This window comes from Xenopus laevis, chromosome 9_10L (genome assembly GCF_017654675.1).
Source record: "Xenopus laevis strain J_2021 chromosome 9_10L, Xenopus_laevis_v10.1, whole genome shotgun sequence".
NCBI lineage: Eukaryota > Metazoa > Chordata > Amphibia > Anura > Pipidae > Xenopus > Xenopus laevis.
In genome coordinates this window covers 91729104-91873282 of record NC_054387.1, presented here as the reverse complement: position 1 = coordinate 91873282, position 144179 = coordinate 91729104, and the positions used below count along the sequence as shown (strand labels likewise).

General features: G+C 36.3%; 1 protein-coding gene across 1 annotated transcript; it reads left to right on the top strand.

The window, feature by feature from the left end:
* The first annotated feature begins 46542 nt into the window (after positions 1 to 46542).
* On the top strand, positions 46543 to 126056 carry klf7.L (Kruppel-like factor 7 (ubiquitous) L homeolog). Its single transcript, XM_018236200.2, has 4 exons — positions 46543 to 47255; positions 102588 to 103200; positions 113911 to 114034; positions 124172 to 126056. Exons 1-4 carry the CDS (start codon positions 47154 to 47156, stop codon positions 124221 to 124223), a joined length of 891 nt encoding a protein of 296 aa, XP_018091689.1. The 5' UTR covers positions 46543 to 47153; the 3' UTR covers positions 124224 to 126056.
* The last annotated feature ends 18123 nt before the right edge of the window (positions 126057 to 144179 follow it).

The following is a 144179-nucleotide window of genomic DNA, read 5'->3' as shown; positions in this document are numbered from 1 at the left end:
GATGGAAAAGCCAGAATCAGAAAATCCGCATCTCAGACCTGTCAAGGTTGCATATAAGTCAATGGGAGAAGTCCCAATGATTTTTTGATGTGCGCTAGGTTTCTTGCAATACCCTAAAGAAATCTGAGTTTTTGCGTGAAAAATCCGAAAAAATCATGAACATTGGCTGGAAATTCCAAATAAATTGTATTTTTTCCGCAAAATTTTTTTTTAGGAAAGTGTATTAATAAATAAGCAAAAAAAAAACCCATGCGGATTTGGTTGGAGATTTTTTTCAGAAAAAATTGAGATAAATTCGGACTTTGATAAATAACCTCCCTTAGTGTATTCACTGTTCCCCTATTCTTCAAGGATTCATCATAAAAAGAAAAAGTCATAGCTATATTTCTGTACACAACAGATAAGTGATTGATGATAAATGGATGAAGTAGTCAATAGGTTAAGCCTACAATATTCTGGCTCAATCTGCAACATCCATTATACAAGCCTAAATTGACTGTTAAATATACACAATAACCAAGGCTGTTCAAGATTACCAGGAAGTATCCTATAGCACATATTTGAAAAAGATGGACGTGTGCATATTTGAAGTAAAGTATGACTTGACACAAGAGAATTCCTTCCCGTCCATTTCCCCTACTTCGCTCTCGCACAAAGCAATTGACCAATAATTCATAACCACTATAATGTGCCGTTGCTTGTTCCAGAAGGACAGAAAAGCTGTTTATATTCTTTATGTAATACATTTCATGGGATGAATTGAAACTAGTAATGGAAAAAACTGATGTATCCACATGCCAAAAAGGCGATTTTAAATGGGATGCATGCTTTGTGCTTACATAATTTATACTAAGATTCTAGAATCACAGTTCTGCTGGGAGTAAAAGAGAAATAAAATTATTTTAAAATAAGTTGAGATACTACAAATCATGCTTAATGGCTAACAGATATTACAGGTGGATATTTTGTTCTAATACATTTCTGATGATACAATGTGAATTCCACTATGTAGCCATTCAAAGATTTATTTTACTTGCCACTATGTTTGTTTACAATATTTGCCATTAAGTTACTTAATATAAAAACCCAGATCTGTATTGGACTTCCAGTGCCGAGTCGCTTACCAAGATAGATATCCAGAAGCCATTTGGAAGTGCTGACATGGAAAGCAAACATAAAAGGACACTGAATATCCTCGGGTACCGATAGCAGCTGGTGGCATTTGAAATGTACATAAGGCTTTTAACCCACCAAGAACCAAAGGTCACGGAGGGAAAGATAATTTAAGAGCAAGCCCTACATAAAACTAAAAGTCTAGAAATGCTAAAAATATTTCCATAACAGAAAAGGTGTACATTTTAAATTGTCAGTCATTTAAAGAAGAATTAAAGCCTGTAAAGAATAAGGGGCCCATTTATTAAATCTCGATTTTTTTTCTGGTCGAGTTTTTAGGGGGAAGACTCTAATTTTTTGTGGGAAAACTTTTAGCAATTTATCATACCCCAAAGCTGCTAAAAACTTGAATCTAAAAAATCTCAAACCTGTCAATGTCATGTACAAGTCAATGGCAGATGTCCATGAAGTTGTTTCTTGACATTGTGATCTGCTCTAGCTAATCAGGAAAAAATATGGGTTTTTGTCCAATAATCCGAAAAAGTCAAGTTTTCGCAGCAAAAACTAGATAAAACCAAGTTTTCGCAGCAAAAACTAGATAAAACCAAGTTTTCGCAGCAAAAAACTTCACTCCAATTTTTTCAAGAAAAATTATTGATAAATTGAGTTAAAATTGTGGAATTGGTCGGATTTGTTAAAAAAAAAAAAAGATGAATTAAAGTTTTAGCAAATGTGCCCCTAAGACTTGAATTTAGAGTATGTGTGTCAATTTAATCGGACCGTGTAAGCTGTTATGGTAAATCAACGCTAATGTTATACAGGTATAGGCTCTATTATCCAAAATGCACAGGACCTCATTTTATTTAAATTACAGGAAAAGCACAGCACACTTTTCCCAAAGGGAACAGAGGACACACACCCGAGCTATTACACACTAAATTCAACTTTTGTTTTTGAAATGGCCTAGTTGGTACCTTTTCTGATAAATTCAAGTGTGGGCATGTTCTATGGGGACAACATTTGCACTGGTACACACAGATCACCATGTCAGTTTGAATGCCAGTCAACAAGAAATAGCCATGTCAGTATTTGCAGTGGAGCAGGATCCGTACCCATCTTAATACAGCCTTACTCATTCTCGACAAGGGTCTAACTCACCATAAGACAATTTTCAATGTTAAATGCTTGCGCCTGAAACTAGATTATTAGATTTTCTCAATAAAATCTCTGTTCTTACCCAGACTAGTACATTTTAAAGGGGAACTATTGTGAAAATGAAAATTTAATGTAAGCTTCCTCATACTGAATTAAGAAACATTCTACATACAATCAATTAAAAATTCTGCAATGTTTCTGAAATAATCAAGTTTACATTGATGAATGAGCCAATATATCTTATAGGGGGGGCTCCCTTTCCTAGCAGATGAATTAGAGCGCACTTAAATAACTGATTCCAGTACAAACAAAATCTAACAAAATAACTGCCTTTTGCACAAATCCTGCATGTAGAGAGACATGATATCTGCTGATTTTAATAAAGTGAGCTCCAATACATCTTCTATGGAAAAGGAGCCCCCCTATAAGATATATTGGATCTAATTGTCAATGATTATCTGACACTCAACTACTGCATGAAGACAGAATAAAGAGAAACAGATGCTGAGAGAGGGTTAGTGAAGATAAACTTGATTATTTCAGAAACAATGCAGAATATTTAATTGATTGTATTTAGAAAGTTTCCTATTTCAGTATGATGAAGCTTATATTACATTTTCATTTTCGCAATAGTTCCACTTTAGCTTTGTAAAATAAGTTCTATTGTAGGACTGACTGAGAATCTGATTTTTTTTACATCTAAAATGAAGACAGAATCTGATTTTTTTTACATCTAAAATGAAGACAGAAAATAGTTTGACACAGATGTGGCTGTAAGGGTCTGTAACTGGTGAGTAAATGTTATAACAAAGATTTTTTTCTCTGTTCATCTAAAAAAATGACAATTTAGTGCTTAGTGGCACAGGAGGGGAAAAACTCTTCACAAAAAAGCAAAAGGGAAAGGTCAGCTCTCTGGAGACAATGTAACTCAGCAGAGGGTGTGACCTGTCAGGCCAATGATGCCTTGTGACCTCCAGTAACCAAGGCAACACAGGGCCCAACAGCAGCTGTCAGATATTGATTCACGTGGCAGATCCATTTTCTGGCCTTTAACAGAATACATATATTTTTACAGCGCACAGTCTGAAAACAAACATGTTAAAGAAAGGGAAAGATTCTTCAGTATCATTTTTAAACACATTTACCCAGTCAGTAACCTGTTAAACATAACAGAGGTGATCAAAACAAACCACATTTACACAGCTAAGATATGATGTTACACAAATATTATGTTTTAAACTAGAGCATTACATTTTTGCTATCCTAGCATTTATTGCACGACTCTCACTCTGTATTTACGTGAATTGCACACATTCATTTAAAGGATGTCCTTTGGGACATGTATCTGAAGTACCCCCATGGAAATCATTTTGTAAAATAAAGCTTGATAGCCAAAAGCCAAGTCCCTTCAGAAGGAGGACTATGTTAAATTTACTGTAAGCCCATCTCTGTTAGCAGCTGGGAGATTCAGAATTAAAGCTGATAATTGTTCATGCCTAGAAAAGCCTATTGAAGTATAATGCAGGGCAGAACAGTTTTTTTCTGTACTTTTTTCTGTACCTACGGCCAAATTGCCATTTAGCATGATTTCTTACTGCAAACTGTTCAAGAGAATTAAGGGGGTGGTTCATCTTTAAATTAGATATAAAATTGCTAATTCTTACTATTTTTTCAATTGGCCTTCTTTATTTCATTTTATAGTTTTTTAATTATTTGTCGCACTCTTCTAACTCTATTCATTCCCTCTCCTATTCATATTCCAGTCTCTTATTCAAACCAATTTATGGTTGCTAAAGTAATTTGGGCCCTAGCAACCAAATTGCTGAAATTGCAAACTGGAGAGCTACTGAATAAAAAGCGAAATTATCTAAAACAACAACAAATAATAAAAAATTAAAACCAATTGCAATTGCAAATTGACTCCAAATACATCATACTAAAAGGACTTTTCTCTTTGGCGAACGGACATTACTCAGCAAATTCACTAAAATGCAGATTTTACTGGTTAGCTTTTTCGCCAGAGTTGGCACCTCAGACTAGGGGAAGTGCTATAAAGCAGCTAGATCTTCCTCAATCTTCTGTCACATACATCATATCCTGTGTGCTGAAAATGCATTAAAGTTCAAAAACGCTGGCGACTTTTCCTTTGTTTATGCTGGATTGGCTGCAAAAGTCCTAACTTACTTTTTTGAGTAAGCGGTTTTCTCCACACATTTTATTACATATGGAACTATAATTCTACAGTGGGCTCATGTGTAGGGCATTATATTAACTCTCTTGTCTTTATTAAGGTTCCCTGGACATGTGCAATATTAACCGGTATCTTGAACCATTTGCAGCAACATTTATAATAAAGACATCCATACAACTTTAAATTTCCTGCCCTATGCAAATTGACCTAAGCACAAAATCACTAGCGAAGTTTCGCTAGGCACAAATGAATGCTAGCGCAACTTCACTATGAAATGCTCACGCAGCCGATGTAACACTAGCGCAAAGTCACCAGCGTTCAACGCCCAGAAAGAAACTTGCCATTTTAGTGAATTAGCGTATTTGTAGTGTATTTGTGCCTGGCGAAGTGTGTTGAGTGCGAAGCTAATGCTGGTGAAAATTCACCCGTTAGTGATTCTGCCCCATGGTCTGCTAGATTAACAAACTCATCAAAGTCGTCTCTGTGTGTACATGGATTAAAATAATATGACCAAGATTGATAATATTTGCTTTTAATGGACGATAAAAACAAAAATATTCATTCACAGACAATATTCATAAATTTAGAGACCCCAGGGAAATTTAGTTTTGTGGCATTTTAAAAATGTGTCTTATACAGCAGCACTAATGTATATGTATCCATGCAACTTCTAGGGGGTTATTTACTAAACTCTGAATACCCGAAATTCCCCAAAATCTGAAAAATTCGTGATTTTTTTATAAAATCGGACTTTTAAAAAAAATCACCAATTTTTTGGAATTTATTAAACCCCGAGGGATAAAAAGCCAGATTATAAAACCACGGCATCTCAAACTTGTCGAGGTTGCATAAAAGTCAATGGGAACAGTCCCATTGATTTTTGGTTGTGTCGGGGGTTTCGGGCAATTTCACAATGTTTTTGGAGCTTTCAGATGAAAAATTCGGAGATTTCGGGGAAAATTCATGAAAAAATCTTGAAAATCTGAACTTTTCCCACAAAGCAAATTTCCGGGAAAATGTAATAATAAATAATCGTTAAAAACTGGAGCGGGTTAGATCGGAGTTTGTAGCATCCAATATTGAGATAAATTCGGACCTTGATAAATAACCCCCCTATGATTAAACATTTGTTGTCTGTGTTGTAACAAATTGATTTCAGAATTTAACCATAATAATAATTATTTTCAGAATTTTACTCATCGTGAGTGCTCAGACCTGTTGCTAAGTAGTAACAACCCTATAGAAATTGACTGTGACTGCTCAAAGTAGTCAAACACATCAACTGACATATGTATTTCCTTTGATAAATGTGTAAATCCCTTAGCACTTACATGATTGTCATGGACATGTTCTGGATAAAAGATCTTCAAGAAATCCTTCTGGATTCAAATCTGCCTTTAGAGTTCTAAATCAGTTCTTTAAAACAATGATTCAACAAGTAGACCAGATTTTCACTTTACTGCTAATAGAATCTATAAAGACATAGGGGCAAAGTCACTAAAGGGCGAATTGTCGCCAGCGAATGCTTTGCCACACTTTGCACCACTTCGCCAGGTAAAAATTAGTTACCACTATGCTGATTCACTAAAGTGTGAAGTTGCGTAACTAGTGTTACTTTGGCAGTGTGAACGTTTCAAAGCGAAATGACGCTAGCGATTGTTTGTGCCTAGCGAAACTTTACTGGTTTACTGTTAGTCCTCTTACGCTTAGGTCAATTTGAATAGGGCGGGTACATTAAAGTCGTATGGCCATCTTTATTAGAGATGTTGGTGCAAATGCTTGAAGTGGCCACTTTTTATTCCAAATGTCCAAGGAACCTGATTAAAGACAAAAGAGATCCTCTAATGCCCTACACATGAGCCCACCCTAAAACGAATATTCTATGCCTCTCAAATGTCTGGAGAAAAATGTTAACACAAAAAATTTAATAGTTAGGACTTTTGCAGGCAATCCCTCTTAAAAAAAGGACAAGTCACCAGCGTTTCTTACAACTTTAATGCATTTCTGGCAGACAGGATATGATGTAACTGACATAAGATTGAGGAAGATCTAGCTTCATTTTAGCAGTTTGCGTGGTCTGAGGTGGCAAAGTAAACTCTGGCAAAAAAAGAGGTAAAGTTCAGTAAAATTTGCATTTCACTGAATTTGCGGAGTAACGACAGTTCACCAGAGCAAAAAGTCGACTGGAGATCGAGTGCGAACGAACGCTAGTGATGGTCTCATTTGCGAATTGTGATATACACCTGTTAGTGAATAGGCAATGTCCCTGCGGATGGGATTTCTGGCAAATTGACGCTAGTATTGGCCACTTCACCCTTTAGGGAATCTGCCCCATAGAGCTTTTAAAGAAAATGATAATATAGGGTTTTTTTTCCACTATCCATGCTTTTTTCGTAAATAGGAAATGTGCAGTAAAAACACAACTGTGAAAATGAATACAGGTATGGGATCCATTATGCGGAAACCCATTATTCAGAAAGCTCCAAACTACGGAAAGCTGTCTCCCATAAACTTCATTTTATCCAAATAATCCAAATTTTTTTAAAACGATTTCCTTGTTTTCCTCTGTAATACTTAAACAGTACCTTGATCCAAACTAAGATATCATTAATCTTTATTAAAAGCAAAGCCAGCCTATTGGGTTTATTTTATGTTTAAATTATTTTCTAGTAGACTTAAGGTATGAAGATCCGAATTACAGAAAGATCCTCTATCTGAAAACCCCCAGGTCCCGAGCATGCTGGATAACAGGTCCCATACCTGTAAAATTTAAATTAATACATTTTTGCAAAATAAAAATGGATAAAAACAAACAACATTGCACAGGCGATATTTAAAAATTAGGGCATAAAAATAACAATAAAGAGTTACATAAAGGGTAACTCTACACTTTTTTTTGCATAATGAAAAAAAATCTAATTCGAATAAATTTCAGCACTGCAGGTTCTAATTCTTGAAACAATATAGCAAAAGTCAGCTCTCCTCCCTTCAAGAATTCAGTTCTGAAAGTGAAGCAAGCAGTTTATGGAAACCATTGACCTTAATTAGAATATACATTTTCAGTAAACAGCTTAATAAAATATCACATAAGCAAGTTATACATATGTCTGTCTAAAACCTGGGTTACAAGTTATGCTAAACAGTATGTGAAGGTGAGGTTTTCATCAGGAGATTTGTGAAGGTAAACAGTTCAGTGCGTAACTAAAATAGTTCATCATGACAAATGATTGTTTTAATCTACTCATATTTATCTTGTGAACTATAAAGCAGTACATTAGCATTTAATAGTATATTTGCTGTTGTCAAGTAGAATTATGATTACGATCAGTTAGGCAGTCATGCATAGTTTCCTCAGGGCCACCTAGTTTTCCCTTGTGACCACGACTATTATGTTTTATAGTGCTGTATCTTTAATAAATATATATATATACTAGACATTAAGCCCGTTAAATTAACGGGCTCTACTTCGCTAGCGTAAATTCGCCAGAGACGGTCCGTGGGGCACATGCGCAGTAGTGCAATCCCACGGACACAGGGACTGGACGCAGAGACACTTCAACTTAATTATATAGGATACAAAATATGTACTTAAGAGTGAGTTTAAATCTGCCAGTAGTTTACCCTAAAATCACAGGCCTGACCAATAAGATTGTGCCATTTCATAGCACCAGAGAACAATTCAGCCATGCCCTGTTGCAAAGACAACACAAATCTATTGGTATTTAAGGGTTCATAGTTTGACTATGTGGTATTTTTGCCTGCAACCCCAATTGTTTTCCTGGGTAAAAATATATGAACTTTGCTGTAAATGAAAGTAAAATGTGAAATACAGCCAGGGATTATAAAATGGAAAATCTACTTTCAAAGATGGAATTCTTCTGATGTGAGAAAGGTTTCTCTGAGTAGATAAATAAGCAAATTATATTGATTTCTCACTTTCTCACAAAGCTTGTAGAATTGATTCACATAGTATAAGGCCCTGGCTCAGTACTGGGAGACCAAGCCTGATGGTCAGTTAGGATGAGATTTGAGGGAATGGCTATTTGATCTCCTTGATATATGTAGCATACCAGACTGAATGTCAGTTTGGAATAGATTTGTTGTCAAAATATATTTCCTCTTCTCAACATAGTTTGGCACTACTTAAATGCTTGACAGAGCAATGCTGTTATATACTGTATATCTGTAACTTTATTATATGCTCAATGATACACTGATCAACTTGTGGATCTTAAAGGGGAAATTAATGCAAAAAGTCTGAATACCACTGGTCTAAGAATTTAATTTCTCTTTGGGTAAGTAAAGCATATACTTTAATCAGTTCAAATGCTAAAAGGGTGGTTCACCTTTAAGTTAACTTTTAGTATGTTATAAAATGGCTAATTCTAAGCAACTGATCAATTGGCCTTCATTTTTTTGTAGTTTTTAAATTATTTGCCTTCTTCTGACTCTTTCCAGCTTTCACATGGGGGTCACTGACCCCATCTAAAAACAAATGCTCTGTAAGGCTACAAATGTATTGTTATTGCTACTTTTTATTACTCATTTTTCTATGCAGGCCTTCTCCTATTCATGCTTCTTTTTCAAATAAATGCATGGTTACTAGGATAATTTGGACCCCAGCAACCAGATTGCTGAAATTGCAAATGGGAGAGCTGCTCAAAAAAAAAGCTAAATAACTCAAAATCTACAAATAATAAATAATGAAACCCAATTGCAAATTGTTATTTACTAAGACTCGATTTTTTTTCTAGACAGGCTTTTTGGGGCAAAAAAATGTATTATACCCCGATGCTGCAAAAAGCCGGAATCCGAAAATCAGCCATCTCAAACCTGACGAGGTCATGTATAAGTCAATGGCAGATGTCCCTATCCCAATTTGAAGATATTGTGGTTTGCACTGGATTTAGCATGATAACCCAAAAAAATTGGGTGGTTTGGGAGAAAAGTCCGAAAAAATTGTACGATTTGGGTTTTCTCTAGAGTTTCAAGTTATTTTAATGATAAATAAGGCAAAATTGTGGATGGGAGTTTGGTCAAGCTTTTTTTATTTAAAAAATTAGATAAAATCGAATTTTAGTAAATAGGTCCCAAAAAGTTAATCCAAATGTAAGCAACCCCTTTCAGCCTTTAGTACAGAGGGGAAATCTATTTTTCCTATAAATTATTCCATGAAATCCAATTATTTTCATAAATAACAATAATTTTTTAATCGAGGACCATAACTAAAAGCCATACCTGTTGAATCACATATTTTACTTTAAAAAGAAAATTTTGTTTTGTGATGTTTGCCATTGAGTTGTATTCGGTATTCCTGGTGGGGCTCTACTGTGGCTGCAATTGAAAAGCATCAATCAAGCTTTATAATAAAGTATAATCCCTATTTAATAAGTGGATATGCTAATTATCAAAGCTGCAGGTAGAATTGTCTCCTGCCTGGTGGGCACATACTATATGTTGTTTATCTGTACGTGCAGATCCAGTTATTTCAGTGGCATGTGGCATACCTGACCTGGTACAGGGATGCGTGTCTAGATCTACATGCAGCCTAACATCTCATTAATCCACCACTGAAAAAAAAGTGGCAAAACAGTAAGTAACTGTACGTGGGAAATATGGGTACATGGGAGAAGAGTCCAAAAGAGGAGACATAGAAATAATAATAAAGGGTAAGGATTAAACTGACTGTAACAATGAAAGTTGAACAAAATTTCCTTAGTGTGTGAACCATTTTTGCTTTGTGTGTATTTAAAAAGGTTTTTGCAAAATAGTTAAAATATAACTGACATCTACTAGTAGGAAAAAAATACTTGCTTTATAATTTGCATCTGCGCATAGCATGTAATAAAAAAACATCATCAACAATATATTTGTGCCAAAATATACACCAACTTGAAGTAGGTCTTAATAAATGTGTTATGTGAAAATGCAATTTGCAGCATCATTTCTAACGAAGAACAGTACATTCTGAATTGCTAATTAGTTGAGTTCATATTAAATTGCTTATTTTAGTTCCTTAACACAGTTTGTCGTTTTTTTTCTTAATTTTTTTTAAATATTGATGCCTGCACCCTCTTATTGTAAGCTTTCACTTTTCCCTTTTTTGGAAAAACAGCATTTTTGCATACCAATTTTTATAGCATTTAGGAATACACAGATTCAGCCAAACCCTTCTGCAATAGCTTCCCTCAGAGGAATACACGTTCATAATCAGAAATGGGTATATCCTGGATTTATTCATCAGATGGGAAAGACAACATATTTCTATATCCATAACCACTACTTAACAATAATATCTATTCTTTATTTCTTACAGTGTGAATAATGAACTATCAAAGCCCAAGTGAAAAGATAACAATTGACTGGCAAAGCAGCATGTGACTGGGGTTATTGGATTAAACCTACCTGTTCAATTAACATAAAAGTATTCCTATTCTACCATTTAATGGTGAAGCTGTGAAGCTGACAATGATGCAGATAGTGAGCAGTGAGTAAAAAGTTAAAAAGACCCAGACATAGAGGATGGTCCACAACTTCCTGTTCCAGTAGAGGAACATTTTACCTTTCATCCCTATTTAAAGGGTTGTGTTTGTGGTTAATCCAGATACAGTAGCTTTCACTGTCACAGGAAGCAATGTTGAAGCTGACTGGCCACACAAACATTCCTGCCAAGCTTACCTAGTTGGTTAACTTTGATCATTTCTATATCAAGCCTAAACCAAGCACCATGGTTATAATGTAATATGCAAAATATGCAGCTTACTGAAATTAATATTGTTGTTAAATCTGGGGGGTCAAGAAGGCCATGGACCCCCAGAATCCCCTCCCCCCGGTTCCATGCATATTGGGATCATTGCCCCTGCCTGCAATCATCTTCCGTGGCCACTGTAATAATATGAGAGCTTTAAAAGGTATTTTTTGAAAGAGTCCTATTAACTTATGTTAAATAGAAGGCTTAAGTGATATAAAGTAAATGAATAAAGGTGGACAAAAGGACCAACGCATATGAAAAGTTTTCAGAAACAACATGATTCCTTCAGGTGCTGCTTTTTCAGTTTGCTAAAAAAAAATTTTAATTCAAATACTTAGGGGGTTATTTATTAAACCTCAAATTTATCTGTGGGAAAAAAATCAAATTTTTTGAGATATATTAAACCCCAATTGCCACAAAATGTCACAATCTGAAAATCTGCCATCTCAGACCTGTTAAGGTCCTATATAAGTCAATAGGAGAGGCACATATCCCAATTTGAAGTTTTTGTGGTCTGCACTGAGTTCATGCAACACCTAAAAAAATAGAGCTGGCACATTCCGTCACCCCAAAAGCCTATGATTAAGTGTCCTGTGGGGCCACGAAACGCGTCAGGCTTTTTTTTTTATACAAGATGTAAATAAAGCTTTTTGTACTACTTCACAACGATTTTGGGACTCCTGGACTTCACTTAATTTAGTTATTTTTTGGGGTGACGGAATGTGCCAGCTCTATTTTTTTAGGTTTTGCATATACTGTATTTTCTCCCCCTGCTAAGGGCTTGGAGCTTGAGCACCCGGACCCCATATGGAAAGTGGTAAACCTTTCCTCTATACCTCTAAACATCATTGCTTTCTATTACCTATCTTTATACTGCGCTGAGTTTAGCCTGAAAAATATAGTATATGTATCCATTAAAAAAGGAAAAAGCAATATAACAAAGTATGGAATAAATGTAAATAGTGTTATCCCTCTGCGAGTGGGTTAACAAGTGGGTTAATAAGGCATAAATCCACTGTAATGCAACCCAATTTAATCTGTATGCAGCTTTTGTCAAAAAGAGATGTAGATGACTTCACTTAAAATGAATCTAACTGAGCACTTTGGTGCGGTATGGTGGTGAGTCATTCATGACCCTTACCCTGCAAACAGTGGCACAGATAATGAAATCATGCTTCAAATCTCATGCAGTGTGTTCTCTTGGGATTCAATGGCCATCAGTTATCAGTTCTCTTGCTTTCATTTACTTTATGGACTTGACCAAGGCTAAACCTCATTTTCTACCACATACACACAATCAATTTTAAGACATTTTCATTTATTTTTAGCAAAAAGTTGCAGTTATATTTTCAATCTTAAGCTATACGTTAATTAAATTTTATTTATTTATAATTTGCATTATTCCTCTTGCCCTTTATTGTGATTATCATTATCTTTCTTACAGGTATTTGAAAAAATAAGATAGAGGTTCAGTTTTAAGTGTCTGACCTTGGAGGTGTATTACCCCAGTTACATAACCATCACCATGCCTATAGAAATTGGCACAACAGAACACAGCCCTTACTTAAAAACCCCATGGCTTTTTTGGCTAATACAGGGAGCAAAGGCTTTTTTCATCCCTTACAAAAGTTTCCCACATTCCATAAAAAGATAATTATTTTGTAGCCGTAGAGGCAAAACAAGCACACAGATTGATTTTCAACCTTACCAACCTTCCTCGTGATTTGGACTCGACTTCACCAAGTTTTATTGTTTGCTGCTTTTAGATAAAGTCGTTTTTCTTTGACAGTGTGCTGGAATCACTGTAGAGCCCCCCACTACCCAAAGGATCAAGTAAAATGCACATTTCTTATCCATTATGTGACTGTTTCATTGCTCAATATGTGACAAACAGAAAATCAAAATGTTGTGATTATGAGTTACACAAAGGGAATATAGTTTTATCACACACATACAGTATACACATTTACGCACTATTTACGCACTACAAATAACAAAGCATACAAGAGACTACTACCACCTTTAAGAGCACACTGCAACACACAAAAATATAAACATAGAAAGTAACACATATAGACCACTTTAGAAATATGCATACATAACCTCACACAGCACTAATAAATGCAGGCTCATACACACAAATAAATATGAAGAGTACACACATATATACTTGGCCTGGTGGTTTCTGGCTAATGGATATTTCTGTAATTTGAATCTCCATAATATAAGACTTGTAAAATCATTTAAACATTAAATAAAGGCAATAGGATTTGTGCAGCTTAGTCAGGATCAAGTTCAAAGTACTGTTTAATTATAACAAGAGAAAAAGAAAATACTTTTTTTAAAAAAATGTAATTATTTGGTTAAATGGAGTCTATGGTAGAAACGTTCCTGTAATTCAGAACTTTCTGGATAACAGGTTGCTTGATAAGTGATACTGTAATATATGTGATATGTAATGTCAAGCACCACTTATTGCCTAAAAGAAGGCTGTAAGAGGTTATGCTGCTTTCACTTAGCTGCATTTCTGCAGTAGGAAGTATAGGCAGGGCCCTCTTTTATCTCCCACACCATTCAGTATTTTTATGCAATATGGCACATGAATACAAACTTCTATTGTACAGTGCTACAAAAATGTTGGGGCTTTACAAATGCATGTAATAATAATAACATTGTCAGCACTGAATAGCAATTGTGTGCTAAAGGTAAAATTAACCCCATATGTAATAAAAGTTTGCTCTGGTGCAAAACCCATAGCAACCAATAATAAGTAGGTTCTACGTTCTGTTGCATGTCCGGGTCTGCAATCAGAGAAGCAGCTTTTGAAGCTGCTTCCTCACAATGAGCAGAGCAGGGGAACGAGTGGCCCCTGGGGTGCGATCGCCCAGGGTCCCTAGGGCCCACTGCATGCTGCGCCCTCTACTTTCTGGACCTCCACAGCGCAGATCCCGACCAGGATCCTGCCTGATCTTGCCCTCTTCTTCCTCCTGGATTGTCTCCTCACCCTTCAGATGGTTTTCCAGTCTTCAAACTCCAGGTTACTGTCACACACACTTTTTCCAGTACTACACACTTGCATTTACACTTACACACACATACATGTTTGGGGGATTGGGGGTTTCACACATTCACAGCACACAACACGCATTTTACCAAGTTCATGCACACATACACACTTTCTTTGTCTGGCTTTTTTTACTGCATCGTGTGTTTTTTTTTGTCTGAAAAAATGTTTTGTTGCCATTGTGAATAGCTTATTTGCTAACTGCACTGCGCAATACCCTTTGTACATTATTTTGGTGATTATATTGCAATTCTGGTGATATGGGTGGATTTTTAACCATTGTATTGCATCTATTGCTCTGCATAGGTGTTGTTTATTTGTTTCTGTCCATAAAAATTATTAGGCCAAGCTAAAATACTCAAACTGTGATTCTGACTGCTGATCACACAAGGCGAGAAGTGGTTTAATTGGATTTTAGTGATTTTATTGCATTCCGCCTTTTTCTTTGTTACTTATTTTTGCTCATGGAAATTGTGTCTGTTATATATTTGTTTTGGGGTCTCTGTGTGCCACATAGATTGGTAAATCAAAGCATATTTGGCATCAAAGTGTTCAGTAGACCCATGGCGTGCTTATTTAGGATGTTTTATATTGGTACATTACAAAATCTGGGGTATATTATTGGGTAAAATGTAAGCTTTGTGCCAATTTTCAGAAATGTCATAAAAACTGCTACATTTAGCATGTCCTTGCACTTTGGTAGTTTGCCGTAGTAAGGGATATTTAACCATTTTGGATTTGTCAGAATACTTTTGGAAAATATATGGTTTTGTAGGGTGTACCTACTTTTAGGGGGTCTTATTGCACATAATACACTTATCACCCAGAGTGTCAGATGTGAAAATTCATATGTGCTATTTTCATTTGGGGTCTCTGTGTGCTACGTAGTTTGGTAAATCTGTGCATATTGCACATCAAGCATTCAGTAGAACTCTGGAGTGCTTATTTAGGATGTTTTATGTTGGTACGTTATGAAATCTGGGGTATATAATTGGGTAAAATTTCACCACAATGTTCAGCATAGCTTAGCAGGTTGGCAGTTTGTAGCAGAATAATGCATTTACCCATTTTAGATTCGTCAGAATGTGTATTTTCCAAAAATGTATGATTTCTGGGGGCCAGAGTGTCAGCCGTGAAAGTTTTTATAAAACCACTAAGTTCAGTTACACTAATGTTTAGTAATTAGGAGAAGAATGACATGGATACGCATTTTGGTTTCAACAGAATCTGTACTTTTCAAAAATATATGGTTTCCTAGGGTAAACCTACTGTTCAAGGATTTATTGGCTTTGTAATCCATTCTACTGTAGTGCTTTGAAATTTGGTAATTTACTGCTGGGAGTTTTTGATCTATAGAATTCAGAAATCTCCATAAAACTATACATATCTGGTACTGGCATGTTTCGAGACACTTGAGGCTTTCCAAATCAGTTGAATTTTTGTGCATAAAATAAAATCATTTTCTGGTATAAATCCCTATATTGTAAAAAATTTGCAGTGAAAACTAAATATTGTTCCAGAAGTGGAAATACACAAAAACCCAGGCAGATTTAGAAAGCTCAGGTTTCAAAGGTAAACTAAAATCACCACCAGAATATGCCCCTGAAATGAGAGAGTGCAAAATGTTAAAAAAAATGTCTGGCACTGTGTGCAAATTAAATGCAAAATTATGCTGGCACTTAAAGGGTTAAAGGGGAAACTTAAAATAGTTGGGCCAACGTTTTAATGCTAGTTAGTTAATTTAGGCATCTTGAAATTACCAGGCTGGATAGAAATAGGTTAATGATTTCAAAACATTGCTATTTTTGTAATTAAAAAAGCTGCAGTGCAATGTGTGGGGGGCTTGGTGTGATCCAGACTCCCTGGAGATGTAATTTTGACTTTCAGGCTTATGTGACCTGCACCTCCTAGTTATAAAATCCGTCCATGTATACACTTACCTGCAACCACCAGCAACAAAATCCTGTGACCTGTAGTTGAAATAGCACCAATCAACACTACAGTACCTATAAGTGACCATCTATTTTTTTATTCCATTTTAATTTTTGTTTTGTCTGTCTTTGTCTGGTTTTAAAATCAATAAAATTTACCTTAAAAAAATAAAGCTGTAGTGAGTTTCCAACTTAATACTCTGTTGAGTGATATCTGGTGGTTTGGGTAAATATAATTTGCCTTGAAGATGACTTGTAGGGGGTATTTCCTAAAACGCAACTTTTTCTCTATATATTGAAAAAAATTCAACCAAACTCTCAAATCCCCTTAAATTAACGGAAAAAAACACATGGGAAGAAGTAGCAACAAAATTGTGCGTCAAAACGAATTGTGCGGCTTTTCAATTTGACGTCCAAGAAACACGACTTTTTAGATTCGACGCCCGAAAACGCAACCTTTTTGGATTATCAAACAAAAAACAGCCCAGAACCCTCTTGTGAAGGCAAGAAACATCTTCACATTGTAAAAGGGAGATCTGCCATTTACTTTTACATGATTTCAACAGGTTATGGTTGGAGTATTTCTGATTCAGATTTGATGCAAAATAAATCCCGAAAAGTTGCGCTTTTATTTTCAGTGAATTTTTCAAAAAGACTGACCCTAAAAAAAAGAGGTTTATTAAATGTGCCCAGTAACCTCTGACCAGTACCCTGTTAATTATAAGTCAAACAAAAGTCATATTGAAAACATTTCTCCTTTTGTGTACATTATCACACACACATTCATGCAAGGCCATATACAGTACATTCAACAACAAAAAATAAAATAAGCACATTACATACTCGCTTATGAAGAAGATACACATTCCTATACCATTTCCTTTAATTTGCTATATTGCTGTACTATGCACAGATCAATTACGGATAAATAATAGAAACCTGGAAAACCTCACTGACTGAGAATGGCAAAATTAAACACAAATTTACAGCTATCACCCTATTTTTAGAGATCGATTTTCTGATTTAACTGCAGAATAAAACCAAACTAGCAAGTGATAAACAATATGAAAACATAAATAGAGATCCTTAAGAGAAATGAAAAGAGCACATGCACATGAAATTAAATAGATTGCTTTATTTTGTTGGTATAGCTTGATTTCCATGTTTGTCCATGCATAATTCTGCTTGAGTTACTGAAAGCCAATATTGTATTTCGTTTACTGCCTGATCGTAGCAAAGAAATAACTTTCAGGAAGCTATTTACACATAAAATATGTTTTATTGACCTCTGATAATGTATGGTACAACATAACTTTAGCTCGTCCCATTAATAATTGACATTTATGTCTCAGTGATGATTGCAGTTATTTTGTTCTAAAATTGTGCACTTAAGGGTAGTTATCACCTTGGTGTAAAATCCGTACCCATACCTAAGGTAAACTATTTCTGTCTGCCGCACAAACTACTGCTTTAAATTGTCCTATTTGTTGGTGCTGATAACTGTAAAATAGTTCAAGACTGTCTGAAATAAGATTAAGGAGCGACTCTGAGAAGCTGAATGTTCTGGTGGGTTCAGGGAGCTGAAGTTCAGCAAAGGCGGATTGTCCGTAGTGGTCAGGAAAAGTCACATATAATGGCTTATTTACTATGAGGATGTGGTAAAACACATCTGGAAAAAGAAATGGCATTACACCATTTAAAGGTCTAATGGAAAAATCTGGGTTTGATACAAGCAGAACCCTTCCTGCCTCAATGTATAATGCTGACTGTAAAGTTTAGCGGAAGAAAACTTTGTGAGTTGGGAATGTTTTCCATGTTTTTGGGCTAGAACTTCTGGTTCCTTTAAAAGCAGACCCAAAAACTACAGAATACAATGCTATTTTTGACTTGATATCAGAGTTTTAGTTTTAAGATACTTACGGTTACTGTTTAGCGACCACTTCCGACAGTGGAAGACCGTTTGCAAATTCTATAGTTTGCACCAATGCGCAGTAAATGTAATAAAAATTCCTACTGAAAAAGTCGTTATGTTTGCTCCAAAAGATTACGACACCTTCAAGCACTTCTTTAGAGTGCGCAATTAAAATTCAAAATGCAAAAGGAACAATATTACATTGTGAGTGTAATGGAAGTCACTCACATCCAAGATGGCGATGGCGTCCAAGATGGCGATGGCGTACAAAATGGCGACTCCCTGCCTCTCCATGTGGATCCTGCTGGTCGCAGCACTATCGCCGGCGTCAGAACGTGCGTCGGCTTCTAAACGCCAGCGTCATGATGCCATTGCGCTCAAACTTTGGCGCCAATCATGGCCTATATAAAGCCTTCTGGACATTGCAGACATTGCCCAAGTATAGGTTTAACTTCGTGTATTCCTGGGTGTGTTATTACTGATTGATTCCTGTGTACCAACCTTGCCTGTTATTTCGGATTGACCCTTCGCTGCCTGGATTGAACTATTGCCTGGACTTTTGACTACTCTCTTGCCTTACCCTTCTGATACCGCGAACTTTGTTTTAACTACCTGCCTCCTCCTTGGTCCGCACTCCAACTGTGCCTTCGGGCCCTTACAGCGAGATGTGAATTTTTATTCTTATTGATGCGAATTGTTTTTCTCTTTGCGACTTTAATTACATTCCCCCCATAAATTGTTAGACTGAAATATGCACAGAAAATAATACACAGCTGTTATCTTCAGTTTCTAAAATGATTACTGTTCAATTTATCCCACACATCCACATAGTATACGTAGCACTTTTATCAGAGATGCCATTGCAGACTATTGTGCTGATGCTAGAAATAAAGCTGCCCTGGTTAATATCCTGAGTGAAACTGAATGATTCTGGTTGGGCCCAGGGGAAACTATAGGGCCAGGCTCAACTTAGAACGTATTTATTTAAATCCAAATACTTACTTAATGTAGGCAAGAATCATACATCCCTGGAGGACTTAAGGACATATCACATTGACATATAACTTTGACAATGTCTCTTGGAATTTCCTAAAATTTCGCTTGAATACCCTCCTTAGAAACCAGCATTTTTATTTTTATAATTTTTTTATATTTATTTTATTTATATATTGTATTTAGCATTAAAAATACCCATAATCAATTATGTAAAAAATATACATGTACAATATATATGTACAAGCAGGAACCCGGTATAAATCTATTAAACATAGATAATACATTGATTTTAAAATCTATTATTTTAAACCTTAGAATGAAACATTACAGGAGTAAGCATTATATATTCCAAATCCAGCATAACATAAACAGATGACAGATGGTAGAAACAGCTTGAAACAGTTAAACCTGCAATAATACTGAAAACAGACAACATATGTTAACAATGATAAGTCTTCCATACACTGCCTTTGAATAAATATCTGCAAACTGATCTTTGTAGTTACAACTTACCCTTTATCTTGGAGGTGCGACCTTCAGTAACTTACTTAAGTTCTTTTTTTATCACTGCATCTATTAAGTGCTCATTTATTCAACAAGACCACATTGATTAAATGGCATGTCTTTGATGACACGTAGAGATGTGTAATCACTGAAGGATGTGGTTCTAGCAATTCTGGAAAACCTGCTAAGACAAGATTCACTCTTGTAATTGAATGTGTTCTAATGTGCACATATCTTATGTGTTCTGTGAACTAATAAAAATCATATTCACATATTTGTACATAAATATTAAACGCATCTGTATTTTGCATCTTCTGTGAGATCAGCAGACGTACCCATTATGAGAGATAAAAATGTGTTATGGAAATTTACAGACTGACACATACACACACACACACACACAATATACACACATATATATATATATATATATATATATATATATATATATATATATAAATATATACATGTACAAACTAATTGTAGAGATGACAGCAGTCATCCAAGCTCTTTTAAGTCAATAACTTACTTCCCTCACTATAAAAAACCATTTGATTTGCCTAAATTGAATGCTCCTCAAGTCTAAAGGAGTGGCCTATAGGGATGGGTGAATTTGACCCATTTCGCTTCGCCAAAACTTTTTTTTTTTTATCCTAGTAGTTTAATACTTAAATTGTTATCAGGTTAGTTGCACATGTCCGCACATTTTCCAGCCGTTCAATATCCTTCTTAAGGACCGGGGTCCAAGACTACACTGCATACTCAAGGAGACACCTTGCCAGGGATCTATAAAGAGACAATCATGTTTTCATCTCTCAAGTCAATGCACTTTGTTATGCAAGAGAATACATTATTTGCTTTAGTAGAGACTGACTGACACTGCCTACAGTTGCACAATCTGTTATCCATAACACCCCCTTAATACTTCTCAATTAAGTACAAGTATTACAATGTAAATAAAAATGCACGTACATATATATACATACTGACAGTTAGTTGTTGAAAGCAGCATTTTGTTATGAGGCATCATCACTTAGCTTGCGCTGATGTTGCACTGTAAATTCTCCTGGATCTTGATTTTTCTTTAACAGTCCTTACAATTTGACAGTTGCAAGGGCTGTCAACAAATTTGTAAACATGCAAAAAGATAAAGCAATATGGGGCAATATTTTACACTTTTCTTATCTATTGCAAACCATAAAAAAATTAAAAACAATTGGATTGAAAAGATTGCAGCAAAAGCAATAAAATGATTTAAGCATTCTTTACAAATTAAAGACAGCTCTAGTCTCTAAAGTTTGCTGAAAATGCAATTATGCCAAATATATTGAAGGTCGATTAAAATGAACTTGTAGGAGAAAAGTATTTCAAAGAGAATTCAAAAGGTCATTTTGTGAGACAAGCAGAAGGAGATTTTACCTTCAAACAAAACGAAAGGCGCCTTGATCTAAAGAGAGAATAGTTGACAAAAAGGTACTTCATGCTTAGACGCAGTAAATATCTACAAACCACACAGAGTTTTATGAAAATTAATTTACTACACCAGATGAATTTTGATTACAGTTTTGCATGAAGAAAAAAATGGAAATGAGCAAAGAGATATATGACTGACCATCTGACATGGCTATTTACACAGTACAAGGTGAAAATATAGAGATGCTAATATGGTCCACAAGGATGAAAAAAAACCTCCAGAGAGAAACATAACTATTAACTCTGCACACTAATTTAGTGTGTAAGTGTTGTTACATTTATTTTATGTCCCATGTAACATTTAAAGGTTATACCCTAATGTGGTACAAAGATGGAAGTACCTTTTGAAGGTACTTGACAACTACATTGAAACCATAATACTATAATTTGACATATGCAAGTTAAAAATATAGTATGAATTACAATGTTATCTTCTAGGTACAATAAGAAATATGGTGTGGCTGATTGTGACAGGAAGAAGATAGATGGATAGAAGATAGGATAGATGACTAGGGATGGGCGAATTTTTTCACCTTGTTTCGCCATGGAAATGACGCCCATAGACTTGTATGGCGGCCAAAAAAAACAAACCAAATTTTTTTGACGCCCATAGACTTTAATGGGCATCGGCGACAATTTGCCAGCGGCAAATTTTTGGCGATACGAAATGGCTCAAATTCGCCCATCCCTATAGATGACTGATAGGTGGCAGATAAATAGATGTGCAATAACTAGCTCTTATCCTAAATACAGTATATGTATACCTATATTCATACCTTTAGTATGGCTGATTTGTTAAATAGCCCAGAACCCTGACAGCAGAAAAAAATATACAAATGGGTTTTCAAATTTCAAAATAGGGCATTAATATATGCATATACCTGTACCTACAATTATATTATCCAGATTATGTCAATATTTTTGAATTGCCATGCAAAACTGCCTTTGTAAACAAGGTACAAAAAGTGAATTGGAATAGAGTAAGTGTACAGGTATATGTACCGATAACTAGGGCTCACCCAAGGGCTAATTTGCAGCTTATGCAAAAATTATTATTCCCACTCAATCTACTTGTTTTCCTTTTTTTTCTAGTTCTACAACTTGTTACACATCATTTTCCCCTCGATCCCTTGCCTTGCAAGACTTCTATCTTTTATCTACTCTCTCTTCGCATATTAGGTATAAATTGGCTAAAAGGATTGTGATAAAATGGATGCAAAATGGATGCAAATACTGCACTCAAACCTCCTTCTGTCACAATTATGCTGGATTATGGAGAAACACTGCATTGTGGATAAAAAACAATGCAACGTTGTACTTCGCACAGTGCAATTGTGGTCATAAATGAGCCCTTATATATTTTTATTCATTAAAATCTCCTCGTTCCCTTAGACTCTCCAATTCTCTTTTCCCTATATTTCTCTATTCCAATTCACGAACAATTGTTGCTTTTATTTATTGACCTATATTCTAATATATACTACTATTTCCTTCTCTCACCACCATTTCTGTCATCTTTCCACTCAATTCTGCCACTTATTTAACTCCTCTCTCTTTCCATCTCTGATTTCCATCCAAAGTAATTTATTTCCACTCTACCTTCTTATTCCTCCTTCAATGCCCCAATGCACTATTCAATTTATTTATATGTTTCCTCTGACTAACATTTACTTTCTCTATTAATGTAAAATAGATTCCCCTGAATAATCAAATTACAGCCACACTTTTCAACACCTTTAAGTAGAACAGATACAGTATAGGCATGGCCAAGAGCACTATATAATTGATGAAAAGAAAGTAGATTCGGTTAGTAGTCTCATGTGAACAGAATTAAAGAATGCCTTTGTTTAAAAGTCTGCATTATACAGTAAAACACAACTTATGTAAAGTTTAACAAATACTTAACAAAATAATAGACATTTGCTAACAAGCATTTCTGTAAGCAATTCACAGGGCTCAGTACTATTGAAGATAAACATACCTATTAATGGAACTGATCACAAGGTCACACAAAAGTGACAAAAAAGAATTTGAGAATATTTTGTAGATTCTAAAAAGGGTTTCGTAACAAAGGCCAAAATTGGTGTGATATCTGTCTCTCAACTATAGGTTTGTATGTTTGATGCATAAAGAGAGAATCAGGAAGAACACTGGCATAAAGAGAATCGCTTGTGTCCTGTGGGGCTTTGTGTTCTTGGCACCGCACTGATAAGTGGAATGGGCTGTAGTACCACAAGAATGGCTTTGTTTGCTTTCGTTCCTGATTGACAACTATAGTCCTTTGAAAAGCTAGTAACAGAGTCATGTAAGAAGGCAGACAAACAGACGTTGCTTTTCCAACTGCTTAAGAGTCAAAGACTTTCACAGATTTCATAAAATCACAAAAAGCAGATTTTTCTAAATTAACAAAGCGAAATCAGTTGTGCATAAAATGAATAGTGATTCAATAGTACAAAATGAAAAATAGCAACCTAAGAATTTTGCTCTAGAAAAGTGTTCACAGAAGCCCTAGCGCCTTCAAGTATTATTAATGATATCAAATACAGAGGATCATTTGCCATGGCTAGAAAACTACAATATATTCTAAGCATGCTAAATGAAAAAAAATCTTTAGTTTTCATTTTATTTAAATGGAAATTAAACATTTCGTTGGAATAAGACAGTTTCTCTGTCTTGAGGGACCTTCTCACGTCATAACAATATATGTATAACTGTAAAGAGTGTTTCACACATTTTGAAAATAAAATGAATACTTAACTGAAAATACTGTGAAGTGATGAACAAGCCTGAGTATGAGCAATTTTATACAGCTAAAATCAGATTTACTTCATTAGTTATAGTAAACTTTACATGTCACGTGACAATATCATACTTTTTTTGGCATAACACTTTCCCTGGCAGGTGACTTTGATCTTGCTGCTCCACATAATGCCAACACAAGGTGCAGTGTGGATCAAAGACCAACATGCAAAAGTAAAGTCTTTCACAGCTGGTCCTGTAGATTTTACAATCTACAGCTAGGGATTAAATACAATAATATTTTCTGTAATTATGACATTCTCAAGAAATTTTACAAAACAAATTCATAGATTGATCCAAGGCAATCACCTGTGGTTTCTATTACATTAAGTAAGATTCACCCTGAGGAGGATCCCTGAGGAGGATCCCCTTCAATTAGCATCCACCACATTGTTTTTTAAAGACAAACTACAGACAAATTGAGATTTTAGACATGATTTAAGTGAAACCTCAATTTAACATAACTTGATTTTAAGTTGTCCCATATTTTACATAATTTTTTTGTGTTTCCACCAATATTTAACACGTAATACGTTTCCCTAATTTTACATATTCCTGAATTTTTGTTCTGAAAAACGTAAAATGGGGGTTCTACTATATTAAAATATGCTACTATAAAGCAAATTGTGCTTTTAACAGGGTCCCAGATAAAAATTATAACTGGTCCTACTTCTAATCTTCTTTTGACTTTGTTTCCTGAATGTAACACTTAACTAGAGATCTCAAATAGCATTTGTACAGTATATCCAGTTTGTATAGCAATATATTTGTAATGGCAGTATACCCCTACTTTTTGCCAATTCTTTATCCAGTTTATCTTTTAAAATTTTGTTTTTCCATTTGCCCTGATTTACCCATTTTTCCCCCACCATACCCAGGGCTGGGCCTAAGACTTTTCAGGTTGCTGTGAGGGTTTGGCAAGCTGCCATACAGATTTCAGTTATAGGTTTGTTCTGATGCTTTTCAAAAGAGCAGTATAATAAAATAACTACAAAATATGTTTTGTCTTTAAAAATAGATATTTAACTGGGAACTATCGTGAAATGAAAATTTTATATAAACTTCATCATACTGAAATAAGAAACTTTCTCAATACAATCAATCTTTTTTGGGGGTTATTTATTAAAATGCGAAGTTCTCATCTTTTTATTAAACTCGACATTGGAAAGAACTCCATCCAGAAAGAATGTGTACTGGCAGGAATGTGCTAGTTGTAGTCATAATTAATTTATGTAGCCTAAAATAAGGCATTTTACAGTACAGGGTGGTTTCAGAGGAGTTTCTCGCTTGTGTTAGATCTTTTTTTCAACCACTGTCAGCTTTGTTCTAAAACAAAAGCTACTGGAAATTGGGTCACTATAAAAAAGAAAACTGCAGCCCATTCTAGTGGTAAAAAAATCTATTTAATACAGAGAAAATGCTCATGTAGAATGTACATAAAAGGCCTTTGTAAACAGATTTTTCTGTTTCCCTCCTATTACAGTGAACTATGGACACAAGATGTATATTGATTTAGGAAACAGTTGAATTACTAAATTTCTTTTTATTAAATGTTAAATACGACGCATGGCTTTATCCTATATTTTCTCAAGAGGCAATCTACTATAAATGTTGTAACATTTGCACCAGGTCTAGCAACCCATAACAACTGATAAAGATACATTGCTTTTAGACATGTGACACCAAATGATACTTCCTGACTTTTATTTCATTACCTACTACAATGCTATTAAAAAAGTAAATGTACTCTTTATCTCCTATCTAGATGGACATACATTAGATTTAGCATCAGTAATACTGAATTTACTTTTCCAAAACCCAGGATAAATAAATATATTTATCTGCAACATGATTTGCAAAAAATAGTTTCCCTATATTTGATCACCATTTGGGAATAATGGGATCTACAACAAGGAGCAGACCACTTCAGCTGTATAAACTAAGAATGCACCGAATCCAGGATTCGGTTCGGGATTCGGCCTTTTTCAGCAGGATTCAGCTAAATCCTTGTGCCTGGCCGAACCCATATGTAAATTAGAGATGGGAAGGGAAATCATCCCTTGGTCCATGAAAGTGACTTGGACAGAGGATTCATGCTGTTACAGGTATGGGACATATTATCCAGAATGCTAGGGACCTGGGGCTTTCCAGATAATGGATCTTTCTGTAATTTGGATCTTCATCCCTTAAATCTAATAGAAAATCATGAAAACATGAAATAAACCCAAGGGTCTGGTTCTGCTTTCAATAAAGATTAATTATATCTTAGTTTGGATCAAGTACAAGGTACTGTTTTGTTATTTCAGAGAAATAGGAAATCATTTTTAAAAATTTGGATTATTTGGATAAAATGGAGTCTATAAGAGACGCCCAATCCGTAATTCAAAACTTTCTGGATAACGGGTTTCCAGTTAACATAACCATACCTGTACTACAATCTGGCTACTGTCTTGCTTAATTTCACTTAAGGTCATATAACATAAAAGAGCACTCTGATCAATTTACACTGAGTAAAATGGTAAGGTATATGCCCCCTTTACATGCAATCAGTGTGTAATCAGTGCGGCCCAGAAACTTGTGCCTATTAAAAACATCCCTGAATTCTCACATGATCTGATAACCTTATTTTTACCTATGTTTAACAGCAGACGAAGCTGTGCTAAATACAGAATTTACAAAGGTTTGGATGAACACTAGACCAATTTTGAATCATATCACTGAATTGCAATTAAGCTATTGATCTGAGGGATTGTTTATAACCCAGGGCAGTTGCAAAGTGCAAAAACCATATTTGCTGCACTTTTCACCTAGCTCCCCTGGGATTTATGTCCACTGCCCATAGCCTCATTCCCTGCTAGGTGTCCCCTGCGTCACATATATGAACTTCAATATGACATATTCAGTTGTCCATAGAATAAAAAATAAAATCAACAAGGGTTTAGGTGAGGTTTGTAATAACACAAACCTTGCAACAACAGAAAAATACTAAGATTTAACTGTCTAGAAAAACAGGCCATAAGAACCAAAAATGATTTCAAATATACATGCATTTTTACTGATATTATATTTTCATTTCTATCCTTATCCTTTTAGAGCAATTTCACAAAAACAAAAAGACTCTTGTAATCAAGGAAGAAAGATTACAAGATAAAAACAGGAAGACACTAATTAAATCTGTCCCTGTGAATAGGAATGCAAGTTAGATAAAATGCATATTTTACAATATTTTATCATTTGGATACAGCAGAAGGAATGAAGTCAATTTTAACAATGCACAGATCAGGTGGGAGGGTGACTATTGACAAAGCAAATTACACCTTTTGTCTGCTTCAGCAACAACAGGCATTATAGTTTCAAAGAAGAATAAATAAAATAATGGTTCTCAATTTATTTTAAGAACATTACTATAGAGTGGCAAGCATGTAAGAATAAACAAAGCCAACACACTCTATAAGATTATGTTTCTTTAACATAAAATGTTATTTCCAAACTCATTAGTACAAGGTAAACAGTGAAAATATCTTTAAACTATGCTATATTTGCATTTTTTCAAAGTGGAAAAAGCATAGCAAATATGAAAACCATGTTGATTGGTTTTAAAATCAGAAGTGCCTTAGTTCGCTATGAATGCATCTAAACCTCTTCCAGGTTACCGCTTTCCCAACATCAATCGATTATTTCATATAGTAAGAGGAAAGCACTCCAAGGTAGAAATGAGGGTATGTAAGACCTGAAACATGTTGTGTAGTAGACCTTAATAAATATAATCACAGCATATTGCTACCTTGGAGTGCTCTCCTCTTACTATATGAAATAATCGGTTGATTGGTTTTAATGGCATCCTAAAACGAAAGACCGGGGGGGGAGCAGTATTAAATATTAGGGGACAGGAACACACTGATTTGAGCATGACCGGTATTAGTTTTATACAAAAAAACAAAAACTATAGCGTGTTTGTTTTAAAGCCAAGCAAAAAAACTTGCAATTGCCATTTTCTAAATCATCAAAGCTTCAAAGGCTGATGAGCCTGTAATTATGTGTATATCCTTGAAAGGGTGAATAGAAAAATGAAATATTTGAAAAATGCATTTAAAAATGTGTTATAATGCTCCACAATTCTACATTTAATTTACAATGCAATTGTAAACAGATATGTTTCACTATTGTAGTTTTCACTTTTTATGCCTGATGTTCCACAATGGATTTGTAGAGGGCTGTCATTGTCAGTCAATTCTCAGTGAAGTTTTTCTCAAGAGAGAAAGTAAACCAGCTAGCAGAAAGTGATTACAGCCAGATGAGTGAAGGTCACGGGCAGATAGTGAAGGGATGATATCTAGGCAAAGGTCAGTGCACACAGGAAAGGTTCAAGAATAAGCAACATCTAGGAGCAAAATGTAAACGTCTATGGCTAGCTTTAGGCTCAGAAGCACATCCAAACCTGGACAATAAGCAGGGCCTGAAGTGGAGAAGGTTAGGTAAAGACTACAGTCATAAGTAATAATGCCTATGAAAATGACACAGATATGTGTGTGGGTCCTAAGATTTTGACACACGTGCTATGGAAGGATGCCAAAATGCAGGCTAAGTTCTTGATAGGATTTATTTCAGTGCTGTGAAAATCTAAACCTAGATTAGGGAGACATCTACTTTCTCCATGTTACCAAAGACATATGGATCCAGTTCAAGCTATTTGAAAAACAGAAAAGCTGCACTAATGTGTCAACTTAATGAGTTACTGTAGTTCTAATTCATAAGGCTTCTCTCCCAATACTCAGATTAACATATTTCCCACTCTGACTTTATCTGTTAAGACCTGCCTATTTGTACATAGTGGATCACTTGGTTCTGAAGGTTCCTAATAAATATATGTGTCCAAGGGAAACTGGCAAACCACAATGCAAAGAAGGGGAAAATAAGGGCATCATTTTTTTTTCATTAGTGTTGCTGTCCATTTGAATCAGCAAAGAAAAAATTCAATAGTCTCCTGTAAGATATTTTTCAATTCAAGTTGCTTGATGTTTCTGCTAAAATTAATTCAAAAACAATTTAATTTTATTTTTATCACTTGGCTATACTACATAAGAATGGGTAATAATAGGAGGAGCGTTTAAGCACACTATACAAAGATGCCAATTACTTTCTAAAGATAAACTGTGTAATTTTAAGGTCTGAGAAAAACCAACAGCTGCTTCCCACCATACTGTAAGTCAATTGCACAGCTTATGGCAAATTGGAGTAAGTAGCACAAAAAAAAATCTGAATTCCCATTCCTGTCTGTTACAGGCCACATAACTCTCACACAATATGACTGCAAGGTGGTTTCAGGCATTTTGATTGCCGTGATTTTCTCTGAGAAGACCGTGGCTATAAAAACGCCTGGCTTGACATCACCCTTGAGGACACATTTAAATGCAAATGTCCATGAAATATTACCATCTTAACAATCTGTGGGGTTATGCGTCCTTGCTGTACATTGTAGATAACCTGCAGCTCCAATGTTGTTTTTTTAAACAGATATTCAAACTGATTCTAAACTTGTGTTAAATCCCTGCCACTGGAAAGCCTTTATATGATCAGATAATTACATATGCAAGTGAAAGAGAGAGGGTGACTTGTCTAAGTAGATTTTTCAAACTGACTATTTCTGGTGAGCATAGCAGGGGGTATGAACTGTGCAGAAGGTGCCAGTTAAGCTCTGTTACTGTACTCACCCTGAAGAAATACATGCAGTAAAGGAAAGTCACAAATATAGGTCACAAATCATTTCTTAACCTTCCCGTGCAAACCATATTTTTCTGCCATAGTGAGACAGCAGCCTTAAATGCCAGCAAAACATATTTTGCTCCCTGCAGCAATTCAAAACAAACAAGTATTTTAACAAAACACTGCAGGAAAACTGAACTATGCCATTCTCTATTTAGAGAAAATGTTCTTGTATGGAAAGTACAATCCTGTAAAACATCTCAAACTATAAATCATGCGACAGGCAATGGAATATGATTCCGAGGTTATTAGGAAATATCAGGTCAGAAGCAGGGGGCATGCCATTTTGGAAGGTATATGTCAGCATATTCAGTGCGACAATGTAGTGGATTTGGTATTTTTAGTCAAATATGCGCTTCTCATGTGGACAATGAAGACATACTTGCGGCTATGTTAGTGTGAACTTAGATCTACTGTAAAATAATGAACTAATAACTGCATCTGAATCCCATATCTTAACAGTGACAGCAAATCCTAAAATATATTTCAACCTGCTATATACCGGTAATTAGTCATGCGATGAGTCACAAAGTGCTCAAACTGTTCTTAGAAACCACAAAGAAAAATAGCTTTACTCCTTTGCATTATCAATGCAACTTAAATGATAATTACAAATTGCTACAGTAGTATCTTTTAGAATTATTACTTTAAGGGCACTCAAGATCCAACGTACCTTCACTTAAATATTTAACTTCCTACTAAGAATAGAATGTCTTCTGCTTCAATATGCTCCTTAAAAGAGTTATTTCATACAAGACACGTTTGCTACAGGTATAGTCACCTATAGCAACCAATCTGTTTAAAAGCAAACATATCATTGGTTGCTATGGGATACCGCACCAAGGCAAACTTTATTACATAAGTGTCCAAGCAATATATTTACTCAATATTTAACATTTCCAGAAAATGAATTAGATGCCTATTTATTTCATAGTAAAGGATTCAAGTGTATCAAACGTAAATGCACTTACTGCCTGTTAAAGACTTGTTGCCTGATTTTTATTGCTAATAGTTATGTAATACAAAGCATTGCTTGGTGACAGCCCTTCCAAATCACAAATGTCCTGGTTAAAAAGGCCTTTGCTTATCATAGCAGCCGAACACTGCAATATTCTACATACTATAGTGGTTGGACTTTTAGATACATAAGGTAACTTTAAGAAAGGGTTGGATACCCTTTTTAGCAAGGGAGAAAACACAGAGTCACTGAAATTAACATGTTGATCCAGGGACTGGTCCAATTGCCCTTTTTTCCTATTTGAGGCAAATTGAAGTGTTTTGAGGCAATGAATGTGCCCTTTTCAATCTTAATTACTTTATAACATAATCTAATGTTTTATTAGTGGTTGTAGTAATGCAATCTACCAGACCCATTTATTATTGTACTGTCCTTTTTAAACACAAAGTACTGCAATTACACTAAAATTACCTCGAAATTTGAATTTAAAAATTCTAATTTTCCCTCCTGACCCATATTGTTAGGGGCAAATTTACTAAAGGGCGAAGTGACTAACGCTGGCGAAAACTCACCAGCATGACATCATTTCGGTACTTTGCTGATTTACTAACGGGCGCAGGCATAACTTCGCTAGTGAAAGAGACTGACGATGGCACTCATTTGCACTCCAGGCGCAGTGAATTCAAGGATTAAAAACCTGAAAACTCAAATTCATTGAGTTTTCCATAGAAAAAAACTTGAATTGCTTGAATTAATCAAGTTTTCAGTGAAACCCATTATGAAGGCTATTAACATCTTCAAATGTTACCTCTGCCATTGACTTATACATGACTATGACATGTTTTAGGTGTAATTTCAGATTCAAGCTATTTCCTGGTTCAGGGTATAGGATATAATAAATCTCGAAAAAAAATTGTTTTTTCTTTAACCCGAAAATTTTAATTTTGACTGAAAAATACCCTAGAAAACTTGAATATTTCAGGTAAAATACAACTTGACCTTTAATAAATAACCCCTTAAGTATTTATTTTCATTTTTCACTGTTTAATGCATGCTATGTCATTGTTTGTTGCATTTAAGCATTATTGCACTATTTTCTTATGCACGAGTATATTGTTATTTAAAAAATTACACTATTTTGGAATGATCAGGGTACATTTCACTACAGGTTGTACTTGTATAACTTTGTATGTGACAAATAAAGGAATCTATCTATCTATCTTCTATCTATCGATCTTCTATCTATCTATCTATCTATCTATCTATCTATATAAAGGGAATAAAATGAATACAGATTTGTAGTATTTTTTTCTGCAAAGAGAAAAAGCAAAACTGAGCCCTGTAAAAAGACCATCACATAGTAATCTTTGTGGGTGATACTGCAATAATCATTAGGTTTTGTGTTTGCTTGTATACAGGCTTGTTAATGGGAAACTGTTTTATTGACATTTTCCATTGACCTGTGATTGATTTTTACCACTGTTTTAAAAGTAGCTAAGAACCACAAAAGAATGATTCTAAACCATCAATTATGCTTAGATTTCACTTCCATCAGTTGGTTTCCTGGAGCTGGAGGTATAATTGGACAAGAGCTAAAAATCTGGGAAACGGAAAGAGCTTTTAATGCTCCTCGTATTAACGAAATGCATTTGCAATTAAATATGTTTTAATTCTCCATTATATAATTTAGGGAAAGTGTACTGGTAATAATATACTTATCTTTTCTTTATATTATATTGCATAAATGCAAAACAGGATCCTACATCCTTTGGACAACAGTATTACTAATTGCTTGTAAGTTGCTTGTAGCTAAATACAATGTATAAAGGTACTGGCGTCATTAACTCTGTACTTTGTGTTTGTTTCAAAATACTGATTAATTGCACTTTGCTTAACCCCTAACGCTATGCTGTACTCGATATTATGCCTAGTATGACCTTGTTGCCACAATGAAGTTGGGAGAAATGTAAATACTTTCATATACATTGGAAGCAGTGTTATGTCGTTCTGACTTCTATAAAGCGATTTAGAAGAAAGAAAGTTTAATTCTTGCTTCTTAAAATAAATTACATACTCTTGCAGTGGACAAGCAGTTAAACTGGATTCAGGAACCAGCTATATTGTACACGACCCACTGGGCAAGAAAAGGTTTATACTGTTAACAATATATGTCATGCCAGTTTTTAAGTAATGACTGCAGATTCAGTAAGAGAATCCCAGCCGAAATTGGATCCAATAGTTAATGAAAAAGCATCTTGGAGTTACAGGAACCTGAAGGTTATTTCTTCATTTTCCTCCCTATAGTATTTTATTTTCGCTTTGCGGCCTTTACCACTGGCCTCTAACGCAATCTATGACATGGCAGATGACAGTTAAGAACAATCCATCTTATGGCCTTTAGTGAAAGTGTGACCAATATCTGTTTTTTCTAAAATGCAGTTGCATAGAAACTAATGCATTCTATTGATCTACTCAAGTCTAAAGTCTCAAGCAAGTCTCAAACAATGCTTTCTATAACAAATATTCCAGCACAGGTATGGTATCCATAATCTAGAAAACCATTATCCAGAAAGCTCCAAAATATTAGAATACCATTTATCAAAATGTGAGAGTTAGAGTTCACCGTTTGATAAATAGACTTCTAAAAATCCCATAGGAATGAAAAGAAAGAGGGTGAATCCTTCCATGGTAACTTCCAACATTTTGATAAATTGGCCCCTTATTCTTTTTGACAAATTTTCCTTTGCTGTAGCAATACAACTGTAGCTTGTACTTAATGGTGCCTTAGTGACCATAATTCATGGTTACAGGCAAGACAATCCTATAGCCTTGATTCTTTTTAAATGCCTGTAGAATTCTTAAGGTATTTTTCTCCAATTTATGGAAATACCCTTTATCCTGAAAAGTTCAGGTGACAAGTCCAATGCATTCCAGATAACAGGTTATATTTTTCATTAAATGGGCCCCCTAAAGTTGTAATTTTACTATGCGTCCATAGCCTGCAACTAGGCTTGGGTGAATTTGACCTGTTTCGCTTTGCCAAAAATGCGCCGCCATCTTTTTGACATGCGACGCCATACAAGTCTATGGGTGTCATTTTCGCGGCAAAACAGAAAAGAAATTCGCCCATCCGTACCTGCAACCCCTGATTCCACTGTCTTTTTCAATATGTCATTTTGTTATTTGCCATTGAGGTGAATCTCAAAGGCAATATTATTTTATAAGGGGTGGTTTGGAAAGGTGCAGAGCCTCTTGTCCTTTTATTGATTGACTGTTGATTTTTTATTGTCCAGCTGCAATTCTGTCCACTGCCCAACATGTTCCCTATTCATTAAAAAAAAGCACACACACCAACAAAAGGATAATGTTTCACAAATCACCATTTTCTGAGTGTCTGCAAATGACCGAAAATACGAAGCTCCCTCCTGGTGTGGGTAGCGTAGCGCTGGTGGGGGGCATTTTTTTTTTTTAAAAAAACTGTTATGCCCAACTGTATTGCGGGCTCTATTAGCCAGCACCTTTGGTTGGGGAAAACATTTTTATCCAGAAGGTGCCCTTTAAATCATTTCTTATAATCTCTCACATTAAAAAACAGAAAAAGGTATTGCATTTCATTGTAGTGCCCATAACATTAACATACTGCTACTGGCCTGTGGCATCCCATAGATAATTGAATATTCACATTCTTATTTAATGGTCAGCCAGAAGCCTGGTACTGTCACTCAGGTTTCCATAGTTACCAACCATAGCAACATCATTAGAAAGAGACTGGGCTTATTTCAAGACACTTCTGGTTCTCTGTGCAATTGAATTTGATGTGCAAACTTAAATTGGATTTAAATGTAATTATGGCAGTTAGGGTCTGATTTATTGTCCTTTGAGCAAAGGGTTCAGGTGATACACTGTACAAATCACATCATTATTTACTGCCTTGTATTTTCTGTCATGAGTTGGGGTTTCCTCCCTAACAATCATATTTTTTTTCAAAATAAGCTATTTATGTTGTAGGTGTCAAGTTTTTTCTTTTTTGAAAATACGTGAACCTGCACATGTATAAATAAAGCAATCTATGCAAGAAAACACAAGGTATTTAAACAACTTCATTGAATTTATTTATACTGTGTCACCTGACCCTAATATCCAACTTAATAACGTCAGCCTCTCTAGACTGAGTTGACATTGTATTGTCCCATATCTAGGAGGTCCTATCCTATATATATCTGGTTGAAACTTGGCCACAATTTGATCTGGCAGATTTGATAATCCCATTGGACGAAGACCACATGGGCCAAAAATATTTTTTAAATTTTTTTTAATTACACACAATCTATGGTTTTTGATATTTCTTGAGCTAAAAGGGCAAACAAGGAAGCTACAGCTACTCCATGTTTGGTCCTTGCAAGGCAGATAATTAGATTACCAGTGCACAGGGTAAAAAATAGTCTCAACAAAGTGTGAAGTGAGGTGTATATTGGTAATCTAAGTATCTAACTACCAAATAACAAACATGGCAGAAAAAAAGGGAAATTATGCATTCAGCACAAGCCCTGTTTATTGATCTCATGTTAAACAAGGAGGTATACTGCTTTTATGCAGGAGAACACACGAGGATTGCATGGAAAAAAGATTATCTGTAACAATTTGTCAAATTGGTTGTGTATTGAACACTGGTGAAAGGCAGAAATGAAGGTTTTCACTTACTTTGCATAGAGTGGTTTGTGATAAGTAAGGAATGTTGTTAAGAATTTTACAGGCATAGGTTTGGCAACAAAATGTCTACTTTTATTTGTATTTTAGTAAAATTATGCTATCAAAATGTACATAACATAATACATCTTACTTACATCATTACTGGCAGAGCCTCAGCGAAAGTGATTTATCATATTGCAAGGGGTGCTTGTTTTGACTAAATGTAATTTACATATTAACAATCATAGTCTGGCAGATTTACTAAAATTCTAACTTAAAACCCTGAAGGATTCCCAGCAGATCATATTTTGACTCAGTTACAGAATACTTGCCTTACTGTCAGGAAAATGTTCATGACAGACATGGAACTGTTTAATCACCTGAACCTTATGCTTAACGGTTAAAGGAGAAGGAAATTCGCTGGGCACAAAAACCCTCCCCCCCTCCCCTGTGTTGCTCCCCCTACCTCCTCCCCCCTGGCCTACCTGTCCCGCCAGGCAAATGCCCCTAACTTGTTACTCACCTCTCTGCACAGGTCCTGTCCACGGAGCTCACAGGCCCAATCATCTCCCAAGCCGTCTTCTTCCTGCTTTGACCGGCGTTTTTGGCGCATGCGCAGTAGGAGCATTTACCGGGTACGGATCTACTGCGCATGCGCCGAATGTCACAAAGTTTTCCGATTTCACTTCGTGACATTCGCCGCAAAATTTAAGTTTTCAAGGGTATTTATGAGTCAAAAATCTATTTTTTGGGGATTTTTTCGAGATTTATTATACCCCGACCCTGGAAATAGCTCAAATCCGAAAGCACACCATCTAAACCCGGTCAAGGTCATTTAGAAGTCAATGGCAGAACCATTTGAAGATGTTGATAGCCTTCATGATGTTTGAGTTTTTTTCAATGGGTTTTGCTCGAAAACTCAATCAATTCGAGCGGTTCAAGTTTTTCCCTCAGAAAACTCGATAAATTTGAGTTTTAAGGTTGTTATCCCCAACTTCAATGATTCACGTTTTTTGCATTCAAGTTTTTTTCTTAAAGGAGAAGGAAAGGCTAAAATAAAATAAAACTGTAACGATTGCCCATTAAATGTATATATTCCTACCAGCAGGCATTTCTTCATTCAGTTTTTCATTAATTATAGATCTTCAATCGTTTTTTAAATAAGTGGCAAGCTGCACTGAAAAGGATATCCCAGCTGCAGTCCAGAAATCCATCTATACAGGGCACAGGCATGCGCAATTAATCTCAGTTGTGCCCTGCGCAAGCGCACAACAATCTTCTATCCTCCTTGTGAAGAGACGACGTTTGGGTCAGGTGATCCCTGACCTCTCTGCACGTGCCAGCATTGACTCACCCTCCAATAAGATTTATCTCTCCCAGTTGCCTGGATACGAAGTCAAGCTTTGAAGTTCCTGCGCTCGTTTTTTTTCCCAATTTGTCAGCAAGCGGAGGAGCAGAGGCACAAGCAAATATAAGCAGAGTTCTGGTCTGTCTGACTGAGGTCTGTAGTAGCAGAAGTGGAAGCAGAGCAGCATGGAATCATAGTGTAGCGGAAGTGCCCCCAGGATTTTAAAATGGCGGCGGCAAAGTTTCACCTAAGGTCAAATTTACTAATACTCGTGCACAAAAATGGTAACAATAGTGCACATTTCAATGCGGCGTTTCAGGAGGGGGGGGTAATAGAAAACAGATAGAGCTAGGTTGTGTTTTTTTAAGTTTGCTTCTCCTTTAAATTAGAAAGCATTCAAGTTGTGAGTTCATTTGAGGTCATTCAAGGTCTAAAAAAAGCTCGACCTTTAATAAATCACTCCCTTATGGGGAATGTAATAAGATTCAAAAAAAGCAAAACTTTGTGAATGAAAATTCTTAATGTAATATTCTTTGTTAGGCTTTTATTTTATTGCGAACCTTAATTGCGCATTGTGAACCTTTAACACCTGCTCTGGAGTTTGAGATTGCGAAATTTTATTATGTACACTGGAAACGTTCGCAAAAGCAGTTTGGTCACAATCTTTGTCTTAATCAGTCAAAAGTGGTGCAAACATGGTCGCTTAAGTTCGCAAGCATATTACATTCCCCTTTAGAATTTTCTCCGTGCAAACAATTATTTCAAAAATGTGTTTTTGGTATATGTCTATATAGTTTTCCTAGGTAAACTAAAAGGTAAACTAGTTTTCTCTCAGGTAAATGTCTCAAATGTGAAAGAACACCAAATGTTTGAAAATGGCATTTCATGCAAATGAAGTGCAAAATTCATCTGATATAGTTGAATAAGTCTGCATCTGGGGATTGCCTAACAGAGAAGAATTTAAGGTTGCTGCAGTTCCTGGACTGTATCATAAAACAGACACAACACAAACTCCAGAATGATGATCCAGATGTGGAATGTGGATGATATAGTGCAGTAGCAGAAGGGAAGGGATGTGCTTAGTTTTATTTGTTAGGCTTTTATACAGACAGAAGCTTTTGAAATGCTAGACTAGTATAGTTTAGAAAAGGCAGATGAATCTGGTCCACCACCAATGCAGAGATGTTGTCGTCAGGGCTGCCATCATAAAAGTTGAGGCCCCATACAAGTTTTTGATCTAGGGCCACCCATGCAGGGCCAGCCAATCCAACCAGGCTCCCTAGGCAACCCTTGCTCCCCCACCCCTTGTGTGTGTGCATGCACATGACATCAAGAACACAGGGGGGGCCGGTGACACATGGCCACATGGAGAGCGGCAGAGGGAAAGCTGAGCAGCAGAGGGAATTAGAGGGGAGATTGGCAGAGGAAATGAGAGGGGAAAAAAATTAGGCATAGACAGAAGATCCTTTAACAGTTACTGCCCCAGCGCCCCCCTATTGTTGAGCCCTAGGCAGTTGCCTCTTCTGTCTACCCCTAGTTCCGGCCCTGCCCCCCCATGAACACTAGTATGTAGTACCAACATTTTTGGACACACCCCATTTGTGTGCTACACAAAACGATCGAATAGCAGGTTGGTAGGTTTTGCTAGGAAAAAAGTTTAAACTTGAAGTATTTTTTAACACGGCTACTATGATACAAACTCACAAATCATTTTACTAAAAAGCAGGCTTATTACTACAGAGTAAACAGATCCTGCAGTTGCTGGGGGCAAGGTGAAGGAAATATAGGGGCCAAGTGTGATAAGCAGCTGCAATATATGTTTATGGAAAATGTCATGTTGCCAAAGTTTAGGGGCTCGATGATCCTGCTGTGAGGCCCAAAATGTAATTTTGTGCATGTAGGTAATAGCTATTATAAGTAAGTTCATACTTCACATACATAGTTCCATTAATTAATTTGCTAAAATGTCTAAACCCCACATTCTCGCCTACCTCTGTCACATTGCTCTGTGTTGTCATTGCTTTGGCAATTCTTTCTTGTTAGATGAGTCCAGTAAGCACCAACTTGTGACCAAGAGGTTTGTAGTTTGGGCAGGTCCAGTGACAGTGCTCCAGGTCTGCACCTGAAGTATTTGCTTGATGTGAGTAGTCGCATAGAGTGGTTATGGAGCTTAAGTATGTCATGGGTTGTTGTGTCTGGAGGCATACTTGTACATTTGGCTAAAGTTTTATCCTTGTCCTCATAAAAATAGAGGTCCAGAGTATTTTATATTATTGGGAGGTTGAATTTACTGAAGTGACATCTTTCCACAGACAATTAAGGGAGTTTGTTTTGTCTGCTTCTGGCAGATGTTTTGGTATATCTGATGCGAAATAGTGAATTTGGAGAGTGAGATTTGGGTTTTGTGAAGAAATAGGAATTTAGAAATTAGTGCAGCTTGGGGAAGAATTGAAAAGTTTGTCGCTAAAAGGTTCTAAAAGTTGTTAAGCTTTGCTGTTGCCAAGAGCTCGACTATGGGGTTGCAAAGCCTGTTGGGAAGGCATTGTTGTCACTAAAAGATTGATAAACTGAATAAAATGGGGTTAATTTAAAATTGCGCCAGGCTGACTGCCATGCCCTTTAAGAGTGTATAAATAAAGGGTGTTCCCTAATTGTCTTTGAAATTTCTCTGTAGAGAGTATGAAGAAGGTGACAAACTGTAAAGCAGCCAAAAATTCCAATTATGTTGCTGTACTGTATATAGATCTCTGTACCACATAGATAATATCTCTGTATGTATCTGAGGAGGGACGCTTTATTATATTCTTTGATGTTTGGAAGGTTGAAACCTCCCTCCCATTTGTGTTATAATTTAAGAGTGGCAATCCTAGGCTCCCGGTTTTTCCAAATAAGTTCTGGATTCTAAGATCAGTATTCCTCTGAATGCAAATATACTTTAGATTGTGAACTGTGCCAAATGCAGCACATAAACTATGAAATGAAATGCATAAGGGCAGAGAAAACATTCTACACTATTTTTGGAACAACTCGAGAATTTAAAATCCTGGAACAAGAAATTATTACAAATATAATAAACAGATGTTCTGCTGCTAACATAAAATCTTTTAATTTCACAGTAGAGAAGTCTCACAAAGTCGGTAAACTTGATGGCATTATTATATTAGGGACATAAAAGCAATAAAACCTCTTTTATAATCATCATCCACCTACTGGGTAACTAGATATTAATTGAATTAACTAAACTGAAAAATAATAAAAAGATTCTATACAAAATCAAAATTTCAAAGAACTTTAAAAAACATATGGTGGACTGTTATAAAAGTTGTTGACAGGAAAAACGCGTGCAGTGTAAACAGTTATCATTTGGAAATATTAACTCGTATTTAAGATATTCTAAACGCTGGATCTTTAGCATTTAAAATAATTAAAACTTGGCATCTACAAGTGAAAGGTTTGGGGAGGGGGAAGAAGGAGATGTAGAAGAAATCAGTATAGCATATTAAAGGAGCCAGTAGCATAACTTAAGAAAGAATATCTTTAGTCAACAGTTGGTTTACTTTAACACTTGATCTAGGTCACACAATTGTTCATGATGAATATATATTATACAAAGCTCAAGTTAATACACTGACTCCTAAACGGAATTGACTAGGTTTGGATATACAACATTGTACAGCACCACAATTAACTGGAAGATTTAAGTCACTTGTCTTCCATAATAGATTATCCTAGCAAAGAATATAACCAACTATAATTTTCAGAGTTAAAATAGTTCATGTACATGAATTGCTGCTCTTTATCAGCAAAAAAAAGTGCAAGGAGCAGCTGGTCCTTCTGCCTGGAAGATGTTGAAAAAGAATAATATATTCAGAGATGTTTTTCTTATTACACAGCGATTTTTAAATCCAACCCCAAACAGAAATGTTTCAGGCACAATAGGTCTTGGTTTGCATTTCTTAACCTTTGGTGCCATGAGTCAATGGGAACCAAATAAAACTGACCAAATGCATAAAGAGCTAGGTTATGAATTGAACCAGGTCTGGCCAGACCAAGCCCACTTAGCCATGCTCCACCACTCTATTACAGTTCAGCAGTTACAAAGTGAAAAGTACTTGATCGCAATAAACAGTAATTTTCTTGAAAATGTAAAACTGTCCTAAAAGGGAGGCAATTTGTTTGAAAACAGAGTATTTCATAAGACTTTGATTAAATAAGACCCATTATTATACTGCTCTGATAAATAAGATCCATTATTGTACTGCCCTACATCATATTTAAATCATAGAGTAATAAATAATATAGTGCAGCTTTCCTTTAAAATAGATCACCAATTTCCTCTTATTGCAATAAATGCATAAATAGAATACTTTGTGGCTAGCTTATCTATGTAGCACATTTATGTTTTTCATTCACAGTTGGCTTTTATGCACAAAGCCCATTAGGACCATATTACACAACTTAAAAAAATAAGATAAAAAAAGGGATTATTTCAAGATAGTTAAAGATAAATCACATTTTCTAGTAAAACAGCAATTGCCAAGACATATTTATGTATAATTTGACTATTAAAGGCAGAAATATGTTACACATTTGCAATTATTTTGAATGGCAGTGGCAATTTCTTCTAAAAGAGGCAGTGTTACATTATAAATGCTGTTCTACGTGGAGGAGGAGAACTAAATGAATTGAAGATGTCAATTGTGATTTAATGATAAAGCAGATAGAGCTAAATTCGTTGTCTTAATTATGGTTCACAGGAACAGCTATCATGGCTCATTGACTCACACTTGTACGCCATTTGCTACTTAAACAAGGCCATCACTTTACCGTTTAAATGAGACGAAACTGTGTTAATATTAACAATAAACAGATTATCACATTGTGTTGACCTATTTTTATTTACTTCTGCCAGCAATGCTATTGGCATCTTAGGGGCAGATTTATCAAGGGTCGAATTTCGAAGTTAAAAAACTTCAACCATCGAATTGGCCAAATTCGATAGTAGAAGTTTTCTTTTTTAATTTTTTTTGATCAAAGTAAAATCGTTCGATCGATTGAACGATTTTCAAAAAAAAAAAACTTCGACTTTTTAAAACGTAGCCAAATTTAGGCTCTAGGAGGTCCCCATAAGCTAACATAGCAATTCGGCAGGTTTAAAGTAGCGAAGTGGCGAAGTCAAAGTTTTAAAAGAGACAGTACTTAGATTTTCGAATGGTCGAATATTCAAAGTATTTTCAATTCTACTCGAAGTCTAATTTGACCTATTCGATGGTCGAAGTACCCAAAAAATACTTTGAAATTCGAAGTTTTTTCATTCTAAAATTTACTTCGACCCTTAGTAAATGTGCCCCTTAGTGTTCCTGGCCCCAATACTGGTGCCATTCAACTGCTATCCAAGAGGTCAAGTAGAAATCAGCACAGGGACAACACTGTGGAATTTTAGCTGTGGCTACCTGTGCTTGCCTGCGACAATGAACTCGTGTGTAAATGTCCTAAACTTTAATATTACAAAATGGCTGAATGTCAGTCAAACAACAGATTTATCAAAGATCGAGATGTAAGCCACTTTATTTGGACTAATGTAATTTTACCATAGTATGCGCAATAGCATCTGAAAATATAAGGCTTTTGTTAAAAATGCTACAAAAATGCTACAATTAAATAATGACCTACAGTTTTCGCTTTCTCTCTTTTTCACAAAATGTGTAAAATTCTTTAAGCCTAAAAGTAATATGGCTGGATTATGGTTGTTGTGCAACATCACTGGATCACATTAGATCAATTTGGACTGTTTTCCTGATAGTGTTAATGCTTTGTTTTTATTGTGTTCTTTTTCTGGTGAATGGGATATTGTACTTTTGCAGACCAGTGGTTATATATTTTCAAACCTTTTTTTCCACTGCTGCTTCTTAAACAACAATGAAAGGCTTTTGATGCTTTTTTTATTAACTAATAGAGGGCCCTTTGGTGTATCTGATCGCTGATTTAATTTCTCCAGAAACTGCTTGTGTCCTCTGCAAGTTCTTGTTATTCACCACCGCCATGTGTGACATCAGTAAAATGGCGCTTGCTTATGCGTCAAATACATTCCTTCCCATGGACATGATCACATGAGAACACAACCCTCAATATACAGTGAACGAGCTTCATTAAATCTAATCTACAATTTAAAATTGAATGTGCGGTACAAATAAAACTTAAATATGAACTGTACACTTTTTTCCTTATACTAATATAACTTAAAGATTCACAAAAGAGCTGTACACTTTTTATTATATTGATTACAGTGGAGTCAATTGGATTATTATACAACCCTTGTAAAAAGCAATGTATTGAGTATGTTGGCAGCAAAATTATTTTTTAAAAAAACGAATTTTAATTATTGGGCAATTTAAATGTAATTGCACAACCGTCATATGTAAATGTCAAAATATCATGGCAAAATTAATAATGTTGGGAATTATAATGCATTCATTTATCTATTTAAAGGGATACTGTCATGGGAAAAAAAAAAAATTCAAAATGAATCAGTTAATAGTGCTGCTCCAGCAGAATTCTGCACTGAAATTCATTTCTCAAAAGAGCAAACAGATTTTTTTATATTCAATTTTGAAATCTGACATGGGGCTAGACATATTGTCAATTTCCCAGCTGCCCCAAGTCATGTGACTTGTGCTCTGTTAAACTTCAATCACTCTTTACTGCTGTACTGCAAGTTGGAGTGATATCACCCCCCTCCCTTTCCCCCCCCAGCAGCCAAACAAAAGAACAATGGGAAGGTAACCAGATAACAGCATGCCCGGACTGGCAATCTGTGGGTTCTGGCAAATGCCAGAGGGCTGCTGTAAGGTCCCATAGAAAGTCAGTATTTAGTGGGCTGGTGGGGGCTGTTTGGGCCTCTATGTGGGCTGATTCGGCCTCTGTGTACCTGAAATGCCAGGGCCTATTTTAATTCTCAGTCCGGACCTGGATAACAGCCCATGTCCCACTGAGACACATTCAGTAACATTGAGAGGGAAAAACAGCAGCCTGCCAGAAAGCGTTTATCTCCTAGACACAAGTCACATGACCAGGGGCAGCTGGGAAATTAACAAAATGTCTAGCCCCATGTCAGATTTCGAAATTGAATATAAAAAAATCTGTTTGCTCTTTTGAGAAATGGATTTCAGTGCGGAATTCTGCTGGAGTAGCACTATTAACTGATATGTTTTGAAAAAAACATGTTTTCCGATGACAGGATCCCTTTAAATTCTGTGCACTCTATATACTAATATATACTATTCATTTTACTGTAAAAATTACCATGAATTTAGCTGACATGAGCATCTAATATAGTGCATATAAACATTGATTTCAAATTATAGCCTCAATTTCACTATTTTTTATGGCTTACATGTATTTATCAAATATTTTCCTATTTATGAAACAACCCCAATTAAGCATTCTAAAACTATAGACAACTAATTATAGACAACAAAAATAATTTATTTACAGTTACACAGTTACAATAAATAACAATTCAGTTCATAGTTAACATTTATTTCATTGTACATATTTGATTTGATATCAATGTGAATACATTAATATTTAAATTGCTGGATGAATTGATGAAGTTCAATTTGTATCGTACAGTTAATAGATTGCAAATTTATTTTGATTTTTTTATACTTTTATAAAAGTTTGGTAAATAAATTCAGTATAATGTAAGTTATGATCAAATGCTTATGTTCCATTTTGATCATTATTACATAGATTTCCGACCTGAGAGGAGGAGAATAATAGATGCAGAGATGGCAGCAAAGCAGCTAGATTGTCGACAGTGAAAGGCAGGAGTTATTGTGCTGTAAAACATACGTATCATCTCCAGGAAGGACTCAGTACTAAGCTTCATGTGTCACCATGGTTACCGCAGTAAGCGATTGGTGCGCGCCTGAAGAGGGCAGGACTTTTGATGGCTAAGCGCTCAATCCCTTGACATACAAGGTTTGCTCACAAACATAAGCAAAGCATATGCACCACCTATTAGTTTGCAGAACTGCACATGACCAAGAGTCTTGGTGAAATCCAGATGAATCATGGGATTTTCTTTAAATGTAGTTGGCAGTTTGCATACACTGCAGGGATTGAACTGACACCGTTTATTGCAGAGGGAAAGGACAAGGATAGGCCTTAAGTTAACCTTTCCTTGTCCTTTAATAATGACACCTTAAGTAAATCATGCACAATATATTCATGCAAAACAAAGAACTTTTTATATAAATGGTACTGTCTTAAATAAACAGTAATGACAAATGAAAAGACTTTTGGGTTTATGTAATAAAAGGCACTAAGTTTGCCATGGGGCAGTACCCCATAGCAACCAATCAGCAGGTAGCATTTACTAGTCACCTGTTTGAATGCAAGAATCTTTTTGGTTGTCATGGGTTACAGCTACTGGGCAAACTTAGTGCCTTATATTACATATGGGGATATGTATGTGAAGCAATTGAGTTTACTCTATTTTTTACTTGAAAATATTTTCAAGAGGGTCCACTGACACCTGGGCCCACCTGGGTAGTTTTCCTGGTATCCCGGTGGGGCAGTCTGACACTGGCTCTACTACATCTTCTATATGGGTACTAGGTGAATAGCTGCAAAATATAGCATTAGTGACTTCCAAGGAAGATGCCCTCCTTCTGTAGTGTTAACTGAATGGTTCCTATCCCAGTACCAAAACATAAGATATGCCCCACTTAAAAAGTTCAAAATGACTGTATTAAATAAGAACAAGTGAAAACTAAGGAGCAGATGAGTACCACACACACAGTTGAACAATTTATTCCCCAGAATTTGAAGTTTTCCATATGTAATGAACGACAAAGAGTGGAGTGCCACTCAAAATGTTGCATCTTTTTGCTGCCCTGATGTGTTATGATAACTAAAGACATTTTTTATGAAAAAGAGATTGGAGTGCTGTGACTGGGAAAATATATGGATTCTAGCAAATGCCAGAGGGGGAGCTTTAAGATGCCACAGTCACTATGAAATTCCAGGGCCTTATTTTGATACTCATTCTAGTTCTGAGGACAGATTATGCAATTGTTTAGAACACAAAACTTTATTATCATGGACTTGTGCTCTGCACACAAACGTCCCGCGCCTCAATTCCGTGAGACACACGCAGCAGGTAAAGGGCAGCACGGTAGCTACGCACATAGAAGCCGTGACGTCACCATGCCGCGCAGCTCCGCGGATTTTAAGCAAAACAGAACAAGGGACGTAACAACACAGTCCTCATCACAGGGCTCGGCTCAGGCAGCGGAACAACTATTTACTTTATTAGGCCAATTTAGCAGCCTTTTTGCCATGCTCTCACTGAAGTGGCCCGAGGTTCTCGTCTGCAAGTAATTCTACAGTTATTTCGCGACTTTCTGCATCCCTAATTTAATATAAATGAATAATGCTATTGTTCCACTTGGTTCATATAGTTCGCAAGCAGAAATCGCACATTATCTCGCGGCGCACAGTTGGAGAGCTCTGCAGCTTGACATTCTAGTATTGCTTCCATACAAGGTTTTGCAATCACACTAGAACTTCGCTTTTTCTTCCGTACTCAGCAACACACTGCCAGCAACAGCTCAGAGAGCATCTTTCTCACGGACAGCTCCTCACTGCAGCTTATATAGCCCTCTAAAAATAGCTTTCCTTACACTGCCTTGTAAGGCAGCGGAGAGGGCTAAAATAGCCTATCAGAGCTCGCCTTCCTCTAACTGCCCTGCCCACCACCTAAACCTGCTAATTCTATTGGTCGTCTCTGACATCACGGCCCCCGGTTCGTTTAGGCACGCCCCTCCCTCCCTGTTCCCCTAAAATGGTCACGAGCTCTCTTGAGTGGCAGCTTTTTCCAAGAATTCTTCACGCCTGCGCATGAGATAAAAAGGAGGGGGTTGGAAAAAGAAGCGAGAGGAGGAGTTCGCTCATCTCCCAGATCAGGAGGAGGGGGAGAAAAAGTCTCTTAAGAATCAAGGGTGGGGGGAGAGAGAGAGAGAGAAAAAAATTAGCTCGCGAGAGAGGAAAATGCAAAGCTTTTTTTCTCCCCCTTCCTCCTAAAATAGAGAGCAAAGATTGCATCCAGGAGCAGGCAGCACTAGTACACAAATAGATGGCAATTCATGTCAGTGAGTTTGCATCTTTCTTCCTGGTACAAGCTCTGGAGTGACCACAGCCTTGCAAAAGGATTTCTTGCATCCTATAATCACACTGGAGGGTGACTTTTTTTTTTTTTTTTATAACAAGTATTTCATTTTTTTTTCTCAATTTCTATCACAGAGTTTCTCTTAAGCAACCTTCTTCTTTTTCACATGCTTGGGTTTGAGTGATCAGCACTTTGTATGCTTTTTTTCCCCCTGCTTTCTGTCATCTCCATTGACTGTAACAACCAACACAAAACATTTAAAGGGGGACTGTGGATCTATTTTAAAAGGACAACAATCAAGGAATATACATTTTTTTTCTTGCATAGCAAACATGGATGTTTTGGCTAGTTATAGTATATTCCAGGAGCTCCAGATTGTACATGACACGGGCTACTTCTCAGCAATGCCATCCCTGGAGGAAAATTGGCAGCAGGTGAATGATTTAAATTAATCCTGTAAATCTTTAACTGCACCCACCCACACACATTACATTCACTTTCACATTCTAGCCTGGATTTTCCCTGGCACCTTGCAAAATAATAATGAGCAGCCCATATAACAAATACATAACAGCCCTCAGATCCCATTTCCAAAATGCATCAGGTTTTTATCAGCCTATGTATGTGGATTTAATTGCATTTAAATACTGTCATAAAAAATAAGAGTCGAGAAGCTAACATTACTGTACTCTGCATAAAATCCACATTAGGCACCAGATACAATGTATTTTTGCATATTGGGCTACATTATTACCATTAATCTACAGAATCAGGATGTTTTCAAAGCAGTGTGTCATTTCAGCAGTAATAGAGATTTCCCCAAAGCAACTTGCTTAATCAGCAAAACCCAGTGTCATTTTAACAGACTAGCATCATTTTTATCTCTCATCCATTACAGAAAAGGGAATTATAATGTTTTATTGAGAAATGCATAGCATTCATTTTGGGAGTCTTGGTGCATGCCAAATGTTACACTTATCCACATATTGTTAATGAGCTGTCAGATAAAGGTATTTATAGAGCAAAGATACATGTGTATCCTTGATATCCCTTTGATCTATTGTGTTTTCATTTATCCTGAGCAAAAATCTTATTTTTTCCAAGGTGCTGATGAAATACTGTAGCACAATAGATGCTGTAGTCTGAAAAGTCACTTACAGTATTTAAACAAAAGAGTTGTGCTGATGGTTTGCACTTTAGACTGACATGCTGTGTGCTGCTGCTCCACAGAAATGGTTTGATGGATGAATTTGCTAAACCTTACAACCACTTGGTGAATATGCTGGAGGGTTAAAGTAGATAAATGTCACAAGGACCTGTAATCTCATAAGATAAGAAACTGCTACCTTTTGAAGCAGAATGGAAAAAAGATTTATTTATTTTAATACATTTTATGGTTCGTGTAGTGAAACTCTGAGATTGATGTGCTATGGCAACTCACCAGTGAATTGTGCAGTAACTAAAAGCAAATAGGACCACGGCATTCTATTTAACCCTTTGTTTGCTGGCAGGATTTTTGATTGCATCTTTGTAGCGTTTGAAACATCAGATTGAAAAAGTTATGGAGCTGGGTCCGGAACCTGAATAATTATCACTGTCACTTTGATGTGCAGTGCTTATTATGTCAGAAATTCAGACGTAACCTTAAGCTCTGTAGTTCATTCCATTTTCACTATATGTATGTGCCCTTTTAGTATTATTTTCACCTTGTCTATGGTAAGGATAAGGTCTGCTGCCAAGTTTATTGAGCAGGCCAATAAAAGTGATTATAAAGATGTTTTAACCCCCAAAACATATGCTACTTGCAAGACCAGTACTCTGAATCAGTTGCATATTAATAACAGTCTAGACAGCACAATGCAAGATAATCTGTTGACATAGCCAGCATGCCCAAGGCACATTGTATGTGATACTTTGGCTGCAGCTGTTGCCTGCCCCAGTAGGAAACCATAACAGCATTTGCACTTTAGAACAATAGATCAAAGTACAGTAGGATTCTCATTTAGATGTTCTGAATCCTAATTATGAGGAACTTGCCTAGCTTCATGGGGTTTTGTTCTGTATCATTTAAAAAGTCGACTGTTGGCTGTGTATGGGTTTAAAATGGCAGTCTGTGGCTCCTTTTATTTTGTCTTTAAAAAGACTGGCAAGCTATGAAATCAAAAATTTCAAAAATTTGCCAAAACAATCTTTTTTTTTGGCTTACCAAGTGGGACGAGTGGTCATTGTATGCTTAATGTGCCTGCTTTTCCATTGAATTCCTATTTATGTGAATTTTATACGGAGCAATGAAAAGGGGAGCCATGTTGTCTCAAGGAATAAAATGGAAGGGATCTCTTAGATGTAGTTTTCTGTATATTATTGTGTTTTGGTATATGCACTGATGATTCACTGTTTTTGTAATAAAAAAAAAAGTGTGACAGACTTCTAATGGTCTAGACACTCAGAGACTCTATTAATACTTTAGCCTGGATGTTTCTATTGTGTCAGGGTTTTTTTTCCCCCATGTCAGATCATATTTCTGCGAAACATATGGGATTCTAGGAAAAAAGATATTAACACATTCAGATTGCCAACCTTTCTCTCTCCTTTGCCGACTTCATCTCTTGTGTATTGAATGTAAAAACATGAGAGTCACTGTTTTTCATTTTGTCATTGAAGATACATGAAAAGGCTGACTAGGCTTCTTTTATTTTCATTTCTACAGTGTGGCCTAAAAACCACATGGGTGGCAGGATCTTATCAGAAATCCTTGCATTTAATGACTGCCTGACTGATTCATTGTGTAAACGGTATACATGGTTTTCACATTTGCTTTTACTTTTTATTGCTAAATTTGACGAGAATTGACTGTTGATGTTTTGCTATTATCTTAAACAAAAGAGAGGTTTTAGAATAAAACTCCTTGTCTGTTGAAGCACAGATATGAATAATTAAAATAAGACCCTGGGAGTATTGCCCTGATGTTTTAATAATTCAGCATGAAATCACTTGCAAAACCATTAGTTGCAAAAGTCTGTATACATTCAAGCCTGTGTTGCCTTTTACCTACATTAGCATAATTTTATTTTTTATTACCATTTTGGATATAATACATTAGGGCCAATGAGTCAAGAAGAATAGTGAATTTGTATGCAGAGCAAAATCTTGAAAGAGTAATGGCTATTTGCATTAAAAAATGGTATTAAAGCATTTACAGTGTTAAAATCTCCAGTTTTTTTTTTACAATTGAAAAAAGTTCAATATCATATTTTTTAAAATATATTTATATTTTATTAAGGAGAGTTAATATAATAAAAACTAATGAGCAACCTTCAGACTTCCAGTTATCAGTGGACTGGTTGATGTAGTTGCATAACAACTGAAGGGTTGCAGTTTGAAGTGAGAATGAATGAATGCTGTATGACTGAATAAAAATATATGCTTCAGTGCTTTTTAGTCTATTTTGTATTGTCCTTTTGTTTTTAATTATATGGTACTTGTGGCAGTCCTTGGGGGTGTCACAGTAAACTGAACCCCTTTGGGTGTCCCAGTAAAATTAACCTTAAATCTTGTCTTGTGTATTGGAGATTTGTCATGGAAACAGAATATCTTTTGAAGCCCTTTTTAGTACATCATTACTGCATATTGTGATACAAATAATGTTATCATCACTTAATCCTATTATAGTCAAGAGAGGCTCATGGAACCATGTAGCATGAAATATCATACTGCAGGTATTTCAGTTCTATTGGATTATTTGCATATGATGGAATATAATGTTGCTGTTGAGTCTATATGACCTACCTAATACTTGCTTTTCTCACTATTGATTTACTAGCCTGGCACTTACCACTGTGTCATTTTCATATTATGTGACAATTTCAATCTCTGCAGTTTTCTAAAGTTAAAAGGTTTCATATAAAATATACCTGATCTATAAGGAAAACTCTTAACTCATGCTTTGTTATGTAGAGAAGACCCATATAAGCAATATTTCCTTAATAGATAGAATGGCTTAAATCAGGTGCTTCCACAAAATCTTTTTTTTGTAGGTTTTCTTCAGTCCTCCTATAGGACAAATGTTGCAATGACGTTTGACCATCGATGTCCATATATATTTGAATGCTGCTGGGCAATACAGCCAATTTTGTTTTAGTTTATATATCTAATATTTATTTTAAAAGGGATTTGATACTTGTGGATAAAAGGGATGTATTTTGGATAAGCAGAAAGGTGGTTTATTATTGCTTTCTGTCCTTACTATCTCCCTTATAATATTTTAATGTGTATATGTAATATGAAATGTAGCATAACTATGATTTTAGTATGTCTGTATGTCCAGTGCTGTCACATGCTAAGGCTCTGCTGCCTTGGAATATTTTGGTGTAGAGATGGTCATTAGTTTAATAAGAAGCATTCCTCATGTGAATCCTTTTTACTGAGGGTATCCAAAAAGAACTGAATCTCTTGGGCTATCAGCACCCCAAAAAACGGATTCTCTGCAATAAATGCAATATAACAGAACATATGCACATACCTCATGCAACAAACCTAACATTACCATGAAAACCAAAAATAAGAGGTTTCAAAGAGTCATGTGTGGAGATACATATTACTGGCCAATATTACATTCATAACCACTGGTTTAACGCAACAGTTGCAGCCTGAAAGGACACAGAAAAGGTAAAAAATAAAAGGGTATATTCTGTCACCCCCCCCCATGTAATCCCCAGGGTGCTCAGTGTTTTCTGACAGTCATGCACATCATCTTTGAATAACCCTCCTGCTTGCAGCAGTCTCTTACCCAAAATGGTGTCATGATATCAGGTCAGGTACTCGCTGACCAGGGACTACATACATTCATTATAGATTCTAAGAAGCAGTACATACCCATTAGGCACCTGCTGTCCCTTAAAATCTGTAACGCTCATGTGTGCAGTTATGGACAGCAAGTACCTGCAGGTTCATCGTGTATTGCTATATACAAAAAACCCAAAACATAATATCAGAGCTGTCAACCTCCCCTATTTTTTTGGAAGTTACCCAATTTTTAGCCCCCTTCCCATGGTCTCCCGTCCCTGTAACGTATAACCCCAAATTTTCACAATTCTTCTTGATTTATCATTAAATTCCGTGCATGTGCAGTAGCACTCAGTGATGGTCATAGTGGATCATTTACTCATAAAGTGGGCAACGTTCAGCAGCTCCAGGTGAGCATTTGTGTATGCTTGTGATGTTCTTTCCGGCACAGTGTGCAGATGTTGTGACGTCACTTACTGGAGTGGCAAGGAAGAAAGCGATCTATAATAAGGGGAAAGATTGTCTCAGTATTTCCAAAGGAAAAGGCAAACATTTTTTTTTTTTTTTTTTAAGGTTGAGGAGCATTTTTGATATGTTTAGCTATACTTTATAAGGTAAATTAAGGCGTATGGCAGAGGAAAAAGATATACAGGTATGGAACCTGTTATCCAGAATGCTTCTGACTTGGGATTTTCCTTTTAACTGATCTTCCCGTAATTTGGATCTTCATACCTTAAGTCTAATAGAAAATCATGTAAACATTAAATAAACCCAACAGGCTGGTTTTGCTTCCAATAAGGATTAATTGTATCTTAGTTTGGATCAAGTACAAAGTATTTTTTTTTATTATTATTTGGATAATATTGATTCAATGGAAGATGGCATTTCTGTAATTTGGAGCTTAATGGATAACTGGATTCCAGGTAATATATCCCATTGAATGGTCTCTTCAGACTGTCTCTTTCAGTTGGTATTGTCCATCTGCAGTTAAACACAACAGTTGGCTATTTAGAGGATGTATAATCTTCACTGATGCATTTTAATTGTACAGTGGCCAGGCCTTTCTAATACCTTTTATTCTATAATTGCACCTTTGGTCTAACGTGAGCCAACTTAAATGCCATTAGCAATTTACGGGGAGCTAGTTTACCTTGCACAACTGCAGCCACAAAAACCCAATATCCCCAACAAAAGTTGTTGAATGATTCAGAGGCATATCAGACAAATAGTCATACCATGTGACTCTATACAAATATTCATAGTGCAAGTTCTTTTACAATTGCTAATCAATTTTTCTTTTATTTTTGTGCATGAAAATAACCCATCAAAAAACATTTATGGAAAATGTACATGTAACAAATGTCATGGTGATGTACAGATTGGTTGATAGGGTGCTATGTACATATTATTTTTTACTAGTCATTGAAAAATACACAAATTACAAAATCTTCTAAAAAATATAGGTCTTGACAGCATCCTTTGTTTCATTTGAATTCTGCAAGCTCAAGATAATTTTTTTTTTTATCAGCAGTAGCTAGCACTGCACTAGAGGTCTTGCTACAAATGACTCCTCACTTTATTATCTTGTAAAAAAGCAGATACAATTAGTAAATGCATTTTTTATGGTAAGGTCTCATAGAAGTTAGATGAATCATGAAGAGTCTGTCCTTGCTTTGATCTAATTAACATGGATTTTTATTATAATCAAAACCTTAAATTTGCTAAATACTTTTTTTATTAGTGTGTAGGCCTATCCAGATTTTTAATAGGCCGGTAATGATAAAGGTGAATTATTTAAAATCAATGTCACAAGCTAATTAATCTTACTGTGTTATTCCTGACTTGTTGGTTTCTTTCTGCATTGTTCTGAAAAGTTTGCATGCTGCTCAAATTGAAAACAAATTATATTAGCTCAATGGCACTGATAAGTTAATTTAGTGTAAAGACTATATCTGAAAGGAATAGTGACCACAAAAATAACATATATTATTCTGTATGCGTACTGCAATATACACAGTTTAATAACAAATGCATTTTAACAATATAGATTTTGAGATCTTTGTTCAATTGTTTTCCATCAGTTTTTAGCTCACATTTATGTCAACAATGTCCTCTTTTGTTACTTTGTAATGCAAGACACACTAGGGATCAAGGAGACACAGGCCTTGTGGTATAGAGTAGGTGCATAGGTAGTGTTAAAGGGGCAGTATACAAGCAATTAGAAAACCTTTTTATAATGAGCTGCTTCTTATCTCAAAAACAAACGGGCTATAGTTGAGGGTTGGGAGGGGTTTTTTATGCAGAGTTAATATCAGTGGACTGGTTATTTGATTTTATTGTAGTCAAGTGAACCAGGAAATTGAATGTGACTGTTTTAATGTTTATTTTTGTACTGTTGAACATGGTGGTAAATCTGGGGTTCTGGTTCCCACTCTGTGGATTGTTCTTCAATGTGATGCACAAACCCAGAGTGTCTGTGATTCTTAAATCTGATGGATATAAACATATCCATATTTAGAGAGAAAATAGCCAAGGTCACATTAAAGGAAAAGGAAATTAAAAAAAAATCAGATCCACTATTGATGTTTACTTTCCTACTTTCCTCCTGACCTGTTTTTAGCTACCTTAGGTAACCCTTATTACAATATTATTCAGCCTGGAGTGCACACCTCCCAACATTTTGGAAATAAAAAGAGGGACAAAAAAAGTAGCAAAATTTGTCAGGTTATGAAAATTTGAACATATTTCTTTTTTTTTTTTTTTCAGTTATTACAGTTTTGCTAATGAAGGTGAATTGCCCTTTAAGCTGTGAGTCTAACTTCTCCCAAGGGACCTGTTATCTTATATTGTTGCAATTGTTACAAAAGTATCTTATCTGAAGCTGTGGCTGTTTTGGGCTCTGCCAAAAGCCAATTAAGTTAGAAACTTTGTTTCTTTTTCTGGCTGTTCAGTGCAGTGAAAATGGGACTTTCCAGTACAAACGAGGGACTTCAGGTTGAGCTGTCAAAAGAGGGACTGTCCCTCTAAAAACGGGACAGTTGGGAGGTATGCTGGAGTGAGTTATTTCATAACCAGTCTTAAAAGCAGTAGTTAAATTCTGACATTGTTTTCAAGATAACAGAGGTTCCATCTGTCTGGAAACTATATTTAAATGTACTACTTCTTCTAAGACTACCAATTGGGTTCATTGGTAACATTTTTCATAAACTCAAGGACTTTAAACATTTAAAATATTAAAATTGTATTTTTGCTTCTGCAGGTGTCAACACAGGAAATGTTATTAATTCCTTGTCCTAAAAAGATGATTTGTCATTTGTTGTGTATGTGCTAACCCATTGCCTTTTCTCAAGATTCTGAACCAAGTGTTTTAGTAGCATTGTTATTATTGTTATATCACACAATATCCAAAACCTAGCAAGCGCTACATCATGATCTTGAAAAATATGTCTAGACAAACATCAGACATTTCTTCTGGTGTCTGATTTGTATGTAAAAAGAACGCTTGCCATTTTTTTTTTTTTTTTGCTAGAGACAAGTTTATTTCATTATGGATGTGGCTGGTTTGTTTTGACATTGCAAAGAGGGAAGTGAAAGTCATTTGTGTTCCCTGACTTTGTATTACAGCGTCATATGCTGGGTAGTCTTTTGAGAAAACACGGCAGTAATCAAATTAATATTCTTCTTGGCTATGCATGCCAGTGCACAAATTGAGGTTTAAGGACATAGTCAAGACTGATGGGGTAGATATAGAAAGGTTTAAGAGCCAGGGTGAGTATTTTTGCATTGTATTAGTACACTAATAATATGATAATTTAAGACAGTACAAAGATACTTTTTTTTTTTATTATTTTATGACAATTGGGTCTGATTTATCATGGGTCAATAACATGTACCATGTGGTAACAGTGCCCATAGTGGCAATCTTTACACCATTTTGCCTAATGCTCATCGTTGCGCATGGCGATGTTTGGCTTCTGTAAAGCTGTTTGCCTATAATACCCTTGATTCCAGCAAATATTTATTGTAGTAACAGTGGCTCCAGAGACAGTTTGGAAATTGGCAGTGAGTGCTCTAGCTGAGGTCAAGTGATTTTAAAACAAGTGGTTGAATATATTTGACCTTATAGTAACTTATAAGGGCTCATTTACAAACACAATGCAATGGGCAACTTGTGCGTCTCCTCTGTCAGTTGCACAGGTACCTGCATCAAAATGCATTCTTTTCACTTTTGTATAGTTGCCATCTGCACATCTAGGTTATTTCCGCCCCCCCTCCTTAGATTTGTATCGGCGCAGGTATATATATATATATATATATATATATATATTTCTGAGGCCACAAAACTGTAATGGTACCAAATCCTGTGGGCAAATAGATACAAGTAGGCAGATGAAACTAACTGCATTTCATCTGTTGTGTGCTTCCAAGTACCAGCAATCTTTGCTTTCCATATGATGTGACTGATAGTTTGTAACCGCTTCAGGGCAATAAATTTGGCATACCTGATTAAAATGTCTTATCTGTAATTCAAATCCCACAGGCCTGCTATTTATCGCAATGTATGCAAGCCTCATATTTAAAAACCAGGCTGTCATTTATTTTGACATTCTTTCTATCTAAAACAAAAAGTAACCAGCCTTCCTATATTTCTATCTTTTTATAATGGCATTTCTGACCTGTGTGAGACTTTTTTATGCTAGACAGCTGAGGTTATAGAATCACGTTTCATAATAAAATCCTTGAAAATACTTTGCATAGTTCTGGCTGAAGCTGTATTGCCGTATAAGTGCAATCAGCACTTGACAAAGAGTTCACAGTTAGGTTTCATTATAAAACCAAGCAATTCTACTGTATATACTATTACATCAGCTGATTTCATCCAGTGTCATCAGCACTTATAATAAGCCAGGCTTCAGTTTAAGAAGTGTTGTATTTACTAACTACAGGTATGGGACCTGTTCTAGAATGGGGGTTTCCTGGTAATGGAACTTTTGCATTCATTTATCCAGTATGCAAAGTCCCTGAGGCTCGCAGCTGATGAAGTGCCATAGAGAGGCACGAAACACGTCAAGTGATTAGAGACGTCATGGTTTAGTTAAAGGCCTCTAGGAACATACCTGTTAATGTTTTTAAAGATACTTGGCAATAAAGATTTTTTTATTGAACTCTACACGTGGTTATTAAGGCTCCCGTCTATTCACCACCATATTATACCTCCCAATTGTCCCGCTGTCCTGGATCGCTGCAGAGATGTTCAGTTCTTCCCAGCTTCTCTTCGAATCTTCGATTCGGGTCTTTCCAGTGTGGTTGCCTTCCGGATTTTTCCAGGGCACTTGTTCAGCTATTTCTGGTGCTTCAGGTCATCTCTGCTCCTTCCAGCGAGCTCTCTGAACTGAAATCTCACGTGATTGGATGCCAGCAAGCTGTTTGCCTTATTTTAGACCTTTATTTTACACGACTTCAGACCTCACATGAGCCATTAAATCAGAAGTCACTGCGCAAAGTCATACCTCCGAAATGTCCCGTTTCTGCGGAACAGTCCCGATTTTGACAGCTCAGCCCTGGTTTCTTACTGAAATGTCCCAAGTTTCTCTTTGCACAGATGCCAGAAAAAAGATACAAACTTTCTCAAACTTAAATAAATAAGAATCTTTTTGGCAGAAAGCCCAGACTTCTCCGCACTTTGATGCAATTGTAACAATTAAGATAAGCTAGACAAGTCTCTTGGGAGAACTGAGATTCACAGTACATTTTCACCTACCTTCATTAGCAAAACTGTAATAACTCCTAAAATATGTCCCTGAAACTCTGAGAAATGTGTTCAAACTTTCCATAACCTGCCAAATTTTGTAAAATGGATGTTGAATTTAGGGGGTTTGGCCAAAAAAATGGGCATGTCCCTCTTTACAATTTTGGGAGGTATGCAACCATGGATGTGTAGTTTTTATTTTTCTTAATCTAACATTTTCAGGTAGTGACTGATTTTTACGCAGATGCTGAATTTACACTCCCAGGCCTGCCGTTCAGATAATGATGTGTATTGTATTTGATATATTTTTTTTAATACACTTTTATAAAAAGGCCTCTATAACTTTATTTGGGTGGCTTACATTTTGAGCTAAGGGTAATGCAACACAATGAGTAGAAAACATATCCATACCGATTTGGTCGACTTCAATGTGAAAATGCAAAATTGTGCCTTTTTGTGGCTAAAGCTACACTGTGTGAGCACAGATAGGTGGTATGCCGTCACTGCCTCTGAACACCTGCTGGATTGGACCACTTAAGTGTTTTCACACCAGTCCAAAAAAATAAAAATGTGTTATACCTAATACTGATAAATCAAAAGCATTTAAGATTAATCGTAAAGGCGTTGTTCACCTTTCAATTAACTTTTAGTATGATGTATAGAGTGACATTTTGAGACAGTTTGCAATTGGTTTTAATTTTGTATTACTTGCAGGTTTTTGAATTATTCACCAGCTAATTTGCAATTTGGTTGCTAGGGTCCAAATTACACTAGAAACCATGCATTGATTTGAATAAGAGACTGGAATATGAATAGAAATGGGCCTGAATAGAAAGAGGAGTAATAAAAAGTAGCAATAACAATACATTTGTAGCCTTATAGAGCATTTGTTTTTACATGGGCTCACTGACCCCCATTTGAAAGCTGGAAAGAGTCAGGAGAATATAATAACAGAACAAAATAAATAATGAAGACAAATAGAAAAGTTGCTTATAATTTTCTATTCTGTAACATATTAAAGTTATCTTAAAGGTGTACCACCACTTTGAGTGCGTCAAGTTCATCTGTTTTGACACAGGCGAAGTCTTGGTATCTTCTCGTGTTTTCAGCACTTTGTGGATTCGTGCATTCCTTGTCCTTGGATTCTGCATTGGTTGTCACATTTGTATGTGCCATTACCCATAGAGAATAGGGTTGCCATCTTTTGAATATGTTAAGAATGTGCAGGGGGTGGTGACATTTTTGGGGGGCAGTCAGATTATGCATGGGGGGTGCTGTTTAGGGACATCTCAGTGATATTATGGGGGAGAGTATGGTGCAGCAGTCACTAATTGGCTTAAGCTGGCCATGGATGCAAAGATCCGATGGTTCGAATCCTCGAACGATCGGACTTCCCCATCTCCCGACCTGCCACTAACAATTCAGATCAAATAAAGTAGTAAAAAAACAGATGAGCAGATGTTCTGCCCCTGACAGCAATCATACGATAGTTATGTCCAACAAAGCTGGTGACAGTCTCCCACTGAAAATCGTCCGATCGGCAATACATGCAGAGAAATTATCGGCAGCCGACAGAAATCTTTTAACCTGGCCAATCGACCAATCTCCGTGGGATGAAAAATGTAGGGACTCTCCACACACAGTCTGAAAATCGTCCGAATAGAGGATTCGTAAAACGGATCTTTGCATCTATGGCCAGTTTTATTTAGTCCTGTCTGCATTTCCCAATTTAGAAATCCGGACAGGCAGTTTTTTTTGCACATTGTCTTAAAACCGGACAAGTGATATTCCCAGTACAGTGCGAATTGTAAAATAGGCTGCCCTTGGCATTTTATATAGTTTTTAATATAGTTTGTTGTTTATCTGTTATTGCTGGACTGCAATGTGTTGAAAAGGTGCATGACAACTAACCCTTCTTCCCTTTCAGATGTCTTTCTTGCTCTGCATTGCCTTAGCTGTATTTCACAGTCTTGTCCTGTTGACATTACTGGCACATATTCAGAGCAGCGGGATGGTGGATATGGTCTACAGTTTTGGGAGTCCGTTGATAAAGGGATTAGTTGTATAACTGCATAATACGTAAGTAACCGGTACTAAATTATGAGGATTGTTTATATTAGGAAAGATACTTAAAATCAGATAGAATGATTGAATACAAATTCATCTAGGCCTGTAAAAGGCCATTTTCCCCCATTGGTAGTATAAAAATGGTCCCCTAAATTTAAGCAAATACAGGTATAGGATTTATTATCTGGTATGCTAGGCTAGGTTTTCTGGATAAGGGATCTTCCTTTTAGTGTACTAAAAAATATTTAAACGGTAAATAACCCAATTGAATTGTTTTGCCTCCAATAAGGATTACAGTAATTACTGTACACTTTTAAAAATTGTTTGCTTAAAATATACTCTGTGGGTGATGGCTTTTGTGATTTTTCTGAATAAAGGGTTCCCTGATAACTGATTCCATATCTGTATTTGGGATTTATTGTTGAGGCATTTGTGTAGAATGGTACTGATGATCACCTGAATAAGGAGTTGGACAGGTTTCAAATAATTGGAATTGTAGGAAGTGAGGAGAAGCTGTGGTTCATCTTCACTTCATCTGCCAATGCACCAATCACCAAGCCAACCTATGGTACATTGTTATCAGTCAACAGACATTCATATACACATACAGAAAATCTATCTGATCTGTGCATTTATGGCCTGTTTTAGTCTCTGCTGCATTTATTTTAAAGGGGTTGTTCACCTTCCAAGCACTTTTTTCAGTTCAGTTGTTTTCGAATTGTTCCCCAGAAATTAAGACTTTTTTCAATTACTTTCCATTGTTTATTTTTTTTACAGTTTTTTTCCAAAATCTAAGTTTAAAGTTGAATGTTCGTGTCTCTGGTGTTTGAGTCTGGCAGCTCCGTAATTTAGGCGCAGATTCTGAACTATTACAACTTTGCAACATTTCGTCATTTCTCAGCAGCATCTCTGGAATATTAGCAACTATTGTATCAATTCTAACAGCTGCCTGTAATGAAACTCAGAGATTCTGCTCAGCAGGGACAAAGATAAGAAATGTATCAACTAAATGTATCAATTTAGAACAGTTTAAAGGGTCGGTGACCCCCCCTCCCAGAGCTGCTTTAGAAGGGGAAAAAAGACACTTTACACTTCAATATTAGAAAATGGTGACACATAGAAAATAAAAAGTAATTGGAAAAAGTCTTTATTTCTGGTCATCTATTGGAAAACAACTAGTTGTTTGAAGGTGAACCACTCCTTTAACTTGTATATTATTTTTTTTTCTTACTGCTTTTCTCTTTCCATCTTATGCTTAGTAACCACATCTCATTTGTGGACTCACATTTATCTATCTCTGTCTGTTTGTCTGTCTGTTAGTTGGTCTTTTTTAACACATTACTTTACTTTTCAGATTACTTTACAAATTCGGAATTTTTAGATTTCTTTCTCCTTCCACACTGTACCCTGCTGCATAAAATTAGTCATTTTCAAATGGATTTCAAATAGTGTTTACAGACACAGTTTATTCCCCAGATAGATATTTCTTCTTTCTCTTTCTGTTTGAAGCAATTTGCATTCCATTCCATTACCTTTGATTACTGGTGATAAAGTCTCGTTCTTATAACTGATCACATTGTTTTACCTTTGCACTCCACTAAACGACCTACCTACGGACAGGCTGAGATATGGATCCAGTAACAGATTCAATGCAACTATTTATTTCACTTTGTTTCACAATACTTTTCTTGAAACCATGAAAAATATTATGGCTTATTAAATTTGGGCTTGGGTCCTTGATACAATACAAAATTGCTATTAAATTATATTATTATAATACACAAAAGCTATGAATATCTTGTAAATTATATCCTTATAAACGGTGAGTTCTGATGTCATTTCTGTCACGACTCACTGAAATTTGTGTATTATAATAAATAAAGTACCCCCAGTTGCAAATTATAAGTATATATTAGGATATTAGAAGTTACCTCGGAGTTCCATGACCTGTATAAAAACACTCAGCCTTTGGCCTCGTGTTTTTTATATGGTCATGAAACTCCTCTGTAACTTATAACATCCTTATATTTTACAATAGGGGGTACTTTATTCACTATATTATTAATAAAAACATTTTGTATGTATGCGAATATGCGTCCTCCAGGTGTTGAAACTTTAGCTACAGACAGTGAACCTTAAAGCTACTGGAGGCATTCTAAAGCTGGAGAGCTCTGTTTTGGACTTTCTAGGTTCACTTAATTTCTTTGGCCCAATTTGGTTGACCCAGACATATTGAATGTCTTAAACTCCTCATTGAAATGATGTACTGAAGGATATACTGAACTTATAAGACGAGCGTAAAGTTTCAGCTTCTCAATAGAAGCAAATGATCCAGTACTTGAAACTTGTCACATCTTAGAAAGTAGCTGCAACACTCACATGCTCAATGGGCTCTGAGCAGCTGTTGATAAGATAAGCTTAGGGGTTGTCGCAAATTATCAAGCAGAAAATGAGGGTTTGTATATCAAAAAAGCTGATGCTACAGGGCTGATAATTTAAATTCTCATGCCAGTTGCACTAGTTTATTTGCTGCCATGTAGTAATTATCTGCATTAATTATTAATCAGCCTTATATTGTGACATTTATATTCTATGTATACTGGATATTGTGAATCTGTCCCTAAGCTCAGGTAACTGACATCACCACAGAGCATGTGCAATGAATCAGCAGAACAGAAGATGGGGAGCTAGTGGGGCATCTTTGGAGGCACAGATCTTCTACTTGGGCTGGCACACATGCCCGACACATAATATAAAGCATTTATAGCCTACTTCTTTAGTTAAGATTTAGTTCTCTTTAGGCCACAAATTTTTATGTGTATGCTTAACAGATTAAATGTAGCAATTCAATGACACACTGTCTTCAGTCATTTGTATTAGTTAAAGATACAATGGAAAAAAGTTGTGTACATTGTTAAACAACAATTCAAAAGACCCTTCAGATATTTTGACTGTCTCAGATTGTTTGCATTTTCATTTGTTTAGCTACTTCCACGTTCTGCTTCAGGAGGCTCCTGGAAATATGAGGGGTCATCTGCTGAGTAATCTTTTCTCTATGCCTGTGCCAGATATGCTGATGTCTCCACTGGAAAATAGCTATTCCAGGAACAGATGAAGGGCTCTTAGATGTGGAAATAGATGTGCAATAGAATAAACCATAACGTGCAGTTGTCATCTAAATAATTTAAGAAGTAGTGTGAAAGAACCATCAAAAGAGTGGGGGCTGGAGGCAAAATTATGACAATAGGGACTTGAGCGCAGGTTTTATTTTGAAATAAGTACTTAGACCATCACCCACTACACTCGAGTCATTTTAACTTTTTCAAATAATTTAATGCAATTCCACTGGACCTTGATTCCGGTTTCCCACCATGTTTCCTGCCTATCCTTCTTAAACAACCCCCAATATCTTTCAAAATAATTAGCATTCTAAAAGGCGTTTCCCTTTTTTCTTTTTTAGTGTCACCTTGTATAGTGCCCTATGGTTTTATTTGTAATTTTAATGCTTATCATATAATTTACAAATGCATCTGCAAGTGTGGATGCTTTAACATGGATGCAATGGAGTCTACATTGCTACCTTTTCTGGAGAAGAATACTGGCCTTCCTATTAATGTTGTCTTTTTTCCCTATTAAAAACTTTGCTATTAAGTATCATTTTTACCTGACCTAACATTGACGCAATTCATAGTAGTCTTGTATCAATATGCTCTACTGCACTTCCACATTGATGCCAATGTATCCATCCTGCCTCTTCTAGTGAATGATTATTAACCGGAGTTTGTTGACTCTGTGTAACACTGGAGCTGAAACTTCCCTGAACCTGGTGCTACCACCACCCTGAACTTGGCAGTAGCTCCTGAGTGCTCCCAGCCTCAAGTTAGGCCTTGTGAAACAAATTCAAATGCCTCTTTGAATGCATACTTAAAAAGTAACGCAACCACCACTCTGAAAATGCTAGACACAATTTGCACCCAATTTGCACCAAAACAGTGCAAACGCACGCCTTTTTTGAAGGATCAGTTGTGGCAGATGAAACCTGGAGAACATGCACAATTGTGTGGGAACTATGGGGGGGGATTGCAATATGGGTAAAAAATATTGTAATTTGTGCCTGATATTGTACTTTGCGCATGGCATTTGCTTTCATAGATACTTTTTTTTTGGGGAGGAGTGGAGAGTAACAATAGCCAAAACAGCTTTCAGGCCCAGGCTTTTTAGTTTCCTTTATTAAGAGAAGAGCTTCAGGCAGGTGAACAGGTATCAAGTCAATTGAAAACATGGAGAATCATTCTGTCTTCATGCAGTAGGTGGAGTCAGTTTTTGATTGACAGGTGTAAGACATCCTTAGAGGGGGTTGCACCCTTTCACTTAGGGGCTCACTCTTAAAAATAATCGGCTCTGAAGGAAATCCTGTTTCTCTGCGTGCAGGGTCTTATTTTGTTGCCTTATGTTTACGCTGGAGTTGGTTATTTGAGTTATTCTGCTAAAAAAAGGGAGCCCCCCCCCCAAAAGACGTACTAGACCTACCTGTCAATCAAAATCTGACCCAGACCTCCACATGAGGAGTAACAGGTTGTAGAGAGTGACATACTGAAGAATAACTTGATTATTTCCTAAACGGTACAGAATTTTTAATTGATTGCATTTAGATAGTGTCTTATTTCAGTGAGATGAAGCTTATATTAATTTTCATTTTTAGCAATAGACCCCTTTTAAGAGAAGAGCTTCAGGCAGGTGAACAGGTATCTAGTCATTTTCAAAACTTGGAGCATCATAGTAGCTCAGACTTTAGGCTTTCCTTGTCTGCAGGCTCTTTACTATTTATGTTGCATTTATGTTGCATTTGTTCATTCATGCCACTACTGGAAAACTACAGAACAAAAAGTTAAATAAAAAAAAAACACCGCAAATAATGTCAGTTGCATATTACCTTAAGATGAACATACCCTTCAATATGTACTTGTTTGGTTTATTTTATTCTTATTGAACAATATGGGCTTGAGAACACAACTGATATATCTTCTAACTGACTTATATGAGTCCTACTACAGAATTAAAAAAAACCTCTCTAATCAGAAATTTAGTAGTCCTTTTTTTTCTTTTCTGGACCCATTTCAGTAAAACATACTCGTAACTTGCCTTCTGCTCCATGCTGCAAGCTCTTCTGTAAGTAAAAGGTCAATTTCTGAGTCTTGAAACACTTTTAAAGTATGCACAGCATTTTTCTGCAAGCAAAATTTATATTTTCCTTTCAGATAAGAATATGCCATTTTGTTCTAGGAAAATGTCTCCTTGTGACCTTTTTCCAAACAGTAGTTAAAATTCATATTGATACCCAGACAATGTTAATGCTCTGCATTCAGAGGATGATTCCATTGTCCTTTCAACACACTATTATGACCTTTGATTCCATACTGCTGTGAAATTCCTTTTAACACTGTATAATATAAACTTATAAAGAGCAGTATATATTACTGTTACACGGCAAGAGAAAGCTCTGCTTTTAATAGCTTTTTAGAAACTGCAAACCTTGCTGAAATGGTTGACTTGGATATACAAAGGCAGTTCAACACTATAAAATTAAATTCAAGATTACTTTTTAACATACATACATATTTTGGTTGTCTTTTTTTTTTTTATTTCACATAGTGGTTTTAGTTGGTAGAATGGGTAGGGTAGCAATGAATAATGTAATTTAATGGCTTTTTTAGAGTTATCATATTAATTAAGGGTGGTGGCACATGGGGAGATTAGTCAGCAGTCGATAAATATTCGCTACTGTGGGCAAGAATGCAATTTGCCGGCACATGGCATACGTCTCTTCAGTTTTACAACGGCGCCTGAAGTTTCTTCATGAGGCGACTTCAGAAAGCCAAAACAATATGTATGCCTTTAAGGCATTTTGGGGAGATTAGTCACCCGCAGTAGCAAAGATTTATCCATTGGCGACTAATCCCCCTGTGCCACCACCCTAAGGGTAAGGACACATGGGCAGATTCGGGGAGATTCTGAAAACGAAGCGTCGCGAGTGCCATCCGGCTGTCTTTACAGCTGGCAGGAAGTTAGGGGAAGGCAGTTCAGGGAGAGGCCGTAAGAGGCAATTTTTTTCACCGGGGCGACTAATCTCCCCGAATCTGCCTGTGTGTCCTTACCCTAATAGACTACATTAGATAAGCCATGAGACAAGATTTTTTCATCAAATTAAATTGGCCAATTATGTTGTAATTATTTTCATTTTTATTATTACCAACTTTAAAAATATAGCACATACTGCCTCTCACCATAAAACACCTTATTAAAATACCTTTTTTGTTCTATTTGTATAGACCAGCCAGTGTTCTCAACCGTGAGAAAGACTTACAAAGGAGGATATAATATATAAAAGGTAATTTATACACCAGTCAATATGACAGGAAACATGAACTATTCTAACCCAGATCCTCCATGACTGCAGCATCCGTACTCTGGTGCAATAAAAGATTTACTTTTGTCCTAAAATGTCAGCCAGCAAATATATGTGCATAAACAAAACAGATGATACAAGCCTTTATTCAATTGCATTATAATGGGGTTAATATATGGACACAGCCTCTTACAGACATGTTTCACACAAACTGCATTTTGTCACACAATGTATCAGTTACATCAATTTGCCTTTTTTGCGCTCAGTTCCTAATTCACCTGGGTGCCAATATGTTAGGCACAATCAATTTGATATGTTTTTTTTTCCTTGGACCAGTGGTCCTTTTAGGTAAGTAATGCACTGGCCCAAGGGAAAATAATAACACATCGGTATGTTGTTCCATCAGACTTAAGACTTTTAAGACTTTTAGGTGCACGATCATTTGATTCCCACTAACCTCACAATAATTTGAGGGATTGGTTGGATTGCACTGAAATCGGTCGTTCATCATAGAAAAATATTTGCGTTTATGGGGGTCTTCAGACATGGGCATCCACTGTAGAGTACAATTTTCGAATAACATGTTTTACTCAAATTTGCATACAGAGTCTGCTCTAGGGATACTTGGGAAACATAAGTAAACAATCCTGCACTACTTTTTCCCCCAAACCAGTGCAAAAACGTTATTATTAATTTGATGACTATTAAGTTGATCGTGGGTGCTTGGGTTCCTCTATTCCTTTGCCTTTTTTCAGAAGCTGCTCTGTTTGAATTACAGAATTGGGGATTGTTTTGAGAATGAGAAAAATTAGAGATATGCCTTTACCATTGTCTATTGTTTTTACTTTATTAAAAAAGACAAAAGAAACACCTTAAACCACATAAAGATCATTCTTTGTGCATAAATGAAATAACAATGAACAATGTTATGGGTAAGATTTAAGAAGCCAAACCACTTTTGAATTTGCATTGGGTGTATATGGCATAATAACACGCATAGACCCCTTTTCAGTGTTATATGTAATATAACTTATATTTCAATAAACCAACGTAGGCCACAGATTAATCGGTTTATGAGAATAAAAGTTTTTTTTCTTAAATGTGGTCTTTTTCTTAGTATCAGCAGCTGTTGGTCATGGCTTTTGTATAATATATTCAGAAAGGTGGCATTGTAAAGAACATTTTTTCACAGATGATGACTGAACAGATTAGTATTGTTTTGGAATGTGCCCATAATAAATTCTTGGCTCTAGCAACTCTTTATTTTGTTTGGTCTGTTCAACAACTTTATAAATTAGTATGACTCCAGAACAAAGGCGCAAAGTAAAAGAAAAGGCAAATTGCTGAGAAATGTATTGTATACCAAGTACATTGTACGACTTTGTATCCAAAGGACACTACCTTAAAAATAAAACAGTCTGTATTCTAAAAACTTTAATCAATAATATACGTGAAATCATCTGGTTTTAACCTAAATAGTTTGAATTTGAGTTACTGTACCCAATATTCAAATACTACAGTATGTTTTTCAGTGGTAACAAATCCTTGAGTAGCACCCTTTCAAGAGCATGTTGAAAACTCAAATGATGTCTATGGGAAAACAATGGAACTGAATTTGAAGATTTTTTTTTTTCTCCTCTAATTGAATCTCGTCCATGACTTTTCACTTGATAAACCATGAGTTAAATTTTTCTCACTGAATTGAATCTTGCCCTTTATGTTTTGAGTCTTTACTTAGGTTCAAGTAGGAGCTGTAAAATAATAAATATAGATGCACACAAATTGGAGTCATTCCGGAGACTATGGGGCAAATTCACTAACCTCCGAAAATTCAACAGCGACGGCTTCGCTCTCGCAACGCTTTGCCAGCCGTAGAATCGACAGGACAATGCTAATTCACTAAAATCCGAAGTTGCGTCCAGGACGCCAAATGCTGGCGAAGTTGCACTAGCGTTACTGTGCCAAGCAAAGAGAAGTTGCACTAGCATTGCCTAATTTGCATACGGCGGGACGTTAAAGTTCAATGGACGTATATGTTGCAACAAATACATTACAATACAGAAGCCTGGGAAACCTTAATAAAATAAAGTTGTTATATTGCCCTACACATGAGCCATATGTTAGGAAATGTAGGGGTGAAGCCGGTTACCCCTAAAAAAAATGTACGCTCTTTCGCAGCCTATCACCCTTGAAGACAGCACTAGTGCATATAGGCACTTATATAATCATTGACACACTTATATAAGTGCCTATATGCTGCTAGCTTCTGAACATGGATGTTCGTCATCTTCCTTTTCCATGTCCCTGCCAAGATATGTTATCTACCACGTAGTCAAGATATGTTGTTACCGACAAATACTAACAATAGTACATTGTTCTGTCGAGTACTTTTATTTTTACCAATGTATCCTGTTTGCTGTGACGTAATTTTCCCTATAAGAATTTGTACCCTTGCCCATAATAAAGGAATTTTTATCCAGACTACATCTCGGTGTGTTCTGTGCATATTCCCGGAGCTCCGTTTTGCCTGAGTGGACAGTGATAGATGACCCCTGAAGTGGCAGGTTCAAATCGAGTGCACTCGTAGCTACAGGTCCAGGATAGGACCAGGTTTACCCTTTCAACCCTGAAAAAAGGAAAAGACGCTAGTTGAAAAAGTTTTAAACTATTTTTTGAGGAAGTCCTATCTACTCTATTGCACTTCGCCTGGTCTGAGGTGGTGAAGGTAAGTCTGGCGCAAGAGGTAATGTTCAGTAAAATCCACATCTTAGTGAATTTGCGTAGTTACGTCCATTCACCAGAGCGAAAATTCCCCTGGGGTTAGGAAGCGAAGTACCGCTAGATCTCCTTTGCGAAATGACGTCACGCTGGCGAATTTTTGTAGCGTTAGTCACTTTGCCCTTTAGTAACTTTGCCCCTATATGTACTGTATGTATACAAGAAAATAAAAATTTAGCTTGATGCCAGATACAGTTAGAAACTCAATATTACTGTGAGTGTATTAGTTTTTAAAGAAAACCTGGATATTCATGTAGGGACCTTAAAAGCCAAACTTATATCAGGTAATCTGTAGGCATCAGAATTTGAATTATTGGGTGAAATTATTTCCAGGTTACAGGGTTATGGCATATTTAAAAGTGTAATATCATTACATTTGTTCTACTCTCTAGTGAAATGCTCAAGATACAGTTTATAACATACATCTAGACAGATAATCATAAATGGTTATTTAAAAATTCAAAAGTATGCCGAGGTAACTGCATTTTTGCATCATTTATGAGAATGCACACATTCCCCTGTTGGACTCCACAGTCCCGATAAATTGTGATTGACACTTGTTCCTTAGTCTGTGAATGTGCCCATTTTTCACTACGGTGGTATATCCACATGAGAATGGATCAGTGTCATTTTGGCTGCAACTCTGTCTGATATTGGTGTTCAGCAAAAATGTCTCTGTGCCGGTTTGTGATCAGAGCCAAACCATACAATTGTATGTATATTTTCCAATATGAATGATAATTTGCCTAAAAACTGATTTAGCTTTATTTTATTTTTTTTTAAAGCTGAAAAAAATGTTAATATATTTTGTTTGAATGTGGATTGTTATTGTTTCAAGTCTGGCAAACAACAAATCTGTATTGCTTTTTCGGAGTGATTCTTAATACAAGTATGGGTTCGGTTATCCGGAAACCCATTATCCAGAAAATTCTGAATTACAGGAAGGTCATCTTCCATAGACTCCATTTTAATCTAATACCTCTTATTTTTAAAAAAAATCATTTTCCTCTATAATAATAAAACAGTTACCTTGTATTTGATCCTGTTTGGTGGCAAAACAATCCTACTGGGTTTATTTCATGTTTTAATAGTTTTATAGTAGAGTTAAGGTAAGGAGATCCAAATTACGGAAAGAACTGTTATCCTAAAAAGCCCATGTCCTGAGTATTCTGGATAACAGGTCCCGTGCCTGTATATAGTATCAGAACCAGTATCTGACAACCAAGATGATTTTATCTAAAAACCTGGGCTAAATAAACATAAGCAGTGAACTTTTAAAATGTTTGTTAATAATATAGTATAAAAGCAAGACCTTGAGAGGCCTATTAACTTACTTTTTGAGGTTGAGAAAAAACAAGGGGCCAAAGAGCCAACGAAATCTGTCCATATCCCAGTTTTATTTATGAAGCAATGGTCACTTTGTAATGAACACAATAACTAAATGTGCAAATCCATGATGTACTTGACAAATTCATGTATGCCACAGGCTATATTGTTTTAAGGGAAATCTCATGTTATTTTTATTTTGTGAGCAGCTTAAGTAAGCAAATAAATCAGGTTTATTATAAATCAGCCTGGCTACTTTTTTTCTGTTTTAGCAGTGGAAACATGAGCTCACAGTACTAATACTAGCAAACACATTGGCAGCAATTACAAAAAAAGGAGCTCCAGATTTCATTTAAACCTTGTGTATACAATTGTTCTTATAAAGTCTGATTTTGTTGGCTGTCAGAACCAGGTGGTATGTCATTTATTCATTTAGATGTGCATGTTAACACAGACAAAATATAAATGTTTTATATCAATTGTGATCTATGAAAGGCAATACGCCCCCTGAGCTCTGTTTATACCATCCAACCTTTCCTTGACAGTATCTAAGCATCATTTAAATTATTGTTCATGAATTGAGAATCAGTTTGAACCCATTCAGTTCTGTAATGTTAAAAAATTATGGAACAAGCCCTCTAAGATTAGGCGTTCAACTGAAGGCAGGGTAAGAATATGGAACTGGACCTCTTGTGGGATAAACTGGCTATACCAACAAGAGGGCTTATTTATGACTGCATTAAAAACAGTCATTGTACAAATGTGTGTCATTGATTTAAAGAACTTGCACCCAAATTGCACTTCCCTATAGTTTTGCTTGGCATCTGTGCATCTGCACCACCTCCTGTTCAAAAAGCACCTTCAGACGTTGGGGCTGTGATTGCAGCAATTTTGAGGGCCAGTGCCAGCTTTAAAAATTGTGGGGCACAATCTGGGGAATTTGGGTGGAGCTTCCTGGACTTAAAACATCTTATATAAGTTATGGTTATGCAAACTTTAAATATAGTGTTTATGTTCGGTCATTCTGGACAGTGTCTTTGTGCAAGTCTTCCTTATTTTTGCATTCAGGTAATCATCTTCCATAGTACAAAAAATAACCGATTAACTCGCTTCTTTCACCACTTCATTACTGTTAAAGGCATAAGAATAGTTAATAATGTTCCTGCTTTCCCTCTAAAACCAATCAAGTCCCCTAACATACTGTTTAATATTTCTGCAGTAACTCATTAGCTTCATTTTACTAGTGCCCCATTTGTAAAGGGCGTATTGATAAGAATGGAAGGGTTTTTGACATTCTTCTGTAGAGGCATAAAATGCATTATGGATTTTTCATACAACTTTAATGGCTCTGAGAATGCATTGAAAGCACATTTTGAAAAAACATTCTTCACAAAAAGACATAATGTGTATATGATAATGCTTATTTAAAAAGGAAAAAGATGAATCTTCTGGTATGTAAGTATGAAAAAACATGTTTAAGGTCAGGGCACACAGGCAGATTCAGGGAGATTAGTCGCACGGTGACAAATCTCCTCTTCTTCGGGGGGACTAATCTCCCCGAACTGCCTTCCTACGGGCTAAAATGTAAATCACCGGCGGGATGGCACTCGGCGCGATTCGTTTTCCGAAGTTGCCTGAAGTTTCCTTGTGAGGCAACTTCGGGCGACTTCAGAAAACGAATTGCGCCAAGTGCTAGGGATATATCCCTTCACCATTAAGGGGGACATTACACTAACCCTCCCTCCAAAATCAAGGCAGGGATATCCCTTTACCGTATGTAGGTATCTTTAAAGAAATGGAGGAAAATCAGTTACAATGTATCACAATGTATGTGCTTAGTATCAAGTTACAACATGGCAACAGTCAATGGTGACAAAGTGTTCAGTTTCTTTATCCAAAAAGCCTTCCTTTGTAATAATAATTTAAAGTGATCCCCACCTCTTCACAATGTGATCAATAGCAATTTATTAAAAGTGGGAAGTCTATGTCCCATCTCCAAAATATTTTTAGCCAAGGTTTTTAGTGTCTTACTATCTCTAAAGGCTGTACTATTTGCAGGTCCATCCATCCTTTGCCTTAACATCTCGTCTGTCTTCCCTACATATGAAATACTGCAGCAGCAGGTCACTAGATGTATCCCATGTGTTGTAGAACAGGTAATATTTCTTATGGCAAATCTTTTCCAAGTGTGTAAATGTAAAAAAAACTGGCACCTGGGATCATATATCTACATGAAGTACAATTAGGGCACCGGTAACAACCGGTTTCTCACTCTTTAGCCAGGACGGTGTCACCTTCTGGTAACACTTTAAAGGACATTCTGTTTAAGAATGCTCCTTTAAATTAGTGCCCCTTCTAAAACCCACCAAAGTTGGTTCAGGGATCTTGAACCATAATACAGTATTAAGCTGGCCATAGATGTTGAGATTTTTAAAAGATCAGATCCTGAACGTGAGACCACGATCTTCTCAGAACGATCGTACGAATTTACCATCAACTAAAAAGACCAATTTGCCAGGAAAACAAAGGGGAGCTGCCTGCTTGGCCCTGCAAACATAGATAGATTGTACTGGGGCCGACAAAGATTTTTTGACTTGGCCAATCAATTTCCTGTCAGATGTTGGCCGAAAAATCGTAAGATGTACGATCGTTTGAATCCCACTAACCGCACGATAATTTCGAAAGATTGATCGGACTTCCCTAAAATCAGTAGTTCGGCAAGAAGAATCGTCGCGTCTATTGGGAGCTTTAGCCTTAATGATATTCCAATTTTTAGTAATACTATAACAGACACCTCTAGGGGCGTCATTTTTACACAGTACTAAAAATAATATCTGGCCCACACCTTTTCTACCAGCAAATAAGGTACAGTACCAAGATATGGGAAAATTGGTTATTGGCCCTTGTAAACTCATCGATGCCAGCTTTGCAATGTGACTTCTGATGTTTTATATTTGCAGGGTAGGTATCACTGTCCATTATCAGTATCAGAAGACTTGTGAAAAACATACCATTATCTTTGCTAGAAGTGCTTTTTCTGCATTTTAGAATTGTCCATAAGTAAGGTGGTGTGTGCAAAGATTTTAATGGTAAATAATGCATAAAGGCTCTCGGGAAGCTAGTAAAAATCAGCAGTGAACCCTGGAAGGGTCCCTGTGGAGGCAGTTTTACAGAATATGCTAATAAAAATACATATAGGAGAACTGCATTTTAAACTGTGCAGCCATGTGTTTATATGTATATATATAAATATAAAGTGAATAAAGTACCCCCTCTTGTAAAATATAAGGATATTATAAGTCACAGAGGAGTTTCATGACCATATAAAAACACGAGGCCGAAGGCCGAGTGTTTTTATACAGGTCATGGAACTCGGAGGTAACTTATAATATCAAACATATATATCTATTAAGGTAATACACGGTGGGATACATAATTACTCATGCCCCCTCCCTGTAAACCTCCAGTTAACTAGTTCAGGTGCAGAAGTAGATAGAGAATTAAAACACAACTTTTATTAGTCTCACTTAAAAGATCACGCTACAAATACACATCATTGTGGATCCTCCTCAATGATGCTGGACCATGTCCATAAAACAAACACATAGCTTAAAACCACATAGGTTGGAACAGTGGGGGAATAGTGCACTGATATCCAATCAGCCACTATCACTACAAGTATCGTCAGTGATGGGGTTTATCTAAGTAAGTTAATTCCCCTATAATTATCTGTACACATAAACAGATAATACAGCACCCAGTTTTTAGTTCAAAAAAGCCTCAAAGAAATGGCACTCGCTCCTAACCTTAGAGCGATTGTATATTAGATTAGCCAAAAGACGTCTGTTCCAAAAGCTGGTCAGAAGTCTAACCAGCCCTCCCAAACCACCCTTCAATTTGCCCAAAATAATTCTGCCTAGCTACGTAGGGAGCAAATGGGGGCTGGTCCCCCACTGTCCACCTATGCCACCCAACGCGTTTCACCGAAAAACCGGCTTCTTCAGGGGCATAAGTGAATTTCGCGTGTCTTGTGAGCGTTTAAATAGGGTATGCGCAATACATGCGTCTTGACTTCCGCATACGTCACTTACGTCACGTGACGTGCGTCTCTTCGTCGTCCAATGAGGTCCATGCAAAGGACGCGCCCCTATTTCCGCATATGTCACCAGCTTACCGTGACGTGCGGCTCTTTTCCTTCGGCTACAATTTGCGCTTTTCCCTCCTACTGAGCACTGCCTCCTTGTGCGTAATCCGCATCACAGAATGCTCTGTGTCGGCACTCCCATTTCTCCCTGTCAGGTTGCGCATAAGCGCACTGCTGTATATTGTAACTGACAGGGGGGGAGCTTTGACACATCTCAATTCTGGCCACGCCCACATCCTTTGAGGCATAGAGAAAGTGACCCATTGTGTGCAATATACATTGTATTCTTAATAGTACTACAATGTAATTAGCTGACTTCAAAAAACAGGAAGGACAGACCGGAAAAGAGATAGAGTATACATAGGGAGCGAATTCTAGTGTAATCTAAAATTATAGGAAGGGGCTAAATGTAAATCCTTCATTCAGGCCACTTGGTGCCTTGCTATTGAGCCAGTAAATCCATTCAGCTTCACATTTAAGTAACTTATTGTCAATATCTCCAATTCGTGAGGTGGATTTGATATGTTCTACAGCGATAAATTTCATCACTCCACTATTACGTGTATTAATGTGGTTTGCAATCGTTGTATTTCTCTTATTGCGAACATCGCCCACATGTTCCAAAGTCCGTCTTCTAAATTCTCTTTTTGTTTTGCCGACATATCTCATTCCGCATTTACATTCCATGACATATATGACTCCCATGGTTTTACAATTTATAAACTGTTTGATAGTGTATTCTTCTATGTCAAGTGCTCGGTCACTTTGTGTAACTTATAATATCCTCATATTTTGCAACTGGGGGTACTTTATTTATTATAATACACACATTTCAGTGAGTCATGTGACAGAAATGACATCACTACTCACCGTTTATAACTGATGACATCAGAACTCACCGTTTATAAGGATATAATTTACAAGATATTCATGGCTTTTGTGTATTATAGATATATATATATATATATATATTTACTGTAGCAAAACTACCCGCACTCCTTATCTTGTGAATAAAACATGTCTCTATTTCCAATGCAAATCCAATGTTTCGGCCCACATTAGGGCCTATATATATATATAATTTTTTTTTTTTTTTTTCTAAATGAAATCATCAATTGTATCTACTGGATTTTAGGCTGATCCGGAGCAAATTACAGGATGCATTACTTGATTGGTTTAATGCAGTGGTTTTCTGTCTGTGTCATATATGACTTTCTTTCCTTTGAGTTTTGCATTATTGTAGGTAAGGTCTGCCAAGACTGAGCCCTCAGATATTTGTTGAGCTATACAGGCAATCAGGGGATGTTGAAGTTTAAGGGAAACCTATTTGGCCTGCCTATGTTGGAACAAGAGAAGTTGTCATTAAAAATGAGCATAAAGCAGAATTTCTGATTTGCAGCTTTTATTGACTGCTATTTTCTGGTGACTCTTTCATGAACTCCCAGTTCTTCTGTGCAGTGAGTAAGGGCAGACTCATGAACTTAACACTTGGAGGTCATACCATACAAGATACATGTCTGCTGAAACAAGTTAGGCTGCCAGATCTTATACTTGCTATTTGATATCTTTGTTGTGTAGATTAGCAATTAGCAATAGATTCCTGGCATTCTTCGCTCTGATTATTTTAAGTAGTGAGGTTCATTGTCCAGTAGGTTTAACACTAGTGATGGGTAAATCTGGGCTCTTTCACTTTGCCAAATATTCACAAAGCTGCAAAAAATTTACCGAATGCATTGAAGTCAATGGGTGTTTTTTTCTCACAACAGTTTTACATAACGTGCAATATTTTAAAACATTGCAACTTTTTTTTTAACTATTCATTAGCATCTATGGATGTTTTTTCTATGCAAAAACTCTGCAAAAATAATCTCAACACACAATAAAAAGGGAGAAAACCCCTGAAGTAGTCTGTTATGAGTAAAAATAAAGACTGTGTTTATCCAGTTATTAAAAAATGACTGACCCCGAGTTGGTTAACTGCAGCCTGCTTCATATCACTTAATAGACTGAAACATTTACATAAACTCCGCAATATTCAGAAAATCCTTTCTATTTTAGTGCAGAATTATACAGTAACTTGCATATCTTGTCATGGTCTTAATGGCCTAATTGTTCTCATTAGCATAGCAATTTACTATGCATTTTTAATAGAATGTTAATCAATTGTAATCCATTTTTGATAAAACTGCATTACAAAGCTGTACAATGGCTGTCTGGAAATGTGCAGTTCTGCTATAAGAATCCAGCATGCCCCTGGGCTTGTTTAATGAGTTATGGGAAGGTGATTATCTGCTAATGCCATGTTATTCATAAAACAGGTTTTTAAAGAGGGTTTGCCATTGCTTATGTTCCATGTGAGCTCGCAGAAATAAACCGGTTCCAGGCACTTAATTATAAAAGCCTCCTTCACCCACATCCCTCTTTAAACTGATTTATGACGTTATTAATGTTCATTGGAGAGGTTCTGCAGTAGCTACAATATTTATACTGTACTACTAATCTGCTCTGCAGAAAGGTTGCAGACTATTCTCAAAGTGTATCAGTTTTATTATTACAGAGAAAAAGGTAATCATTTTTAAACATTTGGGTTATTTGGATAAAATGGAATCGATGGGAGGCAGCCTTCCTGTAATTCGGAGCATTCTGGATTAACAGGTGTCCGGATAACGGATCCCATTCTGGTATATAATATTATTGGTAAACAATATGAATTTTCAGTTCTATTTTGGTCAATATTTTGTAATGGTGCTTTAGATTGTCTATTGCATAAGACATTTATTTTTAGAACACCTTGAATCCTGTGACTATTTACCAAAAGAAAATAAAAAATGATAGGTTGAAAAAAACTTAAATACATATGTGTATATGCATTGGCTTCACAATTAGATGGTGAGGAGTTAGGGGGAATGTGGGGAGTGCAGTGACATCTAGGAAGTGCAGAATCAAAAGTGAAAGTAATTGCCTGCCCCACAGCATAGAGGATGGGAAAATAAGATGTGATTGACAGCTGAGATTTTTAAAAAGTTTATAACCGGTATGGATGTTTTAATAAAAAAAAAAAAAGAATTTGTGTTTCATGTTTAATTCGAAAAGGACTTTTATTATACAGATTTTTATGTTACGTGACAGGTCCCCTTTAAAGTTGTTTGTGCAAAATAAGCTTTTCGTATATGTTTTGCTAAAAATTTGTAGAAAAAAGTTGAAAGGACATGACCAATACTGTTTATGTTTAGATTTGAATTGTATAGCAGGAGCCTGAGAATTCGGACTTCGGGCACACACATCTCTTTTAAGGCACAAATTATTCTGCGGAGGAAATGTGATCTTTTTTTTTATATTCCTGCAGACAGCAGGATATTTTTATGCCTCTTACATGGATGCCCAGAAAATACAACAATTGAATTATTTACACGTTTGTTCTGCTGCTTTCAGATTTATACTGTTATTTGGTTGCTTGGGGCTAATTTTCCTCTGGCAGTGTTGATTCAAAATTAAAGATGACTAGAAGAAGGGCTGAAAAGGAAAAATTTCCAGTACAAAAATGAATAATATTTAAATCAAAGCCACAAAGTCTCTCTTGTTATTTTTTTGTTTGTTGGGGTCAGTGGCAAGCAGGCAGCTGCAAGTTGGAAAGAATTAGAAAAGTGATTCATTATTTATTTTGCATGATTTTTTGGAAGACTGACTGAAAAGTAACTTATGTCTGTCTATAACATTCAGTGGCATAACTAGACTGAGCCAGGCCCCCCTATAAAAAAAATCTTCAGAGGTGCCCGGTGCTCTCCGATCCCCATCTTCCCACTTCCCGTCCCGCTTCACCCCAACTCCACCCACTCCCGTCCGACTTCCTTCCCCCTTCCTCGCCTCTGGACGGCTGGAGAGGAGGGTTTTTTTATTGGCTATAGATGAAGCAAACCCCACAGTCTGGGCCCCCTGCATCTACGGGGTCTGTTCCTCTATAGTTACGCCACTGATAACATTCTTAAAATTAATGTAAAGGTGAACAAGGTGATGTGCAGGAAATACCTTCAAAGATATGAACGGAAACATACAATTGCTTTCAAAGAAATTGTGACTGTTATTGTTTGTCCTCTCATTATACATAATACCTGATCTTATATAATATATTCATCTTCAGCCTGTCGGCTATTTGAAAGGTCTTGCTTATCTCCCATCATTCTGTTCAGCTACAATTCTCTCCCCAGTCCTTACTCTACCAAGAACTAGGGGGACCACTGTCACTGTGCATGTTAAATGGATCCAAACATGCCTATTCATTTATAGCTTTCCTATAGTGCTAGTATTTGGTTCAGGTGTCAGAAACTAGAGAAATATCAGTGCTGCATGTACTTGAATGGTACAAAATAAACAGTCATATTTTGTTCTAAATAATCAAAAAGTAAATAACCAGCTCCCGAATGGTCTAACCTAGGGTTACAGACCTTGGAAAAAGTGTGGTCCAGGGACCGTATGATCCCATTTGTAGATCTGAGAGGTAAATAAAGCCTACAGAACTCCCAATGGTTAACCTATCATACGATTAGCAGTACCATACTGAGATACCATAGAAAAAAAACAATAGTCCTAGGATACGCAGTGTGTGATGTCAACAATCAATTTAAGGACAATATTCCAGTTGTACAAATTACTATTGGATTGTAAATTGGGTAGAGCCCCCATCAAGAGAAGAGACAACTCACAGACTACCAATGGGAGTGTGCTTTGGGAGCCCCCAAAACTGTTTCTGTTTTCCCGAAATACAGCATGCATTTGTGGGACTTCCAGCTTTCAAATTGGGGTCACTGATCCCATCTAAAAACACATGCTCTGTAAGGCTACAAATGTATTAATTATTGCTATTTTTTATTATTCATCTTTCTATTCAGGCCCTCTCCTATTCATATTTCAGTCTTTTATTCAAAACAATTCATGGTTGCTAGGGTAACTTGGACCATAGCAGCTAGATTGCTGAAATTGCAAACTGGTGAACTGCTGAGTAAAAAGCTAAATAACTCAAAAACCCACAAATAATAAAACATGTAAACCAATTGCAAACTATCTCAGACAACTCAGAATACTACAAGTTAATTTGATGGTGAACAACCCCTTTAATTCTACTAGAAACTAATGTAAACATTAATAGGCTTTGCTTTTGCCAATAAGGATTAATTATATCTTAGTTTGGATCAAGTACAAACTACTATTTTATTATTGCAAAGAAAAAGGAAAACATTTTTAAAAAGTTGGATTATTTGGATAAAATGAAAAGGAAGGTGGCCTTTCTGTAATTCGGTTTCTGGATCCCAAAGATTTCTGGATCCCATGCCTGTATTATATTATTATGGCTGCTATGTGACTTTACAGAAGGCCATAACTGCATAGATATGGTTAGGCAGTTTGACTTATTTTGGCCTTAATGCCAAATCATTGATCTTGGCACAGAACAACTGCATTGTGAGGCAGGTCCAACAGACAATTGTGCTATAGTGAAATCACTAATATCTAATCTAAGTAATCAAAAAAATCACTAATATGCCATCCCTGCATCGTCTACCAAATGCCCATTGTTGTTTGGACTAGGCATCACCATGTAGAACAATAGCAGAACTGCACCTCTTTGTTACTTAGATTGTGATTTGTTTGTTCAAGTCCTCAGTCTAACGAATGTTTCAGTGCTTTTAAGGGATGTAGCAAGTAGATCCCCCCTAACTACTAAATAAATACATGAAGCAGCACACTGGAGGAAATATTTATAATATATTTTATATATGTTTTTCGGGGAGTAAAATTATTCTCAATGACAAGAGTCTACCCCCATATGTAATAAAAGGCAGTAGAAGTAACCCAAAGCAACCAATAAACACTGGTTAATTCTGCCTGCTGATTGGTTGTTACGGGTTACTGTTCCTGGGCAGACTTACTGCCTTTTATTACATAACCCCCTAGGTCTATTAGAACAGAGGCCCTCTAGTTGATCTCAGTGTATAAAAAGATACTACTAGTCACTTATCTTACATTTACTAATGAGACCACAGGAATTACATGCCTGTTAATGGGACTTAAAATATTGGTTTATTATGGCCATTCTGACAATTCTCTGCATACATTTTCACATGGTTCAGGGGTACATTAATGTGGGTTGGAAAATGGCTACAATGTGCACATGAAAAATGTCACTCCAGCGGGTGTGTAGCATTCTATCCACCATTCCTTCTATTAGGCTGTGAGCCAGCGTAATATAGGGGTCATAAGGTTGTTTCAGCTCATAGGCTTGACCAAACACCATTTACTTATTTTGCATTGTACAGCAACTTCTATAGGAATCAAATTAATCATCTGACATTTTTCTCAGACTTAAACAGTCTCAGTAGCCTCATTGATGGTTAGAATACAAATGCACTGACTGAAAAAAAGGAGAAAGAAGAAATGCTGTATTTTATATATACATATATACGTGTGCTTGATAGTTGTGTTGTTTGTCTTTCCTTCCAGCAGACTGCCAGCAGAGCTTGGTAACTCTGTAATTACCATCTGTGGGTATGCATGCATATTTGTCTCTGCTAAATAGTAATTTTCCCCCATACTAACAAATTTCACTCCTACTGATTTGAATGTTTGCACCATTTCCTAAAGGAGAACAAACCAAAAGCCCAGTTTTTCTAAGGAGAAGGCACTGTGTTGCTATTCAGTATGAAAAATAAGATGAAATAACCAAGTTTTCACCATTCTCTTCTACATTTATTAATGTTTTATGACATATATGTCAGTTATTACTTAAGGCAGGTTTGCAGCCTCTTATCAATGCAAGGAGGGTTACTGTTTCATAAATGTCCCTTTGGATGTTGTTCCCAGTGACAATAAAGCAGGTGCTTATTTTTGAATTTCTGACTTGGAGGCAAGTTTTGGTTATTTAAAAACCAGGTGTACAGCCAAACAGAGCCTTTTGTAGCTGCCAGTCCACATAGGGGCCACCAAATGGCCAATCACAGTATTTTTGTATTTTATTGAAATGATTTTACTGTTTACATTGAATGAGACTAAGTCGTAGTTATGAATGGTACAAGATGAAAAAACAGCAAAGAACATTTTTATCGGGAACTCTTTTTACACCTGAATATTGCTCACAGGTAAAAAAAAAAAAAAAAAGACGGAGGACCCTTGTTATACAGTATATTCAGAATATACATTAATCTAAATAGAATAATTGCCTATAGTAGTTATTTTCAGATTGTACCATTATTGGAGACACAATTAAAATTAGAATTAAAATTGCTACTGTTTTTATTCAACATGCTGCATATTTCACCCCATACCTCCCAACATTCTGGAAATAGAAAGCGGTATAAAAAGATTTACGTTGCGGAGCGCAGCGAAAACTTTTTGCCTTTAAGTACCATGTTCATTTTACACAATTTGGCAGGTTATGAAAGTTTGAACACATTTCTGTGGTTTTTATGTGTTATTATTTTTGCTAATGAAGGTGAATTGTCCTTTAAGCTGCAAGTCACAGGTTCCTCAAGAGACCTGCTTTATCTTAAATTGTTACAATTGGTTCTTTGCTTATCTTAAATTGTTACAAATATATATATAAGTGCACCTGCCATGTATTCTAGGCTCTCCCATTAGTTTTAGAAACTTTGTATCTTTTTCTGGATGTTCAGTGCAGGAGATCAAAGAGAAAGTCGGGACATTTCAGTAACAATCCGGGACTGCGGGCTGAGCTGTCAAAATTATGACTGTCCCGCGAAAAACAGGACAGTTGGGAGGTATGTTCACCCTTTATACAGATGGAGAGCGTGGAATTATACTAACTACACATGGACACAAGCTGCACTATACAATATTCACACACACCATATCTGTAGTTCCACTGACTGCAGAAGATCAAGGTCTTGGGGTTTGAGATTACTGGGGTTGTGGGCCTCTTGCTGGGCAGAATTTAGGATTCCCAGGGAGATTTGTTTTGCCCATGTGCCCTGCCCATATGTGATCTCCATACAGGGCGTCTTGAAATTTCCAAGTGCAAGTTATATACAGTACATAAGGTAAAAGTGCAAAGTATGTGCATAGGTCCCCCAAATTATTATATCATAGATATCTATATCTAAAAATGCTAAATTAAATAAGTTTATTGTAACTCACACAGGTAACATTTACAAACTCTTAAACCTGTCAGGAATGTAATGAATTCAATCAGTGTAAGGGTAAGGTCACACTGAGCGTTTCGGGGAGATTTAGTCACCTAGTGACTAATCGCCTCATCTTTGCGGCGACCTCGTGAGGCAACTTCGGGTGACTTTGGAAAATGAATCACCGCGTGTGATTAGCGCCGGCAATTTTTCATTTTAGCCAGCGCAGAGTGAGGGAAGGAGTTCGGGGAGATTGGTCGCCGCAAAGACGAGGTGATTAGTCGCCACGACTAAATCTCCCCGAAATGCTCAGTGTGACCTTACCCTAAAGATATTGTGCACTTTTGGTTTTCCGGCACACCCGAAGCCCAATATACATGCAGGCAGGCTTGACACCTGCCTAGTACTTTACTGGTATGGTCAGTAAAAATATTAATGTAAAACATAGATGAAAAATCTTTGCTAATATATTACTGTTTAAAAATGGGGGTTTTCCAAATATGGGATCTCTCTGTAAATTGGATCAAGCCTACTAAAAATCATGTAAACATGAAATAAATATGACTGTATTGCCTCCAATAGAAAGTAATCATAAATGAATTTGGACCAAGTACAAGGTACTGTTTTAGAATTACAAACTAAAGAAAGTCTTTCTTAAACATTAGAATTATTTGATTAAAATGGAGTCTATGGAAGATGGCCTTCCTTTAATTTGGTGCTTTCTGCATAATGTATTTCCAGATAACTGATCCCTTACCTGTAATGTGTTTTTTTTCGGATTTACAACTGTAAATATGCAGATATCTTGGTGCCATTTCTCCAAAAAATGGGAAATGTACAGTACAGCCATCTGCCAGGCAAAGCAGTTACAGAGGCTGTGTGGCACTGTAACTACTTAAAATATTATGCAGCAGGTTTAATTATCTAATTTGGTTGCTGTCCAAAAAGCTCTGGTGCTATTAGGACTCTGTAAACACTTTGACATGTATTATTTAGAACAAAGGCCCAGAGGCTAAAGAACAAAACCTTGTGTATATGTTGTTCCAAATATATTATGTATACAGTATGTGTACAAGTGCACTCCTGATTATGACAGGTTTTCTCCATCACCATATTTGGCCTAAATTTCAGCAGGTACATAAGTGCTTGTAAATGTGTGCAGATGTGCCCATTCCAGGGTTATCTGCCATGCCTCATTTGCCAGAGAGTGCAGTGGGATTCAAAATACTGACTGTGCTGCTTACTTACCAATTAACCATAAGCTGCTCCATTCGGACACCTGGCATCCCATCCATCTGTCACTGATTTTCTGCCCTCCTGCTCCTTTTGCTTCTGTCTCTGTAGCTAATACAGACATGACAAGTCAATTTCACCTTCATGCTATTAAACAAAATGACAAAATTAAACTGACAATGTGCAGAAAAGAAACCCTTTCTCTGCCAGTGCATCATAAGGAAATGGTTACCATTGTGAAAACAATTTCCCTGTGGAAGTAACTCTATATCCACAAATAAAACAGAAGTTCCCACTTACTGACAGAACCCAATTAATTCAAACTGCTGCCTTCAGATATTGTATTCTTTATATTGGTACCTTGTTCACTTTCCCCACATGCATGGAGAAATACAATTTCAGATATTGATATCTAAGATTTGAACATTTTTGCAATAAGATGTACATTATTAACTGTATTTGGTCTTTGACAGATTTGGGCTACATTTTTGATGTTAGTTGTTGACATTTAGTTGTAACATTTCTTATCTTTGTCCCTGCTGAACAGAATCCCTGAGTTTCATTAAAGGCAGCGGTTAGAATTGATACACTAGTTGCTAATATTCCACATATGCTGCTGAAAAGTGTATCAACTAAATGTTGCAAAACCAGTTTAGAATCTGCACCTGAATTACTGAGCCGCCAGACTCGAACACCAGAGACAGGAATATTAAACTTTAAACTTCGATTTTGGAAAAAAATAGAAAGTAATTGGAACAAGTCTTTATTTTGGATGAACAATCTGAAAACAACAACTGAAAAATAGTGTTGGAAGGTGAACAACCCCAACACTTTTTTCAGTTCAGTTGGTTTCAGATATTTTACCTGAAATAAAGACTTTTTCCAATTACTTTCTATTTTCTAAGTTTGTCTGTTTTTGTAATATTGAAGTGTAAAGTGTTATATTTCATCTTAAAGCAGCTCTGGGAGGGGGGGGGGTCTTATTTTATCCCTGCTGAACAGAATCCCTGGGTTTCATTAAAGGCAGCTGTTAGAATTAATACAATAGTTGCTAATACTCCAGAGATGCTGCTGAGAAATGTATCAACCAAAAGTTGTGAAATTGGAACAGTTTAGAGTCTGCACCTGAATTACTGAGCTGCCAGACTGAAACACCAGAGTTTCATTAAACTTTAAACTTAGGTTTTGCGAAAACGGTAATTGAAAAAAGTCTTTATTTCAGAGTTTAAAAAACCAGCTTCACTTTTCTTCAGATTAACAAATAATCCCTTTGTCACCAGTGTGTTGGCTCACAATTCTTTTCAGCAGTGCAACAGTAAAAACTGCTATAGCCGTCTTAAAAAAAATAGCCTGCCTTGGGGCTTTTCATTGGCTAGATTTACAGTGCATCAAGGATTATCTACAGATAACAGCACATTAATTCATTCTGTAGTCTGATAATGCTTATTAAGGTTTTAAAGATATATTACTTTAAAATAAAACATAAAACTTAAATTCAACATGACAGTAAGATTTTTTTTCTACTTTTCTTTTGTCTGATTCCTAACAGTGTAATGTGTGCATTATCCTTTATTTATAAACCTAATCTGCAGTGATTTACAGACTTTATACATCATACACATCAATCTCTGCCCAAGAATTTATCAGGAAAAAATGTATCTGTCTATATGTTTTCAGAGTGTGGGAGAAAACCGTAATACCTGGAGAAAACCCATTCAGCAATTGGGAGAACATACACAAATCTTACAAATAGTGCCCTGGATACAACTGAACCTAGGAACCCGGTGCTTCAAAGTAACAATGCTTACGATTGGGCCGCCATGCTGCCCACCTATACTAATCTTATACCAAAGGGAAAGAGCAAACTCATTAGATAAAGGCTTTTTTTTTATTAATACATTATATACTTGTATATGGATTTCCAGGCACTTTTGTTTCCTAATTGTCATTAGATCTAAATAACTGTTAGAAGCTGCCTCTTTTATAAATGCCTCAATGTCTGTTCTTTTATAATAGCTTTGTCAATTTTAGCATTAACCGCAGATATTGAGAAATGTTATCCTAGAGTAAAAAATAACAATCTCTGGGAGAGATTTTCTACCCACTTCTCCAAATATGGTCAAAATATATTACAACGGCAATCCTATTTTTTTCCAGCAATTTCAAATATATTTTTCATATTTTAGTTAAAGAAAAGCAAAGAAGCTGGACAAAAATACTCCACAGAAAGTATTGTTTGTTTCCAAACAAATGCCTCCATTGGTGATAGCTCTTTTCATCTATTACTGTAAGTGTTGCTTGCTGATAGCTTATTGGGTTTATCTCTGACATTTTCCATCATGGTGTTTTTTAAGCTCGTTTTCCATTCACTTTCTGCAAGTTTGCTGATGCTGTTAAAGAGAGACTGATATGGGTTAATCCTACACGGCATTGCTGGGGTATGTGTTGAAATAACCATTACTCATTGTCTACAATTCCACATCCCACTCTGTTGCCTTTTCAGCATGTTTTGTATTTGTTCACCATGTTGCTAATTCAGGGACTTGTGGACAACTCACAGAATGAAGAGATGTATGGAGTCATCTAAGGCTATATTGCAGTCATTTCCAGCTGTATCTGTGTTGTTGCAAGTCTTGAACAAAGAGGGTTATTGGCAGGGCTGTCATCCTAGGTAAGAAGCAGGTGGCTGGAGACTTTCATAAAATCAGTAAAGATATTTTAAAAGCAACAGTTAAAACCGCAAAGATACTTTCCAAATATTTTAAAAGCATCAGTTTAATATAAAAGCATTGATTGCCCGCTGTATTAAAATATTGAAGATAGATATTGAAATATCTATCTTGGGCATTAATGTTCAGTGATGAAAACCCTTTTATTTATGTTAATGTGGCCTTAATTCCTATTCTTAAAATAAAACAGAGCTGCTTTCTCATTCAGTCTTGTGCTGTGAAAAAGTACTGACAAAACATTAGAAACTACTTATCATGATTCTCCATCATTACAAACGCTGCTTTTATTTCCTCATAAGCAGTAACGAAAAAGGGGTAAAAATTATTATGCTGATTGAATATTCCCTCTCAGCGTATTTGCTTTTCTGTACATGTGTGGGAGATGCCAAATGCTTATCATGACTGAGGCATTCTTTATAAATAACAATAGTAGCTCTCTAGTTAAAACTAGAAGGAATGTGTTTTGTTTTTTTTTTACAAATGGAGGAGGGCAAACAAAAATTTAACTGCACTAGTATTCACTGTATTGTGCACAATGCATGTTTCAAACCTACACATTTATATACAAAATGAATAAAAAAAAGTGTATGTGTGTATATATATATATATATATATATATATATATATATATATATATATATATATATATATACACATACAAGGGATAGCATGCACTCTGATCGTCTTGTCCTCCAAAATTTATTAAATTACATATTAAACATCTGGTTTACATCAATGTAAACCTTTCTCAAGATGTGTTACCAAGTTAATACAATGGCAATAAGATAGACAAGGTTTAAAAACTGCATATTCAGACAATGTTAAAAAGTTATGTCTGACAAATAGTAGTGACAGTCACCCACTGATATCGTCAGGTAGGCAATACATGCAGAGATATTATCATAAATCTTCTAACCTGTCTAATTGGCCATGACACGAAAAATCTCTGGACGATCCACACATGGCCCGAAATCTTACAAAACAAATTCATGCGACTTTATCTTTGTGTCGATGGCCAGCTTTTGGGGCAAATTTATCAAAATGTGAGTTTAGAGCTTAAGAAATAAAAACTCACCCGCATTCTATTCAATCCTATTGGATTTTTAGAACCATATTTATCAAATGGTGAGTTCTAACTTTTACCCATTGATAAATAAGGTTCTAAAAATCCATAGGAATTAATAGAATGTGATTGCGTTTTTATTTATTAAGCTCTAAACTCATATTTTGATAAATATGCCCCTAAATGTACAGAATTACAGAAAGATCCTTTATCTGGAAAACCCCAGGTCCCAAGCATTCTGGATAATAGATCTTGTACCTCTACAAAGACAAGAGGTCCCACTGCACTCACCATGTCAATATATTTAGGACTTTAAGACACTTCGTGAATACAGCCACCAAAAATGCCCTCCCCATTAAACAAAATAGGGATTATTTTTTCATATATTTCAGTATATTTAAGATGGCCAACTGTGGCAGAGTATATAATCTATATAAACTAAAAAGACTGGAGCCCCATTTCTAATGATTCCCCATGCCTGGTGTAGATATAATATTGGAATCTGTACTGTAATTAGTTTGTAGAAGCTGTAGTACTAAGGTCAGCGTTTTGTTTCAGTGACATCAATGTAGCCAGTTTGCAGGTTTAGGTTTTCATTATCGTTCTAAGTAAGCAGGAAGCCTCTCCCCTTCCTGCATACACACATGTATCCGCATTCCGTACACCACCGCTTCCATGGCTTTCCCAAAGGCATATTCTCACGGAAGTGAATTGCAGGCCTTGATATTTGCCAGAAGAAATTCATTCAAAACAATGGAAAGTGGTAATATAGATTGCTTTCCCGATTACAAGCTTTGCAGGCTTACACATTTATGAGTGTGTAGCATAGATATAGTATGTGCTTTTGTTTCAATATGCTTCATTTATGCCTTTTTTCCAATCTGTTTTCTGTTGTATACAGTATTCTTCTCTCATTCAAACACATTATGGCATGAAATAATGTACTGGTTTTCTTTTCTATCTGTTTACATACGAATAAATATGTATATATGATAAAGTTCTTAATAGTGTTATTTGTAGGCAGAGGAATACAAGGAGATTTGTGGCCTGCTAGAAATCTGAGCTACCGTGGGCAACATATCTTCCAAAAATTCTTTTCTCCTTACTAACATGTGGATCATATAGAGCATTAACATGCCGTGATCAGGTATCACTGGAAATGCCTTCTTTCAAATTTTTCAGCCATTATGCTAGGAATAAACACACTTTCAATGCCATAATCCACACTTTAGTAAGGGGAAAGGCAATTTTGGGAGATTTGTTGCCCACGGGCAGTGCAGATTTTCCACAGGTAACAAATCTCTCATGTGAAAAAGCCCATATAGTACTTCTCCACCTGCCTTAAACCAACTACAAATCTGGCAACTTATTGGCAAACCCTGGAGAGAACAGATGAAGCTAATGTGAACCAAAAAAACTGCTTTTGGCAGGCAAACGGCACTTCATCATATATAGGATCCTATAGTGATTTGCTGTGTATGCTTTGTTTTGGAAAATATTTTAGCCGGCACACTTTTCATTTTCATCATGCATACTTAATTCTCTTACACAGAAGCAAGATTGCCTAGCATAGCTTGTAACGCAAGCAAAATGTTTGTAATATACGCGATTTGTCGTTTTCATCTGTTTACACAGCTATAGTTATGACCCTGGGGCGTAATTCACTACCTTTTCATACCATGAAAAGCCTTTTCAGAAACCAATACTGGCTTTCAACAACACTAAGAAAAGTTTATTACAGGAACAAATCATCCACAGTAGAAAAACTGAACGCTTCAACGCTCGGGGAAATCTTAAAGCATATTTTGCTGAAAGCCTATGTAATGTTTTCTTGGCAGCATTTTGCTTTCAATCTGCTCTGATTTGTTGAGGTTGCAAGGGCACGAACCTGACTTCTGCTGGGCCTCTCTTTAACAAGTCAGAAGGACCTTAGTTGGACTGTGCAAACGTTTTGGATCTTCTGAGTAAAAAGAGTACATTTAAAATATAAGCCGGTGTATATTTTGCTTACGTAATGGACACATATATATATATATATATATATATATATATATATATATATATATATATATATATAAAATCCATGTATGAATTATTTTTGTCTGACAATGACAATTTTCCATTTTACTTTAAACAGTGGCTTAATTAGATATTACTGGGCCCCACAACAAATTATTTTTTAGGCCCCCAAAATGTCTATTGGTTGACCTGTTTTACCAATATTTATAAAAAATTGTATACGAATTAAGGACTTATGGGGCCCCTATACCTTTTAGGCCCCCTGCAGCCACAGGGTCTGCTTCCTCTGTAGCTACCCACACTCGAATTGAGTTCTTACATTGCATTGGGCCTATTTACCATGGGTACAGGTTATAGGCTCCCATGGCAGGAGCAAATTGCTTTGTGCAAGAAGCAGAGTTAAGCTCACGCAAGTGCCAGGGCACCCTGTATTTAACTACTGCCCTTAACAGGTGTTCAGTTCTCGGCTCAATTCTTTGCCCCATCCGCATTGCTCTTACTAAATTAAACATGCCATTGGATGCCCATGTGCGGCCCCTGTAGTATGAAGCTCCAGTTGGTACATAAACATGCGCAACTCTTTCAAATTTGCAAAGAATTGCAACTGTGGGCAAATGATAGATAGAGGGACAAGGCGGAAAGAACATGGCACTTTGGGACATGGTTGTTATGTGCACATATTGTAGACAATGATATCAAATAATAAAGGGTATTATCATGTGCAAAAAAGATGATTTCCTGAAAAAAAAAACAATTCAAAAGTCCATGCAATTGGGTATATTTGTAATTTTCTGGGAATTTTGTGAGGGATTTTCACTGTTTGATAAATAAATTCTGGAACATTTTTGATAGTGAATTGAATTGACCAAAGAGCATTTAATGACTGCAAAAATTTAAAGCACGTCTCAGAAATGTATAGGAAGAGTAATATTGTTTTCCAACCCACAGTAGATAAAAAGTAACCCAACAGGTTGCATTTCTCTTAAAAACTAGCATTAACGATAAATAGAACACACTAGAAGTGGTTGTCTCTGTAGACCCTGTTTCCAGTCTGATGTGTCACAGACGCGTTACCTTGGAAGTATATTTCTGAGAAGTAGCGAAGGTCGATTGATTATAATTAACGATGCAGAAAAAGCCCATGAGATGCAATTCATCCCTTATATGTTGAGAGCCGGCCATCATGTCCATACACGCAGAAAGCTGTAATAGGCCGGTCTAGTTAACAATTGTCTAGCTGCAGTTCAATTCAAATATTTAGCTGTGTTTTGTCTTAATTATTCTGTATTATGCTTGGTGATTTCTGATCTGCATGGAAACCATGTATTTCTGTGTTGTTATATTCTGAGGTTTATGCAGAATTCCAGAAGAACCCATACAATTCAAACAATGAATGCTTGCTTGGTTCATTAATGGTAAAAAGTAAGGTTATTATAATGATTTAAACAGGTTAGGTATGTTCAGAGCATATGAGTGCAGTAAGTGTGAAAACATTAATGGTTGATTTTAAAGATATTAAAGATCATGAACCAGATATAAAATCTCGGTCAGCTGTTTATACCCATGAAGCCATCCTAGTAGGTCCTCTTCCCTGGAGACCCTGTACCATTGTGACAAAACCTGTCTTTTACAAACGTACCAAGCTTATCGTCATTGTCACTTACAGAGTAATCCCACATGGACATCCCTAAGCACATATCCAACGCTTCATAGTCACAAAAGCCCTTCATTTTTTATGCAAGGCTACATCGACCATGGATTATAGATAAAGCTGCAGGATCAGCGACTCTACAGTGCTGAAGCTCATGGAACATCCCATTAAATGTTCCATGGGCGAATTATGTATGAAAAGGCAGTGTTCATCATCACCCACAATATACTGAATATGTTTCAGTTGTGTACTGATGCTAATATCATTCTTTCGAATAAGGACAATAAAGTTGTGAAGGTCTTTCAGCGTACTTAGGTGCAGAGTTATGGCATAAAACCTAATTACATAAGGTTTCTATTTAAATGTTTTTCTTTTTTTAGTTTGCAGTTAAGACTACATTGTTCCCACTTTTAGGTTTAGAAAAAAATGATTCATAATTTTTTTTAATAACTAAAAATATTACAGTGTTTAGGGCTGTCTATCTCTATCAGCGTGTCAAATAAATAAAAAAAATGACATGAGCCGTTTGGTTTTTCTGCCCTGCCATTATTAGAGGGGTTTGTGATTCTTTTTTTTTGGCAACATATTTTCACAACTTCGAAAGGTTAGTTATAGAAATACCCTAGGGAACAAGCAGGCATTTTCAAAGCAAGGTTAAAATCACTTGTAATGATTGAAAGAAAATGCTACAGGGACACTAAACCTTTCTTCACGGTCAAACCACAGAAGCGGTAGAAGCCTTGAATCCGTTTCATAAAACACATTGCAGATGTATTCTCTCAGCGAGGACTTTGTGTCATCAACAGTGAACATTACTTCCATATGCAATCTTACATCTAAAATGGTGTTTCATTTTAGATTTTAGATTAAATAAATGAAATATTCCCTTGGTTTAACGATTTAGCATTTTATTTTATTTTACAAAATTGGCAAATGTATATATGATTCATGTGTAAATATAATATGTGTATGGGGCCTATTTTCCAGAATGCTCGGGACCTGGGGTTTTTTGGATAACGGATCTTTCCGCAATTTTGATCTTCATACCTTAAAGGGCACCTGTTGTCAAAAGATTTCTCCAACCAAAGGTGCAGGCTAATGGAGCCCATGTTGGGGTAACAGTAGTTTTTTTGTTTTTTTTCTTTAAATGTCTCCCCGTAAGTGCTAGGCACCATGTTGAGGGAACACGCATGTGCATAATGAGCAAATACCTCAACTTACACTATGCCCATGCGCATGACGTCAGAACCGAATTATATGCATGTGCTATGACCCACTGCCAATGCTAGGAAGGAGGGAGCTCCCGGGGCGAGGTTCCTAGCAGCGGGCAACATTTTTTTAAAAAAAAAAGCTACGGTTACCCTCAACCCGGAGTGCGGACTCTATTAGCCCACACCTTTGGTTGGGGATAATAGTCTTTGGCAACAGGTGTCTTTTAAGTCTACTAGAAAATCATTTAAACATTAAATAAACACAATAGGCTGGTTTTGCTTCCAATAAGGATTAGTTATATTTTAGTTTACATCAAGTACAAGGTACTGTTTTATTATTACAGAGAAAAAGGAAATCCTTTTTAAAAAACGATTTATTTGGATAAAATGGAGTCTATGGGAGATGGCCTTTCAGTAATTCTGAGCTTTCTGGATAACGGGTTTCCTAATAACTGATTCACATACTTGTTCTAACTAGCCTAGTAATGTGGAATAAAGATATTAATGTGACTTAGGTAAAACATGGCTAACACAGTAACATTATAACATTTAAAGTGTGGAGATATGTCACAGCCAATGATCCTTAACACAACATCCCCCCCCTCTATTACTAACTGCTGCTCTTAGGTTTTCATCAGGTTTCCTTCAGCCAAGTCAGTGAAGTAGTTAAATGGGCCAGAGTGGGTAACAGTCATGTAAGATGCTTGCTTAGCCAGATGCCTCCTGCAACTAACACAGGTGCAAGAACAGTGGGAAGAGTCTGGGGAAGCTCCTAATAATTACAGGTTGCTTGAGCACCAGACCAGATTGGAAGGAAGAGCACCGACTTTATGAAAGATTTTGCAGCTGTCCAATACCAGTTGGCTTTCGTTTCTTTTATACAGCAGCTATGGAATAATCCACAATAATATCCTATATCATATTGAATTAGGGATTTGACATAAAGGATAGTCATTTTTATAATTGATTATTTTCTAGTTCATTAGCGTTATTCCACTTAATTATGGATTGTAGAAACCGTCTGTAGTATGTAACTTCTTTACCGAGTAATATAAGAGGTGAGACTCATTGGAGTCCATAAATGCATTTTATGTTACGCCAACAGAGAAAGCAATGTGGTAGCTTCACTCATATAAGTAAATACAGTCATGTAGTTAAATACATACATAGTCTTTATATATATAAAAAAAAAATTCAGATGCTAAATAAACATTGATAGCAAAATGAGCTAAAAGTATAGGTATGGGGACCTATTATCCAGAATGCTCTGCACCAGGGGGCTTCCAGGTAAGGTATCTTTCATACAATAAGTCTATTTAAAATTAATGTAGACATTAAATAAACCCAATTAGATTGTTTTGCCTCTAATAAGGATTAATTATATCTCAGTTTGGAGCAAGTATAAGGCTCTACATTACAGAGAAAAAGGTAATCCATGGAAGATTGCCTACCTGTATTTCAGAGCTTTCTGGATAATGGATTTCATTACTAGTACTCTGGTATGGGAAGGAGGGCTAGTTAGGGTACAGCAGGTTACACTGCAGCTTTTTATTAAATTTGTGCCACTTTTTGTTTTTTAGTTTACGTTCTCTGCTGTTTTATATCACTATGAAAATGCTTTGAACATGCAAATGAACAGTAATAATATTAAACTGCGCTCCTGGGCTATTCCTGGCAATGGATCATGTTTTAAAGCCCAATAAAAATGCACATTATTTCGGCATTTTGACCAAGCCTCAAGGATAGAGGTCAACCTCCTGTTTAATATGTTAGTAGAAATGTCACAATAAGTTGCTCTGTTTTGTGTTGTTTTTCTCTTTCAGATGCTCATTAGTAAGAATAGATCTATTTATGCAACACTTATCAAATGATCATCTCACTGTGCCTGCCTCTAATTGCCTCTTTTTCCTCTAATTTACTAATTGTTTAGTTATTTCTTAAAATCATAAAGGTCATTTTTAAAATGGGATTGCTGGTTTATAATGTTTTTGGTATCTAACAGCTAGCTTTTTGGTTGGGTCCATCCAAGGTTGGGGACACTATTTTCACCTTAAAACTGTATATTTACTTCATTAACTGGTGTAAATGTGCACAGACCCATGCACAAGCAATCCAGTGTATTAGATGAATAGCACTAACAGTAAACACCATTATACACAGAAGCTTAACATCCTGCTGTTATTCTCAAGTAGCATCAATTCAAATTCTAATTGCACTTAAAGAACTGTTGATCTGCTGCAAACCCTCACCATGGACATAATAGCTTCCATTTATAATGGATTAGAAAGAGAAATTAGGAATTGGCAAGATTTTTATATAAAAACACAACACCTGTGATGTCCTGTCATGTAAAAACAATTATTGTTGTGCACGGCTGTGTAGTGTATGTATCCAGGTCTAAAGAGGAGAAATTGCGTCTTATTTTGATTTCTGCAGTATGCATTCACATTTTTGCAGGCACTTTTATGCACACTATTTTAGAGTGTACATGTAATGTAGAGAATTAAAGAAGTAATGGGTCAATGAAAATCTTAAGAAAATAGATTTAAGCACACCACTTAATTATATGCCAGTGCACCACACTGCCAGGCTTTTAATTTTACCTGATGAAGCAAAAAGCACGTGCCATGATTTTCTAGCAGAGTGATGGATCACAGGGGAAAAACTTCTTCACCCCTCCTCATGATCAGAGAGTGAAAAACAATTCAGATTAAGTTGTGGATAATCACTACACATCTCATTATGCCCATACTAGCCAACCCGTAAAAGATATTTGGACACATTCAATTAGAAAAGAAAAAGTTATATCATGTCTTACGTGGAGTCATAATGGCCATGCGCACAACGGTGGGCAGTAAATTTTAACATGGCAAGTGATGGATTGTCATTGGAGGGGGAAATAGTGTGGCGGAGGCAGGTGGTGAGCCCTGTGGTAGGTGGTAAAGGCCAGGGTTCATCTATGCCGCCTGCTGCTGCATTCTGCTCTTTATTTTAGATTTTCAATCTCATGTGTGGAGCAGAGTGCATCATTTCCTGGGGACATGTGCTTAAATGAACACTAAAGGGCCCACTCTTGTGCCCGATAACACTCTTTCAAATGTGCTCTGGGGAACTTGTAAATGGCCCCTTATGACTTCTGTTGCTATTTCTGCTGAAACAAACACATTCTGTCACGTGAAAAGGAAAAAATGTTTTTAAACAAAACTGATTATTTTGTTCTGGGTGGCAGAATTGCTCCCTTTATTTTGCCATTCAGGCAAGTGGTGGCACCTATAGCCACTTGTCTGTACTTGTGTGTTCACACTGATATGCCTTGTGCAGAATAGTGCCTTTAGTAAACCTTAAGTACAGGACTATAGTGGCTAAGGTTTAAATGATGAGCTCCGATTCTCTAGCAAGCTCAATTACTTTGGAACACTTATTTGGGCAATTGTTGCATTGTGCATTTAAACATGGATTATTTTACAATTAAATCAAAGGTCACATAATTATCAAGATAGCAAAATCTTATTCTTGCTAAAATATAGTATTTTAAATAATTCTGTTCTTTTTAATCTGGTTAGCTGGACCTTAAACAACTTTACTTACCTCCTATACTATATTGCGTTAATATTAAATTTAACAGTCAAAACGATAGATCTTTATTATTTGTAGAACACATTTATTCATGTGAATTTACAGAATATCTGAATTTACAAAGAGTTTAACTGTGATAACATAATCCTCAAGGAAAATAACGAACAATAGAGTCATCATGTCATGTGGTAAGCTTAAGTGTGAAGTACATTGTTTAAATTGCATATGAATAAAAAACAGAGTAGCCAGCAGACCGCTTAATAGAGCAATAAATATATTAATAGGGCACAGTAAAATATCATGTTTCCACACATAAAAGAAAATTGGGGATGGCATATTATTTAACAGTTGAAGAAAGTCCATTTATATCTACCACAGATTGCTACAATTAGCAGTAGCATAGTGTAACTAAACCACATCCCTTGATGCAATATAAAATATGACTTGTAGTGTAATACATCAGGTATGGATTGTTGCAGTTAATCTCCTCTGTGTAAATTAGCTCCAGAACTGTGGGGTATTCTCTGGCAATAATTATATATCCCAGTAGTTAGGAATATAGGCTATATTAAACAGAATGTTAAAAAATATTTCTGACACTTTCATGTGTCCCTAAATTACTTTGGTAACAGAGTGTTGTACCTTTATAGCCATTGATCAAAACAGGAACATGTAGAATGATACATTTTATTGGCAAATTATAAAAAGCAAGGGATATTTAGGTCCATGTTTTAGACTTCATATAATCTATACCTAAAGCAGGGACCGAAGTATTCATGAAAGCTTCAAATATGATCCCCGTTTGGTTTCCACTTGTCTTATTCTGCATATTCTTTTGCTTTATATGAATTGTGTTTGGATACAATATTAATTGTTCAATATAAATCAGCCCCTGAATTTGCATGGGAGGTTATTTGTTCCTGCATTACATAAGTCCTTAGAACCCACATTGATAGTTCTACTGATACTTGTTGTAATGTCTTCTGAAAACCAGAGTGTTACTCCTATTCTACAGCTCTTGGTGTAGAATATGTGTACACTTCTGCACCCTTTTGCTTAATATAAGTTTCACTTATAAGTTTCTAATGCGTTTTGCTAATTGTTTCAGTTACAATGTAAGATAGTAATACATAATATGTGTGTAACTTCTTCTCAACCGCTGTACTAAAGCTTAGCGTTAGAGTCAATATAAGACAAAATCATCCTCCTTCTTCCTACTTCCATTAAACTCTCCTAAGATAGGTATGAAATTTAGTCTGAAATGACTAGACAGAGGTCAGTATGCATTCACCTAGGCCAGGTCCGGACTGAGAATTAAAATAGTCTCTGGCATTTCAGGTTCACAGAGGCCCAATCAGCCCACAAAGAGGCCCAAACAGCCCCCACCAGCCCACTAAATACTGACTTTCTATGGGACCTTATAGCAGTCCCTCTGGCATTTGCCAGAACCCACAGATTGCAAGTCCGGGCCTGACCTAGGCCTTCTTCTCAAGTTTGTGTTAGGTCTATATTTCTCCTTTAAGCACAAAAACATGCATTTAATTTCCAGTGGTTTCATCTATGAGTGCAGTGGGTTCAGTGAATTGTTTGTCAATAAAAATATATTGCTAAAATATAGGGGGGTCAACCTAACTCCTATCCACAAATTGAAATAATTTATCAAATAAACAGCTTGAAAAAGTCTGTAAGGGAAAAGACTCTATAAAATCGAACGAATATTCAAATCTTACAACTTTTCCAGATTTGACGCCCGAATCGCTTGATTTTTTCGAGTTTGATTGAAGTTGAGTTTTTCCCTCAGAGCAACCTTCCTGTCTGTATGCTTTTGTAAAAGGCACAGTTTTCCACCAGATGAGCAGCTCATCACCGCTTCTCCATTCAATGGTGCATTACCGTTGCTACTCCACCACCATTGGGGGGTGGACAAAGGAATTATGCTTGTGGTTAAAATATAAATGTGATTGGAGAGAGAGAGATGATACCGGTGCTCATTTATCAACACTGGGCAAATTTGCCCATGCAGTAATCCATGGCAACCAATCAAATTGCTGCATTCATTGTTCTACTTGCAGCTGGCTTTAAAAAGCTAGTCACTGATTGGTTGCTATAGGTAACTGCCCTTGGGCAAATTTGCCCAGTGTTGATAAATGAGCCCCGGTATCATGAGGAGCTGCTAATAGACTTGAACACTCAATGGTGCAGTTAGTATGTGCAGTTAGTATTTAGGTGCTGAATCTAGGGCTTAATATATTTTATCAATTAGGGGCCCACATATTGAGGGTAATGACAGTGCCCGCTCCTCTTTGCACCATCTTCCAGTGACGAGAACACATCATGTGATCTTTCCCTGCCCTTGTAGTCTAAGGTCACACACACACCGATATGTTTAAGCTCTGAAGTAACATTTATATAAAGGCTCAGATTCAGATTAATGACATTCCTTTTTTAATGCCATATTTTACCATAGGCGTACATTATTTTTACATGTGCTATCCAATGGTTCATGTTTGAACCTTATGGGAATGCCGAAAATGACCTTTGCAATAACTGCTCAGCAAAACTTCCCCACCGAACCACTGGTCCAGGTGTTAAGCAAGAATAAATTATTGCAAAGATTTTATGAACTCAATGACTGTTTAAGCTAAATCATCTTACTCAGAGTGGTCCTCATACACATATTTTGTACTGGATTTACACAATAGCACTATGTTCTTTCTCTATCGTAGAAGTGTAACATTGTGTTGGAATAATGCAAGCAGGATGTTGCACAGCAAACCGGATTAAAAACGGTTATTCTTGCTTTCATCACTGATAAGTCCCTCTCATTTCTCAGTTCAGTGGACTTTAATATACTTTTGAAATCACATTGTGTTTTCCCATTAAGTTGTCATTGTATTAAGCTGTGGCAACACAAAACTCACACTAGTATATGACAGCTACAAACCTTTGCAAGACAGGACCATAGCGTGAATATATAATGGTTGCGTCTTACAGTACTGGAACACAACTCAGTGACTTCTAGCTGTGAGTTCTGCATTCATCATTGTCTCCAGAAGTAGAGAAGTTGCCTAGCTTGGCAAGAACGGTTTGTAAATGGAATGAGAACAAAGATACATTTTATATGTTCATTTAGTTCGGTACAATGGGCAACTATATTCTTCTGTAAATATATTTTTTGAATGATGTATTTGCTATATACGTATGTGCATCAGGTTATATATAATATATAAATGGATGCATTTTGTACAGATTATATTTGTATTCCAAAATAGTTTCAAGGTTTTCCATTGCTGCCATTGCCAAACTGAGTAGTTTTCAAAAAGGTGTATCTGACAAATGTTTGTTTAATCTGCTGGTGACAATGTTGTTTTCTTCTGGAAACCTCATAACATAGCAAATAATGGGAAACACTGATGACATGCAATGAATGAAAAGAGAGAAGATAGATTTAAACGTGGGGTCAGAGAGCAAGAAGAAGAATAATACTAAAAGAGTAAATACAAGAGAGTAAATGTCAGAGAGATTACGTAGATAGAAACAAATGAGTTGCCTTAGAGAAGGTGGTATGCCTAATTAATGGGATGTGCTACTGCAAAAAAAATAACAAAACTATTAAAATAGTGGGGGAAAGGAAGCAGCCAAACTGATTATTTTTTTTTATTTTTAAGAAAACAGCAAATGAAAAAGAAAGAATAAAGGTAAACTAATAGGGACGATGACAAAAAGAGACCAATAATTAAAAGGAGTATGAAGGGGATTAACAATGCAAGAGACAAGTAGAGACTAATTAGAGGGAGTGTGGGTCAGAAATGGATTTTTGAGCCACCCCACTAACACATGATGGCTAAAATTGCCAATAAACCTGACCTTTTTGTACTGAAGTATAATGACTAGTAATTTATATTAAACTTATCATCATACAAGTTAGGTTTTTAAGATGGTATGCTTTTTTAGAAAATATTTTTTATTAAGGGTGATTTTTATATGATGTTTTTTTATATTTTGCTGAAACCTGACCACTTTACGGGTATTCCGCAGTTACCCGACCCGATGCAGGACTCTACATCAGACACTATACATTAAGTAATCTGGTATGTTTTACAAGTTTGGTTTGTGCTGACTTTTTTAGCATCTGGTCACACATGATCTCATGCTCCATTCAGTGATATGTCCTGAAAAAGTAAGACTCACAGTGTGGCTAAATAATTTGTGGCTTCATTTTTTATATTTTTTATTGTTGGTATTTTGAGTTTAAATATGGGTTCAGTAGGATGTAAGAAGGGACTTTGTTTCTAAAGGCCGTGGCCTGTATTTGTATGTTTATACTGCTATGCCTGAGTGGACTGTAACGCAGCTTAAGCATAAACTAACCATCTATCAAACAAGAAGCAACAATGTGAATGACATTTAATTCATATATTACAGGAAAGCACAAGAACTCTTGATAAGAGTTTTACTTTATCAGCTTCCTGAACGGCAGTAGTACCAAGGATGAACTATATTAAGAATGACATGTTGTTGACTGTAGTTCAGCAAGAGCTGGCTGACGCTATAAAATTGCTGCTTGGCTATTCCTGCCATATGGGGAAAACAAATTATACTAAACATAAAAATCTAAATTGCTTCTGTGAACTTTCAGTGTAAATAACAGGAAGCAGACACAAAGCCTTCATTTAATTTATCAGATTGCGGTATTGTATTAGGTATTATTGACATGAGTGAAAGCTACAGACTTATCTGCTCTAATCAGCAGGACAGTGATTTGGTGAATGCATGTGAGAAACATAGCATCTTTGTTATTACATTTAATCCACAAGTATATTGAAACAGAAGACTAATGTATCTTATCACTGGGATACCTGACAATGGCATAGGATCACTGCAATTGTTATCCCTGCTCAACTTCAACGTTCAGACTCTTAATTTTCTCTTGCTTTTCTCTGTTTGGTGTCTTTTCCAATTGATATATTTTTACAGACTACCATTATATGTGATTGCTGCACTTATATAGTGGGGAGCCTCAAGGAGAAAAGAGTTGGAGAGTTCTTAGGAGCAAGAACTTCTAATAAATAGGGCTGTTGTACATGAGAATGCTTGCATCAGACCTACCCAGTTTTACAGGCACATTTCCTTGAACCTTGTTTGTCTTTTTGGTTGAAGTAGCCCTTCTGTCGAATGAAGTTCCCATGCTGTAGGCTCAGGAAGTAAGGATGCAGCTGTATGACTGGAACAGGAAATGACCGGGAGGCTGTTTTTAAGTGACAGCTGGTTATCTTGCTATACAAAAAGATAATATTCCTGCTGTATGTACCAGATACTACCATGCAAGTGTAATTATTTTATAAGAACAACAAGAATTTTAAATTTGTTTACAGTTAGTACCCTTTAAACAGGGTAGATTACATCACATCTTGACATGAAAAAACCCACAATACCCTTTGGAAAGCTTACGGACCTTTGAGCTCCACCTAGAAATGAGTATCACCATTAGGAATATAGCAGTAGTTGATGTGCCAAAACATTACATACAGGTGTAAATTCCATGAGGTCCATGCACTTTCACTCCAGACTTGGGCTTAATAGCTCTTGCTGGCTTGATTCTGAAGCCTAGTTATGGATGTTGCCTGGATTATATATTAAAGGGAAGATAGTGACACTATGGACATTCTGTGTGTGCAATAGCCCTTAGGCTTATAGCTAGATTTCTTTAGCAGGTTAAAGAAACTGTTTTTTTTTTTGTGGAGCAAGTAAGCCGTTAATGTCCAAAATAAACCGGTTTCCCAGCCACAAGTAGCAACTACTAATCACCCTTTGTGGCATAAGTCTTATAATAGTATACTGTGCATTTATAGAATACCCTGGACTGCCAAACTAGTTAATTGTTCTGTGGAAAAAGAATGCTAATTATATCAGCTATATTAATAATTAGCTACATTTTGTTGGCTTGACGACTCTTGTAAGTCATAGCCAGGTACATGACCTATTTAATAATGCACTTGGCATCAACAAAACAATTGTTCCAACTATGCTATACATTTGAGTGCTCACTATTGCTCTGTTAGGATGCTGATTCCCCTGGGTGATTTTGTGAATGGTGCACATGCCTATAATCATTTCTTCTTTTAGCTGGATCTCAATTGTGTGACAAATTATGGAATAGCTCTCGCATAACAATGTATTAAAATTTTAACTCCCAGTATGTCGGCTTCTAAATCTCCATCGTATTACACTGGCCCAGGGCAACGTTTTAATAACCACAAAATAGCTTATTTTCCTAGGCTTTTAAGCTCAGAGGAAATCTATGTAAGTTTCTATTGTCTCTAGGCATCCATTATGTTTTATAAAAGCTCTTATTGTCAGCTTGCTACCCATTACCTAAAGTTAATAGCATGTTAATTTCTCACAGTATAGCAGTGTGAAAACTCCAAATCCAGCTTCAGTGCTCAGGGCAAGTAACATAAAGTTGATCTTATTGGTGGTGGTGCATTAAGCAAGTGTTTCAGATACATTTGTATTTGTTCCGCTGTTTCTGAATTTCAGAGGTTTCAGAAATTGTTACAGGCCAGAGAAAAAATAAATAGAGGCTGGAATGTTTAATGAATATAAAGGCACATATTTAATTTTCTATGGTGCTTTATTTTATGAAAGAAAGATTATCTAATGTGGAAAAGACCCTATTATGTTAGACATCCAGTCACTCCAGCCTTTATAGATAACATTTTTGCCTAACTATATTGAATTTTTTTTAATTTTTCTATTTAATCAGTTTTTATTTTTACACTGAACAATTCCTTTACAATATTCAAGTTTTCCAGTGGGGAATATTGGGAGCTATGTGATTTGTAAAGTTCTGTGTAGTTGCTTGTTATTTATGCTTTTACATTTGTCCCCTTTATTTTACAGACATGCCTGGAACTGGAGCGGTATTTGCAGACAGAACCTAAAAAGATGTCGGAAACATTTGGAGAAGATTTGGACTGTTTTCTAAACACCTCCATTGCTCAGGCTGCTGATGGCACTTCCTGCAAGATTGATTCTATTGTAATTCCAGTGGACATTGGTACCTATGAAAAACGTCCAAGCATGGATGTTTTACTTTCACAGGACAAGCTACTTTCGGAGACGTGCGTCAGCCTACATCCCGCTAGCTCTGCTACAGAATGCTACACGTCTGTAAACCAAGCGCAGCTGAATGCCGTTACATCTCTCACGCCGCCATCATCCCCAGAACTTAGCAGGCACCTTGTCAAAACCCCACAGTCCCTTTCTACTGTAGATGGCACTGTGACCTTAAAACTGGTTGCAAAAAAGGCTTCTGTCAGCTTGGGGAAGGCAGCAGAGTCGGCATCAACAGCGGTCACGTCAAAGTGTGGCCTGAGTGATAGTGAACAGACTGGGGGCCAAGGAGAAGCTTCCCCTGAAAATAAGAAAAGGGTCCATCGCTGCCAGTTTAATGGCTGTAGGAAAGTCTACACAAAGAGTTCACACTTGAAAGCCCACCAGAGGACACATACAGGTACTTTCTGGTTCTGACCAGCAACAATTTTATTTCAAGGATATCCATCCTATGACCATGGAGCTCTTATTGATCTGTAACACTTAAAGCCTCCAGAGATGCTGGGTGATGTAGTTCAATAACAGCAACATGGCTACACTTTGTGCATCTCCTCTTTAACGTCTGTAACTCTGATTTTGGTTTTGCACAACAGTTTTATGTTTTACTTTTTGCCCCCCCCCCCCCGGGGAAATGCACCATACTCCATACTTACCCCTCGTCACAGATTCTTCCAGCGAAGTTCCACGCATCCATCTTCTGCGTCCTCTGTAAGGTGACTGGGATATCGGTATTTCTGCGCATGCAGTCGGAGCAGTTTGCCGGTTTGCGACAACTGCGCATGCGCAGAATTTGTCCGATCTCCCAGTCAGCTTACAGAGGAGCCGGAAGATGGATGCATGGAACTTCGCTGGAAGAATCTGCGACGAGGGGTAAGTATGGAGTATGGGGCATTTCCCTGGAGGGAGGAGGGAGGGGGGTCTACATGGGGTGGGGGGTATGGGTTTTTTTGCCAACAGGTTGAATTCTCCTTTAAATGTTAAATAGTGTTAATGTTTTATCTAGCATTTTAAGGTATACATACAGAATTCATTTTATTTACATTGTCGGAAATTTAGTTCAATTCATTTCATATAGGTAAAGTGTACTTAAAATGAAAATGAAGACATTTTATAGAGAGATCACAGGAGGACATTGTCTGGAACGATTTGATTGCAGATGAAATTGAAAATGGGATAACATCTAAAATGTATTTCTTTCTTTCCCTGTAGTTTTTGGCAGAGTTCCTTATGCCAGTTGGGGGGGTTGCTTTTTTTTCTTTTTTTGTGCTAGACTAGAGCATACAAAGATATTTAAGTGAATACTGTGTTTGCACTTATCATAAATGTTGTGCATTTGTATATTAAAGAAAAATTTCTGAAAGTGGTCTTAGAGATGAATGCTGCCATTAATGGATATTAATCCCTTATTAATGAATTGTGAAACTATTCACGAAACCTTACAAAACCCATACTACAGCCTGAAACAGTACAGCAATCCTGCCAGCTAAGCCTTAAACCCCCTTTTTTATTAATTTATTGCCTGTGTTATACTTCCACCTTTTTCCCCCAATAATTACAATATTTGTAGAACCCCTGAAAATTTAACTGGCTTAGTTGTGGACACCCCCCCCACTTACAGTAACTTGCCTCCATATGTTTTCTAGAAAGTCAGGAATAAATCATAAAATAAGAAATGTAACAGGATGATCACTGAATTATTACCGTCACTAGAGTGTTATACTATCCATTGCACACTGCATTATACAGTCATTGCTTATTGTGCGGGAGAAAACCCTTACAGGCACAGTAATAACATACAAAATCCTTGCACATAATATCCAGATATACCATGTTTAATTTTCATTACAATTTAATTACAGTGTGTAAATGTAATTGCCCTTGAAGCAATATCTGGCTGCCCTTTGCTATTCATTGCCCTGCTGGTTATGACTACACGCAATATTGAAATAATTTTGTAGTAGTCGGCTGCCCATAAATAACGGACCTGATTCCACGGCTTCAAGTCAGTCAGTCTGGGGCCAATAAGACCTGATTCTACAGCTTCAAGTTAGTCAGTCTGGGGCCAATTTATGCAGTTGCACAAGTTCTGCAAAGAATTTAGCAAGAATTAGAAAGTATCTCTTGCAGATCAGAGCAATTTGCAAATATGATAAATATAATTTCACATAGCATGGTAATTCTTTTTGCTAGTTTTTTTTTTTTTTATTCTTACAAACTGCAGCAGTTAAAATCAGGAGTTACAGGTCTTGTACAATTTTCAAGAGTCCAGTGAAAATGATGTTTAGACTGATTACTGTTACGTTTGATTTTAACTTAATCTAGTTAAAATCCTTTGTGTTACAGAGCAACCATTACATTGCCAAGGGTTAAACAGCAGCCAACTTACATGGTTCATAAAAATATTTTAGAATTCCTTGTGAATAAAGGGCACTAACATGTTTATCTCCACACTCTAGGGAACCAAAATAATGGCGAGGAGGTAGTAGATCTATAATTAGAGGTATGTACAGTGATAGGAAGAAGGTGCTACGTAGGGCAAAGGAAATTAACTGTATGAGTGTGTGGTGGTGATGGTGGGTGGGGAGAAGAGCAGCAGGGTGATGATGATGATGCTGGTTGCTAAGCAACCTCATCAGCATTTAATGCAGTGTGCTAATTGTCTATCCTGTTAAAACAAGGGTACCAGGCCTTGCCTTGCATCTCAGCTGTTTCTTAGTGACTCTGTTGCTAGACTACCACATATTTTCTCTCCCTCGCATTTTACATTCTGAGGGCTAATTGGCTGACTGGCTGGTTGGTGTTTCTGCCGGGTACCAGTCTGAGCGTGCTTCTCTGCTGTTCTCCCTGGGGGCGCTTGGCAGGAGGGGGAGGGAGTGAGAGAAGGATATGTCAGCAATTAATGGAGCACAAGTGTAAATTCAACACAATGTCTGCCACCTGCGTCCTCCCCCAGTTCAGCCTTAAACCAAATCCTGTACAACTAAGAACACATCAAATCCTGCTCTGGTTTACATGAGCTTTTTTTGATTGTTAACAACCATAAAACAAAACTATCTCCTTTATTATTTAATTTTATTTCTGTTACTGTAAATTCTAATTGACATTGTACCGGCAATCACACAGGGTTAAATAAATTGCAATCCCACAGCAGCTGTGATGCACAGGAAGGGCTTCTTCCATAATTAATGATTTGGTTAATAGTTTTTTTACAGTCGGACCCTTTAAGATCATACCAGAAAGTCACAATGCCTAATGCTTTTTAATTTTTTATATTTACCCATTGCTTACTAAATCTAGGACATGTACTCAGTTTTATTCTCCGTGATTTTGTTTGACTGCCTGCAGTACTTTAAATAGAATCAGATACACATGTACACATGTTATAAAATGGACAATTTTAGTTGCTTTGGAAAATCTCCATGTAGTTAACTTTAGTCTTTAAAGGAGAACTAAAGCTTAACTAAAGAAGTACGCTCAAAATGTTATACATTGTGTTTTGGGCTTCTGTACCAGCCCAAGGCAACCACAGCCTTTAGCAGGAAATCTGTGCCTCTGAAGATGACACAGTTGCTCCCCATCTTCTTTTCTGCTGATTCACTGCACATGCTCTGTGCTGATGTCAGTTATTGAGCTTAGGGACCGACTTACAAAATACAGTACACATAGAATATAAATGTCACAGTATTAGGGTTAGGGAATCAAGGCTGATTCGTAATCATCTGTACATGGCAGCACAGAAACCAGTCCGACTAGCATTAGAATTTAAAAATCAGCCTTGTAGCACCGACTTATATTACAGGCAAACCTCATTTTCTGCTTGATAATTTGCAACAACCCCTAAGCTTAGCTTCTCAACAGCTTCTCAGAGCCCACTGATCATGTGAGGGTCGCAGACACTTTCTAGAATGGTGACCGCCTGTGACAAGTTTGAAGTCCTGGATCATTGCTGCTATTTAGAAGCTGAAACTTTAGGCTGGTGCAAAAGTACACTGTGCTAGGGGAACATATTTATTTGTTGATTTGTTATTTAGGAACTGGTCAAAACCAAGCATCCGCAGCAGCCCATGACTTTTTATCTGTTGTTCAGTGGCAGTAGTAGGAGTGGGCTTATACTCTTGGTGCAGATTGGGGGTTGGCTGAAACTCTATGACTGTCCTGTTAGAGATTAATTATCTGGTCCACAATGTTACTGATTTTCTGCAAACTTTAATGGTCCCTTTATTCCTACTAACTCTTGAGCAGTTAAGGCGGTAGAGCCCTAAAAACAATTTCTTAGTGTTTGGTTTCGATTATTTACTGGCTTTGAGTTTGTCTTTTCCCCATTTTGATTTTCGACACCCTGTTTTAGTGTTGGTTATTTGTTTGATCAGGCCTGTTAAAGCGATACCGTTCGTATAAAAATCATAGGAACGTGTCCATATTTAGGAGCTGCTGCACACCAAATAGTTTCCACTAAAACCCCCCCCCCCAAGCTGCCCCCAGCCCCATGAAGCTTCGTTAACCCGCCGCTCAGCTAACGGACTTCTGCATTGCTTCAGTGATGCTGGGCTGGGGGCGGAGCAATCCTTCCATAGGCTGCAGTTCTGTTTGCATTTGTAATTAGCCTCTCCAGGAGCCTTGTAACAGCCATGCCATAAGCCTTTCTCATACATTCATTTTGATCTGTCCTCTTTGCACCCCAATTTCAGGCAACAGCCTGTACTTCTGTGTACTCCATAAGGCATAAGCCTGCCTCCACCTCCTCCTAACCTCAGAGTTTGCACTCAAAAAACATTGATGTCAAGGATACATGTACCTACAAATGAGAGATAGATGTTATTTTTATAGGGACGCAGGGTCGGACTGGGGGCCAGGAGCTGCTGCTGTCTCCGGGCCCCCGCCCGCGCTTTCTTTTTTTGACACAGACTTTGAAGCGTTGCCTACAGGGTCAAACTGGGCCCAGACTCTATCTGTAATTCTTTGTGGCCAAAATAAATAAATAAAAAAGACGCAAATGCGCGTCAAAGTCTACGCATAAGTGCGTCAAAGTCTACGCGCCTCAAAGTCTGTGCAAAGTCTACGCATACTTTGACGCACTTATAAGTAGACTTTGAAGGGCAAATGCGCAAACTTTGAACAATTCATACAATTCTGCTAAACCCAGGTTCTTCTTGAAAATAATCCAGGAATGACTTCTTCTACCCCTAAACAGTGTTAAACTACATTCATTTTGCAATTGGCATGATCTGGTTGAATCTCTGTGTCCCTTAAGCACCCCAAAAGACAAATCATCGATCCAAGTACATGAATATACCGTATATATGCTTTACTCATAAGGATAATTTGGCCCCCATTAAAAAGAAATCTGTATTATTTTTAAAAAGGCTAATTTTGTGTATATTTATAAGTACCTTCCACTTTGTAGGACTTTTGAACATCAGTCATTGTAACACATTATCAAAAGCCCAATTGCATGTCCTGTGGATTTCAGTTTGGGTAGTTTTGCCTTCAATAATTATTAATTATATCTTAGTTGGGATCAAGTACAACACTCTATTTTAAAATTATTTAAAAAAAAAGGAAATTATTTTTTAAAATGGGAATTTTTTGATTAAAATAGAGTCTATGGGAGATAGCTTTCCCATAATTTAGAGCTTTCTGGATAATGGGTTTCTGGATAATTGATCCCATACCTGGTCCAGTTGTGTTTTTATAGGCACATTCAGAGTACAAAGTGAAGAGCAAGTAGGTGAAAAGATCCCTGTATATAACAACTGCCCTAACTAGGCAATAAATAGGTTTCCAGGCCCCCTCCATGTCTGGCTGGCATACCCCACCTGCTGCTGTGACCCAGTGGATCAGATGGAGCAGGTAGGAGGGAGGGTGGGTTTGGGATACTGCTCTTTACCAGAGACCCATCTCCTTCAGGTCCTGCTTATATAGAGTTACGTCATTGGTCCCCTGGTGCTCATTCTTTGTGCATTAAAAATTAGCAAAATGTAAGTAGCTCTGCATCCAGAGACAGACATACTGGAAGTGCAAAGAGTTGCCTTTAGTAGCAGTTGCAACTCATGAAGGATAGATGCCTCGGGGAAAAAAAGCAAGACATCTTGCATGATACATGAGCTCTCTTGTTTCACTTGACTTTTACTTTTAAGAGAAGATATTCTTTAACCGAGTTGAACTTCGTTTATAAACTATTTATGGATAACTACTTCACAATACTGTTTTCGGAGGACTACACATTTATATAACATGAGATATAACTAAGGAGCAGAAGCTGTTCTCGCCTCTGTTTTGAACATTCCCTTTTCTCAAGAATCACTTTCCCTCACATTAGGTGTGATATCACAAACTCCATTGCTCCTTAACACAGTCAATGAATAGGAATCTCTCTGTTCTTGTCATTTTTAGAATTTGCCTGTAGGTTCACTTTAAAATACTTTCCCACAAAACCACATCTTACAGTAAAGTATTTCTTTCTGATATTCCTTCCTTTACTTTTTCCTCTGTGAATAACTACTGGGAAATGTCAATTTCCTCTTGACTATTCCACATCCTTATATATTTACAGCTTAATAAGGAATATACATTGCTAGAATGGTTTTTTGTGTTCCCAAAAAATGGAAGAACTTTTACAAATGTATTTGGAGACTGCATACTGCAGCTTTTATGGCGTTTTCAAGTTACGGGGACACTTAAAGGGGTGGTTCACCTTTAAGGTAACTTTTAATATGTTATAGAATGGCCAATTCTAAGCGACTTTTCAATTGGTTTTCATTATTATTATTTGCCTTTTTCTTGACTCTTGCAGCTTTCAAATGAGCGTCGCTGACCCCTTCTATAAAGCAAACACTCTGTAAGGTTACAAATGTGTTGTTATTGCAAATTTTCATTACTCATCTTTCTATTCAGACTCTCCCCTATTCATATTCCAGTCTCTAATTCAAACCAATGCATAGTTGCAAGGTTAATTTGGACCCTAGCTACCAGATTGCTGAAAATGTGTGTGTGTGTGTGTGTGTATGTGTATATATATATATATATATATCTTGCTGATAAAATTGACCATAGACTGTGTTGTGTGGGGCAAGGAGTGGCACTGATACAAATATTGAACAATCTATGCTGCGTATAATGTTGGCATTATATAGATAGTAATAATTAGGATTAATAATGTTTGATTACCTGCTTTACTCTTGATGCGTGGTCATGGCTTCTGGCTCATTCACAATGCAAAGAAGCCTATCTCATTTAAAACTGCCTCTAATCTTTTGAGAGTTAAAAATCCTATTTGACTGAGTTTAAGAGGTCATTTACACATTTAGTAATACAGTGGGATAAGCTCTGAACCTTTCTACTGTAGCCTCAGGCAGAGCAATGAATCTTTGTCTACCAAATGATAGATGTACCCATAGCCTTATAAATGCTGAAAAAAACGGAGAGAGATTTGTCAGACCCAATATAGCTCTACAGAAGTATTGCACAAAACCCAGTATAAATACAAAATTCCAAAGTGATGAAACAGCGCTCCCTAAGAAGCTTGAGGAAAGACAGCAGGAAAAATGATATGTACAGTATATAGTGCAGTATTTTTTACTTTCTTTGTAACACCTTTTTGTGCTCCCCTTTCATTAGTTAAAAAATAATTAAAAATATTTTTTCTTTCACCAGTGTTTTTTGTGAGTTTTAATAGGGTTAGCTTTCCCTTTAAAACCACTTTAGTTCACTCGTGAATAATAAAATAGGGTTAACTTTCCCTTTAAAACTTTCAAACATACTCGTACACCAAGGCAGGGTGGGTACTCAGAAACGTTTAGATTTTGCTTTCATTAAGAACATTTCTCTCCTGTAGTTTGTCCGCTGTAGTCTCTAGGAACAAATGCGCTATAGACAGTGTAAAATCATTTTTTTATTTTCTAATAGATTTTAAATTGCACTCACATAAATACAATAAAAAGTGCTTATCAGTCAGTCCAGTTCCCAGCGCGCTTTCTGTCTCCGCTGTACTAGTGGTTCAATGTAATGCCGACAAAGTTTCTTACAGCAGCGTGTCTTCTCTCTTGGTGCTTCCTGGATGCCGTCACTAAGCTCCGCCTGACGCGTTTCGTCACTATGACTTCATCAAAGGCTTCTACTCCTCATACAGCGTATGTCCTATTTAACATCCTTTGCGTCCATGGATATGCGCTTCTTTGTTTCTAAAGCGCTTGCACAATTTTCTTTTCTGTAACCATGGGCACGCGTCTCCTTTCTCCCCTTTTCCTTCTTACTTACTGGGCGCTTGACCATGGTTACCAGACCCGGACATTGTTTTGTGGCTACAAATCAGTCTTCATTTTACGAACAGTATTAACAGTATAGAATCATGGTCTGACTGTATTACTCCATAATTACATTATTGCATTAATATATTAAAAACATTAAAAACACTAAATATTGCGGCCTAACAAAAAAAGGGGGAATTGTATGCATTTGGGTCGAAATTATAGAAACAGTTCATAAAACTGCTTGCAGGTTAATATTAACATTTAGACCTTTTGGACTGAAAGTTTCCATGACCTAGATCAGGGGTAGGCAACCAGCGGCTCCGGAGCCTCATGCGGCTCTTCATCCCGCTTGCTGTGGCTCAGTCTTGCGGCTTTGCCTGTCACGTCGTCTATACAGCCATCGCAACTGCTGGCAGCTCAAAAAGCCAACGGCAGGTGCAAGGGTTGTATAGACATCCCAGACAAGACCGAGCCGCAGTAAAATGGTTCATCATGGTCCTTACCGTGGTCACACAATCAAGACAAGAGAGAAGCCTCCAGAATCCAACTGCAGCAGGTGCTATAGATGTGGATGTGACACATATTTTAATGACGTCTATAGCCCTCAGCTTTAAACAGATGAGAACACTAGCATTTAATAGGTATATTCACTGTTTAATTTATTTCAAAGTAGGCCTACACATTGCACTTTTGTTGTTGTAACAGTTAGAATTAAAAAAAAGGTTAAAACTTTTAAAAGTTTGTAAGCGGTGTTATGTTTAGACTAGACTTTTGTGTACAAAGGCAGGCATATCTTTTTCTTCCATCCTAAAAAACTGCAGCTGTAACAACATATCCCCCTGCCCGAGCCCTTTAAATATGTTCTTTCAGTATGTTTTAACGCAAGCTTTTTAAACACTGATGTTTCACATTACATAAAGACCCTTTATCCAGAAAACCCCAGGTATTACAGATAAGAGATCATATACCTGTATCAAGTTGAATAGGTGGTGTAGTCTAAAACTCAGAAACACAAGTCTATCAAGGGCCTATAAAACCAAGTATATTCAAATGAAGACATTGTTGGTAAAACCCACAAATTGGTATACAAATTATTTTTTTGAAACTAAAGTTCAGTATACCTTTTGACAACTTTATCCCCTATAAACGCGTCTTCCCCTCCCAGTCCAAAATGCCTGAAATAAATCTTGTTTGCTGCATAGCCAGTGTAACTATAACTGGAAATATTTTGGTACACCCATGGTTTAGGGGTGCATAAATATGTGTGCATGATAATGCTAAATTAAGTATCTAATATTTCTGTGAGATTCATTTTTTTTATATTTGTGTTTATACATGTATGGGATTAACTATGCAGAATGCTTGGGAGCTGGTTTTTTTTTTAGTAATTTGAATCATCATATTTTTGTCTTGAAAAGTTGTGTCTTTCTTTCTTTCTTTCTTTCTTTCTGTTCTTGTATGAAAACAGGTAGATGAGAATAGAAATTGAGTGGAAAGTGAAAAACTGGCAATTTTTTTAATAGCCTTCCATCTAATTATGCACTGGGATACCGTGAACTGGAAAAACTAGCATTAGCTACAAAAATAAACTAATTACAAAAAAGGGATTATAAAAATCATTGTCGTTCTGGGAAACACAAACAATTAAAAATGTTCTTATCTAAGTAGTTTGGAGCCATGTCTGGATATATCCAGAAGTGATCAGCTTGCTCTGCCTAATGATGTATGATTGAAGCTGGCAAAAATGAGTTTGGCTTGTTAGAGAAAGTGCTCCGACTGGCCATTAATATATGTTCACCCATAAATGCCTAATTGCATATGTGGGTTTTCTGCACATCAGAGTGCCATAAAAACTATAAAATATCACCATGAAATGTTCTCTTTCTGGACATAAATGTGATCAATGACACTCTGATGGTTTTTCCATATTGCACCTAAACACAACACAACAGAAATAACAAGCATATCACAATTTTGCCTGCAACAATACAAGGATTAGGCAATTATTCTATAAATACTAAGGTGTAATAAGCCTGCCACATATCTCCAGGTTACCAGTGATCTGATCTGAAATGTAGAATGTCAAACATGAAGGCTCATCGCAATTGCAGAAAATAATTAATTTGATCAAATTTATTGGGTCATAACCATAATTGTTCACTAGATTGTTTTAGGGCACTTCACTGTCTATTGCATATTTATAGGTCAAATGATCTTTATTATTCCTTAAAGGGGTTGTTCACCTTTGAGTTAAGTTTTAGTCTGATGTAGAGAGCGATATTTTGACACAATTTGCAATGGGTTTCATTTTTTATTATTTGGTTTTTTTTTTGTTATTTACTTTTTTATCCTGCAGTTTCAGCAATTTGGTAGCTAGGGTTCAAATTAAGATAGCAAATATTCAGTAATTTGAATAAGAGACTGAAATATGAATAGCAGAGGGTCTGAATACAAATATGAGTAATAAAAAGTAGTAACAACAATAAATGTGTAGCCTTATAGCGCATTCATTTTTTGAATGGGGTCAGTGACCCCCGATTTGAAAGATGAAAAGAGTCAGAAGAAAAAGGCAAATAACTAAAGTCTATAAAAAAATAAATAATGAATGAAAAGTTAACTTATAAAAGTGAACCACCCTTTTAAAGCTTTCCATTACAATTATTTTGGTGAAGAACAATGTTCTATCTTAATTGTTTTTGTGAGCACTTTTCATGTGTGCCACTTTTTGTGTGCAATTTGTGTGAAAGCAACGATCTTTCGTTGTTTGTGGGAAGGTGAATGCATACTTAACCGCAATTTGATACAAGAGTTTATTTCTTTACCTATACTAATGTGTTTTGTTATTTCTTTTGTAAATGCAGGTGAGAAGCCATACAAGTGCTCCTGGGAAGGGTGTGAGTGGCGTTTTGCTCGAAGTGATGAGCTGACAAGGCACTACAGGAAGCACACAGGGGCAAAGCCATTCAAATGCAACCATTGCGACAGGTGAGTGCAGCAGTTATGTCGCAAGTTTGTTTGCTTGCTCCTGAATCTGGTAAAATGAATTTGTTTTGAATGTCCTATTCATGTAATGTACTGTACATTTTCTTTATTCTTAGTAATTTTTTTTTTTTATAGCTAAAAGTACTACTTAAGATAATTAAATACAGTAGGGTCCAAAAGAAGTCTTGCTGTAAATGTTTGCATACATGAAAATCTGTTGTACTGTGAAATGGGTTCATGAAATACATTTTCACTCAACTGATCTGGTCCTATAAGGGGCAGATTTATCAAGGAAACTACAATAAAGGAAATGGTGCAACCAACTTGTATAAGCACTACTACAGTGAAAACAATTTTATAGATCAAAAATGAAAAAGGGAGGACATACTCACAGCTTGCCTCAGTCCTAAGGTGCATATACATAAAGTAGAGACCAAAAGATGTGAGTTCCTCCAAAAATTAAATAGACTATGAGTAAGTGTCGGTATAGGCACGAAACGTGTTAGGCCGTATCCTAATATGTCCTAATAAACCTTTTTGTATTTTTTTAATTACTGTCTATTTAATTTTTGGAGGAAATCACATCTTTTGGTCTCTACAAGATTTATCAAGGGTCGAATTTCAAGTTCATGGGAAACTCCCATGGACATATTAGGAGTTTCATGGGAACTCAAAATTCGGGGGAAAAACGACCAATCAAATTTTTTTTTTTTAAAAAAAAAAAACAAACAAATCTTTCAAATTCAGGTGAATGGGATCGATTGATTTTCAGGATGTCTCCAAAGAACTCCAAATTAATTCAAGGATTACCCCTTTAAAGAAGAAGGAAAGCTACGGAGGCATTTTATTGCCAATAGATTAGCTGCAATAGTGCAAGTTAGAATGCTATATTTATTCTGTAGAATGCTTTACCATACCTGAGTAAAAAGCTCTAGAAGCTCTGTTTGTTTAGGATAGCAGCTGCAGTATCAGCTTGGTGTAACATCACTTCCTGCCTGAGTTCCTCCCTGCTCACTCATAGCTCTGGGCTCAGATTAAGAGGAGCAAACTGAGCATGCTCCTGCCCGGGGCAAGGAGGTTTAAGTTGAAGGCAGGAAGTCTGATACAGAGGCCCATGTGTACTCAATAGAAGGAAAGAAATGCAGTGTTTCTTTTGACAGAGAACCCATACCAGTAAACCCTTTAAATTAGTGCTGCTCTATTTGGGTGGACCTTTCTGATAAGGCTTACTTTTAACCTTTCTGACTCCTTGGAATAGTTGAATTCAAATTCTTAAAGGGCCAGTACGTGATACATTTCGGAATTAGATTTTTTTTTAAAAAAAAAACTTGAATCTAATTGTAACTATTCCCTAGTCAAATTACACTAAAATAAACTTGAAAATTTGAATTTTTAAATTTGAAATTCGAATTTTCACTTCTGCCCCTAAATGTTCATTAAAGACCTATGCACTGTCTGTAGTACAGTAAAGTTAACCTACTGGTAAACTGTGGCTGATAATAGCCTGGAATATGAATAGGAGAGGGCCTGAATAGAAAGATGAGCAATAAAAATTACATTTGTAGCCTAACAGTGCATTTGGTATTAGATGGGGTCAGTGACAGCCATCTGAAAGCCGAGGCGAATCAGAAGGCAATTAATTCAGAAACAATAAAAAATATAAAATGAAGACCAATTAAAAAATTGCTTCAAAATAGCCATTCTATAACATACGAAAAGTTAACTCATAGGTTAACCACCCCTTTAAAATGCTGCAGATCATAACCACAACTAGCGCCTTCGATTTTATTGTTTTCGGGATTATATGGAATGAACATGCTGCAACTCAAAGGGGAAGTGTGTGTCTGAGACTGCCAAAAAGGTATATTAAATATCTGCTTGGTCAATATATATGTGTGTTATAACAAGTGTCTTAAACATTTGGACTCTCCCAATTTGTGAGCAGTAGTAGTCCAGTCATCCCATCTGCACATAAACATTTTGCAAAAAGTTTAAAACTTAAAATTTGGCAATCATTTTCTCATTCCTGTAAGTGACATCTACAGCTGAATCTTTTTTTCCTTCATTATTTAGTGTCTTAAAAAGCAGAAATCTCCCAGAAGCATCAAGTATTTTTACAATGGGGAGAAGTGTCAAAGGGTGAAAGAAAGCGAGTGCTTGTGTAATTACAAGTGACAGGCCTGACATTATCATCTTTTGAGAGCTGAGATGCCTGGGCACTAGCAGGCTAAGCAAAGGCTTGGGTAGGCTGCTGTCAACATTATTGAATAAAGATGTGCTTTTAATCACATTAGAAAAGGATTGAAAAAAAGATGAGTTATCAAGCCAAAGAACCCAGGAGTAGCATTAAAAGAAAGCCAGGAAAATGTCTGTAATACAATCAGAGTTTTATATTTAGCTACTGGTAGAATAACAGGTCAGGAAATAGGAAGACAGTTTGTGACTTTGATTGCAAGGAAATGTGGGCTCTTGTACATCCTGCTTTTCAAAGCCCTTGCTGTCCTTAACAGTCTTATTGGTTAAATACACTTTGATTGATATCACCAGCTACTGTGTATTTACTTTTTTTTCTTTGATTGACCAAAATTGTCCGTATTTCCCTCTTTCCAAACAGAGTATTCTATATATCCTTGACTTTGATGCTGCTGTGTGTCATACATGTTCCAAATGAACTGAATCATTTAAACCGGTTTCATGAGATGTAATGTAATTCAGCCAGATCCTAAGGACCATTTCTAAATACTGTACAACATGCAGCCTTAATAACACCATTAGTGTCCAATTCATTTGCTACAGATACCCTGAAATTACCACCAGATCCAGACTGGTGGTAGTTCCAGAGTTCCCTTGCATCAGTGCATGTACTTGCATGAAATTCAGCAGCAGACAGAAGGGCTGCATTATCACTCATTGCAAGTTACAAAGGAGCATGTAAGTACTGTACCTTTATGAATAATGCACTTGCTCTTGCAGTCATAAAGCTTGTCTTTGAAAGGAGTTGTTCACCTTTAAATTAACTTTAATTTTTTTTAAATTGACTTTTAGTATGATGTAAAGAGTGATATTCTGAGACAATTTGCAATTGGTTTTCATTTTTTATTATTGTATTTTTTTTTTAGTTAATTAGCTTTTTGTTTGGCCGCTTTCAAATTTGGAATCTGGTTGCTAGGGTCCAATTAACCCTAGCAACCATGCATTGATTTGAATAAGAGAATGAAATATGAATTAGAGTTGGACCAAGTATAAAGATGAGTAATAAAATGTAGCAATAACAATAAGTTTGTAGCTTTAGACGATGAAGGCCATTTGAAAAGAATTAGCCATTCTATAACTTACTATAAGTTAACTTTAAGGTGGACCACAACTTTAAGAGATAAAAATCCTGTTGTGTTGTTTAACTGTGAAGTGTACAGTCATATCATATGAAGTACATGTACATTTAATTTCCCAGAAATAACTACAAGTGAATTTGCTTTGTGCCTGATTTATAAACAAACAAATAAAGTATAACTGGCCATACATATGGAGATCCGCTCGTTTGGCAAGGATCTCGCTCTAATGTGCCCACCTTCAGGCTGTTGGCAGCTTATATCTGCCTGTGTATGGGGACCTTAAGGGAATTGTTAAGTGTAAAAATAAAAACTGGGTAAATAGATAGACTGTGCAAAATAAAAAAAAATGTAATATAGTTAGTTACGCAGAAATGTAAGTCTGGAGTGACTGGATGTCTAACATAATAGCCAGAACACCCCCTTCAAGTCACTGACTAGCTCAGAGTTATAGAGCTGAAAAGCAGGAAGTTGTGTTCTGGCTATTATGTTAGACATCCAGTCACTCCAGCCTTTATACATTACATTTTTGGCTAACTAACCATATTATAAATATTTTTTATTTTGCACAGCCTATTTATTTACACAGTTTTTATTTTCACACTGAACTGTTCCTTTAGTGCTGTAGTGAAGCTGTTACCTTTTCTAAGTTCCTATTGCTCTTAAATTCCATCTTTTCTCTCCTGCTAATTGTATTTTGTTTCTAACATTGTAACAAAATCAAACCGAATCACGGTCCTGGGATGTGACTGTGCAGTTCAGTCGGATGAAACTTCCATACGTTTAATGTGGTGATTATTGTATGTCTGGCTAGCTGGGCATCAGATCAGATTACATAGGGTTAACAAACCATCTGATTCCCAGTGACATTAATGGTGAGAGTTTTATGAAACCAGTCAGAAACAATGTCTGCTGAGGAGCTTGTCATTAGTTTATTTTGGCCAGAGATTGCTCAGATGCATTTTTCTGGATGAAAACCAGTGGTGACAGGCAGTTTCCATTACTACTAATAACAGGCTGCTGTGTCTGGTTCAGGCACTTTTTCGCCATCTGAAAAACAGTGGCAGAGAATGTCATGTGCTGTGAGCCTTATTGGGTTTTTTCTTGTAAATTCTTTGACAGGCTTTAGAAATTTTACAAGGATTTCTGTCAGGTTTGGCTTTTGTTTGTGGAGATACTGTAATAGACCACACTATGGTAAAAACCAATGAATAGCACAGATTTGAGGCATTGTTGTCCCCTGTTTTGTGTCTTTATACCAAGAAGACACATCTTCTGTGTGAGCCTGTTATCTGGCACAGTTCAGAAAGCAATAAAACCTGTATCATTGGTTTTGTTGACACAATGTAATAATAGTGTGTTTGTTCAAGCCTCCAAAGATACTTATTTAACAAATCCTAATAAAATATAAACCCTGCCATGAATTGAACATGCAACTTATAAATCTTTCTGGCACCCTCCTCATCCCCCTCCTTCTCATTGTCTCGCTTTTCCCACCCCATCTCTTACTGCAGCTTCCATTACCCTTACAGGTTTCATTTTTCTGTCGCCCTCTGGGTAAAGGATATCACCTTAGGGTTCCACTGAGGCTAACAACTTAGGGTTCCACCAAGGCTACCACCTTAGGTTTCCATCAAGGCTACCAACTTAGGGTTCCACCGAGGCTACCACCTTAGTGGCTTCCTCACTCCCTCACCTGGCATTGTAAACCCACTCCGCCCCCTCTCCCCCAGTACATACCCTGGTCTCACTTTTTGCGGCAGCAATCAGGGGTGGGGGGAGGTCTTATGGCAGTCATACAGCAGCACCCAGGTCTTCAGCAGGAGTGGGACTGGGTCGACAGGACCCACCAGGTTTTTTCCCACCGGCACAGTCTGATCCTGCAAACACACAAATGGATCTATCAAATCTATTAAACACTAATCATGGTTTAAAATAGGGTATGTATAACTTTTTTATTTAGTATTTATTTAGTTGAAGGGGTTGCTCACCTTTGTATTAACTTTCCATATGATGTAGAGATTGATATTCTGAGACAATTTGCAGTTGGCTTTCATGTTTTATTATTTGTAGTTGGAGTTATTTAGCTTTTTATTCAGCAGCTCTCCAGTTTGCAATTTCAGCAATCTGGTTGGTAGGGCCAAATGACCCTAGCAACTATGAATGGCTTTGACTATGAGACTGGAATAGGAGACGACCTGAATAGAAAGATAAGTAATAAAAATGAGCAATACAAATAAATTTGTAGCCTTACAGAGCATTTGTTTTTAGATGGGATTGGTGATTCCCATTTAAAAGGTGTCAGAAGAAGAAAGCAAATAATTAAAAAAAAAATGAAGTCCAATTGAAAAGTTGCTTAGAATTACAGTAGCTATTCTATAACCTACTTAATTTAAAGGTGAACTACCCTTATAAGAAAGGAGGTATTTTTAGCCTCAGAGAAAAAAGCACATAAAACAGAAGTATAGGATCCTTTATCCAGAAAGTTCCAAGGCCCTCTTCAATGGAGTCTATTTTAAAGCCTACATGTAAAGCCTACATTTTCCTACCATGTATATAAGTTGGGCATATCTTCCCCACCCAAGTCACATCATTTGTACTGTATATACCCCCTCAATTTTCCACCACCGTCGCATTTTCCTAAAACAAATAGCAGCTTTAACCCGGCGGCCATTTTTCCTCTGACACATCATCAGTAACATTGAGACATGTACAGAATGCTGTAAAGTTCATGTAATGCAGAATGCAGGGTTACACAGGCACAAAATACTTTGATAAAAAGTTCTGCTGGGGTTGAGCACTGTAATGGTTAAGCTGAGCTCAGGAGAGGTGTTTAGGAGAAAAAATTAGGATCAGACAGCCAGAGCAGAGTTTTTATGGGAACCAGTAATGCTATCTCTTCATTGGCTGTTAGACTGGAGGGTGTGTTTAGTAATCTTAGCTGAGAAGAATTGAACATGCTCATAATTCAACAGCCAAAGCTAATTCCTGAGGGAGGGGGCTGAGGGGGTTATAGGAGGAGAAGGATTTCTAAGTGATTAAGGGGATGCTGCAGTCTTACTATTAACCTTTAAATAACCAGAGTGGCAGTTATCTAAAGAATTCTAAAAGGCTGTTCCCTTATTACATTTTTGTGGAGGGGGTTTACATGTCCTTTAAGCAAACACACTGGGGGTCCGTTTAGAGGGGCTGAACTTGATGGCAAGAGTTGTCTTTTATCAATCTAAAGGAAGTACATGTAGAAGCTGGCTATTACATGTATTTTCGTAGCACATGCCTTTTACAATATATTTCTGCTTCACCTGTTAGTGAGATATTGTAGAACTAAAACAAAAAAACATTCCAAAAGTCACATCAAATTTCATCTTGTCTCCTTCTACCTTTCACATTTTTACCAGCTATATAATACTGCTTTGGTAATAGAGAATAAAAAATAAACTCATATTCAGCATGCAAAGCCGCAGGCAGGATTTTCGCTAAACATATGTATATGTGCAGTACTTGCTTCAAAGCTGTCATTGCTAATCTACTTCTTGATTGATGCCCTTGTGAAATAAATATGTATCTTAGGGGGAAGGGAGGTATTATGCCCCTGATTATGTTAGGGGTTCATATTCTGGTTTGACAGCAACCATTCTCCATATAAAGGGGGGGAGGTGTGGAATTACTAACCTGTAAGGAAGAATAAAGGAAAGGTTTAACAGCCTTTGATTTTAATAGAGCAATGTTATATCCTTGAGAAATGATTTTTTTTAAGCCATTTTCTGCTTTTTTATTAATCCTTAATTGATACATTAGCTTTCTGTAACAGAAGCCAAAATGTTTATAGGTAGGGATGAAGTTACTGGAAATTCTAATATATGATGGCTTATCACATCTCAAGTAATGCAGAAAACATTTAAAGTTACATTTAGGAGGAATGAAAACTAGTCAGATATCTCATGTTTCAGATTATTGCAGTGTTATCACAAATATCTATTCAAAACAGCCTTTGTCTGAGCTGTCCACTGGATTTTAATTTTTTTTCATGGAATGGAATTCTCCCAGCACATAAGCATGAGTGGACTGTTTGTCTGTATAGATGCACAGACAGGGAGGACAAACATTATTATAAATATAAATGTATAGCAGTTAAGTGCCATGTGGTAAACAACACAGAATGAAGGCGGTCTCTGCCTGGAGAGCTCACAATTTAAGTTGGTTGATAACATTCAGGTCTACAAAAAGGTGTTCCTTAGCATACTGTTATAGCATCATTTATCACCCTATATTTTAACAGCATCAATAAGTTACCCAAGTATTTGAGCTTGTTCAGATATTGATTGAGGTCAAATGGAAAAAAATCCTTTGGTTAAGGAATAATCCAGAGGGAGGATGTGGGCCTCAGATGACAGCTGGTCAGTTCTTCCAAACATCTGCTCATTTAACCTGCAGATCTGCTTGCATATGGCCTGCATTATAAATATAGTCATAATAAATAAATAAATAAATAAATGTGTGTGCTAGGGTAGGTGATCTCACCGGAAAGTAAGTGGGTAGCATTTTCCCCAGATGGACAACCCATGATACTCTATATACTCCAGGAAAAAATAATTTGCCCAATGGATTTAGTCTGAACTAGGGATACTAGAAAATTTATAGTATTGGGGGGTTATAAATTTGTCCCAATCTGTTCCGGAGCTTGGCTCGCTTTATAGCCAGATAGTGGCACTCTAACAATGAAGGGCCTGCTGTTGCACTCAGACTGCTAGGAAGTTTAATTCTTAAAGTAGAAGTAATGCCTGAAATGAATATGGCTATGCTTTATTCAGTAAATCCAGAGGGTCAGCAGCCCTTTAACAGTAATGACCCATACCTTCAAGCTGTCCAAAGTAGCTCCCCATCTTCTGAACTTATCAGGCCATCTTATGAGTGTCAGTGACACTGCACATGCTCAATGTGTACTGGACTGCTGGAAATCAAAATTATTATGCAGAAATAATATAAAAAAAATGAACTGCTTCACTTGGTAACATATTATATGATACTGTATTCATTGTATTCATCAGTCTTGTATAATATTTTTTTTAATATATTGCATACAGGCTTTATGTTGAGATTCTGTTCCTCAGTTCAGGTAACTAACAGCAGCTCTTTTACTTCACCTTTTTTTGGATGAATTTTGATGAATATGCAATATAGAAAAATCACAATACTTATTGTGGGTTGAACTTTAGTTCTCCTTTAAAGTTAAATGCAGCAGATATACTGCCTGGGATGAGTTTCTTTCTCACCCCTTCCTTTTTCTTGTCTTTTTCTTTTTATAACATTTTACATACTTAGTAAGCTCATATATCAAAACATTATGCAAATAACTATTTATTTGCTGCCTATTTGTAATTGTAGCTATGTTGTTGCCTCCACAATGTAAGCTTGACAACTGTGTACGGACCAAAGCAACATCCCATGTGACCATAAATGATGCAACTGCTTTTATTAAGTATGGAAGTTTTTAGAAGTAGAAGGAAGCAAAATGGCAGAAATATGTTGGCACTATAAATACATGTTAATGTTAATAATAATATATTTGCAATAATGCAAATGATGACTTCCCTATGCAGACAATAAGTTATGCTTCCAATCTTTACAGTCTGCTTTTTTTTTTTTATTTACCATTATGCCAGTAAAGAAAACCTTAACCATATTAATGACCAGATCCGATACTAATAGATACTTTTATTGTAGAAGAGTCACATTATAATTCTCTTCCCAAACATTCTCAGCACTGTCTAATTGACAGTACAGTCAGCACCCGGTTAATTGACATCCTAATGAAATCATGTGCATTAGATTGGAGGGGAGAATATAACTTAGAGTTTTGTAGCCGTGCCTGAGATATTCAAGCTTTCAGGGAGAACATTAAGGGAGGTGGAAGTACTTAGTCTGAGACTAATGGATCTTCAACAGATGGCTCAGAAATCAGAGGCAAGCAGAAGGTGCAGGGGTGGGGGAGAGGTAAATAATCATAAAATTCATAGTGTTTGGAGGAAGTCTCATAGGAGATGACATTTTGGATCTGGAGAGTAATCTAATATTCTTTAATATTAGTGAGAAAAAAATGTTTGCCAATTAAAGGGATAATTAGGAAAAGGGCCCTGAATACACCTCAATATGGGCATAATACATGTTTTACTGTGACTCCTGGTCAAATAGCAACTATAGAGCTAATTTAAGAATGCAAGCAAGAATACATATTTTATAACTTTGTGTTTGCGCACACTTATGCATGATAGATAGATAGACAGATGACAGATAAATAAATATACACTAGGTTTAATAAATTTTGGCAAGATGTTATGTATTTGTAGATAGAAGGCAGACATATGCTGGCCAGTGTTTTTCCCATAGCTGTTCACATAAAATAACTGGCTTTGTGTATTATATTATATTCATTAGGGATGCACTGAATCCGGGATTCGGCCAGGTTTTGGCCTTTTTCAGCAGGATTCGGATTCGGCCGAATCCTTCTGTCTGTCTGAACAGACATATGCAAATTAGGGGCGGAGAGGGAAATCGAGTGACTTTTTGTCACAAAACAAGGAAGTAAAAAATGTTTTCCCCTTCCCACCCCTTATTTACATATGCAAATTAGGATTCAGATTCAGTTCGGTATTCGCCGAATCCAAAATAGTGGATTCGGTGCATCCCTAATATCCATTAATTGAATGATAACAGTTGCATGCCACTTCATAATATGTATGGTTAATAAAAGATTCATGATGCTAAATACATTTACTAAATACGTTTTTCTTTGCCTTTGCTTTATCTGTAGGTGTTTTTCAAGGTCTGATCACCTTGCCCTTCACATGAAGAGACATATTTAAGGACATTCAAAATAGAGATGGCATCCCAGCCTTGAACAGACCATGGGTTGCAGTGGGCACTTGTGGTTATGCAGGAGGACATTGTCACATGTAAAACTCTGTACACAAAATCAAATGTTCATGCACCGTCACACATTCATGCATACAACATCTGTTTGTTCTGCCATACCCCCAGCCTAAGTGAAAAAGGCATGGAAGGATGGAGATTTGAATGATTGAGGATCTACAAAAGCCTAAGCATTTGCATTTTGGGTGCTCTTATATGTCTCACCATGGAAACCAAGAGAACAAGACATCTCTGGAAGTGGACAGTAGATTTGAGAGGCTCTGAAGAACTCAATTTATTGCATCTCAGAAGCTGCTAAAATCCACTTTCCAGTTGCTTGTTGTAGCACGAAATATTTTGTTCTAAAACTTTGAGGTTAAAAAAATGATGGATTTCGAACTAGGAAACCAAATCTCAGTCCATGAGCCTTCTTCTTCATGTGTATGAATCTGAAGACTGCAAATCAAAAAAAGATGTTCTATTTCTATTAGGATCCTGCTACATGGTCCTCTGTGGTTTTACCTGATTGTGGAGCTTTTAAAACCCTTTTTAACTCAATGCCATAGGCCTTACTGGCAGTAAACAGGTGAAGTTCCAAGCATAACCAAGGTTCTGCAATTGTTTGGTCTAAGTTTCATATAGAACTCTTGAGTGATAAAACATTTATATCCCCTCATTCCCTTAATTTATTTATTTTTTACTTATTTTGGCTGTGGCACACCTTATGCACTAGTGACTTTTCAAGCCGCTAACACTGACTGAGTGGGATCGAAATGATTGAAACCAGAGTGTCCTACCTACCAGTGTGCGCACTTCCAAAGGTTACAGACCTTACAGTTTTTGTTTTGTCACAGTAATCCTTTTTCCTTGTGTTTAATTTAAACAGGCGCAATGAGAAACATTGGTCAGTTACAGTACATTCTCTTGTTGGACATTTATCTTATTCAACTTCTTGCTCTCTGTCTGGACACTTTTAGCTTGGATTGGACCAACAATTTAGACTTGACTTCTAATGTCAGTGGGCTGTAAGCCGTCTCCAACTGAACTTTCCAAAATCGTGCTTGATTAGTGATTTTTAATCCTAACAATATAACTAGTTAGAAACTTGATGTTATTTCGAGAGCAGCTGCATTTTTGTACTAAATATTTTGTTTCAGTGTCTAACAACAACAAAAAGCCAAATATATAAATCCATACAACACTGGATATTGGAAGACACCTTAAAGTACAGTAAGTTGACTTTGTGGGATTGACTCATTAATGATCGAAAAAAGGAGACACTACCTTGATTACCAAGGTCATTATTAGAATGCTCTTAAATTAGTTAAGAGCTCAGACATCTGTAAACTTAGTGGATATCATTTCCATTGGTGATTTTTTTTTTTACAGGGTTACAGTAAAATGTTAGAGCTGTAAGTTCAGTGTGATCTCATGTTAGTAATATCTTAGGGTCACAAAACAACTGTATGTACCTGACAAAATCAATCATTTTCTGATATTTTTAAACCGGCCCAGAATCCATCATGATCAGGAAATTTGTGTACATACTACTACACTGTCATAAGTCTTGCTTCTAGAGACTACCAATCGTATCATATCAAGTGGTCAATTCAAGTAGTTGTGGAAGGGGGATAGGTTGTCTATTTTGTATATTCTGGGACCATCCCTAAACAACTAGTAAAATTGCACATTTGGTCCCACAGTGTCCTTGATGAACGCAGCTCTTTTATCCCAGCCAACTGGTATATTTTTAACTTGTTTTGACTCCTTGACTGTTAAACAGAAAACAAAAAAAAAGTATAAAAAAGAAAAAAAAAAGTAATATAAAAAAAAATTAAAAAGCTATAATTAAAAAAAGATAAAAAGTAAATATTTGAAAAATAAAAATGATGGGATACACTGATAACTTAAAGAGCAGCGTTGGCACTTGGGGTTTAAGCCATTAACTGCCAAAGGGCCTAGCAGTGCTATCACACCCTCCGGCTGTTAAATGGATTTTTACCTCCCCTTTAAAATTGAGGTATAGAACCTGCCTATTCATAGGTAATTTTCTTTTCACACTGAATTCTTTCATTATATTCCCATTATTTCATTGTTGGTAGTAAGGCGTTGAAAAATGTACATGATCAGAGACCAAAATCGAAGAACCATTTTAGGTGTTCCGAAGATCCTTATAAACAAAGAAGGATAAAAGAAAATGTTTGATTCCAAAGATTTAAAAAAAAAAAACAAAACAAAATGTACTTAAATATACCTGAAGCACTGCTTGTTGACAATCCTTGTAGCCTTCTGCTTCTGCATATAAAAAAATATTATATATATATTTTAATGTTATGGCCATTGTGATGGGTTTTTAATTGGGTGATACAAGCCAAGGGTCATTGATATGCATTAAGAAATCTTAGGGGTTATGTGGTAGAATAGGCACAGTTTCATCTACCAACAGCAACCAATCAGCAGTTTGCTTTTGCTGGTATTGTGCTGTCCATAGAAGCAAATATTTGAGTGGTTGCCATGGCCACTGGCACAGGACAAGCTTTTGCCTGTACAGGTATGGGATCTGTTATCCAGACTGCTCAGGACCTGGGGGTTTCCAGATAATGGATCTTTCTGTAGTTTAGTTCTTCATACCTTAAGTCTACTAGAAAATCATGTAAATATTATGTAAACCCAATAGGCTGGTTTTGCTTCCAATAAGGACTGATTAAATCTTAATTTGGATCAAATATAAGATACTGTTTTATTATTACAGAGAAAAAGGAAATCATTTTTAAAACTTGGATTATTTGGATAAAATTGAGTCTATGGGAGACTGCCTTTCTGTAATTCGGAGCTTTCTGGATAATGGGTTTCCGGATAACGGATCCGATACCTGTATTATTGTATAACCTCATACATTTTGATGCAAATTTTTAATTTAACCACATAACGGTAGGCATTTTTAAATCATACAATAAATGTTCAGAAGGAAAATTAATTAGGTTTCATTTTATACTACAACTCTTGTCAGTTTATTCTTTCATTTGCAATCAATTTAAATGGCTGGGTTGCATCATGTGCAACCTGCTTTTTCATAGCACCAAATTACTGACACACATATGTATCACACTGAATGCTGTAGTTACCTGCTCAATAGGATGTTTAATAACATATATTAGCTATTGTATTGTACATTGTTTAAGCTAAGGTATGTCTAAAACCTTGCCCAGTGCAAAGAGCTTCTCACTGGAGATGTATACGTTAGCTTTTTCTAGCTTTATAGGTCTGTGCTTTCATGAATTGAACAAAAAGATTGTTACTGGATTGATACAGAATGAACTGCAATGATTATTGCACATTAAAAACTAGATGAGTGAAAAGATGTGAGAGCATTAGCCAAATTCATCACTTTCCAGGACACTAAATACAAAAAGTGATCGTTCTTCACATACAAACTTATGTAATACATTCTTAAAGGAGAAGGAAAGCTACGGAGGCAGTTTATTGCCAATAGATTAGCTGCAATAGTGCAAGCTAGAATGCTATATTTATTATGTAGAGTGTTTTCCCATACCTGAGTAAAAAGCTCTAGAAGCTCTCTGTTTGTTTAGGATAGCAGCTGCAGTATTAGCTTGGTGTGACATCACTTCCTGCCTGAGTCTCTCCCTGCTCACTCAGCTCTGGGCTCAGATTACAGCAGAGAAGGGAGGGGGGAGAGGAGCAAACTGAGCATGCTCTTGCCCAGGGCAATGAGGTTTAAGCTGAAGGCAGGAAGTCTGATACAGAAGCCCATGTGTACACAATAGAAGGAAATAAATGCAGTGTTTCTTTTGACAGGGGACTCAAAGCAGTACTACTTTGAGGGTTTACTGGTATATTTAGGTGGACCTTTCTGATAAGGCTTTCTTAGTTTTAACCTTTCCTTCTCCTTTAACCGACTTGTTGACACAGTGAGTGAGGCTTTAATTACCGCTTTCAGTTTTTCTATTCTACACTAGGGGCTCTGAGAGGGTGTCTGGGTCTGGCTGAGACAGTGAAGGGCATTGCAATCAGAAATGTTTACTTGTGCACGCATGCAAATTCATTTAGCTTGTCATCTGGAATTGTTTCAATATTTTTATTTTAACAGTCTATTATGTATATAGCAGGGACATAACATATGAGTGAAAAATGCCCACACAAACACAGGGAAATTCATAAAAAATATTTCCACAGCTAGTGCCCTGGCTAAGACCCCAGGCCTCCGTGTTTCAATGTAGCAGAGAGCCATCCCACATGCCACCATTATGTACTTCCTTTATACTGGGAAAATACATCCTAGAAATGATTCATTGAAATGTTGGGGTTGCAGGAAAGGAGGCTATGTCAATTATTTTGTAGAAACACACACCACACACAATAAAAAATATTTTGTTCATTATCAACCTCTAAGGTTGCACTTAAAGGTGTGATAAGATATTGTAGCCAATTTACATGAAAGTGGTAGATAAAAACCGACCGCTGTAATTTGAACACTGCTTTTCAGCCACTGTATTATTTTGTACAGGGTGTTATTTACCCAGGCCCTGTATGTGTCAAGTTATTTTTCTATAACGCACAGGTCTTTCATATATACATATGACTAGGAATTGCAGTATCACTTGTCTTATGCAAAATATAGTATTATAATTATCCTTTTATTTGTATGTTAAGAGCACATACATTTATTCACATTATTAGTCCCATCTAAAAACACACGAATATGCACACTAACACAACACACACACTCAGGCAATGTATCTCTGTAGAGGTAAGCACTCAACAGCTGTCTCCTGTGTATTATTGCATAAAAGCAGAGAGGAAATTCATTTGGCACAATAGACATTTTCTTTAATATTACATGGTAATAAATGTAGACCAATATTTATGAATAATAAGGGCATTTTTCTGTTCCGCTACAGGTTTATACTTTAGTCTTTATTTACTACTATCTGTCTGAAGATGACTGGAATGATAGGAAGGGCCATGACACCCATAGCAGAACTGGTAAAGGTGACAATCATCTAATGAAGACCACTTGGGCTTTTTCATTTTTTTTAATAGGAAGAAACCTGTTGTATGAACTGCCTTCCGCCTGCTATAATGAGAAAACATCAGCGCCAATGCAGTCGCGTGGCTTCGATTTCCAAAGTCGCCCGAAGTTTCCTTGTTAAGCAACTTCTGTCATCTTCGGAAATTGAATTGACTCGAGTGCATTGTCACTGGCGTTTTCTCATTATAGCAGGGGGAAGGCAGTTCAAATCTCCCAGAATATGCCCGTGTGCTAGCTCCCTTAAACCTGAGCATTTCAGACATTTTCAATTCAAGCCCCCTATGTGGTCCTTTGTTTGGAGTCCCCCCCCCCCTTTGGTGAGCCCCGCTTTAAAAAATTTTTACCCTGCTATTGTTTCTTCAGCATCTAGAAACAACAATAAACATTTACTCCCAATCTTACTCTAATTCACCTTTCTGCTGTTTCTTTCCACCCACTGCATAGAGTAAACCTAGGATAGCCAGACCCACAGTAAATTATCCCTTAATTGTTCTTGCATTAATATTGTCTACTTTTTGTATGCAGAGTTTTAGTTTGTAAGTCTAAATGGCATCTAATTAGATTTCTAGCATCAAAAATTTCATTATCATTGATAACAATAACCAGTTTAAGAACCAGACTTTTGACAGACAGGCAAAAGAATTGACAAGCAGAACCATGTTCAGAATACAAGCAAATAGACACAAATGTCCTGGACCCTAGCTGTGTCTCTGAAAGGTAAACCTGTTGCTTTTAAACTTATATATATATATGGCTTCTCTGCCCTTATATTGTTCTTGGTGCCTGGCTTTCTATTTAAAGCACTGGCTATTATGGTAAGGCTAAGTAGGATTAAGAGTGTCTTCTCCTTGCTCTAAATTTTGACAAGAAAGTACAAATAAGATATTTTACACTTAGCCTAAGGAGCAGAAGAAAGTACAAATAAGATATTTTACACTTAGCCTAAGGAGCAGATTTTTCAAAGATCAACCACTGGCGTACCCTCTCAGCATAGACCCCTTACACCTATTGTGATGAGATAGTCTCAAAAAGCAATAGACTTATAGAACTGCAGTAACTTTTACAGAAACTTGTCAGTTTGTGTTCTTTAAGTTAAAGCTCCTATCATGTTGTGCATTAGCACAATTAGGGGGTTATTTACTAAACTCCGAATGCAAAAATCAAGAAAAATTTGTGATTCTTTTAATATAAAATCGGACTTTTAAAAAATCACGAATTTTTCAGAATTTATTAAACCCCGAGGATGGAAAAGTCCAAATCAGAAAATCCGGCATCTCAGACTTGTCGAGGTTGCATATAAGTCAATGGGAGAAGTCCCAAGTCCCAATGAATTGTTGATGTAAGCTGGGTTTAGTGCAATAGCCTGAAGTTTTTGGGCTAAAATCGAGTGAAAAGAACAAAAAAAATAATGAAAATTGGATGAAAAGTCCAAAAAAATCGTGAAAATCTAATTTTCGGGAAAATATAATAAATAAGCACAAAAAACCTGAGCGAATTTGCTCGGAGTTTGTAGCAGAAAATATTGAGATAAATTCGGACTTTGATAAATAACCCCCTTAGTATTCCTAGTAGAAATCCAAGCATAAACTATCCAAAAAATGTTCTTGAGCCTTTCTTGTAACAAGTGATCTAGTATTAATCTGTGCCAAGGGCAAACCCATGGAATCAGAAATGAAAGTAGTTCAGCTCTTTTGCCTAGATTTCTTCTCTGCCTCTAGCATTATGGCACATGGCCATTCTGTCGTGGTGACTTTCCTCACACAAAGGCCCAGGATTGTCTGTAAGAAGAGTCAATCAATTACCTTGTTGCACACAAAAATTTTAGACTCAAAATGCTGGTTTATGGGCAATTACCGCCATGTGCAGCATAAGCAGTTAAGACAAATTTGCCATGTGACCTACATTATTGTTGCTTAGGCTTACAGAATAACATTGAAAAGAATGAAACTAGGGAAAATTTGGAACACATTGTTCCTTACACTTGATTAATTGCAATATTAAAGGTACATATAATATTTAAAATACTTATGCCCTGGCAAAATGAATGAGTTTAGGCAAGACACAATTCTCCAACTCAGAATTATTCTTTTAGACCTAGTGTGCTGATATGTCATAGATGTAAGATGGCCAAACAGGTTGTTTTCAGTGGTTGCATCATAACCTCTCATGATTGGGCAGGCTGCCATTCCACACATAGGAAAATAATCAGAAATTGCCAGCTAATGTTTACATGAAGACAGAAATGTTACATGAAGACAGAAATATCTAAAATAACTAAAAAAAACTACTCTAAAAATGTATAAATCTTCTGGCTCTTATCGTGTGTTATATTTGTGTACAGGAAAAGCGAGAAATCATTTTAAGAAGCCCTAACCTGGCTTTTCACTCCAAATAAAAACCCTTGTACTTATAAATGGCCAAGCCCTTCTTGAAGATTCACCAAAAACAAACTAATCTCTTCAAATCAAATAATGTTTTATTTATTTTTTCCACAGCTCATGTTCCCTTAAAACTGTTTTTTTTTTTTTTTTACAGAGTAGGTTATGGCGAAGATTGTCAATGTATTAAAGTATCACTCATTGCTTGCAGGGTCTTGGGGGCCCTTTACCCCCCAATCATTAATGTAATCCTGAAAATGATCACGGTAAGCTCAAGACTAGTGTAGTATTTCTTAAATGTTGCACTTTTTCAATCTTGTATTGAGAACACAGAGGCTGAGTAGGTTAACACCCTCTGCTTCCCTCCGTTGAATGAAAGAGAAGAGTGACTGCATTCTTGTCTAACTCCCCTAATGGTAACTCTTGGTAAGCAGATGTTCAGCAAGTATGGGGTAATTCTGCTGCCTTATTTTCAACCCATTAATGGAGTTGTCTTGCTAGAAATTTTTAAAAGCCTGATGTTATTTCCTTTCTATGTATCGCTACAATGCCAGAAGGACCAGCAAAGAAGTGTCTTGATTGCCCTCTGGCACTGAGAGGGTTTGAACATTTTCCTTTGCAACTTTTCAGTTTCAGGCCTTTTTTGTGTGTGAATTTTTTAAACTTTGATACCATTCAGAATTTTGAACAAAGTTACTGGGTACAAACAAGGGTTTTGGTATACATTTATTACAGCTGCATCACTCATTTTAAATATGATTTCAGGTAGTTAAGATAGATCAATATTCTGATTATTAATATCAATGGCATATTCATGCAGCAGATGTTCCTGACTTGCAATGTACAGTTCTACTATAAGCCATTTGCTCTCCCATTAACCGATGAAAAAAGATCAGTGTGTGGTATTTACCTTCTTTTTAACATCTACAATTTACCACTCGCCAAAAAAAAATAAGCAGCCAGAGTGGTGTTTCTGGTAGTCATTCCTTTACTAATTCAGACTTTTAACAAAACTAAAAATAATCCACATTCATAAATATATAGCTCAAACACCAATCATACATTCCAAGATTTTTTTCTGTAATACCTTTATTATTATTATTCTCAAAATGTTTCCCATTAAGGGAGTCATTTACTAACAATCATATTTCGTTTTTTTCCCCCACAAAAATTGTGGTTTTCACATTGTTTTAAAAAGCTCTAAAAATTCAAGATTTAATGAGGGGCACATTTACTAAGCTCGAGTGAAGGATTCTAAGTAAAAAAACTTCGAATTTCGAAGGTTTTTTTTGGGTACTTCGACCATCGAATAGGCTACTTCGACCTTCGACTACAACTTCGACTTCGAATCGACCGATTCTAACTAAAAATCGTTCGACTATTCGACCATTCGATAGTCGAAGTACTGTCTCTTTAAAAAAAACGTTGACTACCTACTTCGGCACTTTAAACCTACCGAGCTACAATCTAAGCCTATGGGGACCTTCCCCATAAGCTTTCTAAGCTTTTTTTGATCAAAGGAAAATCGTTCGATCAATGGATTAAAATCCTTCAAATCGTTAGATTTGAAGGATTTAATTGTTTGATTAAACGATTTTTTCTTCGATCGTTTGATCGAAGTATTTGCGGTAAATCCTTCGACTTCGATATTCGAAGTCGAAAGATTTTACTTCGATGGTCGAATATCGAGGGTTAATTAACCCTCGATATTCGACCCTTAGTAAATGTGCCCCTATGTGTAAAAACCACAAATACAAAACTTCACCAAGTAAAAGTTGTTGAGGGCCTACAGAAGTCAATGGAATTCCACTAGAAACTCCAATCTTTACAGGTTTTTCGAGGTATTCAGATTTTTTAGCGAAGTGTAATTTTCCGTTCGTACTTATTTTCAATTGGATTTCAAAAACCACTTAAACCACGAAAATTAGACATGATAAATAGGCCCCTAAATGTTGAATTTACATTTGTTTTCAGTTTTAAATTATGATGGGTTCGGTTTTATAATGGTAAAAATTTTTAAGATTAGATATTGCTTTCTAAACTTTTAGGTTTGAGTTATGTTTTCCAAGAAATTCGAATTTCCAAGGTTATTTGCTGGTCGAAACTCAAATTTTCTGGTTAAAATTCATTTTTTTGTCATTTACTATACTCCTACCCTGGAAATAGCTCTTATCCAAAAATACTCCATCTAAAACTTGTCAAGGACATGTAGGAGTTAGTGGCAGAGGTCCCTTGAACCATTTGAAGATGTTAATAGCCTTCATGATGTTTGAGGTTTTTTTTTTTGAGGTTTTTGCCTGAAAACTTGATGAACTCGAGTGGTTCGAGTTTTCTTTCGCCAAAAACTCAATTAATTCAAGTTTTTGGATTTCGCAACTCAAACTTGAGTTTTTTCCATTCGAGTTTTTTCTTAAATAAGATACCATACGAGTTGTGAGTTCAATCGACTTCATTCGAGGAATAAAAAAACCTCTAACATTCGACCTTTGATAAATAACCTCCTTAAAATCACCTTTTAATACACTGACATACTGGAGGTGTTCTTTTAATGAGCAATTCTATGATACTTCTAGGGTAAATATTTCAGTAAAGATTGTTTGTCTGAACTAATTTACTAATAAGCTGTTATAGGTGGAACGGGCAGTGCAGTTTATTTTACTAAATTGAATGATGCCCAATTAAATTGATTCAAAAGTGCCATTTGTTCACTTGTAATGCCCTACAATCTACCTATATATTTCATGACAGTATTAATACTGCCATATAAAAGTTTCTAAATTTAGCAGCTCTACCATTTTTAGGGAAACTCTTTAAATTCATTGTCAAATGAGGCATAAAACATCCATAGCTGAGTCATTGTCACAGATATAGTCAACTACAGCAACAGTTAAAAAATAAGTTTATATTCCACTGGAATTAGTATTGTCCATTGCAACAGCGGGACTATAAACTGCCTTTAGGTAAATAATTGGGGTTATATTTTAAATGTACTTACATATTTTAAAAAATCCTTTAGAAAAATTCTGAATGCTACTCAAACTGGAAAAAATTGCTTGAAAAAAATGTTAATTTTGCACTATTATTTATTTTTTTATTTTATTTTTTGGCTGGCGTGTCGAACAAGTGCTTATGGAGAGACCCTTAATTATATTCTCTCAGGCCTTTTATGGTATTTCTACTATATCCAAGAAGTACCCAATTCTAGCTCTCCGTTTTCCCTTAATGGTTTTTTGTTTTTTAATTACTTTTTTCATTCAAAATGTTTTTGTTACTTTTTTTGTGTTTTTTTATATATGAAAATATTACTTTCTTTTTTTTGTTTTGCTGTACAAAAGTCTTAAGATTTAAATAAAATATTATTTGTATTATATGATGGTGGTATGTTAATGTAACAAAATTATTAATGAAGAAAAAAAATTTATTTTTGTTACTGGTCTGTTTCATAATTCTTTTTTAAATTGGTATATTGTAAGATATCTATGCAAAAATGTTATGTGACGCATTTTTATTTAAGAATGTAATATGTGTAATAAACAGTAGAATGTGTTTGGCCTGGAAATGATTAAATGCCTCTTGTGCATCATTTTCATTTCAATTAACACTTACATGAAATACACAGAAATACAATGTACCTGCTGTTCAGCCTCTGCCAGAAAAATCAATGTCTCTTAATGTACCCCCAAAGAAACCGGAGATGCTTCAAATTGACAACTCTGTACACAATATCTCTCAACCATCTGTCCCACCAGAAATAAACACCCTTCATGAGCAGAATTTAAATGGTTTACTGTAAAAAAAAAAAAATACTGTATTTGCAACTGTGGTTCCATCATTTTTTGTCTCCCTGTGAACCCTACACTATAGGGGAAATTTATCAATATTGAATATCACATTTTTCCCACAATAAAAAAAATATAATATATATATATTATATAATAGAGAAGATTTTTTTGAACACTTGCATAGGCAAGAAGGGAAAGAAACTCAAAAATATACATAAAAACAAGTCATTGGGAATTGTGTCTGTTCCATTGATTTTAATATCTTAAAAATCTGGGAAAAAATAAAGTTGCTTGAAATCTTCAATGTGATTTTTGTTTGCATGCAACTAATTATCTGCAACAAAACAAAACCACAACTATTGTGTCTACATTTTTTTAGTATATGCTAGAAATCATACACGGCACAATGAGTAAGTGCCCCAGTTCTCTCATAATGCACAGGCATGTGTAGGATTGGGAGACATGTCAACTATATGTTTCCCCTATGAGGAGTGCAGGTTGTGTTAGTCCGCACTTCTATTGGGCAAGACAGTTTTGTTTAAAGGGGACCTGTCACCCAATAAAATTATTCAAAATCCTATTTTATCACATTAGTCAAGCAAAATAAACTTTAATTACACTATATAAATTATTTTAATCTTGTTTCCCTTAGTCTGGGAATTCTTAATTATAGCAAGCAGGCAGGAGCCATTTTGTGGACACTGTTATTAAGGCAAGCCTTCCGTCATCTCAGAATTTTGTTTGTGCACCAGAATGGAGGACCTGATGTCTATCCCCATGCCCTGGTTACACAATTAAATGGTAAACAGAATGGGGAAATGTGGGGAGTGCAGTGACATCTAGGAAGTGCTGAATGGAATGTGAAAGTAATTGTCTGCCCCGCCTCTATGCCTAAGGCATAAAGGAGGGGCAGACTATATTTGATTGACAGCTAAGATTTTTTAAATGAGTTTACAAAAGCTATGAATTCTTTAATAAAAAATAGAAATTGGATTTCATGTTTAATTTGAAAAGGACTTTTATTATACAGATTTTTGTGTCTGGGTGACAGGTCCACTTTAAGGTGCAAAGAAATACCATGTAATATTTTAAAATGATGGAAATGCATTGATGATTCCAGATGTAATTTTTTTTTTTTTCCTTGGTGTTTCAAAAGGAAAATTATAGACCTAAATATGTTTTCTGTTATTCACACCATATTGTTCACTTCTAATCTATTTTAATTATTCCATAGTACCCATGTCATTTAACTCGGACTTTAATGTACTTTATACTCTAAGGGGCATATTTATCAAGGGTCGAACTTCGAATTTGAAAAACTTCGAAATTCGATTTCCAAAATATCAACCGAAATTAAGTCGAAAGTTTTTTTTGCGTCTGTTTTCGATCGAATAAGTCCGTATTCGGCCGAATTCAAATCGTACGAATCGAAGTAATACCGCATTCGATCAAATTGGAATCAAAGTTTTTCCCCAAGTCCACCAATTGACTCCAAATAAGTTCTAGGAGGTCCCCCATAGGCTAAAACAGCAATTCAGCAGGTTTTAGATGGTCGAAGTCTAATTTTTAAAGAGTCTAATTTTTTTCAATTTCAAATCGAATTTGGACTATTCCCTAGTCGAATTACACAAAAAAATAGCTCGAAATTCTAATTTTTGGAATTCAAAAATTCACCTCGACCTTTGATAAATCTGCCCCAAAGGATCAGCAACAAGCTTATATGACGGGTATCTGTATAAAAGTAGCATGAACACCAAAAGAATGAAGAGGTAAAGGACTTATGGCCAATATAGTTTATTAAAACTTTTGTTTTATGCTCTCTCACTCCTTGTTTTCAGTCCTTGTATTTACTTTAGGGTGATGGGAATGGGAAAATGGGGGTTGCTGATATTTCTTAGAGACACTCCCAGACAGCGGGTCATTGTGCAGCAGCCCTCCCTCTTCTTCGGTTTAATGTAGCTTGTCTCCTGATGCCCAGACTACATTAACACATAAATAATATACATTTGGTTCATGTTAGAGATTTTATTCCCCCCCCCCCAACCAGAATGCATTGGAGTGAAAGCATACCCATGCAAATGTTTATTTCTAACATTTCAAACATTGATTAGTTCCACTGCATCAAAATTCTGCTAAATTGTTAATGCCCATAGCTTAAAAAAGCCCATTAAACTGCAGATTTGCAGAAGGAAATGTAATTTGAAGTTATTGTGTGTCCTTTAAATTGGAAAAAAAAATGTGGGATTTTTTTCAACCTTGTTCTTTCAGTTATTAATTTTATATATTTAATTATATATTTATAATTTTATATATATTATATTTATACATTTAAGGATAAGTCCCTAATCTCAAAGGGGGGGGGGCATCAACTATTTTATACATCCTTGGCTAAAGGAGTATATTTTGCACAGCTGAGCTGATCCTATATTTATTTGCATGTAATTTCAAACTTAAAATACATGCCAGAGCTTTCTAGCACCTTCAGCCAACCAGCAGCTAAACAATAAAGCTATTGTCGGCTAGTTTTACTGTGATGGCTTAAATATTCATACTTGTAACTGTCATTTTCTTATTGAAACTCCCATTGACTTCAAACGGGGTGTAAAATTACAACATTAGGGAGGTTTTTCCTCAAATCCCCTATATAAAACAGTCTTCTTGACCTATTCATGCTGAAATATTTAGGACGTGTGCAATTTTGCAAAAAAATTTCACACCCTTCTTAAAGCTGATTGAAACAGAACAGCAGCATTAAGAGATCATAAATGTTGATTTTCCTCTATTGTTATTATTATTATCTTTATTGATGATGGTATCTTTCAGACTAAGCTAAGATGCTGATGCTGAGATTCCAAGAATTCTGTACTTCATTTATATGACTTCCAAGAATATTGTCAGGTAAAGTTTTATGGTATTTAAATATTCATAATAGAGCACTTTAATTCAAATCATCCCTGGAAGCTTCTAAAACTTCAATTGAAAGCTACAAGGAAATTCGAGTGAGTGCATCCTGTAAAAACTGGACGTCAGGGTGTCTCATTGACTTACTCACTGGGAAGTTTATTTGGACCACCATTTTTACCATGATATCAGATTCTATAATCCAGCATAAGAGTAACCTGATGCCTAAATCTGGATTCTGTCACCTAGCACTTTGTCCACCAAAATATTTTACAACGCTTACAGAACCGAGAAGTTTAGGTAGTGTATACTTCTTTCTCACATGTATATTGCATATATGAATAATACATTGAAGCTACTTGAAGTTGAAATTAACTAGGTTTGGATTATATGGCCTGTGCATATTGGTTTCATTGAGAAGTAGTATAAAGAAAGGCTACAGTGATGATATTAGTGCAAAAAAGTCAGAAGGGGAACTTTAAATACTCCAATTCTGCTTGAAAATGACTACTTATTAAGGGAGATCCTTTAGACACACCATAGCCACCACCATACCCGGACAGCTACATAATATCCTTTTGGATATATCTTATATCACAGGGAAAACTCCATGTATACATCCAGCCCTAGAATGTCATCAGCCAGTTTAATGCCACAAATAGTAGGCTGTAAATTTCTCTGTACATGTCAGTTTATGATACTGGCAACTCAAGCTCCTGTCAACAAGGTACAAAGCTCTGGGTACAATCATCCAAGCACATAAGCTTCAAGAGTATCACAGTGAAAACCGAGGCACCAATGGAAAGTCCCTGAGTACATATAAGTACTTATCCTTGGAGTGCCATTAACCTTCTCAAGGTTTTGTGGCCAATACTCATGATAGGTAAATGTGCCCAAGATTCAACCACAGAAGGCTACTCCAAGTCATCAACACATTTGAAACCCTTTAGCAGTCCAAATTTATAGTACTAGAATGGTACCAACCTGACACTACTGTATATCTCACTTCACTCTGAACACAGATTAAGATGACCTTTAACTCACTAGTCTCCAATGCTTTCTAAAGCTACATAAACACTTATTGGCTAAAGCTGAGCAGCAACCTTCTTATTACCACCACACACAGAGAAGGCTTTCTTTTCCTTTCGTAGAGCAATGATTTGCAACATAGGTTAAACCTCCAGTTAAACATACTGAAAGGGCATCCCGAACCTCAGATTAGCAGATGCCTAGTTACCATGACATTTCAGACATTTCTGTGTGCATTATACTTCAAGACAAGATGCTGAAAACTAAGGAACTGTTCACTCTTCACATTCTCATCACCTCACTACACTGGTCTATATGAGTAATGCTGTATCTAACTGCATGAGACACTACATTAACAGCTGTGGCACAGATACCTTAACATTTATTAGATACCTTTCTCTGCAACATATCTCTTGGACAGGCACCATTCTTCTCTCCAGTCTTTGTCGTATTACTATAAGACGTCTTTGGCCAAAGTTGTACCCAGCTGTGAGATATATGGGACTTGATGCCAGAAGAAAAGTCATTTGGGCAATAGGATGCTTTCAGTTCAAAGCCCTCTTTCTGATACTCTTTCTGATAATGTTTTGTTAACATCAACTATGTACTAGGGCAAGATACCAAGTCAATTGCAAGAAGGTAGAAAGGTAGAAACTGCACTGGATGTGCATAAGAAAGCCATTGATGTCAAAGTAGAATGACGATTTGGAAATAGCCTTCAGTTTAAATAGTAAGTGGTATGTTCCGCACCCCCTAGTACTGTACCATAATGCTGCCTGCTATAGTTGATGCCATGCACAGATATAAAACATTACAACCACTAACATTTTTCAATAGATATGCAAAAATTGCTTTTAAAAAGTAGTCAAGCCAAAAAAAGGGCATCATAAGCCGAAAACAATAGAAGAGATTGATCCATAGCCATCCACCCAGTCACCACAGGCTCAGTTAAACTTCTCCCCACCAGGGATGAACTGCAGAGCAACTAACAGTTGTACTGGGGCCTCTTCTAGATCAAAAACTCTCATCAATAAACCCTCTTCTAACGGAAGTTCTCAGATATCAAATCTGTCCAATTAAATTCAAGATGAACAAACCTTCTTTACAAATATTGGTTTTATCAGAACAAGTCAATGACATTGAGAATTGAGTTTTCATTAGTGACTTGTGTATTTTTTGGGATCCCAAAAGACTGGAAATGGGCATGAATATAGCCTGCTTTTTTCTCTGTGCCCCTGACACAGATCCCCACTTTTTAGAGAGGTCAAAACGTAAGTTTGGTAATTATATGCAAATAAAGGATTATTACATTTTTATTTGAGTGCCCTGCTATTCCTATTATTTTGTGGACATGGCTAGAGACAGAATAGGGAAGACAGGGAGGATTATTCAATACAGACATGACATGCAAGACAGGTAAGGATTTTAATGATAGCAGGCAGGCAAGACATGCACTACAATCCTATTCAGTTTATTTTATGTTTTTAATAGACTTAAAGGGGTGGTTCACCTTTAAGTTAACTTTAGTATGAGTATGAGTACAAGTCAAATAACTGGTGTTTAGGCAGAAGTATTGCTGTTGATGAGAAGAATGGTAAAGACACCACAGCTGCTAAAAGCAATTTAATCAGGCAGACATTCTTACTGCCTAATTATTAATCTAGCAGATTCTGAATCTGGTAGAGAATTCCTTGGTCTCATATACAGTATTTTGCAACTAAGCAATGTTATTCAACTGTTGTTTTTAGTCATGAGGGGCTAGTCTTAAAGTTCACAGGCAAATTATGTATCTCCGTAATATAGCAGGAATGATTATGCCACTATAAAACTGTGCAACATAAATATAGAAAAAAAGTTTGGCATTCATGTGAATATATATATTTTAACAAGGATGAAAGTATGTCAAGAAGTGATATATTTTCACATTTTCTTTAATAAACTGTTGTTAACCATTTGGTTTATAACAAATGAAGTGAACACAAACCCATATTGTGTCTTCCTGACGCTAAAGGGGTATATACTAAATTAAAAAACATCAAAAATTGTACATCAGTTTGAATCGTGCAACTTTTTCAAATTTAAAGGAACAGTAACACCAAAATATTATTGGAATGACAATATAATGTACTGTTTCCTTACACTGGTAAAACTGGTGTGTTTGCTTCGGAAATACTGCTATAGTTTATATAAGTAAGTGGCTGTGTAGCCATGGGGGCAGCCATACAAGCACAAGATACACAGTAGATTTAATTTTTTGGTGTTACAGTTCCTTTAAACTCCTAAAACTCGACTTTATCGAATTGTCACTGCGACAACTTAAATTTATCATATTTTCGAACTAAAACCAGTTCAGATCAAAAAACAAGAAGCCATTCTACATGACCGCGACAGGTTTTAGCTGGAGTATTTTCGCATTCAGATTTTTAGCAGCTTTGGCATATAATAAATATCTAAGAATTCTATTTTTTTTCCCTCCAAAAACTCTACCAGAAAAAAAATGTAGGTTTAATAAATAGACCCCTAAGCTGTCAAACAATGTTTTATTTGAAATAACCACCCCAGGGTTAGTTATGAAATTGTTTCTTAGTTTGTAAATCAAAAGGTATTGTATAAATGATAACAATAGCTAGTTACATTTATTGGGTGCCTCTCTTAATTAAACTGTTTGTTTTTTTTTAAATAGAATTGTCTCTATCAAAAGGGGGAAGTTAATGAAAATCAATTGGTAGGAAGCAGCTAAGTCGCAACATGTAAAATTAACCCTGGAATTGCTGTTTGCTTAATGTATATGTAAAATAAAAAGCTCCCTTACTCCAAGTGTACGGAGCCCTACTCTTTAAAGCAGGCGCAGGTATTAAACATTTCACATATACTGTATGTGTTTTTACTGTGTTTTTATGTGCACTGATATTTTCACCTAGTGATCCTTGTACATCCTTATTCCAATATGTAATAATGAGAATTTTTATGGCACATCTCACCAACATGTAGCGCAACTATCTTAGTCATCTATGTATAAAGAGACTCTCATGAGAAATACAGGTATTCCATCGCCTGCAGGTAAGAATTCTTGTTCTGTTATTCAGTATATTGCATTCAATGTTTTTAGTATATTAAATCCATTCAGTCATTGGATTTAGGAATATCACACTGTCTTATATTGCCAACTTTTGACACCACCTTGATGGTATATAATAGACAAGGTAACCTGGCACATACCTAAACTTTCTTTAATTTGCAACACTACGGGAATAGGTTTGATGTAAAGAAACGGAGTATGTTCCTATGTCACAGCTGATGGCAGATGAAGAAAGGAATTTCAAAGGAAATGCTATTGGTCTTGGACTCTGTGGCCCCAAAATGAACTGCAGTATGGCTTTCAACCTGCTAGATCACAGGAATTTACAGTACATGTTCACTTGTGATTTAATATATTTCATTGGTTGTGTGTATAGTGTTGCTGAACTTTGTTTCACAAATGATTTAAAGGCTCTTTTACAATCTCATTGCAGTTTGCAAATTACAAATCTCCACAATTCATATGTATTCCCCCAGAATTCCAGTATTATTGTATGTACGGGCCAATCACTTCCTGCACAAAACAGCGGCATTAGAGTGTGATTCTTCTGAAGCAAATTTACTGTATTGCAGTTATTAAAGCAACCTGCTGTAGGAACCCTTAGATTACTGCCACATTAAGGGGGGAGTTTGCTTCAGGGTTCCCAAAATTCAATAGACTTACTTGCATACCATCAGAGTAGACTGAGGACGTCATGGCTTAATTAAAAACATGTTCAAGGAATGTGTTCAAAGCAAGTACTTTTTAACGAATGCCATCAATAGCATGCATTTTAGCATAACTGTAAATGAGTCTTATGGTGTAACGTTATAGCAGATGCAAACATTGCTCCAGTTCTAGAATCCCTTAGCAACGAATCAGCAGGCACCATAAATTGATGGAATGTTTGCTGCTGGTTACTAAAGCTGGAACAAATGTGACACCTGTTATTATATCATCCACTTAGTGTGAATATGAAGACACTAGCTCTATTTTCTACCTCTTTTTACCAATGTTTACCTCCAGCTTCTGCTATCTAGCATGAGCTGTGACTTTTGCATCAGCTTTTATATCTATGATGTCCATAAATATTCATATAGGTTTTCTTTTGTATGTTTTAAATGGCTCCAAGGTCAGTACAGGTATAGGATCCGTTATCCGGAAAACAGTTGATCCTAAGATTTAATTCATATTAAAGGCAAAACTGTCCTATTGGGTTCTTTTAATACTTACAGAAATATCCCTTATCCGGAAAACCCCAGGTCCTGTCTATGCTAGACATTGCATTATAATTAAGCTATACTTTTTATTTTTCTGTGCATATCACTATTCCTATGATCTTTTTAGATCAATTGTGGTTCTGTCTACAGTAAAAACTGCACTGAAATGGCTGAAACACAAACACATAACACAGATCTATGTTGATGTACAGTTATACCTTTATAAACACAATGGTATACATTTTGTTTTCAAATTTTCTTTAGACAAGAAGGTTTAAAAATATCACTGATATGGTCAGAATACAACATGAATCCTGTTTAAAATATTAGTGACAAGGTGCATAAAGGCTACTTATACAAAGTGTATATTATCCATTCTATTTTGAAAGGCATACGTATTATTAAATACATACACTTTTAAAATAAAGACTAAGAAAGGACTGGCATTTCCTTTGTTTATAGATTTTGCATGTATTGCATTTAGGATTTCTC

Bases quoted from the DNA above. Each gene is read 5' to 3' on its own strand.
- klf7.L (XM_018236200.2), top strand. From the start codon at position 47,154: ATGGATGTTTTGGCTAGTTATAGTATATTCCAGGAGCTCCAGATTGTA. The intron at 47,256-102,587 runs GTGAATGATTTA...TTTATTTTACAG, and splicing joins TGGAGGAAAATTGGCAGCAG to ACATGCCTGGAACTGGAGCG. The intron at 103,201-113,910 runs GTACTTTCTGGT...TTGTAAATGCAG, and splicing joins CCACCAGAGGACACATACAG to GTGAGAAGCCATACAAGTGC.